This window comes from Vigna unguiculata, chromosome 7 (assembly GCF_004118075.2).
Source record: "Vigna unguiculata cultivar IT97K-499-35 chromosome 7, ASM411807v1, whole genome shotgun sequence".
Classification (NCBI taxonomy): domain Eukaryota; kingdom Viridiplantae; phylum Streptophyta; class Magnoliopsida; order Fabales; family Fabaceae; genus Vigna; species Vigna unguiculata.
Window position 1 is genome coordinate 23,985,773 of NC_040285.1, and position 144,179 is coordinate 24,129,951.

A 144,179-nucleotide genomic window follows, 5' to 3' on the forward strand; every position below is an offset into this window, starting at 1 on the left:
ATTTGTCATCCCTAATCTCATCCTATCTCATCTCCAATTAAAAAAGTTGGGTATTCCTCATACTCATATTTAATCAATTATAAGAATTTCTCATTAAAACGGAAACGAGTTCGAACAATATTCACGAGACGGGTTCATTTGTACTCACGAGACAGGTTCATTTGTGATCCTAATTGTAAGTAAAGAGTAACCATCCTATTAACATAACACTAACATCGTGGCCTGCAAAAAAGAAGTTGCGTGCAATATTCTTTTTTAAGAGAATATTAAAAGAACATTTATGGTTAAAGAAAATAAAATACTACCCATTATTTTTTTAAGAAAATATCTTCCATATTATAGCAAATGCAAGAAGATATAAGAGATAAAGGAAACTTTACAACTACGATTCATTGATAAGTTCAGAAACTATAAAACTTTCATATTAAAGGAATGAAAATTAATTAACGACTATTTGTTTACCATATAAACTTAATATTATTAGACTCATGAGACGAAATAAGTATGTTCAACAATTATCTAATAATCCTAAAAGCTATCTAGGAGTTTTCTTTATAAAAACATATAAAAGAAGTATAAAAGATTAATTTAGAAATATACAATTTCTATTCTACAATCCTTTTCTTAATCTTTTATATATATACTCTTGGAGCCAATTGTCATGTCTTAAAAAATAAATACTATGTATAACATTTTTTCTATGCGCCAAAAACACAGCATAACTTTGTGTGGTTCATTATAAAAGAAATACCTATATACAACTCAATGACCATTCACTTCCAGAAATATTATACCACAATGAAATTGCCAGCTTGGAAGTTGATTTTTGGTACTTTCCTAGAAAGCAATATATTTTAAAGTACCAAATTCAATAACTTTAAACACGGGGCAGAGGCACATTAAAAAAAATCCAGAATCTAATTGAATTATTTCTATTCTATGTTTTTTTTATCTTGATCTTCTAATGAAATATCAATATTTTAAAAAATATTAATGATTGAAAATAATGTTATAACATATTTTAAATTATTCATAAATAAATCCAAATATAATTTATCTAATTAAATATTTATGAATTTCATTATAATATAACTTATATAATAAAAATGTGCTTATTATGATTTACAACTACATGAAAAATATATTTATATTTACCTTGTACACCAGACTTACTAAAATACTATTTATAAATAATTGTAAATAACTTTGATATACATTATCTTAATTTAAACATTATATGATTAACTTAAAATAATCTTAATACTTTTTAATATTTATCGTGCCGTGCTTTTTCTGCAAGGCAAAGATATAATTAAAATTGATCAAAACACAAGATGTGCCTCTATCAGAGAATTACACATGTAGAAGAAAAAAAAATTGTACGAAAGTGCAGTCCATTCAAAAGTGAATATGAAATGACACAGCATATTTATTTCCCTGCACATAGCTTATAGTTCATCACAGAAAAGAATGCTTCATGCAGTATTTATCAAATAAATATCATACAAAATAAAGAAAAAAAAGGAAAGAATTAAGCATGAGATAAACTTTGCTAAAGTATGAACACATCACATTTACGACTAGTACGAGACCCGTGCGTACGCACGGATATTTTTTTATTTTTTTGTTTTTGTGTTATTGTTGTTATAGGTATTTTGTTTAAATATTATATATTATATTAGTTAAAAATTAAAGTTTTGTTATTATTGATATAATTTATATAGATTTATAAATATATCATTTAGATTTTGGCTAATTATGACAATCTGCTTTATTATCTAATTATTCAAGACCACTGATTATGTTCATTATATATTGATATAAACCATAGTTACACAATACATAGTTTATAGTTATACTTAATTTATATTGAAATATTGAAATGACTATATTTGAGAATAAATCTGAAGGGTGTGATTTTGGCGGCAAGGTATAGTAATCAGGTGTCGTGTGAACTTTTGTTTCGTACATATTACATATCATTATTAAAATAAAATATTGGTATATTGTGAACTTTTGTCTCGTACAAAAGTATTGTCTACATATGAATAATCAATTTAAAGAAAAATGAAAAAATGCAAACATATTGTGAAATGCATTGAGTTATATATTATATTAAAATGAAATGCATATGTACAAATTGTTGTTAAAATAAAATATAGGAATATTGAGAATTTTGGTATCGTGCAAAAATAATGTCCACACATGAATAATCAACTTAAACAAAAATACAAACATAATGTAAGATTGATGTTAACATTTTTAAACAAAAAAAATGCAGGTATTGTTATCGATATATACATTAAATTTATAATAACCAATTCTTGATGGGCATACACATTTTTTTTCATTTTTTTAAAATGTACATTGAGTTATATATTATATTGAAATGAAATGCATATGTACATATTGTTGTTAAAATAAAATATAGGAATGTTGAGAACTTTGGTCTCGTGCAAAAGTAATGCCCACACATGAATAATCAACTTAAAAAAAATGCAAACACAATGTAAGATTGATGTTAACATTTTAAAACAAAAATAGATGCAGGTATTGTTATCAATGTAGACATTAAATTTATAATAACAAATTCTTGATGGGTACACGCATTTTATTTTATTTTTGTTTAAAATGTACATTGAGTTATATATTATATTGAAATGAAATTCTTATATATTGTTGTTAAAATAAAATATAGGAATATTGAGAACTTCGGTCTCATGCAAAAGTAATGTCCACACATAAATAATCAACTTAAACAAAAATACAAACATAATGTAAGATTGATGTTAACATTTTTAAACAAAAATAGATGCAGGTATTGTAATCAATATAGACATTAAATTTATAATAACAAATTCTTTATGGGTACACGCATTTTATTTTATTTTTGTTTAAAATGTACATTGAGTTATATATTATATTGAAATGAAATTCTTATGTATATATTGTTGTTAAAATAAAATATAAGAATATTGAGAACTTCGGTCTCGTGCAAAAGTAATGTCCACACATGAATAATCAACTTAAACAAAAATGCAAACATAATGTAAGATTGATGTTAACATTTTTAAACAAAAATAGATGCAGGTATTGTAATCAATGTAGACATTAAATTTATAATAACTAATTCTTGATGGGTACATGCATTTTATTTTATTTTGGTTTAAAATGTACATTGAGTTATATATCATATTGAAATGAAATGCATATGTACATATTGTTGTTAAAATAAAATATAGGAATATTGAGAATGTATTTTTTGAATATCATTTTCAGGTTCTTTTTTAAGTGTTGGGATCTGAAAATGTTAAATGATGAATGCGTGTGAGAGAGATTGAACAATATCTGAAGTAGTGCAATGATGATCAAACCGAGAAGAGAGACATAAATGAAGTGTGAAATGTTAAGAGAATAAATGTATCTTTTGAATATTTTAATTTGAATAAGTTGAATCATGAAAGCGTGTTGGAGATGAAACAATAAATGGAGTAGTTGAAATATCTAGACCAGTGCAATGATGATTATCTGGATCAGTACAATGATAATTATCTTGAGCAGTGCAAATAATAATGAAAAAATATTTATACAAAGGTGCACCATATTCGAATATCAGAAGAGATTAATGGATTATTTTAATATTTAAATCTCAATCAGTTGAATCATCAGAACACGTTGATTCCGAACAGTTCAAATTAATGGAGCAGTTCCATTATCTAGACAAGTGGTGCAATGATGATTCTCTGGAATAGTGCAAATAATAATTAAAAAAATTTATACATACATTTATTCAAATCTCGTATACATTATATAGATGTTATGCAAATACATTTCAAAATCTTGTCATTGGAAGTTGTACAGGATTTATTTAGTAATGATAACTTTAGATTTCCAATATGGTGCGATCTTTCGTATTTATTAAATCTTGGATTTTTGAACAATGATAAACTTTACATTAAATGATTTTGGTCCAAATATAAATCTTGCAAAACTGTAAATAGTTCTTATTATGATTTTGCATTTCTGAAAAGGAATTTTGGAAGGCTATTTGCGTAGGGAAACATGTTTATCAAATTATTTTAGAGTCCTATTTGCAAAATCTAATAATAAAATTAATCTACTTAATTTTGATGAATTGGATAATTGAATCTTAAAAAAAAATTAAAAGCAACGAAAAAATAATCGGTAGAAGTTTATTTTTATCGTTATATTATTTATATTACATGAGAGAAATATAAAAGAGTCAATTTTAAACATAACTATAATCTTAAATATAATTTTACTCAAAAATTAGTTACAACATCTCAATCCTCAATTTAAACATAACTATAAAGTTCATTTATTTTGTAGAAATTACCCCGAGAGAAGAGAGAAAGAGAGAGGGATGGTTGGATAATTTGCCAACTGGGAAGATGCACACTTTCAAATGTTTAAAAAGCCCTGAGAATAAAGGCAAAGGTAGATGGAAAATGGAATGGTTGGTCTTGTGCTATTGCAAATAAACCTGACACAAAAAGCATTGAATAATAAATTGTGGTAACTAAGGGAAAAACAATAATGATCCATCTTCAGATTATCCATGGTTCCACTCCATCGAAACAAACAGCAAACAAATAGCATAAATATTATAAATTCACTGTGCCAGGAATTAATGTATCCACATGGTATATTTTGATACCTGTGCCAGGAGTAAAATAAAAGTTAGGAGCAGTTGTAAAAAAATTTTCAGACATAACTCATATAATATCCGTGTCATAAAAAGGAGACCCAGTGAACATGCATCAGTGAAGATGAAAAATTGGTAAGTCAACACCTTTAAGGAAGTATAATCCCAATATACCAACTAACAAAAGTAAAATAAAATTGTTAAATATTAAAATTTTTCATGCGCTGGAATTGGCATGATGAGATAGCCAAACCACAGTCCTCCCCTTTCTTCTTTTCTCGCCTTTCCCAACCCCTCACTTTCTCTCTCTATATATACACCCAACACCATATCCATAAAATTATAACCTTGCAACATATCCCGGTCTCATCTATTAGAAGAGAAAAAAAAATGAGAGAATATTGGACCTCCCTAGCATCACTTTCTGGGTGTATTTACGTTCTATTGAACCACCTCCAAGAAGTGTGCCCCTGCCCCCTGAACCACATGTATGGACAAGGAGTCTCTGTCACACCACATAAGATTCCCTTCCACCTTGAAAAGAACAATGATATCAGTAAATAACTCTAGACTAATCCAACATGAGAGAAATAGTGAATTTTTTTGGTATCAAATTTAAGGACAAAACATATTAGAAAAGAATACCAAAATGAAATCATTTTTCTACCTAAATATGTTTACAAACAATTTGAATATCAAGTAACTGAACTAAAGTAAGTTAAATACCAGAAGTTATACCAGCTACCATCACCATCAAAAGTCCACAATTTGAAATCGATATATTATATGAAACATCTAAAGACATTATTAGAAAGCAAAAATTAACTACAGTAACAAATTAAATGCATATATTTTCAACTAAACCAAACTTACCCATAGGATATAAAACGTAAACATCAGATACGAAGTATCAAGATAATCTTCTTCTCCAGGTTTTGGTGTTAAAATCTATGAAAACAGTAAGTAAAGGTTAACAAAAGGAATTAGTAAAATTCATGATTTTGAGAAAAAAAAATTATACCACAAATACATATATAGGATTCTCATGAAAGAAAAACCCCATATTATGATAAGTATAACTTTAATCAGCTTGGAGAAAAATGAAGTTTGAAAGCATTACATACATACCAAGGACATACACTTCTTGCCCTCCAAATAATCTTGCAGGTACCTGGTTGACTGTAGTAGCGTTAGACAAAATCAAATTTGTTAATTAGTAACTCTTCCCTATTTCATATTCTTAAAGAGACTCCTAAGTAGATAAAATGAATAAGATTCTAGCCTATTTTTATTATATAACAATTGTAAATGACAACTAAAGTATATATTCAAAAGTTTTCAAATTTGTTAATAGTACAATAAAGATAATTAAAATGTATACCTATTAAAAGAACAATAACTTGGAATCATAGCTTAAAATATAGGCTACATACTCTTATGCAGAAGTTTTCTATCCATTGTCTTCCTAAAACTTCCAGTGCATGAAAGCTATCAAACAGGAAGAAGAATAACCAAGAAACAACAAAAAAAAAGTTAAAAACTTTAAAATTTAATAATCTAAACACATGATAGAAACATTCAAAAACTATCTCCCAAAAAATTTTACTCTTCAAGTACATGAAAGCCATCAAACAGGAAGAAAAATAAAAATAAAAAGAACCAAGAAGCAACTAAAAAGATAAGAACTTTAACACAGAAAAAAAAAGCATTCATCAAATCAAACAATAAATTGTAAAATGTACCTTTACATGCTATTTTAACACCTAAATACCATATCCCTTATGAAATATATATAAAGCACAAACCTTTGACCAACACAAACCTTTAACAATAAGAACACATACAAATGTTAAAAACATCACACTAAAATACATACATGGTCTGGAGAAACCAAGCACCAAGCACCAAACACCAACGTCCAAAACTAAGAAAACACAAATACGAAATAGAAAGGGTTTTTCATAAAGGGTTTTCATAATAGCCAACACAAACCTTATTTTAATCAGAAAGGGTTTTCTTCTCTTCCCTTTCGAACCACTGCGGCCATAGAACCACGATCTCTCCACCATCATCGCTCACGAAAGGAACCACCACTGCTCATTGTCATCGTTTTCCTTTTCGTTGAAATGTGCAAACGCAGCAAACCCGTGTTGTGGCCGATGAAACGATTTCTGAAAGAAGATAATGCAAAAATAAGCACAAAAAATAAAGAAAAAAAAAATGAAACTAAAGGATAATGGAGGTGAAACTAAAGGAGTCTCAGTACGGCAAAGGTCTGGTAGTGGGCAATTTTAGGGATGGAGTCGATTATGGTAGAAGATGAGTGAACATGGTGGTCGCGCAGTGAAGTCGTCACCTCCGCTGACCGTGGAGGCTCGTTGGACTCTCGTCGGCGTTTGAGTGAATCAAGAAGAGATTTTCTCCAGTGTTGGTTGTAAAGTGGAGAAGATGAAGGAGTGATTGGAGAAGAGAATGAGAAAGATTGGTTTTGGGGAGAAAAAGAGATGGAAGGTGAGGGGTTCTATGCACGGAGATTGATAATTGGTTTTTTTGTGTTAAAAAGGAGATTGGGAATTTGAGTGGGTTGTGCAAATGCCAAAGGAGCGGGAAACCGATTTGGGAACGTCCATCAATCCTTTCATTGTTGTCCTATCAGTGCAGCAGAGTATGTAAAGGAAAGAAAAGACAGAAAATTTCAAATTGAGTCAAGAAGCCTAAAAGATGAATCTCAATTTACGGAGAGCGGGAAGAGTTAAAATGGTTAAAAGAGGAGAATGACAAAAAACCCAAAAAAATGGACTGGTGTCAAAAATTTAAATATGGGTATAAGGGTCTTTTCCAGAGGTGTTTGTTTTCATATATTTTAGACTTCGTTAAATTTAAAAAAGAGAAAAGCATAATATTTGAAGTCCCCCTATGAATAAGTATCGTAACAGTAGATAATTCGGCAGCTAAGTCATATACTTATAGTATATGAATAATAGGAACAGATCTAATAAATAAACTTGATCTTCTAAACAAAATAGTAATCATAAAATTGGCAAGATTATGGTAACAAAATAGAGCTGTCTTGTTGCTGTAATGTAAGATGGACATTTGTCCTGCTTCTTATGCTCAAGCCCTCCAAGGGATATAATCTGCATGCACTTTCCACATACATTTTTCGCATGTCACAAAAAATCCAAACATAACTCACCTCTTCATTTCTCTCTTTATGTGTTGTTTTCTAATACCTCGATCCAGAACCTCAGCATTTGTCAACCGAAAAAAGAGAGAAAATATATGTAGTCAAATACCAACAAGAAACCAGTTCACATTACAAATTGTAAAATCTTTTTTGGCTCCGTAAATACTTCTCCACTTCCCTACATTACGTAGTGCTCTTGTTGTTTGTAACATAAATGAAATCGCAATCATTTTATTGTCAATTCAACGAAGATAAGCCTTGGATAGTATATGAAAGTGTTGCGACTAAATTTCCTCGTCTCCACCCCAATGACTTGATTTTAATCTACTGTAAATAGGGTAAATACTGAAGAGGTGGGAAATAGGTTGCATCAAGAAAGAACAGATTCTAATTGTTCACCAAATAGAAACAAATGCCAAAATTTAATATCTTCTGCAATCAATAGTTGTTCCAAGTTTCCACAACACAAGTAAACTAGTGAAATACTAAACAAATAAAGACCGAGCTAGCCTGATAACCAGTCTCAACTCTGTGAATCTGTTAACTCGAGAGTCAAACAAAAGGACTCGCATAAGTCATACTAACAATCTCACACACAGAAAAAGAAGGAAAAAAAGGCCCCAGGAGATTCAGGCAAATGGAAAAAAAAAACACAAATCAAATAAATGCTCAAAGTGGAACTCAACAGGATGAACAAACAAAAGTTGAACTTAATCAAAACAAACACTTAAGAACTTTTAATCATGAAAATAAATGACAGATGAAGCTATTCCAACTTTTAACCACCATTAAGACCTAAATCAGTTATCAGAAGTAAAATCTCTTAACCCTTAACCCTGCTGCAGTCTTCAGCATCATAACAATCTTTTTAGCCAAAAATAGATACGAGGTGATGTTTAGTTGAAACATTCAACATCTAACGTAAGAGTCAATGTTAGAACACATTTCTCCAAATTGGCAATCCAAATAAAATAGGTTGAACTTACACAATAGATGGGCCTATAAACGCAATAGGAGTATGTGCCTTCCGTATCAGAATCTGAGAATCATACTTCACCAACTAAATCCAAATGTTCATAAACTTATAACAATTATATGATTTTATGGAAACTCAAACATTTGGACTACGTAAAACTAAAAACCAAACTATTTAAGGATTCAAAGATAAACTGTTTCCTAGGTATGAGACAATTGTAAACAATAGAAAGGCACATCTTTGGCATTAATATTGGCACTAATTAGCCCACCCCTTCAAAATTTATTGGAAGGTAAAAGATAAAAATTGCAGAGAACAGTAATTCAAGTGTCAAAAGAAAAGACTAAATAATTTTTGAATGGATATTTTATGCCTCTTTCTGAACAAAGAAAATACAAAAGTTACTAACCTGTTCTGCATCACTTTATATGCCTCAGCCATGCACTTTTTTGCTCCTTTAAAGCACTATTCGCCATTTTTTGTACTTCTTATTTTTCAATATTAATTAACCATCTCCACTCAACGCATTCCTACACACTAAGCTTTGCTGTTGACTTTACTCCAAAAATTAATAGGGGTAGAGAATAACCCATTCTCTTACAACCCGATTTGGTGCCATGATCAAGTCAAAAAATGTCCAGTGAGAAGCACAATAATAGCTGAGAAAGCAGATTTTTATTTAGTGAAATAAAAGTTTGGTTGACAAGCAAATAAATAGACAGGTACAATAAAAAGACTTGCCAATGGGAACTGTGTCTATGCAATACATCAAGAGATTTCCACTTTTAATAACAAGATAAATTTCATATATTTGAGGGCAAAAAATTTTCCATATTTTTCTTGGAATCACAATATATAGTATTAACAAAGTTGCTCAGTAACCTGCAATTTCAGACTGAAACAAACATAAGCTGTGCGCACGATAATCATACATGGCCAGTTGGCCACAGTTCTAAGCGGGACCTGTGTCTATGCAATACATCAAGAGATTTCCACTTTCAATATCAAGATAAATTTCATATATTTGAGGCAAAAAAAATTTCATATTTTTCTTGGAATCACAATATATAGTATTAACAAAGTTGACTAAGTAACCTGAAATTTCAGACTGAAACAAAGTTAACATAAGCTGTTCGCACGATAATCATACATGGCCAGTTGGCCACAGTCCTAGGTTCTGGCTACAAGATCCTGGTATCCAACATCATTATTTACACCTATCATCAATATTTACTTTAAGGTGAATAACCTAAGTATCTCATATCATTTGGCAAATATCCAATTATTATAATCACATAATTCAGCTTTTATATTTTTCTACTTATGTTTGTCAGATCAACAGTCTCGATAGTTAAATCTCTGCAGCTCAGTATTTCAACAACTGAGACGCAGCTTTCCAGTAGCGGGTTACTTTAAGAAGTGAAGCCCTAAATAGTAAAAAACTAATCAAACGCTTCCACGTTTCCATGTTCCATAGATCAAATATCACAATAGACATTGAGATCATTTGAAGCGTTGCCAAGAGTTTTACTCTCAGCCTGTAATCCCATGGGGAGGAATGGGTGTTAAAAACTAAATAGCACAGATACTGACAAGGACACTAGACACAACATGAACACGACGTAATTTCAAAATGTAAGACACAACGACACATACACATTGCATCATTATGAATTATTTAAATTGACAATCAAGATTTGTATATTCAAAATCATCTATAAATAAGGTTAGTCAAATATAACAAATGAATCTAAACATATAGTCACCTATTACAAAAATGAATCTAATCCATCTATCAAATATCCAAAAAGCAGAAAGAGGATATAATTTATTTAAGAGATTTCATCCCCCTTGTGATCATCACCATTGAAAAAAAACACTTTAGTCAAAGATTCATTTAAAAAAAAATTAACAACTTCAAAAAATTTCACATTATAAAAGATATGATAAGAGAATAAATAAAAACATTCCTTGCAATACATATACAATCTAAATATTCTTGATTATACAGGATCAATTCCTTATATCTACAATCATAATACAAACTTACACAATAAGTTTGAGTTTCAGAAAATCACTATACTTTTCCTTATTAATATTGTGTTGAAGGCATGTCAGAATTATGTCAGACCTAAAAAAATGTTCTTTTAATTGGACACTTCACTACTGTGTCATACAAGTGTTTTTGTCCAATACATGTCGAACACAAGGACACACCATTTAAGAGGTGACACAGGTTAGAAACCTCTCCATGTGGAGTACTTTTGATGTAGAGGAGTTTGAAATGAACTAGAATAATTTGTAAGACATGGATAGAGATGAACAGCACTTTAGTAAATTGTCTCCTGGCATTTTTTTTTTTAAATTCACTTTATATTCCTGTTTTTCAGAATGCACAGAAAACTCCTTGACTGTTTTTATTCCTTAACTTATTGGTGATGCGCCTCGAGTTGGGTCTAGTTGAGGAGTTTACACAGGTCACAGAAAGACATGGATACGTGGTCACACAGGTTACAAATTATAAGAGTAGCCTGGCTAGCTTTAGCCCAAACACCCACCCCTAGTCACAAATGTTAAAAGGGATAATATTTCTTGAAAGTTGGAAAACAAAAATTGTGGTTGCTATTGTAGTTTGTACTTCTATAAAATGTATTGCATAGAGAGGTCTTAGGCGATTTGCAATAGATTGAAGGAAAACTTACTGTTATTGTTGTTTTGAGTGTTTGCAGTCATGCAAGATTGTCTTAAGAAACCATGAGCTACGAAGCACTAACACTTCAATTTGCTTCTAATGCATTTGTACCTACTATGTATCTGATATTGATACTTCACCAATGCAAATAGGTGAAGTATCCAAACCTATGAAGCACCAATCCTTCAATTTGCTTCACATATCAAATACTAATATTCTTAAGCACTTCACCAATATGCACTAATAAAATCATCATTTTGTGAAAATCTAATACATATGGAACACATAAAAATGCATAATATATAAATATATATAAATATACTCACAAATTAGCTTGTAAGGTGATACATGTCTTCCACTTGTATATTATAATTTACCCACATCTTTTGTCAACATTCAACCTTTAAGAAGCACCCTCATGCCAAAGATTGAACACCTTGAATATGAAATTAAATATTTACGAGTGGTCGGAGATAATGACCAACCGTGAGTGATATGATAGGTCCAACAACAATTGCTAAAAATAAGGGGGGAAAGGAAAAACTAGGTTGAGCAACAAACACTTGATGTAAATTGTTAGATCAAATGTTTATTACTGGGCCAAAAGTTATAGCTAATAGTCAGAACACATTTTTTTTCTAGCATAACAGCTCAAGCGTCACGAATCAATTGTGACTTGGTCCACCTAATCTTTGTCATAGGACAAATGATGCACCCAACAACAGTCTCCGCCTCACTAATTGTCCTGCGGGGAATTGAACTCTCTGATTGAGACTCAGCCCATCTAGCATATGCCACAAACAATTGATGCAATCTATAACAATCTCTCTCTCGATAATTGTCCTACTAGGAATCAAACTCGTGACCTTGATTTTGATATCAATTGTTAGATCAATCTCCTACCACAAGGCCAAAAGCTATAGCTAATCACAAGAGCACAACTTTTTCTACTTAAGAGTGTAATTGCCCAAGCACCATGATTCGATTGTAACTTATCCCACCTAACCTCTCACATAAACACAAATTCCACGCAAAAGAGCTTTACAAATAACCATCTTCAATATCTTCTTAAAATGTGAGTTTGAAACTAACATAAACCTACAAACCAATTTGTAAAATTAGGGGGGCCTCTCACTTGCATATTATATTATAATTTCACCATATCTTTAGTCAATATGAGATCTCCAACGAAAAACTTGTCCCTTAAAGAACCTAAACTGGAAATTGTTCCATCTACGAATGATTTCAACAAAAAAATTGAGATTGAACCACGGTAGTAAGTATCGTACGATTCACGATACAAAACAATTTAACAGCTCCACGATACGAATCGTTTGATGAATCGTTTTTGTTCATGTATCGTGTTCGTATTGTACGATTCGGACTTCGTATCGTACGATTCGGACTTCGAATCGCATGAATCGTTCTGAATCGATCCGAATCGTAGCATTCACCGACACAAATGTTCCTCACAATGACACCTCTCACGACCGCGATTCTTGCTGCAACACCTCTTGCGATGGCGTCGGCGGCCTCTCTCACGGTGGCGCCTCTTGCCGTGGTGTCTCTCACTACCCCGCGATGAGAGAGAAGTCAACAGACCTTGGCGGCAGCAACTCACATGGCATCATCGTATCTGACGGTGGCATAGCCTCAAAGATAGTCTTGTGCATATGAAAGACAGAAAACCCTAGGATTTTTAGTGGGTTGGAATTGGGCCTGTTTTAACCTAAATTTTAGCCCATTTGTTTAAAATATCTTAAAATCCAATAAGTAAATGGTAACTTCCACTAAAGTTATTGCATCCCAGAAAAAAAAGTGACTAAAGTTACTACTTCATCCCTAAAAAAGTTACTCTAGAAACTGTCACTACATCCAAAAACTTAAAAAAAGATAACTTTCAAAATGTTTACGAATCGTACGATTCACGATACGAGACGATTCACGATACAATAAATCAGCTCTCTGATACACGATACGATTCACGATTCAACTACCATGGACTGAACTAATATTCATATATCTAACTAATATGAAGTAATTTATGATAACCATGATATATATATATATATATATATATATATATATATATATATATATATACATACATATATACATATTGTATTTTATTTTAGTAATGTCAAACAAGTATGCTATTAATTTGGAGTTGTAGAATTACAATTATATATTTATCATGTCTTTTCAAATTTGAAATATGTATCCTACACATCATGTCCTATATACTTTTAGAATAATCAAATTGTTGTATAGAATACATAGACATATCATATCGATGCATCATGCACCATGAGTTATCTCATTCCATGTCAAGTGTATGTTGTATTGAACAAAGTTTGTAACTTGCCAATAGTAAAGAGGTTAGACCTAGAAAAATGAAATTATAAATGACTCTATCAAGCATAAAAAGTTGTTACAATCAGATTCTTCCTGTTTTCATCAACAAAGAGTATTAAATTACATAGAGATGGTTTTATTCTTTGTTATATGAGAATATTGAGAAATTTTTCTTCAAGCAATATAGTAATTGCAATTATCCTCAATGGATATATCTTCAACTCAAGCGTAATCCATTGTCAATCTAAAAAGCTTGTTGCTTCATTATCATAGCTGACTGGCTGCAATGGAGTATAAACACCAATGTCGTAAAAACCTTCATTGTCGTTAAGCATCATGTCATTCTTTTCATTCAACTATTAGAAAGTTAAGAGTAAGCGTAATAAAATTATAGTGACTTTGCTTTAAACCAGCTTTGGAAGAAGCTCCAAGTAGGTGCTGCACAATTATGCAGACAGATCACGGTTCTCCATAATTATGCAAATCAAGGTGCATGTAAGCAAATACACCATGACCAGAATATGAGATTTGAATGTATTTTTTTATGTAACATTGTTCACCAATACAGACAAATATACATGTATTATGTCAAATGCGTTATCAAACAAATTAAAATAACTATGGAATTAAAACAAAAATAAGTACATTTAACAACAGGATGATACTCAGCCTGTCATGAGACAACAGTAAAGTTGGAACACGGTAAAAAATGAACCTGCTTCTAAATCTCTTTTAAATCAAAATCCTTAAGAAAAGGAAGATTAATATGCTCATTCAAATAATAATGATATTATTACGACAGTGTCAATTAGTGGGTTAAAGAATTGAAAAAATAAAATCACCTGCTAAACTTTACTGTCAAAATTGAACTTTGCTTACTTGTAAGATGTTTTTCTTATGACCTTCGTAGCTTGACATTTACTGGAAAACTCTGATGTCAAAATTGAACTATGCGTACTTGTAAGTTGTTTTTTTTATGACTTTGTAGCTTGAAATTATGCATGCACAAATTAAGTAGAGTAAGCATGCTCAAATTATCCATCAAACGACTAAAATGTTGTCACTATTATTCATAGGATCTTATGAGATTCATTTCTATTATTCCTATGAAATTTGTGAATATTATCTAAAATGTCATCTAATGGAATTATGGAACTATAATTGTGTGCTTTCAAAGGTAGATAAGAAGGTTGTCCTTGAGCATTTTGATTGGCAGGAGAATAAAGTTGACACATTAAGAAAAGTAGCATTTGAGCTCCAAGATTTGTGCAAAACCGAAGTTTCATCCAATCACAGAAGCTACACACCAATCACCCCGCTTACATTGTGCTCAAAGCCTTCGCCAGCTTCAACAACAATGCACCATCATTGTCATGGCGGTGCACATGAGAACCAAAAACAGGAATACTTACACAAAGAAAGTAAGGTCTTGGATTTTAGTTGTGGGTAGCCAGATTCGGGAGTTAAGTGAGAGGACACTTTCTGTTTTACAAAAGTGGAGTAGCACAATTTCATTATTCAACCAATAATCATAATCTGTTACTTAATGTCATTTTCTTAAGAGGGTAAAAGTAATGCAAAATAATGGATTTGTATAAGATGAAATTCGAATAAAACACAAACGGAATGAGTATAATTTACTCTTTTACTTTTTATTATAAAAAACTGAAATAGAACAAAAATCACAAAAATTGAGAGGATTGGACAAAAGTACACAACAGAAAAAAACCAAGAAAAAGAAAATTTTGATGGAACAGAGCTGCTCAAACCCTTGACAATTGTTATGAAGTTTCATGTAGGATCCTCATGGACCTAGAAATAGAAACAATCCTTCTTGTGACCCATGGTGAAAGCAAGATGCAGCCTCTCAATTAGTGGACCTCACCAACAACTATTATAATCTATTATAATCCCCGAATAAAGACTATCTAATACTTAAAAGGAGCAAAGAGTAATTACGCGATATGACAAATTGACATCATTGCGTCTGTGAGGCAGCAGCTCCAATGAATTATTTAGTCATAGCATAGTCACAGCATACATTGGAATGTAAGGCAGCCACGTGTTAGTTTAACACAATCTGTGACCAGGGTTGAACAAAGTTAAAATAAAGAATGCAGGAAAAAAAAAAAACAAATGAAACACGAAGGGTACCATATGCGAGTACAAAAGACGGCGAATCCACCCTCAAATTTGAAAAAATAAGGTATAGTACTAAATATCTCCACCATTAAGCCAGGCTAATCATTTGGTTTTGTGAGACACTTACATTAGTTCCTTACTATTATAACTTATACAAATATATTTATAAAGCATACCCTATATAAATTGGGGCCGTAGTAGAAAATACTGAGATCAAAGCTATCGAATTGCACTACGAAGCTAAATTGCAAATTATCTGAGAGTAGGAATACTTCTTCAGTTATGAGATATTCAAGACTAGAACAACTAGAGAATGCAGAACAACAACAACAGCATCATGCTCATAAAATGTAACTGAAGATACATCTAACTCAAAATTCTAAGCCGGCCAGGAATGAGTAAAACGTATACCTCTTTATTTCTCTTTTTGCAAATCACTCCGTAGGAAGCCCGCTGCAAATTTTTCCATCCTCCAAAAGCTGATTAATCGCTGTTTTAAGCTTCTGATAATCATCAACAGTATTATAAACTTGATGAGATATCCGGACATAACCTGTTATATACCCATTCTTGTCCCTGGGATCCCTATCATCATTCCTCAAAACCTGGTAATATACAGGAACCTCAATTGCATGATAGACCCTTAGGTACGACCTTAACCGCAAGGCATCATCATCACTCATCACACAGAGCTTAGAAGGCAACCCCACCATAATCATGCTAGCGCACATCACAGGAGGCGACCCTAGAATCGTTCCCCAAGACTCCGCTAACATGGTCCCCATTTTCACTACCTCATCATGGTTCCTCTGCATGATCCCCGCAATCCCACCCTCGAACCGATTCACGAATTCCAAAATCGACGGCACAACAAGTTGGGGGCTATAGTCCCGCATCCCAACCCATGCACTCTCAACCGGTAACCCCTTTCCGTACTCCTGGGAAACGATAGGGTGGTGCACGTCGTTTGAATTCTCTTTACAGTATAAAAAAGCCACCGAAGGCGGAGAGAAAAACCACTTATACAAATTGCTCACGTAAAAATCAGCCCCAATTTCCTTCACGTCCACGGGCAAGCTTCCAATGGCGTGGGCGCCGTCCACGAAAACCTGTTCCACTCCTTGCTCTCTGCAAACCTTAATCAATTCGCGAACGGGGAGAACCACCGAAGGCATCGACGTTACGTGATCGATTATCGCTAACCTAACTCTTCCGCCGTTGAGTTTACCTTTCTCAATGCCTTTCTTGAACTCGCTTACGATTTCCTCGTCGGAACGCACCGGGAACGGGAGCTGGACCTCGACGACGGTGCCACCAATCGGAGTCACGTAGGCTTCGATGGACTTCTTTACGGCCTGGTAGGCACAGTGGAACATTATGACAGAGTCCTCTCGGCGAAAATGTCCGTGCACGAAGCGGCGGCCGATCTGCTGGAGGACGATGGCGGCGGCCGTGGTGGCGTTGTCGACGAGTGAGACGCGGTCGATGTGGTCGGCATTGATTAGGTCTGCGACTATGGCGCGCGATTCCAGGATGCCGCCGCGGAGCACGTTAAAGAAGAAGTCGTCGGGCTGCTGGAGAAAGCGGAGCTGCCATGCGGACTGCGCGGCGAGAACGGAGCGCGGGCAGCTCCCGAAGCTGCCGTTATTGATCCTAGCGACGCCACGTTGGTGGTGGGAGAATTCCTCGCGAATCTCGGAGTCAGAAATGGAGTGGGCGAGTTTGGGTTTCTTGGCGGCGCGATGGTTGGGCTCTACGGCGCCGTTTCGGTGGATTTGGTTATCCATGGAGGGGTTTGGGATGGGGTTATGGGATTGTGGAAGAGTGGTCATTGTTTGATTAATCGGAGGGTTTGAAGTTGGAGATAGCATCGCTGGGGTGAACAACTGGAGACTGAAGTGGAGAGTAGAGCGGTGAAGTTTGTCGTTCCTTTGCTCTTTTTTTCCTTCTTTTTCTTTTTTTCTAATTTTGTTTTTGACTACTAAGATTGCGTTGCCTTGCGTCCCTTCTTTTATATATTTTAAGAAGAAAAAGAGACGACCATAGCGTCTGCGTTTTGGTCTTCTGTTCCTGTGGCAGACCTATTTGGGACTTTTTTTTATTACATTTTACATATTCAGGGTTTGCAATGTGCAAAGAGTTACTCCTTTAAGATTACATCAACAAAGATTTTATTCAACTTTTAATAATCACCTTATTATGTAGTAGTTTCTCGTTCAAAACTGGAGTTCGTCGTCTAAACGATAACTCGTACAAGTACTTATCTAGGAGGATTTTTATACTCTCGCTTAGGCGAAACCCACTCACTTGGGCGAGAATATCAGATTTCCTCCACTGTTCAGGCACGCCAACACAAAGATTCATCAAGAGCAATGCATAGTATATGTTCATATCATTTTAAACACCATACAATCACCAAAAGCACGAAACAGAGCTAAAAAACAAACAAGATGCGTTAAAAGCACGAAACCCTAGCTTCCCTTACGTAGATAGATGCTAGTGGAAGAGCACAGGTGTCCAACAGAGTTTTACTACAGCTCCAGGAACAGAGTTGCGAGCTGGGAATACTAACACCAGAACCTAAACACGAGGTTACCACAAAGAATAAGCTGGAGAATAAAGAGTATGAGTCGAGAACTAACTTACGTGGATTAGGAATGGAGTTTGCTAGCTTGACACGAAATGGGATCAAACCCTAACAGAGCTCATTGTTGCTATTTTATGAGGGAGGAGGGGAATTGTTTTCTAAAAAGTGGTAAAATGAGAGGGTTAGGACTGGTTTAGGGGTTTTTGGTACCTTACGAGTCAACCTTAGGTCCAACAAATTAGGGTAGGCCTTTAATCTCTTAGGACAGAAAATAAGTGAGCCTTGCATTACACATGTTATACTTTTAATAAAATGGCATTTGCATTGCTTTAAATTTTAGATAGACATTCATGTTTTCATAAAAATATCTATTTTTATCATATTTTAGTAAAGTTATATTTGTCTTTTGATTTTATGTTAAAATTACATATTGATTAAAGCTAAAATAAAATTAGTAAAAATTTAAAGGGAAAAATATGTTTTTGGTCCCTCAAGTTTGATCCAAATTTGAAAATGATCCATGGTCGAAACTTGGTCATTGTTCGGTCCTTGTACTTTCAAAATCATTGTTTTTAGTCTCTATTGTTGGACGACGTTAAAAATAACAAACGGCATGCCATATGCTATTTAATTTTTTTTGTAAAAAAAAATCAGCGTTGGCCTAGTTGACTCTTTTTACAAAAACTGAAAAAAATATGTTTTTGGTCCCTGAAATTTGAACTTAATTTGCATGTGCAGGGACCAAAGAGTAATCATTTTTAGATATTGATATGCATACTATTGTAATGACAATGGAACATTTATACAATTTGAAAATAGAATGTGGATTATAAGTTAAAACTTTATTTTGAGATATTCTACTATCTCTTCTATTACATATGGTTGCGGCATGAGTAGGATAAGATTTGAATAATTCATTTGTTAACTTATTAATGAAATAAAAAAAAAAATCAAAGTTGAATATTTATATTCTTTTATGTTGAGTTTAATTCAATTCATCACCACTGCAATACATGAAAGACGGGGCTTGTTGGGAATCTCATAGAAGAGTGGATGAAAGCCAATATCATTTTGATGGTGGTAGTTGTTCTGATCTAGGTCTATTCATTGCATGCAGTGCCTTCAAAGGGGGTTGGGTTTGATCTTTCTTTCTTCCACTCAAGGTTTCTTTAAGTTGCTATCCTCTTTTTTTATTTTAATTTTAAATTGATCTTCATAATTTCTTATTCCTTTTTCACTTAATGTGTGTATATTCCTTGGTGGGTTTCTCTTTAGGAGTATAAAAAGTAATGAGAAGTGATAAAGGAAGAATTCTTCCAAGTTAATTTTCTGCCTGAGAGTAGTATTTGCTAAAATATAGCCATTAAAATGTTAGTTCCATAACCAACTTTTGTTGCTCTATTATATATCTGATAATGTCACCAATGCTTTGGGCTGTTACCTACTCTGCTTGGAAGAATTGGCTCAAAATGTCAGGAATTAACTTAATAACTTGTTCATGTGAAGTGTGTAAAAGACCAAAGGTAAGATCATTTTGTCCACACGTGGAGTTACAATAATGGATCCTAAATATGAAATGATATGAAATGATGGACATTCGCATAGATAAAAGGTAGCTATACCTTTTCAACCATTCATCCTTGCAAGTAACGTAAGACAAATACATTATGTGTGTCAATATTCTGCATCAATAAAGGATATACAAGGTTGGTGTGTTGCAATCAAAACTAAAAGAAGTTGCATAAAAATTATTGATATGAAGATGATGTTCTTTACCAAATAGATGAAATATAACATGAAATCAAGTAATTGAAGTTGAAGGTATTTTAAGATTAGCACTCACAAATTCATCTTGTAGAAGTATATGAAAAGGATGAAGAGTTTGAAGATAATGCTCCAAAAGATGACAATGAGGAGGATGAGTTTTAAAATTATGAACTTGAAGAACATATGGAAGGAGATGGACTTAAAGATAATGATTTTGAAGTAGATAATGAAAAAGAAGAATTTGAAGAAAATGATCGGTAAGAAGACAATGAGAATTATTGGTTAGAATTTTTTATTCTTTTTAAGTTTAAAATCAAAGTAAACTCCACCACTTATATACTCACTTGACAATTTTTAAATATTATATTATAAAAAAATTCAATTGATTGTACTCAGGAGAGATTGAAGAAATTATTTTCTTTTATAGATGATATATTTTTTCTCATGCTACTCATGTTATATCAAATCAATCATATATTCATATATTCATATGATAAGATAAAATAAAATATATTGATATGATAAGATAAAATAAAATATGTAACAGGATTATAACCTATGTTTACAACTAGTTAAAATTGAAAAAAGATATATTTGTTTTAATTAATTCAAAATTATATATTTGTTTGATTTATTATGATATTTTGATAAATTATTTTTTATAAAATTTATAACAAAATTTATTTTTCAATACACATCAATTTTTTTAAAATTATATCAACCATTTTTAAATTATCTGGCTCGGCGGGATTGTGAGTGGGTTGGTCAGGTTCCACGTTTTCTTGGATTGAAGGTTGGCCTCATTCAGCGTATGTCTCGTATTTCATTTCTTCCCTCTCCTCTTTATGTTTGTATTCTCTCTATCTACATCGATATTCATCCATCGTTAGTCAGTTGGAGTTGGTTGTCGGCCTACCTTGGTAAACTTCTTCGTAAGCACTTTTGGAGGAAGAAAATAAGAAGAAAAAAAAAATGAATTTCTTCATAAGCAAAAATTAGTTTATGGACAACTTAAGAATTTGACTTTAGAGAAATAAAGATGAGAGCGATTATTTATGCATAAATTAATTTTAACTTATGAAGAAATTAATTTCTTCTTCTAGAAGTTCTCATGGAGACGTTTATGCAAAAGGCGTCGTGTTTCAAACTTTTGTTTTGCTTTGTTTCCCTCCACTCCGTTTTCATTTCTGAATAAATGTCGATTCATTCCTGACTTAATTTGTTCTTGGTTTTTGTTTAGGATTTATATATTTCTTTTCTATTACTCTTGTTATCAACTGAGCTTCTTTAATATGCAAACCATTTTAAATCTATTCATTTGTTGCCGTCTAACACATGATACATTTGTTGGCAGAGAATATGACAAGTCAACAAAGAAAGGAAAATTACTCATGTGATATAACATATGTCACTAATAGTGAGCTTGGTTTTGATTATTTGAGAGACAATCTTGCCACGGAAAGTAATTTTTCCTTTATATATTTCTTGCAATATGCTTTTTAAATTTTGATTTCCACCCTTTGAACAACGTACAGTGTCGAAGATCTTGTCGTAAGGGGTTTCAATCACTGTATCATTGATGAGGTTGATCCAATTCTTATTGATGAAGCTAGAACACCACTTATTATATCAGGACCCGCAGAGAAACCCACTGATCGTTCTTACAAGGCTGCAAAGATTGCAGAAGCATTTGAGCGAGACATACATTACACCGTAAGTCTACTATATTATGTTCACATTTTGAAATTTAATGTATTATGTTTATCAGATGTTTCTCTATTGACACCTTCTCTGATCACTGTAAGCAAGTGTGGTACTTTATGTTTTTAAAAGTCTCGACAAGGGCTTTTCTAAGGCAAGATGAATCATGGTTTTTCAGGCTAAGGGCTTGTAATGAGCTATAGAACAATGAAAGGGTATACAGGTTCAAAAAGGGCTATCAACGAAAACAGTCCAAGGTAGGCTCATTTGGCTATAGGCTCATCTGGCTGTAGGCTCATCTGGCTGTAGGCTCATTGGAAAAAAATTGCCTAAATCATATCCAAACATGCGTGTGAATCAGAAAAGCATCAGAAAGAGTCAAGCCAAGGCCACTATGCAAGCATTCAAGAGGCATATATCACACAACAAAGAACAGAGAGTGACTCAAATGTAAAACTAATTAAGGATCTTTAAGAGTTATGATTCTCACTCGATAAAACATAATAGAGCACTAACCTTGATCCATGGGAGATCCTATGAATATGCGTTCTTCAAATTTGTAATCTTGTGTGCTCTTCAATCACCGTTTCTCAATCTATCTATTTGCCTTTCTTTCTCTTCTCACACGTTCTTGATGGGTTACTGTGAAAAGAACCTTATGGCCAGAGACAGAACCCCAATTCCTTTTATACCAACGTCCATCAAGTTGGTTTTATTTTATCTTTATCTTTATTTTATTTTATTATCACTTCTCATAATAATAACCAATAAGTCTTTATATTTTTATTAAATCACAATTGGTCCCATCATAATATTTCAAATGAGTCACTAATAGAATTAATTCATCAATTAATTCTAACATTCTCCCACTTGACTCATATGATGTCATAACATTATGTGATTTAATACATAAACATAATGCGCAATAAAAGATCTTGCATAAATTGGTTCCATCATTATTCATAATTAAAGATACAGAAATAATAAGAGTCATGGCGATCACACATCATTTGATCGACATGATCCCTTCCATGTACTACTATATCATCCATTTCTCCTTAATATGACCTTAAAAACGAGAAGTCCATAATGAATTCAAACATAATGTCATTTTACAAAGCAATAACATAATATAATTTGTTTTCTTCATCATAATTTGCATGCATAAACATAAAGAAGAAAACACAGATTTCAGAAATTTATACATTAGGGAGCTCAGAGTGTCACATAAACATTCAAAACATTAACATTCAATATTCACTAGTAGACATAATGCCCATATTCTTTACATGACCAACATACAATTTGGGCGGTAATCCTTTTGTTAAAGGGTCAGCAATCATAAGATCTGTGCTAATATGTTCTATTGACACTTTACGTTTCTGAACTTCTTCTTTAACGGCAAAGTATTTCAACTCCATATGTTTAGCACCTTTAGAATATTTGTCGTTTTTAGAAAAGAAGACTGCTACGAAATTATTACAATAAATTTTCAGCGGCTTGGAAATACTGTCGACTACTCCAAGTCCTGAAATAAAGTTCCGCAACCAATTAGCTTGAACTGTGGCCTCAAAGCATGTCACAAATTCAGCTTCCATGGTGGATGCAGCAATGACAGATTGCTTCGCACTTTTCCATGAAATCGCTCCTCCGGCTAAAAGATACACATAACCAAATGTAGACTTTCTTGTATCCACACAGCCGGCAAAGTTTGAATCTGTATAACCTATCACCTCAAGGTGATCAGATTTTCTATAAGTAAGCATCTTTGTTCCTTGTAGGTATCTTAAAACTTTCTTTGCAGCTTTCCAATGCTCCAGACCTGGATTACTTTGGTATCTACCAAGCATTCCAACTGCAAAGTTAATATCTGGCCTCGTACAGGTTTGAGCATACATCAAACTCCCAACAACAGATACATAAGGGATATTTTCCATCTGTTTCCGTTCCAAATCATTCTTTGGATATTGCATGAGACTAAACTTGTCTCCTTTCTGTATTGGAACAGGAGATGCTGAACATTTATCCATTCTGAATCTCTCTAAAACTTTATTAATATATGCATTCTGAGACAAACCTAACAGTCCTTGTGATCTGTCACAGAGTATTTCTATTCCTATCACATAGTATGCCTCACCCATATCTTTCATTTCAAAGTTATTAGAGAGAAACCTCTTAGTCTCAATTAATAGACCAAGATCATTAGTCGCAAGCAAGATATCATCAACATACAGAATCATAAATATAAACTTACTCCCACTAACCTTCAGATATATACACCGATCAACGGTATTTTCCTTAAATCCAAAGGACACAATAGTATCATTGAACTTAAGATACCATTGCCGAGAAGCTTGTTTAAGTCCATATATCGATCTCTTAAGTTTACACACCATGTGTTCCTTTCCTTCTTCGGCGAACCCCACCGGTTGGTCCATATAGACATCTTCTTCTAAATCTCCATTCAAAAAAGCAGTTTTAACATCCATTTGATGTAACTCAAGATCATAATGAGCTACTAATGCCATGATAATTCTAAAAGAATTTTTCTTAGAAATAGGCAAAAATGTTTCCTTATAGTCAATGCCATCCTTCTGAGTAAAACCTTTGGCAACAAGACGGACCTTGTAACATTCAATATTGCCTTGAGAGTCACGCTTAGTCTTAAAAACCCATTTACACCCAACTCTCTTGCATCCTACTGGCAATTTCCACAAGGTCCCATACGTCATTATGTGCCATTGATTTAAGCTCATCTTTCATGGCATCTAACCACTTATCAAAATTATCACCATTAATGGCTTCTGAAAAAGAAATTGGATCATTATCAATACTTAAGTCATTTTCTGACTCTTGTAGATAAACCACATAGTCATTCGAAATAGCAGACTTTCTATCTCTATGAGATCTTCTTAATATTATTTCTTGTGGTTGTTCTACTATTGGTTCATTGTTAACCTCAGGATCATTAATTTGTTGTTCTTCTTGATTGTTGTGGGTTTCTACAACATGTAGAACAACAACTCTTGATAAAGAAGTACTAGTTATAGGAACTTGTACTCTAACTTCCTTAATCTCCACATTTCATGAAGCTTCACTCCCACTGGTTTCACCATTTTTAATGAACCGAGCATTTCCAGTTTCAACGATTCTTGTACTATGGGTAGGACAATAAACATATACCCTTTTGATTTTTCTGGATAACCAATGAAAAATCCACTGATTGTTCTTTCATCCAGTTTCTTTTCTTGTGGATTGTATATTCTTACTTCTGTCTGACAACCCCAAACATGCAAGTGTCTCAAACTGGGTTTCCTATTCGTCCATAACTCAAAAGGAGTCTTTTGAACAGCTTTACTAGGAATCCTGTTCAACAAATACATGGCAGTCTTTAAAGCATACATCCACAATGATACAGGTAAACATGAATTACTTAACATACTCCTAACCATATCCATTAAGGTTCGATTACGCCTTTTTGATACACCATTTTGTTGTGGTGTGCCTGACATTGTGTATTGAGCACAAATAGCACGTTTCTCAAGGAACTTAGCGAACGGACCAGGGTGTTGTCCACTTTCATCATATCTTCCATAATACTCACCACCTCTATCAGACCTTACGATTTTCACATTTCTGTCTAATTGCCTTTCCACTTCATTTATATAAACTTCCAAGGCATTTACTGACTGAGATTTCTCATGCAATAGATAGACATGTCCATAACGCGAAAAATCATCAATAAAGGTGATGAAGTACTTCTCTTTATTGAAAGAATTTACATCAAACGGACCACGTATATCGGTGTGTATAATTTCAAGAAGCTGAGTGCTTCTCGTGGCTCCTTTCTTTGTGTGTTTAGTTTGTTTGCCTTTAATACAATCCACACACACATTTAGATCAATAAAATCTAAATCCAGAAGGATTTCATTCTTTACTAATCTTTGCATTCTTTCTTTGGAAATATGTCCCAAACGTTTATGCCACAAGTAAGCAGATCGTTCATCCACTAAACTACGTTTAGTGCTAACATTGTGATGAAAAGTCATAAGAGTTTCAGCATATAAATTATCCAAATTCAATTTATATAAACCATCATAAAGTGTACCAGATCCAATCATAAAAGTACGCTTAAACAAACTGAAACAACCATTCCCAAACTTAAAAGAATATCCAACAATATCAAGCTTAGACAAAGAAATTAAATTCCTAGTGATACTAGGTACATAAAAAGTATCCATAAGGTCTAAGTGATATCCAGTGTCGAGGATTAGACGATAAGTCCTGACCGCTTCCACTGGAACTTTCTCTTTATTGCCCATGAAGACAAACTTCTCATTTGGGTTTATGATTCGGATTGTAAGAAATCCCTGCATCACATTAGAAACATGAGTCGTACATCCAAAATCAATCCACCACGTATTATGGGGAACTTCAGTTAAGTTTGATTCAAAACATACGTAAGCATTATGCTCACCTTTCTTTTCGAACCAAGCCTTACGCTTTATGCAGTCCTTCTGGAAATGTCCAGACTTCTCGCAGAAATGACATTTGTCATTTTTCTTCTGGATTTTGGTTGAGGACTCGTCAATCTTCAGTGGTCCTTTACCCTTTCCATGTTTCTTAGCAACTTTCTTTCCAACAGCTCCTTGATTCTTCACATATTGAATTGGCTTCCTAAGTTCTTCAGTCGGGTCTCCTCCTGAACTAGCATATTGTGCAACTCATGCACATTCCATTTGTCTTTCATGGTGTTATAGTTCATCTGGAACGGACCATACTCAGACGGTAATGAGTTCAAAATGAACTGCACGAGAAAACCTTCATCCACTGCCATTCCTAAAGACTTAAGTCTTGCTGCGATATTTGTCATCTCGATCACATGCTCACGCATAGTACGCGAACCGTCAAACTTCATAGTGGTCAACGTACTCATCAGTGTCCCAGCGAGAGACTTATCAACAGTTTGGGAGCACTCTTCCACAAATTTCATAAATTCTTTTGCATCATCAGTTTTGGGAATAGCTGACTTTATATTGCTTGCTATGCTCATTCTCATAAACATTAAGCTAAGTCTGTTTGATCTTGCCCAAGCTTTGTAATGGGCTTTCTCTTCATTGCTACTAGCATCCATGATAGCAGCCGACTTTTCAACTAGAAGAGCTAGATCAAGATTCAAGACACCTAAGTGAAATTGGACTTGCTCACTCCAGTCAGGGAAATTCAACCCATTAAAGACTGGAACAGACGAAGCACGCGAGTGTAAAGATACCGGAACAGAGACTGCAATTAACACATGCCTAACATTAATGCTTTGAGTCATAAAACTAAACGCAATAACAGATTCAGATATAAACAATCATTCTGTGCATACTAATGTTCTCCTTTGGGAGATCCAATAATATACAAACATAAGCATAATGATGCTAATCATATTATAACATTATTGATAATTAAAATATGCATCAACTAGAATCACCTACTACCTTTGGGTATATAAATAAAACTAGTGACGCATACAAAATTATCTACAATCATGTTCATTAATTATGAGAACAATTAATCAACCTTTGGGCGATCCTTAAATACCTTATAATTAATGAATTTTAATTAACCCATAAATTTAATTATTCATAATTTAACATCCATACTATGGGTAATTAAAATAAAAACATTAATAATTTGAAATCATATAAACTTTAAAATTTTGGTCACTTTGGTAACTAACAAAATTTATCATACTTGATTTCAAATAAATAAATAAATAAACATTTAATTGCTATAAACTTTATATAGCATCTTCATTAATTTTAATTTAACAATAACAAACATAAATATTATTGCAAATTAAAATAAAATTATTTATATAAATAAAAATAATTAATATTATTTATATAAATAAAATAATTAAAATAAATAATTTATTGGTGACGTAAACCAATAAAAGAAAATTACTCATCTTAATTTAAGCACAATGCACGTTCAGCGGCAGTTTTTAAACTTTCACTTAGTGCCAATTACTCCACATTCACGTGCACAGTTTTAAACTTTCAATGTCATTCACACAGTAACGGTTTTTTAAGCCACTCACACTGCATTCATTACTTTATTCCAAACACATAATCGTGCGTCGCAGTCCACTTTTACACGCAACAATTTTATTATATTTTCATTCAATTGCCAATTAAAAACAAAACTCCATTACAGTAAAGCACGTGCACACATAAATTCTAATTAATGGCAGCAGCGGATGCACTTGATCCATGGCATCATTATCATTCATAAAATTAAATTAGGGCTTATAACATTAGGGGAAAAACATAATAAGGGAGAAACATCACATAATAGGATAATCATAAATCCTACAATCTGGCTCTGATACCACGTGTAAAACTAATTAAGGATCTTTAAGAGTTATGATTCTCACTCGATAAAACATAATAGAGCACTAACCTTGATCCATGGGAGATCCTATGAATATGCATTCCTCAAATTTGTAATCTTGTGTGCTCTTCAATCACCGTTTCCCAATCTATCTATTTGCGTTTCTTTCTCTTCTCACACGTTCTTGATGGGTTACTATGAAAAGAACCTTATGGCCAGAGACAGAACCCCAATTCCTTTTATACCAACGTCCATCAAGTTAGTTTTATTTTATCTTTATCTTTATTTTATTTTATTATCACTTCCCATAATAATAACCAATAAGTCTTTATATTTTTATTAAATCACAATTGGGCTCATCATAATATTTCAAATGAGTCACTAATAGAATTAATTCGTCAATTAATTCTAACATCAAATTCTCACACAAGGTAAAACAATTCAAAAGCAACTTGACATGCAAGGAGAAAGCAAAGATATCAGTCCATAGAATAACCAACAACTCATCCTCCAAAAGTGAAGTGAGTGTCCCAAACAGAAAACGAAAACATGACACAAATTAACACAAATTAACAAAAAGGAAACAAACAAAAGGAAATAACAGCAGACAGACCTAGACAAGTGCAATAAAAGTAAGGAAGGAGAAAGAAAACTCCCTGAATCATGGTGAAACAAAAGTGGGGTCAAGCAGGGAAGTCTCCTCTACAACAGTATCCACCAAGGCAGGGTTGCTGAGGAATGGCTTCAAACGATGCCCATTCACTTTGAAGCTCTTATTGGTGGACTGACTTTTGATTTCAACTGCACCATAAGGATAAACATTAGTGACAACAAAAGGACCAATTCACTTTGACCACAACTTACCCCCCATGAGTCCAAGTCTGGAGTTATACAATAACACTTGCTGGCCAACAACAAACTCCTTTCTAGCTATGGAACTATCATGGAATCTCTTGGTTTTCTCTTTGTAGAACATAGAGTCCTGATATGTCTCCAAACGAATCTCATCTAACTCGTTCAACTGTAGCTTCCTTTCCTCCCCAGCTTGATCAAGTGAGAAGTTGCATGACTTGACAGCCTAGTAGGCTCGGTGCTCTATCTCCACTGGAAGGTGGCATGACTTACCAAAGATAACCTAATAATATGACATCCCTATAGGTGCCTTGTAAGCAGTCCTATAAGCCCAAAGACCGTTCTCAAGTCTGTTGCTCCAATCCTTCCTATTGGGCTGCACAATCTTCTCCAAGATCCGCTTAATCTCTCTATTTGAGATCTCGACTTGTCCGTTAGTCTGGAGTGATATGGTGTAGAAATCTTGTGTACAACCCCAAACTTTCGAAGCAAAGCCCCCATGGACCTATTGCAGAAATGGGTGCCCTGGTCACTAACGATAGCTCTAGGAATTCCAAACTTGCAGAATATGTGAGACCTAACAAAGTCTATAACAACTTGAGCATCGTTAGTCCTGATGGCTTTAACTTCCACCCATTTTGAAACATAATCAACAGCCAACAAGATGTAAGTGAAACCAAAATAAATAGGGAAAGGGCCCATGAAATCTATACCCCAGACATCGAAGACCTCACAGAACAACATGGGTTGTTGAGGCATCTGTTGTCTCCAAGAAATGGCTCCTCCTGCTCGTTGGCATTGCTTACACGTGCTACAAATCCTCCACGCATCCTTAGAGATGGTGGGGCAATAAAATTCGCAATCTAGCACCTTGCAAGTTGTCCTCTGTGTGCCAAGATGACCACCGGGTGTAGATGAATGACAAAATTGAAGGACCGAGTCAATCTTGTGGTCCAAAATGCATCTCCTAGTGACCTGATCACTGCACATTTTCCATAAATAGGGGTCATCCCAAACATAATACCTAGCATCGCTCTTGAGTTTATCACATTGAGCTCTGGATGCTAGGGGAGGAAAAACATAAGCAACAAGATAATTGACGATGTTAGCAAACCAAGGTGAGGGAGAAGCAGAAAGTGTCAACAAACTTTCATCAGAAAAGTCATCTCGGATCGATGAAGCATCATTTGCAGACCTTTCAATCTTGCTCAGGTGGTCTGTAACCAAGTTTTGTGCCCCGCTCCTATCACGAATCTCCAAATCAAATTCTTGGAGTCAGAGCATCCATTTTATCAGTCGAGGCTTTGATTTTGCCTTCTTCAACAGGTACTTAAGAGTTGCATGGTCAGTAAACACAACAACAGGAGAATCAAGCAGATAAGATCTAAACTTTTCAAGCGCAAAAACAACTGGAAGAAATTCCTTCTCTGTTGTGGTGTAGTTTGCTTGGGCATCATCCAATGTCCTGGAGGCGTAGTAGATGATCCTCGGTTGTTTGTCAATTCTTTGAGCTAGAACAACTCCCAATGCATAATTGGATGCATCGCACATCAACTCAAATGAGGTTGTCCAATGGGCGCCTGAATGATCAGAGTGGTGGTCAAGGCCTTCTTGAGGCAATCAAAAGCCGCTTTGCATCCTTCATCAAAGATGAAGTCAACATCCTTTTGCAGCAAGTTGGACAGTGGAAGAGCCTTCTTACTAAAGTCCTGAATGAAGCGCCTGTAAAACCCTGCATGGCCAAGAAAAGAACGAACCTCTCGCACAGAAGAGGGGTAATGCAATTGTGAAATAATTGAAATCTTGGTAGGGTCAACTTTAATGCCCTTACTCGAAATTATGTGCCCCAATACTATGCCTTGTTATATCATGAAATGACATTTTTCAAAATTGAGAACAAGGTTACATTGGATGCACCTATTTAAAACTTTGTCCAAACTTTCTAAACGTGCATCAAAAGAGGACCCATACACAGTAAAATCGTCCATAAACACCTCTATGAATTTTTCAAGAAAATCACTAAAAATGCTAAGCATGCACAATTGAAATGTGTCAGGGGCATTGCATAGGTCAAACGACATCCTCCTATAGGCAAAAGTGCCAAAGGGGCAGGTGAATGTGGTTTTCTATTGGTCCTCAGGTGAATTTGAAAGTAACCAGAAAATCCATCAAGAAAGCAATAGTGGGACTTACCTGCCAAACACTCAAGCATTTGATCAATAAAAGGTAGGGGGAAGTGGTCTTTCTTGGTTTCTTGATTTAGCCTTCTGTAGTCGATGCAAACCCTTCAATTGTTTTGCATCCTTGTTGGAGTCAGCTCTTCTTTTTCATTTTTGACTACAATGAGGCTTTTTTTTTTGGGAACAACATGGATGGGGTTGACCCACTGGCTGTCTAAAATGAGGTAGATGATCACAGCTTGTAGAAGCTTGGTCACCTCCTTCTTGACAACATATGAGATGACAAGGTTGAGTCGCCTTTGTGGCTGTCTCATTGGCTTTGCCCCATCTTCCAACAATATCCTGTGCATGCATGTTGATGGGCTAATACCAGGGATGTCAGCCAATGTCCATCCAATTGCCTTGTGCTTTTTAAGAACATGCAACAACCTCTGCTCTTGTTCAGCAGTGAGGGAGGTGGAAATGATGACGGATAGTTTGCCCTCCTCCTCCAAGTATACATACTTGAGGTTGTCTGGCAGGGGTTTCAACTCTGTAGTACTGGATGCTGACTGAATATAAGGAACCAGAGGGGAGGGAGAAATGGATTCCACAACCTGTACCTCAGCATAACAATCAGAGGCATATGTACTTCCTACAACATGGTTAGTGCAATCTGATTGTATAACATATGAGATGACAAGGTTGAGTCGCCTTTGTGGCTGTCTCATTGGCTTTGCCCCATCTTCCAACAATATCCTGTGCATGCATGTTGATGGGCTAATACCAGGGATGTCAGCCAATGTCCATCCAATTGCCTTGTGCTTTTTAAGAACATGCAACAACCTCTGCTCTTGTTCAGCAGTGAGGGAGGTGGAAATGATGACGGATAGTTTGCCCTCCTCCTCCAAGTATACATACTTGAGGTTGTCTGGCAGGGGTTTCAACTCTGTAGTACTGGATGCTGACTGAATATAAGGAACCAGAGGGGAGGGAGAAATGGATTCCACAACCTGTACCTCAGCATAACAATCAGATGCATATGTACTTCCTACAACATGGTTAGTGCAATCTGATTGTATAACATCAAAATCAATAGGTACAACACCCAGAGAGTCAAACTCAGCAGATTCAACATCATCCACATCGCATTCAGTATTAGAATCAGAATAAAGAACATCAATGCATGCAAACTCAGATAAGTTAGACAAAGATGAATATTTTAATGCATGCAAAGAGTGAAAATCAGAAATATGTCCATCAATAGCATGATCAATGATATCAATGTGAAAAACAAAATGATCCTCAAAAGGATGTTTCATGGCATCCAAAATATTAAAACGCACGACAATGTCATCAAACTCCATGGATAAAGTGACAACATGGACATCAATCTTGGTTTGGGCTGTCTTTAAAAATAGTCTCCGTAAAATGAGTGGCGCAGAACCACGGGAAAATCCCTCTTCCATATCAAGAATGTAAAAATCAGTAGGAAATATTAGTTCACCAACCCGAACCAAGACATCCTCAATGAAACTGGCAGGGTGGGCAACACTTCTGTTTGCCAATTGAATTACCACACTCATCGGTTGCAATGGTCCAAGAGACAAAGAATTGAAAATAGACAAAGGCATGACATTAATCGAAGCACCCAGATCAAGCATAACATTCTCAAAATTATTATTACCAATAATGCAGGGAATATAGAATGTACCTGACTCTTTACACCTTTTAGGGATTTGAGGAACAGATTTACCTATCAGTGCATATACGTTTCTCCCCATGTCGATCCTCTCATTGCCCTTCAGTCTCCTCTTGTGCGTGCACAACTCCTTTAAGAACTTGGCATATCTGGGAATCTGTTTGATGGCGTCCAAAAGAGGTATGTTCACCTCCACCTTCTTGAATGTTTCTAGGATCTCCCTATCAATCTCTTCCATCTTCTTGCTTGGAATAGCCCTCGGAGGGAAGGGAAGAGGTATGAAAGGTACAATAGATGTGGAAGAACAGGCTACATGAGCATCATCATGCTTTCTCTAATGTGTATCAGCAGGGTCAACTTCCTTTTGAGGTGTAGGCTCAGGAGTGGGAACTTCAATATTTTTCCCAGATCTCAATGTGATGACACTCACATTTCTCGGATTCTCCATCGTCTGTGATGGCAACTTATCAGAATTTTGAGCTTGTGCTTGATTAAGTTGCGTAGCCATCTGCCCCATTTGATTTGTCAAAGTCTGGATTGAGGCTCTAGTCTCCTGTTGGAATTGCATATTCTGAAGTGTCATCATTCTGACCAACTCTTCCAATGAAGTGGGTACAGGTGGAACAAGAGCAGCTTGTGGTGCAGGTTCAACTCTTTGTTGTGGAGGTGGTTGCACGTTTTGAAACTATTGGTTTTGCTGCTGCTGGTTGCCCTGGTTTCCCCATTTCAGATTATGGTGATTCCTCCATCCTAGATTGTATATATTTATTGACAAATCATGGTTTTGTTGTTGGTGTTGGGGCCTATTGTTGTTGAAAATATTAGCTGCATACACCTGAGGAGTATCCACGGGTGTAGAAGAATAAGTAACCTGTTGTTGCAATGTTGGGCAAGAGTCTATAAAATGATCAACAGATGTACAAAGGTCACAAACTCTTGCATCTGGAGCTCTCTGATTGGAAGCAAGTTGGTTGACCAGTGTGTTAAGAGCATCAATCTTGCTCTCCAACTTCTTGGTGTATTCGGCTACCCCTACATCATGTACTCCTCTAGCAACTATGACATCACTCCTTGTGCCAAATTGTTGAGAATTGGAAGCCATGTTCTCAATTAGTTGCCTAGCTGCAGCTGGGGTCATGTTACCAAGAGCACCACCACTTATGGCATCAATCATGTTTCTATCCATGTGGTGCAGGCCTTCATAAAAATACTGTAGAAGGAGATGTTCAGAGATTTGATGGTGGGGGCAACTTGAACAAAGATTCTTGAACCTCTTCCAATACTCATAGAGGGTCTCCCCATATTGTTGCTTGATGCTAGAAACTTCCTTTCTTATGGTTTTTGTCCTTGAAGTTAGGAAGAATTTAGCAAGGAACAATCTTTTTAGGTCATCCCAGCTCGTGATAGACCTGGGTGCAAGGTAGTATAGCTTGTTTTTTGCATTGCCCTCCAAGGAATGAGGAAAGGCCTTCAAGTAGACATGGTCTTCCTGAACATCTGCAGGCTTCATGGTGGAACACACAACATGAAACTGCTTCAACTGTTTGCACAGGTCCTCACCTGCAAAACCATGAAACTTTGGCAACAAGTGTATTAATCTAGTTTTTAACACATACAGAACTTCCTCCTCAGGATATTGAATGCATAGACTGTCATAAGTGAACTCTAGTGTAGTGAGCTCACTCATGGTCCTCTCATGAGGTGGAGGAGGTTGAGCCATATTATCAGTATGAAAATCAGAATGATCAGAATAAACAGTATCTTCAGAATGCAAAGAATGCACAGGATGAGAAGTATCAGGAGTATGAAGAGAATAAGAGGAATCAGGAAAAGTCACAGTATAATCAACATGCAAAGATGGATTCCTAATATGCGTACGTGCTTTGTGGAATGTCCTATCAATCTCAAGGTCAATAGGTCGTAATTCACTTGGATTTTCCCTAGTCATGCACCAAAATACATTAATTCTAGTGGTATTGGCATAACATAGGGTATAACTACAAGTATACTCAAACGAACTCCAAATGACTTGAAAATTGGTAGGACTGTCCTTTGAGTGCTCAAACAGTACCACAAAAAAAAGTTAGATCAAAACTCAAAGTGCAAGTATTTTTAAATTTTTTTCAAAAGTGGAAAAAATGAAGAAAAATCACAAAAAAGATTGCTTAAATATAGAAAATGGTATTTTCTGAAGAATCTGAGTTGGATAATTGGCAAAGCGGGTTTTGATAAGGTAGGAAATTAAATTCCACCCCAAATGCATATAAAATAATGTTGATTCTGATAACCAGGGCAAAAGTTATGGTCCTTTGAAGTTTGACTAAAAATCAGTCCAAATTTTTTTTTTTGAATCTTTCAAATCAGACCATATTAATTGCTCCAGCCATTTTTCCCATCAAGTTCAATGTCTTAGAAGTGGGGGAAAAATTTTCAAATCAAAACAAGCACCGTAGCTACCAAAACAAAAATCCACAAGTTAAATGCTAGAATCGGACACTATTCAACATTATTCACTCTACTAAAAATGACACTATTTATGCGCCACGACACTATTCACTCTACAACAAAAACAACACACGTGCACTACACAGAAACACTATCACAATGAACATATACCAACTCAACTACACACACACCAAAACACTGAACACAAACACACTGAAAATTTTACTTTGAACAAAACTATTGGTCCCCGGCAACGACGTCAAATTTGATAGAGGTCGTACCCCACCAAATTAAAACACTTAAAATGCAGTATGTGACAGTTAAATCAAGTTGTCTCCCAACGACCAATATTTTCGTCCAAAGCTTCAATTTTCAGATGAACACAACACTATAACACAAAGGGGGGAGTTGGCAGATTCAGTATGCTAATCAACAGATTAAATTGAATGCAAAAGTGATTAAAAATGTATTGACATCCTTGATTCAAACACAATTTCAGTTATCATAGGTCACCAAATTAACACCTCTGCCTTCTCTCAATCCACTAGATGAGAACTCACTAAACAAAAGTTATAATCAAGCTTCATTGTGCAATTAAGCAGTGCACACATCCTTAGATTCGTGACAGTGAAGCTACATCCATTAAGCATGAACATAACTTAACCCAAACACATGAAATTACTCTGTAAATTAAGCACAAACAAATTCATTAGGGGTTGGCTGATTCAATATGCTAATCAACAGATTAAATTGAATGCGACAGTGATTAAAAACGTATTGACATCATTGATTCAAACACAATTTCAGTTATCATTGGCCACCAAATTAACACCTCTGCCTTCTCTCAAACCACTAGATGAGAACTCACTAAGCGAAAGTTACAATCAAGCTTCATTGTGCAATTAAGTAATGCACACATCTTTAGATTCGTGACAGTCAAGCTACATACATTAAGCATGAACATAACTTAATCCAAACACATGAAATTACTCTGTAAATTACAAACAGATTCATCACATGCATTCCCCGAATTCATAAAAAAGAGACATGACAAATTTCATAAAACAAGCACAACCTCAAAGTTTCATTGCATTTTTCATCAAGGAGTCAATACACAAATTTAGCTAGATATGGAAATGGGCCAATTAAACACTTCAAATCTAAATGCAACAAAACAGAATATCAAAAGCCAAAAACCCTAACCAAAGAATTGTTCAAACACAAATTCAAGAGCAAAAGAGAAATTTCAAGGCTTTGAATGAACGAAAATCAATACTATCATATAAAAACCGAAAATCCCATGCACTAGATGAATATACCTCGATGTGAGGGAGTGTGTTGGAAGTCTCACATCGACTAGAGATAAGGCAATTATATAAGTGAAGTGCAAACCTCACCTTACAAGTCGATGTTGTGGGGTTGAGTTAGGCATATAGTTCACTTCTAACAGAACTCATTTCTCCCTCCCCTCTGGTTCCTGATATTGAGCCAGCATCCAGCACTCCCGAGTTATCCCTACCAGACAACCTCAAGTATGTATATTTGGAGGATGAGCAAAGACTTCCTGTGATCATCTCAACCTCCCTCATTGTTGAGCAAGAGTAAAGGTTGTTGGAAGTGCTAAAGAAGAACAAGAAAGCCATTGGGTGGACATTGGCTGACATTCCTGGAATTAGCCCATCTACGTGCTTGCATAGGATTTTATTGGAGGATGGAGCAAAACCAGTCAGACAACCACAAAGGTGACTGAACCTTGTCATTTTATAGGTTGTGAAGAAGGAGGTGACCAAGCTTCTACAAACCGGGATCATCTACCCCATTTCAGACAGTCAGTGGGTTAGTCTCATCCATGTGGTTCCCAAAAAGACAGGCCTCATTGTAGTCAAGAATGAAAAAGAGGAGTTGATTCCAACCAGGGTGCAAAACAGTTGGAGAGTTTGCATCAACTACAGAAGACTAAATCAAGAAACTAGGAAAGACCATTTCCCCTTGCCTTTTATTGACTAGATGCTTGAGCGCTTGACAAGTAAATCTCATTACTGTTTTCTTGATGATTTTTCTAGCTATTTTCAAATCTATATTGCTCTTAAGGACCAAGAGAAAACCACATTCACCTACCCCTTTGACACTTTTGCCTATAGGAGGATGTCATTTGGCTTATGCAATGTCCTTGACACATTCCAACGGTGCCTGCTTAGCATTTTCAGTGATTTTCTTGAAACTGCATAGAGGTGTTTATGGATAATTTTATTGTGTATGGATCCTCCTTTGATGTATGTTTAGACAGTTTGGACAAAGTTTTGAATAGGTACATCCAATCTAAACTTCTCAATTTTGAGAAATGTCATTTCATGGTAGAACAAGGCATAGTTTTGGGGCACATCATTTCGAGTAAGGGCATTGAAGTTGAACCTGCCAAAATTTCAGTTATTTCACAGTTGCCATACCCCTTTTCTGTGCAAGAGGTTCGTTCTTTTCTTGGTCATGCAGAATTTTAAAGGCGCTTTATTCAAGACTTCAGTAAGAAGACCCTTCCGTTGTCCAACTTGCTGCAAAAAGATGTTGAGTTCATCTTCAATGATGAATGCAAAAAGGCTTTAGATTGCCTCAAGAAGGCCTTGACCATCACTCCGATCATTCAGGCGCCTGATTGGTCGACCCCGTTCGAGTTGATGTGCGATGCATCCAATTATGCATTGGGGACTGTTCTGGCTCAAAAGATTGACAAGCAGCCGAGGGTAATCTACTACGCCTTCGGGACATTGGATGTTGCCCAAGCAAACTACACCACAACAGAGAAGGAGCTTCTTGCAGTTGTTTTTGCACTTGAAAAGTTTAGATCTTATCTGCTTGGTTCTCCTATTGTTGTGTTTACTGACCATGCAGCTCTAAACTACCTATTGAAGAAGGTAGAATCCAAGCTTCGACTGATTAGATGGATGCTCTAGCTCCAGAAATTTGATTTGGAGATCCGTGATAGGAGCGGAGCACAAAACTTGGTTGCAGACTATCTGAACAGGATTGAGAGGTCTGCTGATGATGTTTCACCGATCTAGGATGATTTTCCCGATGAGAGTTTGTTCACACTTTCTTCTTTTCCCTCACCTTGGTTTTCTAATTTGTGAATTACTTAGTTGCTTCTATTTTTCCTCCCCTAGCATCCAGAGCTCAATGTGATAAAGTCAAGAGCGATGCTAGGTATTATATTTGGGATGACCCCTATTTGTGAAAGATTTACAGTGATCAGGTTACCATGAGATGCATTCCAGACCACGAGATTGATTTGGTCCTTCAATTTTGTCATTCACCTGCACCTGGTGGTCATCTTGGCACACAGAGGACAACTTGTAAGGTGCTGGATTGTGGATTTTACTGGCCCACCATCTTCAAGGATGCATGGAGGATTTTTGCACATGTGAGTAGTGTCAGAGAGCGAGAGGAGCCATGTTGTTGTGTGAGGTCTTTGATGTTTAGGGTATAAATTTCATGGGCCCTTTCCCGGTTTCTTTTGGTTTCACTTAAATCTTGTTGTTGATTATGTCTCAAATTGGGGGTGGAAGTTAAAGCCACCCGAACTAACGATGCTCGAGTTGCAACACTTTAACATTTTTTACCAAAATGCCCTATCATATTTGAAAAAGCAAAACTAGATAAGGGTATATAAGACATTTTAAGAACCTTTGAAGCAATTGGGTAGAAGAAAAGATGAGTTTTATTTATTGAAAAACCAAACAGGAACCTGGAGAAAGATTTTTTCTCCGATGGTTTCCCTTTTTCACAAGATTCGTAATTCTCTGATTGAGTCCCACCCACCTTTATTCCCTTTACCCATTGAACCGATCCCTTCTTACTAATTAACTGCTCTAATTGTCCCTAATCAACTATCTCTAATTAATTTTCCTTCTGTTCTGTTTTAGATTCACAATTGCTGTCTTTTAAAACTTAAATTAATTAATAACTATTTTTCTCATTCTTTATCTCTCTCTTCCGACTTTTTCATCATTTTCTATATTTAGGTGTACTAAGATTCAGAAGATTCCACTAGTGGGAAAAACATGAATGGGTTCAGGTTGGCAATGTCAGTTCTCATGATTGTTCATTTTGTTGGATCGAGTCGACGATTCATAAAATTGTCACACTTAGAAGTTGTGGACAACAATCATTAGGCAGCCTTAAACCCAATGAGTATGTTTGCGTCCTTCAGTTTACGATAGTATGCAATATGCTAAGAAAAGAATGGCATGCTTGAACCAGGCTTTTGCTAGATCATCTTTGACTGTGAAAGAGGTGCGGTTATGGTTAAAAATGAAGGAGGAAAGAACATGGGTTGGTGTTATAAATAGAATCAAAAAGGTACCCCATAAATCTATGTTGCTGTAGATGTTGTGTACTTTAATTTGCTTTAAAAAGTGTTGCATGTTTTATATGTTTGCCTCTACGTACTTTGTGCAGTAATTGTTTTGAAACTCTGCATATATCATTATTCAGGTGAATGAGAAGTTATTCCCATGCCAACTATCAAATAAAAATGTGAACTTGACCGAAAAGGCTGTGCAATTAGCTGTCGAAACATGGGGCAAGAGATCATTAACAGAGCTTGAAGCAGAGGAGCGCCTATCCTATGCAGGCGAAAAGGTGACAATCTGACAATGATAAATTTTCTGTGTAATTAATTTGAATGTTTTAGCAACTACTTTTACTTTCTTGAGACGAGTAAATTTTTCTTTGATATATCACTTTTTGTGAATTTTAATTTGATATAATCAAATTGTCATTATATATTTTTATGTAGGGCCCTGCTCAAGATGAAGTCATTGCATTGCCAAGCTCAGCAATGCATTTCTGGAAATTGGAAAAGAATACAAAGTCTTCACTGAGGAAGAAGGTTTATTTTTTTTAACTAATACTGCTCCGCTTAAGTAGATGTTGAATTGGCAAAAACTAGGTGTTTTCATTGAATTGGCTAAGTAGGAGCTGTGGTGCTCACATTGGTACACACCACCTCATTATGATAACTTACTGATTACATGGTGCAACAACCCAGCAAGAGAACAAACGACTCAAATGTTTTGATATTATTGAATACTTTGGTGAAAATGTATTTTCTAGAGTTATAAATACTGGATTATGTATAGAATCAAAATATCTTCTAATTTATTTATATTATTTATTATTGTAATAAACTTCTTATTAAAAATTATGAGTGCTTTCTTTTATTATTTTATTCAATTTTTTCTTCATAAAATCCGATTAGACCATTGTTTTAACAAGTTAAATGGGTCTAACTTCACTAATGTTTTAATTTCATTTTTATTGGTCTTAAATGCTAAAGCATTTAATTTTTTTCCTTAACTAGGATTTTCTCGAGCAATCTTAATATCATCCTTCACATTATCCTGGTCCACTCAGGGAAGGAAGGGACTGTTTTTTTTTTTTAAATGTCTGATTTCTACTTGTAATTACAAGGATGTCTGTCACCTTGTTTTCATTTAGTTCAGTTTTCAAAGAGTTGTTCAAAGATACAATGAAAAACTATTATTTTTATGATTTCTTATATAAACCTGTAAAGACAAGAAACAAAATAAAATAAATTGTCGTTTTTAAATAAAAATAAAATAGAAAATATTTTCTCAAACCAAAATGTTCCTAGCTCTTCTAAATGTCAGCCTAAGGTCCAAACTAAAGTCAAAGTAACAAGCACTCTTGGATATATGTATGGATTCCTAATTGAATTTAATAGACATGCTTTTTCAGTGTCAAAGTTATTGCATTGTTAATCAATCAAATGTTACCTTTGATATAACTTGTTAATTTATTAAAGAAGTCAACAAATTTATAGAGTAAATATTATGCTCTCTTCCTTTATTTAGGTACTTGATAAGAGTTTAGTTTCTGTGTATTTGTTTAATAAAATAAAAATTATGACAATTATTAATATTAAAATAGTATTGTAAAAATAAAAACTTAATATACATGATAACTTGTAATTGAGTGATAATATAAAATATTTTTACAGCATCGATGCATCTATTTGTGCATCTTTTATGATGCATGTTTTCAGCCAATCTGGATATGACAATTAAGCTGACTGAAGATATTTATGTTTCATCAGATATTGCTACTTGTTGAATGATTTAACCCCTGATTTCCTGAAGAAGTGTTCGGACTATGAAGAAAATTATCATGCTCAAAAAAGAAAAAAATCAAAAATGCATTTTCAGCCCCATTTCCACGTAAGAAAAGCAGAACGACACCTTCAGAGTGCGAGGCTAATACTATTGGTTATAAATCCAATATATAAAATCTGTACCAAAATATTACATTTTTGAAAGGGTCTTGGAAATCCCCTTCACGCATCAAAAATATTCTTGCTCAATTTTGATCGTCCGGTGGAGGTTCAAATCTATAGCCTTGAACAACCTCCTCAATAATTTTATTTATGCTACTGTCTTTAATCTGCATTCATTGAAACAAAGAATTGTCCAACTCAATATCCAAAAATTAGGGGAATGTGACTTTGAAAACTTGAAAAAAGAAATCATGGTTGCTCTTCGAGAGAGTCTGCGTAGCAGTTTCGCCACAGACTTTATTCTATGAAAATAAGAGATTAAGCTGCTTATTTTGTTATTCTTTTTAGAAGTTGTAAATGATATTTATTCTAAAAATAGCAGAAACAAACATGTTATAGGCTTAGTGTGATTCCAGGATCTCACCTTAATTCCGATAGCAATGGCAGTTTTTAGTTGAACAAGTTCACCTAATCTGAAGGAACCGTGTTTATTATCTCCAACAAAGATAAGGGGCACACTCCTTGATGAAGCCAAACTTTGTAAATGCTTCGTCAGCCATCGTGGGTTACAATCAGAAGCTACAAGCACAGCCTGCATAACGTACAAGGCAAATAATGTACTCTACAAGACTATATAACAAAGTCACGCATCCACATCTTACAGCAGAAAAAGCTATATACTACTAATTACAACTTGGTTAATTATTAGTATTCAACTTGTTCATTTATTATGGCGAAAAACTAATTGAGTTTGAGCAGTTCAATAAAAAATAATCAGGCTCTCAACCAAAAACAACCATTAGAATTTGCACGAATCAGCATAAAAAAATAATCTATTTTGTTGTAGTTGGCTGTTTGCAGCACCATGTAAAGGTTAGAACACCATAAAAAGTGCATGTTGAAGAATTTACTTGCAAGTGACGAACTAATAAGTAAAAATGAAGGTAGGTAGTAAATAGGCAATTAACTAAGGTCTGCATATTCTACACAGGAAATCAACCTGAAGCTTAACTGAAGGAGTTTTATTGTTGTTGCTTCTTAAAGGAACGAGCTGAGCGGAGCTTTCTAATTCAGTGCATGGTTTCATGCGCTCAAGGACACGAGTTACATCATTGACCCCGATAGAGAATTGTTGCTGGAAGAAACAGTAGAAAGTTTATATGATTCCTGATAAACATATCTTAAATGTCCAAAGTTTCATAAACCAAACCAACCAAGTAGAAGAAGTTTAACCTTTAACCATATTTTCTCCGACAAGGAAGTTCCATCTGAATCTCTTGCAGTTCGGATCTCTCTGTTCAACAGAATAAGGTCAAATCAGATGAAAAATTACACCATTATTGGAGGTAGTTGAGTAGTTCACTTTTTAAACTGTTAAAATTCTCGCAGGCCACTGCCTCAGCTTCAGTCAACAATGGCCTTGTGGATCAAATCACCTTTGAAGAATGATAAATAAAACAAAGCACCAAATGTGAAAAAGTATATCTTACCTACGGATTGATTGGAGCAGATTGGTGAGACGTTCACCTTCATAACTGCAAATCATTAACAAGTTACAAATCATTAACAAGTTACAGGTTGAACCATATAAAATAGGAATTCATACATATATATATTCACAAAAAAAAAGGATAGTGCAGCATACTTATTTTCTAGAGAAGGAAAGCTCGAATTTGAGGTGTTCCCATCCTTCTTTGGAGTTTTGAAATTGCTCCTACTGGCCATAATTTACTTTCAATATTCACCGAGTCAGTCTTAAGCGACTCCAACCCAACAAACTAATTCAAAAAGCCTTTTCAATCAGTTTGAGAACATATTACATTCTATAAATTCTTCAACAGAACAAAAATTTTCAATTTCTCAATAGTATAAAGATTACAGGAAAGAAACTGCGTAATACAAAATTGAACGCACGTTAATAAAAAAATGAAGCTTCAATTGATGCTTCCAATCACACTTCAACTGTTAGAACTTAAAATCCGTAATCGAAGAGGAAGGAGCCCTATTTTATATGATAGATTTGGGCTTAGAAAGATGACTCCTACTTCCTGCACCCAATTTTTTTCTCCTGCACCTCCCTGCCCTTTTAAAATACCCAATGTACCCTCTCATTTAAAATATTAAATAATAATTCTTTATTTTTTTCGTATCTTCATTGATTGTCTTCCTCCATCTTCTCTCTACCCTGCCTCTTCACATTCTTCTCTAGTCTTCTTCCATTTTCTTCGTCTTCGTTTGTTTGTCCTCCATCAACAATGGCAAATAAGTTTGAAGCATTTGGGTGCTATTCATTGTTCACATCAATCAGTTTAGGTATGGTGTTTGTTCGTTTTGTTAAGGACTGCGTCGTTGACGGTTGGATGCGTCATTCGCAACTGGGTAAGATTTATGTAAGATTTTGTTAAAATTTTCGGAATAGCCATCCATATATTATACATTTCGGAAAGAGTAATCCGGATTACGTTTCGCAATCTAGAATATATTTCTGAATCTGAAAATATAGTGGGGATTACTCGTTCCAAAAACGGTTAATGTAATCCAACAAACCATAACTACAGAAAGACTAATCCGGAGTTAAGTTATATTAACTGTTTTCGGAATGAGTAGTCCGTAGAGTATTTCTGTATACATTTCAAATTACTCAAAGCAGTTAATATAACTCAACCCATATCCCCTGCACTACCAGAGTACAGTAAGAAAATCATATTTTTTCAACACCCTCACACCAACCTGAGCAAAACCTTAAAGTTTACCTTGAAACAAAGATGGAGGTGCAGCAAACTAGCCAACAAAAAAGCTCCTCTCTATGAACGCTCTACCTTCTCCCACCACACAGCTTACGACGTCGTACAGTAACACTAAAATGAAAACAAGGATGAAGAGGTTCAGTGGCTAACAACGAAAACAAGAGTACAAAAGAGAAGGGACCTTGAGCAAACTATGGAGGTGCACAAAGTCACTAGCACCATGGCACACGACAAAGGAGACTACTGGGAGGGGCTGCGGCTGCGGCGCGGAGAAGATGAGACGTGAAATTTGGGTAAAAGATTTTAGTATTCACCAAGGGCAGAAAAGGTATTTCACATGAGGGTACATTGGGTATTTTGAAATGGGTAGGGAGGTGCAGGAGATAACACTTTGGTGCAGGAAGTAGGACCCTAGGGAGATTTTGACACCCCGTCATGCTTGGGCTTGACTGTGTAACACCGATGGCCCACAATATGCTCCCTGGTGGAAAAGAAGTCTTGGCACTTTAAATAATAAAAAAAAATAGAGAACAAAATTGTGGGGTGCAGGAAATAATCGCTCTATTTAAATACTCGTAATTATATTGTTTCATTTCAACCTTTGTTCCTCTAATTAATCCAGCAACCTTTTTCAGGAACAATTTTTAAAATTGGTTTTGCAGGAACAACCCTTTCTTAATTAATCCAGCGTATCAGGCTAATGTGTTTTGAGAAGGTTGTGAAGATGGAGGTTGGTTGGTTTGATGAAGCTGAAAACTCAAGTGGTGCTCTCAGTGCGAGACTCTTAGCAGATGCGGCTTTGGTACGTGCCCTTGTTGGTGATGCGCTGGGACTATTAGTTCAAAATTCAGCATCTGCATTGGCAGGATCATTATTGCTTTCACTGCATCTTGGCAGATGACGTTAGTTATTCTTGTCCTGATTCCTTTTTTGGAATCAATATATACCTTAAGATCAAACTCTTGAACGAATTCAGTGCAGATGTAAAGGTTAGTTTTTTTTTTACATTATATATGATTATTCAGATTATATGTTTGTTGCGACAGATGATGTATGAGGAAGCGAGCCAAGTTGCTAATGATACAGTTGGAAGCATAAGAACAGTTGCTTCTTTCTGCAGGATTATGAAAATGTTTCAGATGTATGGATGAAGCACCTACTCTTAACATTTAAATTATTCCTCTTTGGCTTAAATACACATTTGGTCCTTATTTTTGTCAAAATTATTCAATTTGGTCCCTATTTTGGTTGTTTGTTCAATTTAGTCCTCGTTTTGGTAAAATCGCATTCAATTGAGTCCTTTTGGCAGACGGAGTTAAAATTTTTAACGGCACAGTGACACGGTGTAACTGTTTGGCCTACGTGTCAGTTTTTGGTCAGTGACGTTGGCACAGTAAACTTATATGGCCGTTGGAAGTTTAAAATTTAGGGAAATTGATTTGGGGAAGAAATTAGGGTTTGAGAGGTGTGAAGCAAAACTGTGGCCAATCCAGCTGTTTCACTCCATCCAGTGTGCGATTCGAAATTGGCGTTTGAGAGGTATGTCTCATCACCACTCGTCTTCCTCCTCTTGCTGTAACAGTTGGGTGCAACAAAGTTACGGTGGGTCTCATATTCGTGGTTCCAAGGGTATGGGTTTAATCCCCATTTGCAAATGTGGAGAAGTTGCAGTGCTTCGAGTGGCAAGAACTTTGAAGAATAATGGCAGACAATTTTGGGATTGTTCTAAGTTCAAGTGTGCTGCTTGCAGTGATAATGTGTGGTGTAACTACTTCAAGTGGTGTGATGAAGAATTTTGTGATGAAAGAGATGGTATTATAGCCCAGCAAAGGATGAAGATTTCTGAACTGGAGATTTCTGTGAGGGCTATGAAGAAAACGAATCAATTTGTGTTACGATTAGTTTTTGTTGTTGTTGTAATCTTTGTAGTCATGCTGCCAATAATGTTTAAGATTCAATGTCTGTAGTTGAGGATGATGATTTGTTGGTATTGATGATGTTTTGTTGGTGTTGAAGTTATGAATGTAAAAAAGCAGTGCTGTAACTTATGAATGTTGTGTTTGTTTGTAATGAAGCAGGGTCTAGTAATGTGCAATTAAACTCCCTATTTTAAGTTCATATTTTAGTTTAAAATGTGCAATTTGGTCCCTATTTAAGTTTAAAATGTTCAATTTGGTCCTTATTTTAAGTTTATAATGTTCAATTTGGTCCTATTTTAAGTTTAAAATGTTTAATTTGGTCTCTGTTTTAAGTTTAAACTGTTGAATAGAGTCCCTGTTTTATAACACAACCTGCCAAATAGAAGTGGAAAATAAACCAACATATAATTGAGTCTATACTAAACATACACAACCTGCCAATCACACAAGTCCAAATTCCAATCACAACTCCAATGTTGGAGACCAATATTCATTCAACTGCAATCAAAATGTGCTGAAGTTATGGAATTCAGATGTTCAACAAAAGTGTGCTGGACAAAAAAAGTTAACAAACATAGTACCAATTACTACAAAATTACTACCAAAACAGGCCTAAATACATCAAAAGTTGTCTCCTAAGTAGGCCTAATTAAAGCACAGAAAATGTTGTTCAAGTTGGTGGTCTTCGAATTTGCAATTTCTGCCTGCAGCTTGGTTGCCCTGTCTGTTGTGAGACTTCATGTTCCTGCTGTGAAGGTTGTGTTGGTTGTGTGGTCTGCTGACTTGATGGTGGTGGTTGTTGTGTAGGCTGTGTTGCTTGTGTGGACTGCTGACTTGATGGTGGTGGTGGTTGCTCTGTAGGCTGTGGTTGCTGAGGGAGTTGTGGACAATTACTTTTGTTATGTCCCACTTCACGACATACCCTACATCTCTTTTGATGGCCACCTTTCCTTAACTCAGTATCATTTTTCTTTAATTCCCACTGTTCCAATCTCCTCTTTTTCTTTGGCCTCCCAGGTAATCTCCTTTTGAGGGGGGTTGGACATCATTGTAGGAAGTCCTCTCCCACAGCAGCTGCCCATTCACTGGATAGATTATGGAGTGGTATGTTTCTTCATAAGTGCAAGTTCTGAACCAGTGTGGTATGAACTCCTCTGCATTTAAATTTAAAAACCTCATTGCAGCAAGTGCATGGCAACAAGGAATACCACTGAGCATCCATTTCCTGCACGTGCATTGGTGTGTGTCAATGTTGACTTTGTACTTCTCTCCAATAAGTGAAATGTGCTTGACTTCAAAAATCTTTTCTCCTGACCAACTATCAAAGCATAACAGGTTAGCAAATTCAATAAATGATAAATATTAATTGTGTCAAAATGCTTATTTAAATACCTTGGAATCCAGTTCTTTGTTAAGGCTGATTCTTCTCGCAGCCTAGTTGTAATCCTTGGGCAGATTGAACCTTTAAAAGCTTTCACCTTCTTCCGGTTTTTGGCCCATCTCTTCATCAAATAAATTTTGATGTCCTCTAGCATTGATACAATTGGTTTAGTCCTTGCATCAATTATGACACTGTTGAAGGCTTCACTCATGTTGTTTACTAGAGTGTCACAGATGGCTTGACTTGTGAACCTAGATCTGGACCAAAATCTGAAAATGAAAGTGTCACACAAAGGTTAGCAACACCATAATGTGTAACAGTATTGTGAATATGGATGATAAACACAAACCTTGGTGGAATGGCTATGAGGTATTTGTAAGCCTCAAGATTGGCTTCTTTGATATTTCTCATTTTTCTTTCCCAAGCTTGGGGATATGTACTCACAGCAGCCCGCCACATTAAATTCTTCAATTTCTTCCCACCAAATTTTTTCCTAAAATTGGCGTACAAATGGCGCATGCAGAATCTTTGTTCTGCGCCAGGTAACAGCTCCTGTATAGCAAGCATAAGTCCCTGTCAAAAAACAGAATGTTAAATGAATAAGTCAACAATTCAAACACTTCAAAACTTTAATTAATTAAGTAATGGAATTTTCCTTTTGTTGATCTGACATGAAAGTGATGGACTGACATACTTCTGGCCCACCTAAGTCTTCAATCAATAACTCCATAAACCAAGTCCATGTTTCTTTGTTTTCTACTTCAACAAGCGCATAGCATAGTGGCACCATCTGGTCATTACCATCTCGACCAACAGCCGTGAATAATTCACTCCCATATCGTCCTTTCAAAAAACAGTCATCCAACCCAATTATTGGTCTACACGACACAAAACTATCTATACATGCTTTTAAACAAGTGTAGAATCTCTTGAATGTGGCTTGTCCCTCCACGTCTTCCACTTTCAGTTTGATTGTAGACCCATGATTGGATTTCAGCAACTCATTTGCATAGTTATAAATTCTCCTAAACTGTTCTTTAAATGAACCTTGGACTTAGTCTGCTGCCATAGCTCTTGCCCTGCGAGCCATAGACCAAGACACTCTAGTATTCCATTTTCTTACAGCCTTGTTACGTATTTCATTGATTTTTATACTTGGATTTTCTCTCAGGTCTGTCTCCAAAGTCCCACTCAACCACTTAGAATTGATTATATCAATGGTAAATTTCCTACTGCAAGTGTGAACATCAACAACTTTCCTTAATTGCCAGTTATGATGGGAAGTCAACAAAGCACAATAAGCTAACCAAGGGCAGTTTCCTTGGGCCCCCACACATCTAACCCTAATTCTACGCTTATCATTCTTAACAAATCTTATATTTCTTCCACTATGAATTGCATACGTCCTAACAGCATTTCTGAAGTGTTCCTTGTCAAGGAAATATGTTCCCACTTCCCACTTGTGGTCTGCCATGGATTTTGGCATCACAAACATCCCAGAAACATCTCCATTGTTATCCTCTGATTCACAATCAGATTCTGCACCACTCAATAATTCATCCGACACCCACTGATCATCAGAAAGACCTCTATCTATGTCTTTTCGCACCTTTCCCTTGTGTTGACTGTCACTTTCATTCTCTTCTTCACTTATGCCCACTTCAACTGCAATAGAACCCACATCATTATTAGAAGTATTGTTGTCCCCCATTATATTCAAAGGAATATCAACAAATTCCTCATCTTCAGTATCAGATTCATCCCAATTGTGAACCTCTGCCTCAATATCCACCTCATCCAAACCTGCTGCACCACCCAAATTAGGTTCAGCCTGACCTCCCAAATCAACTTCAACCTCACCTTCATTTCCACCTTCATCCTCACCTGCTGCACCTCCCACTTCAGCTTCAATCTCACCTTCATTTCCACCTTCATCCAAACCTGTTGCACCTCCCACTTCAGCTTCAGTCTCACCTTCATTTCCACCTTCATCCAAACCTGCTGCACCACCCAAATTAGCTTCAGCCTCACCACCCAAATCAGCTTCATCCTCAACTCGATTTTCACCTTCATCCTCACATACTGCACCTCCCACTTCAGCTTCAGCATCACCTCCCAAATCAGCTTTACCCTCACCTCCATTTCCTCCTTCATCCTCACCTACTGCACCTCCCAAATCAGCTTCAGCTTCAACCTCATTTCCACCTTCATCACCCAAGACAACCTCACTCAAACCTCCACCATGTCCCAACTCAGCATTAACTTGAACAATCGCATATTTCAAATTATCATCTATATCATCATCTACAACTACTGCTTCTGACACAATATGAACCACAAACAAGTGGACTTCTCCAGTACCCTTAGCAACATTTAACATATTAATTGACCCATTATCATCATACAACAACTGCAACCGTCTATCTACAGCATACCATAATTCTTTAACTTCTAAATAGCCCATTAACTTAAGTGTGTCTAACACCTCAAAATACCCCCATGTGTCTGGGTCACATGACCACTGATCAATCAATCCACCCACATATAAAAGCCCACCATTCTGAACAAAATGTCCACCATGGTGGACCACAACCTTGATTCTCTTGTCACACATCTAAAAACAAAAAATTATATGCTATCAATTAAACAAGGGACCACACACCTAAAACATGAATAAACAAAGGGGAACACAAGGGGACCACCGAACACATATAATATTACCCTACCCACTATCGAAAGTGACAATACAATAAACAATAAACAATAAACCATAAAGCTGTAAAATCCACCGCAAATCAACCACAAATGAAGAGGCAGTACAGAAATCAACCCAAAAAGTTTAACTTTTTAAACACTCAAACACAAAGATATAAAACCCACCGCAAGCCCAACGCAAACCCACCACAAACGAAAAATACAACTCCAAGACGAGTCAATAGTACTAACCTGCACCTGGTTGACGCTTCAAACTTTAATGCGAACCTCCAATCGCAATCTCCAACCACAATGTCGAAGAACCTTCAATCGCAATCACGCTCCAAACTTGAATGCGAACCCTAACTGATGAACTCTCCAGTCGCAAAAACCCTAATTTTCTTCCCCTTTCTAACTAACCCTAGGCCATCTCTCGAATGTTCTCCACGATCTCCTTCGTTCCCACTTCACTCAAATGATTAACCCCCTTTCGTTATCACTTTTCGCTGCAATAAAATCACCTTTGATTGCCTAAGACTTGGGTGCTCGACGTTTACCTTGTTTTTCACCTTACCATTTGTTAATTTTTAATTGTTTTACCTTTTTAATTTATTTAACTTTTCACGCCAATTTATTTTTAACGATACACTGTGCCAGCATGTATTCAAAAAATTGACACATAGGCCAAACAGTTACACCGTGTCACTGTGCCGTTAAAAATTTTAACTCCGTCTGCCAAAAGGACTCAATTGAATGCGATTTTACCAAAACGAGGACTAAATTGAACAAACAACTAAAATAGGGACCAAATTGAATAATTTTGACAAAAATAGGGACCAAATGTGTATTTAAGCCTTCCTCTTTTTCCTTTATGCATTCTTCTCAAATAACCTGCTATATCCTTCGTTCCACACAATTTTCCTCGATCGGTCGAACGGACGATTGATGTACCTGTCCAAAATGCTCTGATGCTTAAGTCTATCGGTTGACTGTTGTAATAAATGTGAATTAAAGATCCTCACCAACCTACCTTGGGCCCCTATTTATAGTTTCCGGTGTGAGCCGACCCAGTGGCCTTTTAATTATGATTACTGACTTATTTTATGTTAATTAATCTGACTGATTGATCTAGGTTTCCATTTGGCCGACCGACCGAAAGTGAGAAATAGTTTCAAAAGGAGATTAAAGTGAAAGGTGTTTAGTCTATCTGGCCGTTGGGCAACAGATCTAATTTGCTCAGAACCGAGACTCTGATGGGCCATCGTCTCAGAGTCTACTACAAAGTGTGTTCGTAACAGGTGATCTGCAGCCACTTGACTTTGATCCGTTTACCCGATTGTTGGATAGGCCATACAGTACAGGAACTATACAGGACAAAATGTGAGGAATATTACCCGAATGAAATGGAATGTAACTTTTAATGGCAGCGTCGCGTGAGCTCGTGAGTGATGGCGCTCCTCTAGCTTGCGGTGCGGTGGCCATCAATGGCTGGGAGGAAAACAACGACAGCCGTGAGTGGTTGCGTTGCGAGACTACGGCTATGTGGCAGCGGCGCTGGTCGTGAGTGGTTGCGAGCCTGCGGCTGGCCGTCAATGGCTTGGTCAGCGGCGTCAATTAGTTGATCAGTGGTGTGCTTAGTTCACTATTTAGTTTTTTAGGATGATGAAAGTGAGGAAAGGAGAAGGAGCGAATTTGCTTTGTTTTGGTCTCTCTCACTCTCTGCAGCAGTACACTCTTAATATACTAACTTTAACTTAAGTTTATGCGGGCCACTGGCCACAGGGCATTTGTTTTGGTCTCTCTCACTCTCTGCAACAGTACACTCTTACTATACTAACTTTAACTTAAGTTTATGCGGGCCACTGGCCACAGGGCATTGCGGACCAAACTATGATGGGTTTGTGGACTAAATCCGTTCTGTGTGTTTTAAGCGGATTTGTGAGCAGGTCCGTCAAATTAGGTCTTAGAAAGTGAAGATGTCTCTTTTATAACTTATTATTTTGCCGTTGTTTTCGTTTTTTTATGTAGCATATATTTATTTAATTTTAGTATACTAGCGTAACACAGGCGCGATAGCGCCTGTGTGTATGTACTTTTTAAATATGTATGATATTATATTAGTAGGTGATAATATTATAATGTTATTAAGTTAATATATAAATTAAAATTATATTTATTAAAAATAAAGTGAAATATATCAGAACAGATAAAAGAATAATCATTGATAAATAAAGAAGAAGAGGAGAAGTATAGACATCCGATTTTATAAAAAATTTGTTAAAGTAACGGTCAATTTTTAAAAATTTAATAAATTATTATATTTAAAAGATAAAATCGGTATTTTGAAAAGTGGACACAAAAAGAAAAATCTCCTTTATATATTGTTATAGATTATAAGTTAAACTTAAAATAATCATTAAAGATTTTTAATCTACAATATTAATCATATTTTTAACGAAAAATGTTTTTAGATAAACTACTTTTGAAAAATATTGTAACATTAGTGAATATCAATTCAATTTTTTTTTCACCCGTCCCCGCCTATAAATGAGATTCCTGTTGAGGAAATTCCATGGAATAATTAATAATGTATGATTGCTTATTACTTTATTTCGCTAAGAATAATCTTTCTATTTTCAACAAAATCCCTGGTCCAAAAAATATGACACATCATTCACAACTAACATGGTCACGAGTAGGGGTGGCAAACGGGTCAGTCCGGCCCGTTTTGACCCGGTCCGTTTTGGTTTGGCCCGTATGTGGCCCGTCAAAAACGGGCCGGGACGGTTTGGTCCGTCAAACAGAAACAGGCCAATAGTCACAACTTGTCCCGTATAGGACGGACTAACGGACCGGGCCGGGCTGACCCGTCTAGTTTTTTTAATTTATTTTTAATTTATTTTTTATTATTTTTTGGTTTTTTATTATTAGTTTTCAAAATTTTTAATTTGTTTTATTTTTTAAATTTGTTTATATATACATATAAATTATTATTAAAGTCATATTTAATCAAATAAAATATTATTTTAACTTTTAATTGATTAGTTAATGTTTTTAATTAGATAAGTTAAAATAATTATTAAATTTACATATTAAATTATTTAATTATAACTAATAATTCAAACTTAATTTGTAGGTGCTAATGATTTAAATTACAATACTATTATATATTTATATATTTAAAATATATAATCTAAAAAATTAATCTTTTTAATTATTTTTATTTTTATTTTTTTTAAAACGGGCCAACGGGTCAGGACGGGCTGACCCGTACTTTGACCCGTCAAGTTGACGGGCTGGACAGGACGGGCCAGAACGGGCTGACGGGTTGAAATCTTCAACCCAGCCCGTTCCTTTTAGCACGGGCTGACGGGCTGGCCCGTTGGGTCCAGCCCGTTTTGCCACCCCTAGTCACGAGACGAGACACAAACGAGTTTCACTATCTTATATTCATTCTTAGAAGAAATTTGTTATCTCCATCTCCATATCCATATGGTATCAATTTTTTGTCTCATCCTTATCCCCACTAAATAACTGATATATACTCGTACTAGTACATGTATTCACTTTTTTACTGTTTCAATATTAATTATTTAAATTTTATAAAACAATACAAAATTACAATAAAAAAATATAATATTATAAATATTCAATATTAAAAGGATGTTTGTTTCTTTCATATCAACTATCTGGAAAGAAATTATAATTATAAATATTTCAATTGCATACATTTCATATTAGAATACCAAATAAAATTTCACGAAAACAAAAACACTTATTAAATTTGTAAACACTAATGAAACCTAATTGATAAAATTTAAAATATTATTAAAAAATATAAAAGAAAAACAAATATTCAAATTAAAAAATATTTTAAATGTTTGTTTACTTTAACTTTTTTAATTCTAATAAAATCTCTTATTTTATACACTAATAAAATTTACAATACATCAATACATCACTTGATCACAATCACACAAAAAATAAAGATTAAATAATAACAATAGAATTTCAACATGGATATTTCATTTTTTAAACTTTAATATATGTTGGATGGTAATAAAAAAAAATCATGACATTTACATTAAATTATTATATTATAGTAAATAAAGTGTATTTATAAAATTACAAGTATGATAATGAGTTAAAAAATAAAATAATTATATAAAAAATATCAAAATAGTACTCTACATGGTAAAAATAAGGTATAAATACACATTTGGTACCCAAACTTTTTCAGAAAGTTCAATGTGGTACCCGAACTTTAGAATGTTCAATTTGGTACCCCAATTTTCTAAAGAGGTTCAATTTGGTCCTCTCCGTTAAGTTGGAATTAACACCGTGTCCGTACAGGACACGTGTCAAGTCATGGAATTTTAATTTTTTTTTTAATTTTTTTTCAAAAAATTAATTTTTTTTTTCAAAAAATTTAAAAAACTGTCACATGTCAGTTTATCATCGTGGCATGTGGCAGCTTACAAGCATGACACGTGGCAGTGTAATAGTTGTTTTCAATTTAGCACCCCAATTTAAATTTTTGGTTCAATTTAGTACCCCAATTTTTTAAAATCATTCAATTTCGTCATCTTCCACTTGAGACCAAATTAGTAAATAAGCTTAATTACAACCTATATATACATGTTACAATAACTTTTTATAATATATATACATCAAATCATTTCACCTAAATACTTAAATTATTTTATTTTTTTCATTTTAACCTTTGTAATTTTTTATACATGAAATTTTTTACACTTGTAAAAAATAAAATAATTTGAATATTTAGGTGTAATGATTTGATGTATAAATTCAAAACAATTATTTTAACATGTTTATATAAATTATAATTAAGCTTATTTACTAATTTGGTCTCAAATAGGAAAGGACGAAATTGGATCATTTTAAAAAATTTGGGTACTAAAGTGAACCAAAAATTTAAATTGGGATACTAAATTGAAAATAACTATTACACTGCCATGTGTCATGCTTGTAAGCTGCCACGTGGCACGATGATAAACTGACAAGTGGCAGCTTTTTAAATTTTTTGAAAAAAAAATTAAAAAAAAATAAAAATTTTATGGCTTGACACGTGTCCTGTACGGACACGGTGTTAACTCCAACTTAACGGAGAGAACCAAATTGAACCTCTTTAGAAAATTGGGGTACCAAATTGAACATTCCTAAAGTTCGGGTACCACATTGAACTTTCTGAAAAAGTTTGGGTACCAAATGTGTATTTATACCTAAAAATAAACAACAAATAAAAATATTAAAAAAATATCAAATATGTCTTAGAAGCAATTTAAAAGATGGGTTAATTATGTTTGTCGTCCCTCAAGTATGGGTAATTTTTTATTTTAGTCCCCCACGTAACGTTTGGTCATATTCAGTCCTCCACGTTTTAAATCTAATGGAATTGGTCCCCAATTTTAAACTCCGTTAATTTTAATTCAGACGTGTCTAACGGATGGCCACGTAAGGATCCCGTTTTCAGCTGAGAGGAATTTTTTTGCACGTTTAGTTACTCGTTAATAAGGCACATGTCATTAATGTGATTAAAAGAACTTAGATGAGGTTTTTGTTAGTTAGCATTAAAATGTCATTAACTTCACTAAACCAACTTAGCTGCTGAATTGGGGTTATGTTAGAAAGTGATTAAGCTGTATTCATTTGTAAAACATCTCAGTTGAGGAGATTTGGAAGAACCCTAGGCACGACGAAGAAGACAGTCCCTAGGCACGACGAAGCAAGCTTTGAACGACGAAGAAGGTGGTGGTAACTGCTCGCATTTGGTGGACGAAGAAGTGAGGTTAGTCGTTTATGCATTTTGAATTTCTTTGGTTTAATGTTCACTTTTCTCTTCACCGTTTATGTGGTTGAATGTTGGATTGGGTTGGTTTGTGATGCGATTTCAAATGTAGGGCTGGAAATGGAGTTCGCGGTTGCGTTCCATCACATGGATAGGTTTGAACGCAATAGGGGATTGAAGTATGTGGGGGGTGAAATCCATGTGGTATCGGGTATCGACCCAGATTTCTGGTCATTCTTTGAAGCATTAGGCATCGTGAAGGAGTTCAAATACGCTGGAGATGTTAGACTTTGGTGGAAAGGCTCGAAGGAAACGTTGTTGAACAACCTAAGATTGTTGAGTGACGATAAGGAGGCATTGGCGTTGGCTAAGTATGCGAAGGATAGGAATGAAGAAGTAGATATATATGTCCAGCACATTCCTTGTCAGCCTGAGGTGGTTCATTTTATTACTGGTCCTGGAATGGATGAAGAAGTTGGTCAGAAAGAAGTTGGGGTTGAGGCACAGAGGTGTGAGACCGAAATAGGAGTTGATGGTGGTCCGGTTGGTGAGACAGACATAGGAGTTGAGGGTGATGAAGAGGTTCAGGTAGAATAAGAGGTTGAGGTTGAAGAAGGGGTTGAGGCACAAAGGTGTGAGACAAACATAGGAGTTGAGGGTGATCAAGAGGTTCATGTACAACAAGAGGAGGTTGAGGTAGAACAAGGGGTTGAGCAAGAAGATGGTGAGCCAGAACAGAGGGTTGAGGCACAACAAGGGGTTGAGGCAGAAGAAGAGGTTGAGGTACCACAATTGGGGGGTGATGAGGATGTGGTAGTTGAGGATGTGTATGATAAGGATGAAGGTTCTGCTGCAGATAAACTAGATGAGAGTGAAGAAGAAAGGGTGGCAGATGATGATGACGGTTTTGGGATGCACATTGAGTCTGAGGTCAGAAAAATTGGGCCTGTTTTGGATAGGTGGAGAGCAATGAAACGAAATTCAAGCACTGTGAGGAGTAAAAAAGATGTGGGACCTGGTTCATTTGTGACTAATGAGGAAGTTGGACAACATGACATGAGTGATGAATATGATACTGATGAGTTGGATTCAGATGTTGATAGTGAGGATGGTGTTCGTCGTGATGGACCAAAATTTTCCAGATATAGGGCTGAAGATATGACAAAGGACTTCAAGTTCAAATTAGGAATGGAATTTTCGTCTTTGAAAGATTTCAAGCAAGCATTAATGGAGCATAGTGTTTTAAATGGTAAAGAAGTACAATTTGTAAAAAATGATCAGAAGAGAGTCAGGGCTGTATGTAAAAAAAAATGTGGTTTCTTAATGATGGCTAGCAAGGTTGGTGGTAGGGAAACTTTTCAGATCAAGACCTTGGTTGGGCGTCATAGATGTGGCAGGGTATTTGGGAACAAAAATGCTAACTGTGATTGGATAGCACAAGTCTTAGTAGACAGGTTTATGAATGTGGGTGTAATGACAGTGAGTCAAATTATTGAGGAGATGAAGAAGACATACAGTGTGGGTATAACCCCTTGGAGGGCTGGAAAAGCTAAGCAAATAGCAATGGACTGTTTGGTTGGGGATGGAGAAAAACAGTATAGTCGCTTACATGATTATGTAGCTGAATTGGTTAGAGTAAAGGCTGGAACATTCAAAATTAAGATCAATCAGCCTCAACCAAGTCTGCCACCAAGGTTTGGTTGTTTCTACATGTGCTTAGAAGGCTGTAAGAATGGGTTTTTGGCTGGGTGCAGGCCCTTTAGAGGGGTTGATGGATGCCACTTGAAAATAGCTTATGGTGGTCAACTTTTGGTTGCGGTGGGCAGGGACCCTAATGATCAATACTTTCCACTTGCATTTGCTGCTGTAGAAAACGAATGTAAGGAGACATGGAGGTGGTTTCTTTCATTACTACTAGAAGATATTGGGGACATTGAAAACCATCGTTGGGTTTTCATCTCAAATCAACAAAAGGTAAACAACTTACTTCCATTCAATTTATATAGCATTCATTCAGACTATATTCTAACACACAACAATTAACTTTTGCAGGGACTTATAACAGTATTTGATAAAATTCTGAATGGGGTGGAGCATTGTTTCTGCTTGAGGCATCTTTATAGTAATTTCAAGAAGAAATTTGGTGGTGGGATAGTTATCAGAGATCTTATGATGGGGGCAGCAAAGTCAACATTCTACACAGGTTGGGACAAAAAAATGGGTGAGTTAAGAACCATTAACCCTGAAGCCTATAACTGGTTAATTGGCATACCTAGAAGCTCATGGTGTAAGCATGCATTCAGCATATATCCTAGATGTGATGTTTTAATGAATAACCTGTCTGAGCCATTCAATAGTACCATCTTATTAGCTAGGGATAAACCAATTATTAGTATGATGGAATGGATTAGGTCATACACAATGAGTAGATTTGCAATACTAAGAGAAAAATTAAATGCATATCCTGGTAATGTTATGCCTAAGCCACAAAAAAGGCTTGATAGGGAAGTGGACAAAAGTGGCAATTGTCTTCCAGTGTGGGCAGGGGGTGCAAAGTTTGAAGTCACACAAGGGTTCACCATGGAGAAGTTTGTGGTAGATCTGAGTAACCATACTTGCACGTGTTACTTTTGGGATTTGATAGGCATAACTTGTAGACATGTTGTAGCAGCAATTAATTATAAGGTGGAAAACCCTGAAGCTTATGTGCATCCATATTACAAAAGAGCTGCATATGAGGCATGCTATAGCCCAGAAATAACCCCATTCAATGGACAACAATTATGGCCTAAAAGCACTCAACCTGAACTACTCTTACCAATTTATAAAACACCACCTGGGAGACCCAAAAAACTGAGAAGAAGGGATGCTGATGAACATGTCAGTCATTCCAAGCTATCAAAGAAAAATCTTATCATGAAGTGCAGCAGGTGTAAGCAGATGGGACACAACATTAGGAGCTGTAGAAGGGGAATCAGGCACAGAAAGGTAAGAACACAAATTGGACCTATCATTCAATTTTTTTTCATTCAAACGAACAAAATCTGGAGCTGTAAAACATACCCAATTCACAGGCACAATCACAAGGAACTCCAAGTGTTAGTGCACCTAGCAGCGCTGCAAGACCATCTACCCAAAGCTGCAGTAGTAGAAAAAGATCCAGACTGAGAGTTGCTGCAAACATGAACCAGGGAGAAAGACCACCAACAACCCAAACCAGAAGCATGGCTGCACAAGTGATAGGGTCTCAAGCAAGTACTGCAACCTCTGCTCAACCCACGTGAAATACAAGGAGGAATCAAACTGTTTTAGTTGCTTTTAATGGTGGACCACTTTTTGTAGCAGTGGGCAATATCATAGTGGACAACTTTTTGGATTAAAGCAAAATTGTATTCAGATGTATGGACCACATGTCTGGTGTCCAATACTTTATTGAATGTAGTTAAACTTATTTTATTCAGATTGTGGACCACATGTCTGATGTCCATTAAAACTTGTGTATGAATTACTTCTGTTTTGTGAATGAAGTAAAACTTCGTGTATGGATTACTTGTGTTTTGTGATAATGCAGTGAAACTTTGTGTATGGATTACTTGTGTTTTGTGATAATGCAGTAAAACTTCGTGTATGGATTAATTTGATGAAATCAATTAAATGTATATCCTGTTAACATCAAAGGAAACCTTATAGGATAAAAGTCACAACATATAACCACTGCTATTTAATTACAGCACAATTGTTAAACACAATTGAATTACAGGATAAAACACAACCATGTAAAACACAATTGAACTTCTCATTTCATTCATTACTACCATATTACAAATATAAAACACTTCCCCAACAGAAGTTACTTCAAACTTACTTAACCATTAAAGTTCCATACATAACTAATCACAGCTAAATAATAGTTACTAAAAAACTAGTTGCAATTGAACTTGAACAGCAACATAAAAACAAAGATAATTGTTAATGTCCACGACAAAAGGAAAAAAACTTGCATGAATCTCCCAAACTTTTTCTCTTCTTGCAATTTCGCCTTCAATTTCTCATTTTTCTTAATCAACTCCATTATCACTTTCTCCTTCTCCAAACACACTTCATCTTCTTCAGTTCGTGTTCTACCACTGTCTTGAAAGTCCAGTGCATTCCCTTCATATTTAGAATCCTCTTCATTAAACCATTCGAAGAAATTGCAATGAGAATTGGACTGCATAAATAAAACAAAACCATTAAGACATCAAACGAAATCAAGTTCGCCCAATAAATACCAAATTTGTCACTTACAGCCCAGTTTCTACATCTCCAAAATAATCTCCCGTTGTTCTTCACAGTCGTTGCCTTTAGGAGCAATAATCTTTCCCCACACCCACACAGTTTGGATGTCATATCCGACGACGATGAACATGTCTGCGAAATTTTCGAACCACTACTCCTCTGCATACAATGAATCCCTCTGCTCCCACTTTTCATCACCCTAAAATGATCTTCAAACTTCGATTTTGGCTGCCAATGAATAAAATACGATAACCCCCCAAAACAACACGAACACTCCAATTTTAGGGTTTTAGAATGACCCCCAAATCCCTCTTTTAAAACGGTTCTCATAATATCAAGACCACGTGTTGTTCATCAATTCCTCTCAGCTGAAAACGGGATCCTTACGTGGCCATCCGTTAGACACGTCTGAATTAAAATTAACGGAGTTTAAAATTGGGGATCAATTCCATTAGATTTAAAACGTGGAGGACTGAATATGACCAAACGTTACGTGGGGGACTAAAACCAAAAATTACCCATACTTGAGGGACGACAAACATAATTAACCCTTAAAAGATTATTGAATAAAATTGCATGAAGAAAAACAAATGTATAATTAAGGGTATGATAAAATAAAAATTGTTTTAGTGATGATTGAGATATAACGAAAATTGTTTCAGCAAAATAAAAAAGTTTTAAACAAAAATTAATAATAATATAATAAAGAAGATATATTTGTATATAACCTAGTAAATGAAAGGTTTATGCTATTGAATATTTAAATTGAGAGTGTTAAACATTTTTATGTAAAAAGAAAATATACAATAAATAAAATATTGAAAAAAGTATAAATATTCGAATGTGAGAATTAAAAGTATTTAATTGACATATATCATTTAAATATAATTACACGAAGGATGTAAATTAATTTTATGACAAACCAAATAACTAGAAAAAATAAATAAAAAATGAAAAGTGTACAGTAGTTAAGGCTTGGCCTTTAAGAAATTATCTTCCATATTATAGCAAATGCGGGCAGATGTAAGAGATGAAGAAAACTTTACAATTACGATTCATTGATAAGTTCAAAAACTATAAAAGTTTCATATTAAAGAAATGAAAATTGTAAGACCCTTTTTTCTATTATTAATAATGGCCTTGGGCCTGGCCTTGCTAAGGGGCCTGACCTTGCTAAGGGGCCAGAGTCAGCCCATTAGGGACCTCCAAGAACCCCCTTCAGCCACTAACTCTCAATGTGTTCTCCCGTTTCTAGAAATCAGTTCCTCACCTCCCTCACAGACATGAGGCAAAAGCTCTGCTAGGGCACAGCTAGCTCCTCCCTAGAGTCAATCAAACTCTACCTCCTCGTAAGTAGAACTCAAAAACTCGTGCCCCTTTCGTTTCTTTTCTGTTTGGGAGCTCTGGTTCAGATATAACCTCTGCTAGGGCCGTAGTTTTGGTTCTTTTGTTCTGTTTTCCAGCTCCGTAAGCTGAAATGTGTAGTGGTGCTCTTCCTCGTGTGTCTGTCCAGGTAAGGAAAGCTAGAGTTTTCACATTTTCTTGAAGTATCTTGTATGTTTTGGCTCTATTTTATGTTTAAGATGCATGTTTGATGACTGTGATTGTATAAGAATGAGGTTGGCTGTGATTTGTGTTGATTTTCTGGTTTGGGCATGAGAGAACCCTGTTGTTTTCGTCCAAGCGAGTCACCCTCGCCTAAGCGAAAATAACAGAAACTCACCCCAGTTTTTGCTTGAGTTGTCGCTCAGGAGACGAGCTTCTGCTTTGAACGATGAATAATCTCGCTCAGGCGAGAAGGTCTCGTTAAAGCAAGAACTCGCAAAAGCCTACAATGCTTCCTGTTTGCAATCTCACCTAAGTGAGAGCTTTTAGCTTGAGCGAGAAGCTTCTGTCAAATATGTGAGAGTTCTCTAGCTTGAGCAAGATTGACAGCAGAATTACCTTAATTATTTGATTGCTTCCATGATTGATTTATTTACCCTTTTTAAAAGCATGAAGTATGATTCCAACGTTTTATGCAATATGTTTGTGTTTTTTTCAGTTTTTGTCGTTTGGGATTTTGAGTTTTTGTATGTTAAAATAAGTGAAAATATGTCAGTTTATCGTATCAATGTGGTAGGCCTATAAGAGGAGAGTCAGTTTATCCAACCACCCCACTTACATTGCACTCAGAGCCTTCGCCAACTTCAACAACAATCTGCCGTTGTAGTGCACATGAGAACCAAAAACAGGAATACTTACACAAAGAAAGTAAGGTCTTGGATTTTAATAGGAGGTAGCCAGATTCGGGAGTTAAGTGAGAGGACACTTTCTGGTTTACAAAAGTGGAGTAGCACAATTTCATTATTCATAAACTGTTACTTAATGTCATTTTCTTAAGAGGGTAAAAGTAATGCAAAATAATGGAGTTGTATAAGATGAAATTCGAATAAAACACAAAGGGAATGAGTAAAATTTACTCTTACTTTTTATTATAAAAAACTGAGATAGAACAAAAATCACAAAAAATGAGAGGATTGGACAAAAGTACACAACAGAAAGAAACCAAGAAAAAGAAACATTGGATGGAACAGAGCTGCTCAGTCCCTTGACAATTGTTACGAAGTTTCATGTAGGATCCTCATGGACCTAGAAACAGAAAGTCCTTCTTGTGACCCATGGTGAAAGCAAGATGCAGACTCTCAATTAGTGGACAACACCAACAACTGTATAATCTATTATAATCCCCGCATAAAGACAATCTAATACTCAAAAGGTGCAAAGAGTAATTACAGGGCATGACAAATTGACATCATTGCGTCTGTGAGGCAGCAGGTCCAATGAATTATTTAGTCATAGCAAAGTCACAGCATACATTGGAATGTAAGGCAGCCACGTGATAGTTTAACACAATCTTAGAGTAGGAATACTTCTTCAGTTAAAAGATATTAAAGACTAAAACAACTAGAGAATGCAGAACAACAACAACCAGCATCATGCTCATAAAATGTAACTGAAGACACATCTAATTCAAAATCCAAAGCCGGCCAGGAATGAGTAAAACGTGTACCTCTTTATTTCTCCTTCATTTTAGTGGGCCGGGCCCAATTATAGACTACGAGTGATGTGAATTAAATTAGTGTTTCTGATCTTCCTTGTCCAACTTCTCTCACCCATCCCGCACAAGCCGCCGTTCTGCATATCTCTTCTCCTCTACTCTCAAGATCTTGTTTTTTTGTTTTTTCAATCCGATTTTTTCGCCTCAGCCGGGACGCCACAGCCACCCACCATGTCAAAAGCAGTCGCCACCGAAAATCCGATACCCCTCCACCTTATTGCGGCAGAAGGCCGAGAAACTGTTGTCGGTTTCCGCCATGGCACCGTCATAGCCGATATTCAACAACACTGGTTGAACTCCACACCATATAATAACTATTGCGCAATAACAAATAATTTTATCGTATCAATGTGGTGGGCATATAAGAGGAGAGTTAGGATTTAGGTGTTTTTAATAGAACTGAATTGTTTTGAGAGTTATAGGGAGTAAACATAACTGCCACTAAGCAATTATTAGCATAATACAAAATAGGAAAAGAAGGAAGAGAGGGGAATATTTATTCAACCAGAAAATTCACAAAAACGGATCCATAAGGATAATTACCAGATTTCCATTCCAACATAGTTCCTATCTAGCCTCAAGGTATGTAGAACAGACTGATGCTAGCGTTTTGTCCTTGGCACAGTTTTGCTGGAACAAAACCATAACGATAAAATAAATCTTGAAGAAAAAATAGTTTAACCTTCAATACAATTATTTGCACTAAGTAAATTTCAGTCCTCTTCCTCTCGCATTCATGGAGGTTTTATTCAGCATATAGTTGAACTCGTGTGTGAATAAAACACGCATGAGTTCCTGATTAAAAAGGAAACAACCCACTTCATTGATTCCTAGAAGTGTCCACTGGTAGCAGCTCTCTGCGAATTTCATAATGCGGAAAAATGCATCTACAGGTAATCATGCATGGTTAGCAAAAATCTATCATGATCTATAACAAAGAACTGTTAAGCATGTGGTCCGAACTATGAAGCGTGTGGTCCGTGTCTGAGATGATAGAAGGTGACTAAACACCTATGGACAAGTTGATTTCCATGTTGTCTATAAGTCTGACTTTCCCAAACCATGCAGCGACACAGAAGACCACAGGACCCTTGATCTTTTCCACTTTCTCCAAATTATTTTGATCAACAATCTGCAGGAATTCGTATGTAGTTGCATTAACAATGCCTTCTATTATTCAAAATTCTGCATTCTACATCTGTACTGTTTTGGCTTCATTCAAGGATCTGTTGGGTCCAAATATATTTTAATAAGACATACATCATTGCCAAAGTAACTCTGGCATTAATTCATTAATCATGCGCTTTCAAATTAAGCACAGAACAGAAAAACATTTTGCATCTTACCTCAGCATAATCAACCCTTCCACCGGCCTCAGAAATACACTGGATGACCAAATTCCTCAACTTCTCACAATGCACTTCACCATCTTCTGCTGCAGATTTAGCTTTTAACAAAGATTTATTTATTGATATTGCCTGAAAAGGATTGAAATAAATCTCTCTATATAGAACGCAAAGTATACTAACAATTTGTTAAGGCTTAGTGCAGCTGAAAGTGAAGTGGATGACATAAGAAAAGCTCTGGAACATAATCATTACATATTCTTTCAAGATGCTTTGCAGTTTAATGTCACTGCTGGCTTTGAGCAGTTAAAAATAATTGGTTAAACAAAATACCTTTCCCCGCTCTTCAGGTGAAAGGTGCACATTACGTGAACTCATTGCCAGGCCATCACTCTCACGTGTTATTTCAGCACCGATCACTTTTATGAAAAAATCAAGATCTCGAACCTACAAAAATTATTAATAAGTCAGTCTACGAACCAACATCTAACACAGTAGTAAGCATAGCATAAACAAATTTGGTCGAACTTGCTAACGTCATTGATTTTTCATTTGCGACTGACATTGTTCCCAGAGAACTAAGTATGATATTAGCATTAATATGTTATAATTCAAAGACCAATTTACTATTAAGTTGTATAACAGACACTAAGTCATAGTTTTAGTTCAATAAGGAACTAAATTAACACCTATTTACACATTGATAGCATAAATTGTCAATTACCATGTTTAACCAAAAATATCATTTTTTTTCTTATAAATCAAAAGAGAAAAGCTATGAGAACTTGGTTACCATCCTCTGAATAACTCTCAACTGTTGATAATCTTTTTTCCCGAACACAGCCACATCCGGCTCCACAATGTTGAACAATTTGGTCACAATAGTAGCCACCCCTCTGAAGAAAATGGGCCTACTTTTTCCACACAATCCCACTTCTAGCTTCTCAGCCCTCACCCAAGTCTCGTGCCCCGACCCATCACCACCAACGCAAGACGCCGCCGCGCCACCTCCCTGACCCGCCACGTCACCACTGTTATTTCCATAATCATACAGATTGCGAGGGTGGAAGACGACGTCGACGCCACCGGGCAGCGCAGCGAGTTTGCGGAGGTCGCCTTGGAAATCGGAGGGGTAGGTGGAGAGATCCTCGGAGGGCGCAAACTGGCCCGGATTGACGTAGATGGAGACGGCGACGACGTCGCAGAGGGAGCGGGCCTGGGAGACGAGAGAGAGGTGGCCCGCGTGGAGAAAGCCCATGGTGGGAACAAATCCAATTAGCTTGCCTTGGGCCCGCATGGAGCGAGACCAGTTTCGCATCTCGTTCTTGTCGGAGATCAACTTTGGGGTTGTTGTGGCCATTCCAATTTTTTAGAATATTACCCGAATGAAATGGAATGGAACGTTCAACGGCAGCGACGCAGCGTCAAATGGCTGGGGGGAAAGGAAACAACGGCAGCGTCACGTGAGCTCGTGAGTGATGGCGCTCCTCTGGCTTGCGTGCGGTGGCCGTCAATGGCTGGGAGGAAAACAACGACAGCCGTGAGTGGTTGCGTTGCGAGACTGCGGCTCTGTGGCAGCGGCGCTGGTCGTGAGTGGTTGCGAGCCTGCGGCAGCGGACCGTGAATGGTGGGGGTAGACCGTCAATCGACAGTTCACCATTTAGGTTATTTTAGGATGATGAAAGTTAGGAAAGGAGAGAGTGGATTTGCTTTCCTTTTGGTCTCTCTTACTCTCTGCAAACACTCTTAGAAACACGAACATCTAATAAAATTGCATAAAAAAATAAATGAATAATGAAAATTGTTTCAGCCAAATAAAAATTAATAATAATATAATAAGAAAGATAGATTTTATATATAATCTGGTAAACGAAAAATTTATACTATTAAATATTTAGATAAAAATGTTAAATACTTTTTGTGTAAAAAAAATAATAAATAAAATATTAAAAAATATATAAATATTCAAATTAAAAAATAAAAATATTTAATTAATATATATCATTTAAATATAACTACACAAAAATTATAAATAAATTTTATAACAAATAAAATAACTAGAAAAAATAAAAATATATACTAGATAAAACTTACCTGCAAAAAAGAAGTAACGGCATTTTTTTCTAAGAATATTAAAAGAATAGTAATGAGTAAAGAAAATAAATTATGCTACTCATACTTCTCTTTAAGAAAATATCTTCCCTGTTATAGCAAGTGTGGAAAGATGTAAGGGATGAAAAAACTTTACAATTACGATTGATAAGTTCAAAAACTATAAAATTTTCATATTAAAGGAATGAAAATTAATTAACGAATATTTATTTAAAATATAAACTTAATATTATTAGACTCATGAGATAAAATAAGTATGTTTTCAACAATTATCTAATAATCCCATAACCTATCTAGAAGGAGTTTTTCTTTATAAAAATATAAAAAACAAGAAAAAAAGATTAATTTAGAAATATACAATTTATATTCTACAATCCTTTTCTTTATCTTTATATATATATATTCTTGAGGCCAATTATCATGTCTTAAAAAATAAATACTACTTATAGCATTTTTTTTAAAAAAATAATATTTTAACCTATTTTTTTTATTCACTTTTAATATATTATTTTAATCACTATTATATATTTTTTAATGATGTAATGATTTAATGATAATTAAAATAATGAGTTAAAATTAAATAAAAAGAATAGATTAAAATATCATTTTTTTTATGTGCCAAAAACAGAGCATAACTTTATGTGGTTCATTATAAAAGAAATACTTCCAAAACCCTATATACAACTCAGTGACCATTCATTCACTCCAGAAATATTATATCACAATCAAATTGCCAGCTTAAAAGTTGATTTTTGGTACTTTCCTTGAAAGTAATATATTTTAAAGTACCAAATTCAATAACTTTAAAGACGGGGCAGTGGTACAATTAAAAAAAATCCAGAACTTAATTTAATTATTTCTATTCTATGTTTTTTTTTTATCTCAATCTTCAAATGAAATATCAATATTTTAAAAAGCATTAATAATTGAAAATAATATTATAACATATTTTAAATTATTCATAACTAAATCAAAATATAATTTATATATTTAAATATTTATGAATTTCATTATAATATAACTTATATAATAAGAATGCACTTATTATAATTTACAACTATATTAAAAATATATTTACATTTACCTTGTACACCAAACATACTAAAATACTATTTATAAAAATTGTAAATAACATTGATATACATTATATTAATTTAAACATCATATGATTAACTTAAAATAATCTTAATAATTTTTAATCTTTATCATGCCATGTTTTTTCTACAAGACAAAGACATAATTAAAAGGACAATGATACTTTAACCTCTTTTTTTTTTATTTACTTTTAACTCATCATTTCAATCATCATTAGATCATCACATCACATCACTATAAAGAATTAAAATAAATAATCTAATGGTGATTGAAATAATAGGTTAAAAATAGATAAAAAAATGAGTTAAAATATCATTCTCCATAATTGAAATTGATCAAAACACAAGATGTGCCTCCATCACAGAATTACACATGTAGAAGAAAAAAAAATTGTATGAAAGTGCAGTCCATTCAAAAGTGAATATGAAATGACACATGATATTTATTTCCCTGCACATAGCTTATAGTTCATCACAGAAATGAATGATTCGTGCATTATTTATCAAATAAATATCATACAAAATACAGAAAAAAGGAAAAAATCAAGCATTAGACAATATTAACTTTGCTAAAATATGAACACATCACATTTACAACTTGGTTAAATTTAAAAAAGAGAAAAGCATAATAATATTTTAAGTCCCCCTATGAATAAGCATCGTAACAGTAGATAATTCGGCAGCTAAATCATATACTCATAGTATATGAATAATAGGAACAGATCTAATAAATAAACTTGATCTTCTAAACAAAATAGTAATCATAAAATTGGCAAGATTATGGTAACAAAATAGAGCTGTCTTGTTGCTGTAATGTAAAATGGACATTTCTCGTGCTTCTTATGCTCAAGCCCTCGAAGGAATAATCTGCATTCAATTTCCACATACATTTTTGGCATGTCACAACAAATCCAAACATAACCCACCTCTTCATTTCTCTCTTTATGTGTTGTTTTCTAATACCTCGATTCAGAACCTCAGCATTTGTCAACCGAAAAAAGAGAGAAAATATATGTAGTAAAATACCAACAAGAAACCAGTTCACATTACAAATTGTAAAATCTTTTTTGGCTCCGTAAATACTTCTTCTCCACTTCCCTGCATTACGTAGTGCTCTTGTTTGTAACATAAATGAAATCGCAATCATTTTATTCTCAATTCAACGAACATAAGCCTTGGATAGTTATATGAAAGTGTTGCGACTAAATTTCCATAGGTTGCATCAAGAAAGAACAGATTCTAACTGTTCACCAAATAGAAACAAAAGCTAAAATTTAATATCTTCTGCAATCAATATTGTTGTTCCAAGTTTCCACAACACAAGTAAACTAGTGAAATACTAAAGAAATAAAGACCACTGGAGCTAGCCTGATAACCAGTCTCAACTCTGAATCTGTTAACTCCAGAGTCAAACAAAAGGACTCGCATAAGTCATACTAACAATCTCACACACAGAAAAGGAAGGACAAAAAAACCCCAGAGATTCAAGCAAATGAAAAAAAAAAAATACAAATCAAATAAATGCTCAAAGTGGAACTCAACAGGATGAACAAACAAAAGTTGAACTTAATAAAAAACAAACACTTAAGAACTTTTAATCATGAAAAGCTATTCCAACTTTTAACCACCATTAAGACCTAAATCAGTTACCAGAATTAAAATCTCTTAACCCTTAACCCTGCCGCATTCTTCCCCGTCATAACAATCTTTTTAGCCAAAAATAGATACGAGGTGATTTGTAGTTGAAACATTCAACCTCTAACGTGAGAGTCAATGTTAGAACACATTTCTCCAAATTGGCAATCCAAATAAAATAGGTTGAACTTACACAATAGATAGGCCTATAAACGCAATAGGAGTATGTGCCTTCCGTCTCAGAATCTGAGAATCATACTTCACCAACTAAATACAAACGTTCATAAACTTATAACAATTTTACGATTTTATGGAAACTCAAACATTTGGACTACGTAAAACTAAAAACCAAGCTATTTAAGGATTCAATGATAAACGGTTTCCTAGGTATGAGACAATTGTAAACAATAGAAAGGCACATCTTTGGCATTAATATTGGCACTAATCAGCCCACCTCTTCAAAATTTATTGGAAGGTAAAAGATAAAAATTGCAGAGAACAGTAATTCAAGTGTCAAAAGAAAAGACTAAACTTTTGAATGGATATTTTATGCCTCTTTTTGAACAAAGAAAATACAAAATTTACTAACCTGTTCTGCATCACTTTATATATATTGATGCATGTAAGCAAATACACCATGACCAGAATATGAGATTTGAATGTATTTTTTTATGTAACATTGTTCACCAATACAGACAAATATACATGTATTATGTCAAATGCATTATCAAACAAATTAAAATAACTATGGAATTAAAACAAAAATAAGTACATTTAACAACAGGATGATACTCAGCCTGTCATGAGACAACAGTAAAGTTGGAACACGGTAAAAAATGAACCTGCTTCTAAATCTCTTTTAAATCAAAATCCTTAAGAAAAGGAAGATTAATATGCTCATTCAAATAATAATGATATTATTACGACAGTGTCAATTAGTGGGTTAAAGAATTGAAAAATAAAATCACCTGCTAAACTTTACTGTCAAAATTGAACTTTGCTTACTTGTAAGATGTTTTTCTTATGACCTTCGTAGCTTGACATTTACTGGAAAACTCTGATGTCAAAATTGAACTATGCGTACTTGTAAGTTGTTTTTTTTATGACTTTGTAGCTTGAAATTATGCATGCACAAATTAAGTAGAGTAAGCATGCTCAAATTATCCATCAAACGACTAAAATGTTGTCACTATTATTCATAGGATCTTATGAGATTCATTTCTATTATTCCTATGAAATTTGTGAATATTATCTAAAATGTCATCTAATGGAATTATGGAACTATAATTGTGTGCTTTCAAAGGTAGATAAGAAGGTTGTCCTTGAGCATTTTGATTGGCAGGAGAATAAAGTTGACACATTAAGAAAAGTAGCATTTGAGCTCCAAGATTTGTGCAAAACCGAAGTTTCATCCAATCACAGAAGCTACACACCAATCACCCCGCTTACATTGTGCTCAAAGCCTTCGCCAGCTTCAACAACAATGCACCATCATTGTCATGGCGGTGCACATGAGAACCAAAAACAGGAATAATTACACAAAGAAAGTAAGGTCTTGGATTTTAGTTGTGGGTAGCCAGATTCAGGAGTTAAGTGAGAGGACACTTTCTGTTTTACAAAAGTGGAGTAGCACAATTTCATTATTCAACCAATAATCATAATCTGTTACTTAATGTCATTTTCTTAAGAGGGTAAAAGTAATGCAAAATAATGGATTTGTATAAGATGAAATTCGAATAAAACACAAACGGAATGAGTATAATTTACTCTTTTACTTTTTATTATAAAAAACTGAAATAGAACAAAAATCACAAAAATTGAGAGGATTGGACAAAAGTACACAACAGAAAAAAACCAAGAAAAAGAAAAATTTGATGGAACAGAGCTGCTCAAACCCTTGACAATTGTTATGAAGTTTCATGTAGGATCCTCATGGACCTAGAAATAGAAACAATCCTTCTTGTGACCCATGGTGAAAGCAAGATGCAGCCTCTCAATTAGTGGACCTCACCAACAACTATTATAATCTATTATAATCCCCGAATAAAGACTATCTAATACTTAAAAGGAGCAAAGAGTAATTACGCGATATGACAAATTGACATCATTGCGTCTGTGAGGCAGCAGCTCCAATGAATTATTTAGTCATAGCATAGTCACAGCATACATTGGAATGTAAGGCAGCCACGTGTTAGTTTAACACAATCTGTGACCAGGGTTGAACAAAGTTAAAATAAAGAATGTAGGAAAAAAAAAAACAAATGAAACACGAAGGGTACCATATGCGAGTACAAAAGACAGCGAATCCATTCTCAAATTTGAAAAAATAAGGTATAGTACTAAATATCTCCACCATTAAGCCAGGCTAATCATTTGGTTTTGTGAGACACTTACAGTAGTTCCTTAATATTATAACTTATACAAATATATTTGTAAAGCATACCCTATATAAATCGGGGCGGTAGTAGAAAATACTGAGATTAAAGTTATCGAATTGCACTACGAAGCTAAACTGCAAATCATCTCAGAGTAGGAATACTTCTTCAGTTATAAGATATTCAAGACTAAAACAACTAGAGAATGCAGAACAACAACAACAGAATCATGCTCATAAAATGTAACTGAAGATATATCTAACTCAAAATCCAAAGCTGGCCAGGAATGAGTAAAACGTATACCTCTTTATTTCTCTTTTTGCAAATCACTCCGTAGGAAGCCCGCTGCAAATTTTTCCATCCTCCAAAAGCTGATTAATCGCTGTTTTAAGCTTCTGATAATCATCAACAGTATTATAAACTTGATGAGATATCCGGACATAACCTGTTATATACCCATTCTTGTCCCTGGGATCCCTATCATCATTCCTCAAAACCTGGTAATATACAGGAACCTCAGTTGCATGATAGACCCTTAGGTACGACCTTAACCGCAAGGCATCATCATCACTCATCACACAGAGCTTAGAAGGCAACCCCACCATAATCATGCTAGCGCACATCTCAGGAGGAGACCCTAGAATCGTTCCCCAAGACTCCGCTAACATGGTCCCCATTTTCACTACCTCATCATGGTTCCTCTGCATGATCCCCGCAATCCCACCCTCGAACCGATTCACGAATTCCAAAATCGACGGCACAACAAGTTGGGGGCTATAGTCCCGCATCCCAACCCATGCACTCTCAACCGGTAACCCCTTTCCGTACTCCTGGGAAACGATAGGGTGGTGCACGTCGTTTGAATTCTCTTTACAGTATAAAAAAGCCACCGAAGGCGGAGAGAAAAACCACTTATACAAATTGCTCACGTAAAAATCAGCCCCAATTTCCTTCACGTCCACGGGCAAGCTTCCAATGGCGTGGGCGCCGTCGACGAAAACCTGTTCCACTCCTTGCTCTCTGCAAACCTTAATCAATTCGCGAATGGGGAGAACCACCGAAGGCATAGACGTTACGTGATCGATTATCGCTAACCTAACTCTTCCGCCGTTGAGTTTACCTTTCTCAATGCCCTTCTTGAACTCGCTTACGATTTCCTCGTCGGAACGCACCGGGAACGGGAGCTGGACCTCGACGATTGTGCCACCAATCGGAGTCACGTAGGCTTCGATGGACTTCTTTACGGCCTGGTAGGCACAGTGGAACATTATGACAGAGTCCTCCCGGCGAAAATGTCCGTGCACGAAGCGGCGACCGATCTGCTGGAGGACGATGGCGGCGGCCGTGGTGGCGTTGTCGACGAGTGAGAGGCGGTCGATGTGGTCGGCATTGATTAGGTCTGCGACTATGGCGCGCGATTCCAGGATGCCGCCGCGGAGCACGTTAAAGAAGAAGTCGTCGGGCTGCTGGAGAAAGCGGAGCTGCCATGCAGACTGCGCGGCGAGAACGGAACGCGGGCAGCTTCCGAAGCTGCCATTATTGATCCTAGCGACGCCACGTTGGTGGTGGGAGAATTCCTCGCGAATCTCGGAGTCGGAAATGGAGTGGGCGAGTTTGGGTTTCTTGGCGGCGCGATGGTTGGGCTCTACGTCGCCGTTTCGGTGGATTTGGTTATCCATGGAAGGGTTTGGGATGGGGTTGTGGGATTGGGGAAGAGTGGTCATTGTTTGATTAATCGGAGGGTTTGAAGTTGGAGATAGCATCGCTCGGGTGAACAACTGGGGACTGAAGTGGAGAGTGGAGCGGTGAAGATTGTCGTTATTCACTTCCTTTGCTTTTTTTTTTTTTTTAATTTATATTTTGACGAGTAAGACTGTGTTGTCTTGCCTCCTTCTTGCCTTGCCTCCTTCTTTTATACATTTGAAGAACAAGAGACGACCATAGCGTCTGCGTTTTGGTCTTCTATTTTTGTGGCAGACCCATTTGGGACTTTTTTTTATTACATTTAGCATAAATGTTCAGGGTTTGGAATCTGTGAAGAGTTACTCCTTTAAGAGTTACATCAACAAAGATTTTATTCAACTTTTAATAATCACCTTATTATGTACAAGTAGCTTTCCATTTTTTTTATTTGTCAATTTAGTATAATTTTTTTTAAATTATGTTTCCTTCTTTTATTAGAGAGAAAACTCAAAAATGTATAGCAAGTAATTTGCTTAAAATTGTATTAAACATAAAAAATTAAATATTTTTTAATGAAAGAACTTATTAAATGGTTATAAACTGGCTGAATAATCTGTTCTAAATTGTGTAACTTAATTATAAAATAGTCTTTAAATTAGTGTTAGGGTGATTTTTTTTCATGATTTAATTGTAGAATTATTCACAAAATTTAAGAGAAAGTATTAAAGATATTCACATTTCAAGATTAATATTTACGCATATTATATACTTTTAATAAAATGGCATTCGCGTTGCTTTAAATTTTAAATAGACATTCATGTTTTAAAAAAATATATATTTTTACCCTATTTTAGTAAAGTTATATTTGTCTTCTTTCTTTATTTTATGTTAAAATTACATATTGATTAAAACTAAATTAGTAAAAATTTAAAATTAAATTTTAAGATATAAATTATTATTTTTTATGAAAGTTAATAGTTTTATTATTATATATCAGTTATTGATCATGAATAGAGCCACATGATACACTTACGTAAGATTATTTTAGTATGCTAAGCAAGCTATTTGAAGAAACAATGAAGAAAATGAATCTCGGAAACGTTTATTATAATGAACTTTGCGTGAATCAAATTGTGGGAAAAACCTTTGTACAGTGGTATTAAGTTTCTATGCTTCTTTGAGTGATAAGGAATTCATTATGCTTGAAGGTAGATTTTTAATTTGTTCAATAGTGATTTTAATTTATTAAAATTTTCTTGATTTGTTAGAAATGTTCGAAAAATATTTTAATCAATTAAAAATATAAATCAAGTCTGCTATCATGCTCTGTTTTGAATATGTTTATTTTAAATTATTAAAATAAAGAATTAATAGATTAAAATCATTAACCTATTATAAAATATTGAAATATTTTTTGAAACTTATATTTTTAAGTAATTAAATATATTTTGATTGATTAAAACTTTCAAACACATTCTACGTGTCTTTCTCATTTCAAAAATAGAAGAAAATAAATAAATCGTAAAATTTTATAAATTATTTTGCCTTCTTTTAAGAAGGAGTTTAATTTCTCACCTAAATTTTCATTGTTTATATTGTGCTTTTATTGCAAATTTATTCCTCCAACTAATTTTTTGTTGTAAAGGTTCTAACTTGAATAAAGTTTCAAAGTTTTTCTTGTAATAAAGTGTTAGAAGAGGATCAAGTCTCGTAAGGTTTAAGACTTACTTTCTTGATTGTGTTTCTTTGTTTAATGTTTGTAAAACTTGAAGAATATAGTAATTTGATTTAGTTAGTCGTTGAATAATTGAATGTAGCTCTAGTTTTATAGTGAAGTATAATTTTGTGTTGATTCGCTCTTTCCTTCTCCAAAATTCATATACTATTTCTTGTTTTAAAAAAATCATGCATTGCACTGTAAATTTGTCATTATTTGTGATATTAATACCTTGCTCAAAGATTGAATAAAAAATTCATTTAAAAAGTTCAAAAATTTTAAAAGGTTTAATTCACCTTCTCAAGTTGATCATTTTATTCTAACAAATCATTAAATTATAAAATTTCTTACAAAAATAAAAGAAATGTTATTTTAGAAAAAAATTTAAAATATAAAAGTAAATAAATATGTATTGAATATATGATTAAATTTATTAACTTATTATTATATTTCTATGTTGTTTTAAAACAAGTATAAATAAGAATAAAAGAATATGTAGGATTGTTAGTTTTTTTTAGGTTTAATTAATATTTTGATTTTAATATTTATGAAATTTATTCGATGTGATATATTAGTTGTCTCTCTCGATTAAATCTTTTTTTGTTTTAAATGATTAATGTAATTTATTATATTAAATTGCTATTAATATAGTTTGAAAGGTAACCACGTGTCATTTTATATTTCTCGTTTCGTGTGAAAGCACCCCATATTTAAATGGTAATCCATGAAATATCATAAAATTGAAAGTAATAATAAGAATAAAATAATTAATCTAAACATTCAGAACCATCAAAAAAAGTAAAGTATTTTTTTTTAAACTTTAATTATCTTTTTACATAAAACCCAAACTAGAATTTAGATCTTGATCTTATTTTCCTATAACAATTGTGGTCTTTTAATTTTTATTCTCTAATTAAAATTAACTATAACAAAACTAAACTCTAATCTAATTAATAGTTTTGTATAGCATTTTCAACTCCTCATTAAGATATATGTAAAAAAAATTTCGAAACTCGTAAATTGAAAAGTATCGAAAACCAAATCCAGACAAAAAAACAACATCTTTAATCTTAATACAAATGTGACAAACAAAATAAAAACAACAGTAACACAAATAGAAAGAAAAAACATATTAACCAGAAATGAAGATAAAAATATTGATACACACAAACAACATGATAAGATTCAAAGAATCTAATATGTCAAAACTCTTAAAAAAGACTATAGAATAGAAATAGCAACACAAATAAATCAAAATATATAATATAATCAAGATTGGTTATAAGAGAATAATTTTTTAAATAAATCAAAATATATTTGGACGGAGCATTTCAACAATGCTTAGAAATTGAAATGCTTTGCATTTGAATTGCTTGCAATTAAATTCGATTCATTTTTTAAATAATTTGTTTGGATAAGGAAATTAAAATACCTTACATTTCAATTTCTTGTTTGGAAAAAAAATTGAATTTATTGTGAGATAAAATTTATTTTTAACAATATTTATTTTAGGCTTAATTATGTTTTAAGTTCATGATAAATTTGGAAACTCGACGATCAAGAAGGGCCCGACGACACGGACGGGTCCGACGACCTAGACGGGCCGACGACTTGGATGGGTCCGACGACTCGGATGGGCCTTCCAAACCGTCGAGTCCGTTTGGGTCGTCGGGCTCGTTCGGATAGTTTGACCCGTCCGAGTCGTCGGGCTCGTCGTGTTTTTGGGACCGTCCATGTCGTCGGGTTCGTTTGGATCGTCAGGCTTGACGGTTTGGAAGGGTACGTCCGGGTTCTCGGGCCTGTCTAGGTCGTCGAACCCGTCCAGGTTGTCGGGCCTGTCCGGGTCGTCGGGCCCGAAGTTTTGGAAGGGCTCGTTCGGGTCGTCAAGCTCATTCGGTTCGTCAGGCCCATCTGGATCATCGGGCTCGTTCGGGTCGTCGGACTCGTCTGGATTGTCGGGCCTGTTAGATCATTGGTCTTGTCCGGATAGTTTGCCTCATTCGAGTCATCAGACCATTCTGGGTCATCGAGCTCGTTCTTGTAGTAAGGCTCGTTCGGGTCGTCGGGTTCGTCCGGGTCGTCGGGCCCGTCCGGGTCGACGGACGGGCTCGTCTAGATCATCGAGCCCATTCAGGTCGTCAGACCCATCTGGGTCATCGGGTAGGGATGGCAATGGGGCGGGGCGGGGACGGGTTTCGCTATCCCATACCCATCCCCGTAAAAAAAATTCATCCCCATCCCCATACCCAAACCCAACGGGTATCAAACTTTTGTCCCATCCTCATCCCCACCAAGTAACGGGTATAATCTCGTACCCATAGTCATACCCGTTTTCTTACTACTTTAATATTAATTTTGAATAACTTTTATAAAATAATAAAAAATTACAGTAAAGGAAACATAATATTATTCAATATTCAATATTAGGAGGATAGTTGTTTCTTCGATATCAAATACTTTAAAATAAATTATAATTGTTTATATTTTATATTAGAATACCAAATAAAATTTCATGAGAACCAAAATATTTATTAAATTTGCAAACATTAATGAAACCAAGTTGATAAAATTTAAAAATAGTTTTTAAAAAAAATATAAAAAGAAAAAAAAATATTCAAATTAAAATATATTTTATTTTAAATGTTTGTTTACTTCAATTTCTTAAATTATAATGAAACTCTTTTTTATACACTAATAAAAGTTATAATACATCACTTGATCAAAATGACATAAAGAATAAATAATAAACATAATAAAATTTTAACATAGATCTTGTATCTTTTGAACTCCAATATATGTTAGATGGTGATAAAAAAAAAATTCATAGCAATTACATTAAATTTTTATATTGTAGTAAATAAAAATTATTTATACAATTATAGTGAAAAACTTAAAGTATAATTGTAATGAGTTAGAAAATAAAAAATAGGTTTAATTATGTCTTTGGTCCTCATTTTTATAACAAAATCTCAATTTGGTCCCTCTATTTTTTTTTTATCTCATTTTGGTCTTTGTTTTAGGAAATTTGATATCAATTTAGTCTTTTCCGTTACTGGTACAGTAACAGTGTTAATTGAGGTGCCACGTGGCCACGTGTCAGTTCTTGGATTTTTTGATTTTTTTTTGAATTCTTTATTTATTTATTTTTTTTGAATTTAAAAAAAAATTGCCACATGTAAAATAGTCGTCGTGTTGTGGCAGTGATGTGGAAGTGATAATGCCACATGTCAATATTATGCCATGTGTCATTTTCTCAGTCTCAATTTGGTCTTTGTATCCTAATTTTTGTCTCAATTTAGTTCTTATTTTTGTAAAAATAGTCCAATTTTTTCTCTCTCCACATTGAAACAAAAATTAATTGTTATATAAATGTTATACAAATATTTTTATTAAATTTTATATTTTTATTCAAATTGATATTTTTATTATATATTTTTAACATAACTAAGTTTATTTAAATTTGTGTTTCATATTCAACTTTACTTAAAATTGTTTTCAAATTTTAAATTTATATGTTTTTTATTGTTACATTAATTAGTTAAAATTATTTTTAAAATTTTTATAATTGTTATTTTTACATCAATTCAAACATTTGTGTACAAATTATTGAACTTTACACATTTTAAAAATATACAATTATTTAAAATATAAATTAAATTAAAAAAACAATATTAAAGTATGATGTAATAAAATATCAATATAATTTATCATTTTTTTATTAACATTATTATCTATTAACAACTTTAAAACAATTTTAATTAAAGTTCATTGTAAAATATTAATTAAATAAACTTAATTTTGTTAAAAATATTTACTTGAAATATCAATTTTGATAGAAATATTTGTGTACATTTATATAAAAATTAAATTTGATTTCAATTTGGAGAGGGACAAAGTTGCTCAATTTTTACAAAAATGGAATTAAATTGAGACAAAAATTAAAATAAAGGGACCAAATTGAGAAAATGGAAATGACACATGTCATATAAGTGACACGTGTCATTGTCATTGTCACATCACTTTGTCACTACCACGTGGCACGACGACACGACAGCTTGACACGTGACAAATTTTTTATTTCTTAAAAAAAATCAAAAAATAAATAAAGAATAAAAAAAAGTCAAAAAAATAAAATAAAAAATTCAAAAATCCAGAAATGGACACGTGACACCCCCTTTAACAGTGTTACTGTACCATTAACGGAAGGGACCAAATTGAGACAAAAACAAATAGAGGGACCAAATTGAGATTTTGCTACGAAAATAGGGACCAAAGGTATAATTAAACCTAAAAAATAATTAGATAAAATATATCAAAATAGTATTCTACATGATGAAAATAAACAAAAAATAAAAATATTAAAAAATTAACAAATGTGTGTCTTATAAACAATTTGGATACTATTGAAAAGAATTGCACAAAAAAAACAAATGTATAATTAAGGGTATAAGATGAAAAATATCTTAGAGATCTAAGAAAAATTTTCAAATATCAACATATATACTCAATGGTTGAGAAATACCAAAAATTGTTTTAGTTAAACAAAAAAGTTCTTCAAATGAAACAAAAATTAATAATAATAATAATAAGTAATTTTTTTTATATTACCTAGTAAATGAAATGTTTATGATATTAAACACTTAAATTGAGAGTATTAAACATTCTCATGTGAAAGAAAAATATACAATAAATAAAAATATTAAAAAATATTAGAAATATTCAAATGTTAGAAATACAATTTTTTTTATTGACATACATCATTTTAACATAATTACATAAATGTTATGATAAGATAAAAAATATATTGGAGATGGGAATGAGTTTCATAACAAACCAAATAATTAAAAGAAATAAAAAATGGAAAGTATATATATATATATATATATATATATATTGTTACTTAATTAATTGTGAATATTTTAATAATTTAAACGAGGATAGAGATATGGCGGGGAGAGGTATTATGATGGGGACGGACGGGTTTATTTGCCATCTCTATCGTCGGGCCGTTTGGGTCTTTGGGCTCGTCTGACCTGTCTGGATCATCGAGCCTATTCAGGTCGTTAAACCCATCTGGGTCGTCGAACCCGTCTGGATCGTTGAGCCCATTCGGGTCATCGGACCCGTTTGAACCGTCGGTCCCGTTTGTGTCATCGGGCCTACCAAAGAGTCTAGAATGTGAGGTTGAGTGAGAAGAATTTCAAATTCCACCTATTTTGAGGGTATTTGAATTTCTACTAATTTAGCTAATTGAAATCCCTCATAAAAATGCTTGCATTTGAAATGCTTTTTAATTTATGTATCCAAACAAAGCATTTCAATACAAAGCAATCTAAATTCTTCAAAATAATGAATTACTTCATTAAAATACTCTATCCAAACACACTCTAAAGATAACTAATGATTCTCTTCTTTCTAAACAAACTTATAATTTACTAAAAAATGGTTTTAACTCGTTAAATATAATATCAATAAAAATTAACATACACTAATAATAGTTGAGTTAAATTTTATTCTCAAACATAAACTTATAATTACTTTTTAATAGAAGTATATTAATTAGTACTAACAAAATTTTTTATAAGCTTTTTTTTTAAAACATAATTGTATATTTAATTTAATAAAGATATATTATTACTAAAAAAAATTTGAGATCTTTTTTCATAAACATAATTTTGTAATTAATTTAAAACAAAAATAATAGTACTAAAAAAATTGAGACCTTAATTTTTTAGAGACCTAAAGCAAGTATTTTATTTGTTTTACCCTTGAGTCGGTCCTGGATTGAATCTAGATCATACCTCAAATCCAACATTATATTGAATTTTTTAAATAAAATGAAAATTGAATTAAGAACAAAAAAAAGATACTAATTAAGCCTACGAAAAGAGAGTGAATGTTTATTTTAATTTTTTTTTCAATCTTCAATGGACTTTCTTTGTCTGGTTGTTTTATATAGACTAATCTTCTTGGTGAAGAACAAACATCGATTATATACTATTGGAATTTTCTTCACAATATTTGAATGCCAATGACCTTTAACCAACTTTTGACCATATGTAACCACGTTTAATGACTTTAACAATTGATCTTGTTAATGAATTTCAAGGTTGTCACCAACAAAAATTATGCAATAAAAACCGTGAAGAGACATCTTCAAGACTGTTCACTAAACCAGGCATAACTGAGGGATTCATTACATTCTTTCAGAACTCATAAGGTCATTTAACCCATCCCACGCCACAATTAACCACATTTCCAAACTAATTTCACCAACCATTTTGCATCCCTTATTTAGTCTTGTTGCTTCAAAGCATCATTTGTCTGATAATTCTCATGTTTTTCTCCTGTTTCCAAAGCATTACCATCTAGTGAATCGTCATTGTTTGAACCAGAGGGTTCATTATCTTTCATGGTGTCCTTTTCATCCTGATAAGATGATTATGAACCATCCAAATCCTTTGTGTTATTAAATTCACCGTTTTTACTAGCCTTATCATGTTTTATGTCCTTGTTAGTGTTAGAAATTCTGAATGAAATGGAATGGAACAATGAATTTCTTGGGAAAAACTAACTAGATAGAATGATGATTGTGAGGGCTTAAACAAATGAAAGACACTACAGAAAGGAGCAAGGTTTTAGAGCAATGGATTTGGGAGTGTTATTTTTGTGTTTTTGAATATCGGGAATGGTTCTTTTTGTCATGTTTCATTTGTTCTTTTTTACCTAATCTATGTTTTTTTATAACATAACATTTATATAATTTAATGTTAAGTAGGATAAAATCTTTTTTTATTTTTAAATATTGATATGCATACAACTGGAATGACAATGGAACATTTATACAATTTGAAAATAGAAGGTAGATTATAAGTTAAAACTTTATTTTGAGGTATTCTACTATCTCGTCTATGACATATGGTTGCGGCATGAGTAGGATTAGATTTGACTAATTCATTTGTTAACTTATTAATGAAATAAAAAGAATCAAAGTTGAATATTTGTATTCTTTTATGTTGAATTTAATTCAATTGATCACCATTGCAATGCATGCATGACGGTTCTTTTGGAATCTTATAGAAGAGTGGAGGAAAGTCAATATCATTTTGATGGTGACAATTGTACTCATATGGGACTATCTCATTGCATGCAGTGCCTTCAAAGGGGGTTGGGTTTGATCTTTCTTTCCTCCACTCATGGTTTCTTTAAGTTGTTGTCCTTCTCTCTTTTCATTTTAATTTTAAATTGTTCTTCATAATTTCTTATTCCTTTTTCAATAATGTGTGTATATTCCTTGGTGGTTTTCTCTTTAGGAGTAAAAGTGATAAAGGAAGAATTCTTCCAACATTAATTTCCTGCCTGAGAGTAGTATATGTTGAAATGTAGTCATTAAAGTGTTAGTTCCAGAACCAACTTTTATTGCTCTGTTATATACCTAATAATGCCATTAATGCTTTGGCAGCTGCTACATGCACTGCTTGGAGGAACTGGCTTAAAATGTTAGGAATTGACTTAATAACTTGTTCATGTGAAGTGTGTAGAAGACCAAAGGCAAGATCATTTTGTCCACCATGTAGAGCTACAATAGTGCATCCTAAATATGGAATGATGGACATTATGTGTCAATATTTTGCATCAATAAAGGGTATACAAGGTTGGTGTGTTGCAATCTTAACTAAAAAAAGTTGCATAAAAGTTATTGATATGAAAATGATATTCCTTACTAAATAGATGAAATATCACATGTAAATCAAGTAATTGAAGTTAAAGGTATTTTAGGATTGTAACACTCAGAAGTCCATCTTGTATAAGTGGACGAGGAGTTTGATCTAAAATATGATAAAAGATGACAATGAAGATGATATAGTTTTAAAATTATGAACCAAATGAAGACATTGAAGGAGATGGACTTGAAGATAATTGTACTGTATGGCCCATCGGTCAAGCGGACCAAGGACAAGCGGCCATAGACCGCCCGCTACAGGCGGACTGTTCCTTGGGATGTTGATGTAACAATCTCTTTGGAGTGCTTTAAGGGAGCTTGCGACCAAACGTCTCCCGCATTCTCCGGATGAAGTCTCAGCTCTGGACGTGCTAAATCGGCTACCCTATCAGACCATCGGTTAGGTGGGCCAAGAACAAGCGGCCATAGGCCGCCTGCTACAGGCGGACCTTTCCTTGGGACAAGGGATGACAACAGGTTAGGTTGGGTTGGGCACAGATAGTGCCTACCTGCAAAAAAAAAATCCGCCCGTTACCCGCCCGTTTACCCGCTAGGTATCGGCTTAAAAAATACCCGCAAATATTTTTGAAAACTCGCGGGTACCCGTGGATAACCGATACTCGCAAATATTTAAAAAATATATATTTTATAAATTTTTTAATATAAAATTATAAAAATAAAATATAAATTAAATTAAATTTTAATTATAATTAAATTTGACATAATAAAATATATTGTTAATTTTAATTTAATTAAATTTAACTTAATAAAATATAAATTAAATTTTAATTTTAATTTTTTGCGGGTAATAGGTACCCGCAGGTACGGATAGTATGATACCCGTACCCGACCCGTTTATAAGCGGGTATTAAAATACCCGCGGATAATAAATACCTGCGGGTAGTAACTATCTGTCGCAGATTTTATCCGTGGATATCCGCAAGCGCGGGTATTTTTGCCATCCCTACTTGGGACGTTAATGCGACAATCTCTCCTAGTGATCTAAGGGAGCTCACGACCAAATACCCCCTACGTTCATTTCCAATTGCACTTCGTCTCCACTTATGTGGAGACCCTCATTCATGAAGACAACCGACAGGATGCACGACCCATCGGTCAGGCGGCCACACTAAAACCTGGATCAGTAAGTCAAAAATGAATTAAGATAATACAAGTCAGTAATCAAGTTTAAAAAACAATTGAGCCATGATTAAGAAACCCTAATCACAGGCCCATACAAAAAACTATAAATAGAGACCCAAGGTAAGTTGATGGGGACTTTTAACTTGCATTTATTACAACATTTATTGTTATCTCCCGATCGGACTTGAACTGACTTAAGCATCAGAACCTTTTAGACAGGTACCCGGATCGAACAAGTTGGCTGAGGAGAACATCAGACAAAGGGACTAAAGGATAATTTGAGTGTTTGAAGTAGATGCTCGGCCCTTACACCCGAAACAATAATAATTTTGAAGAGAATGATTGATTAGAAGATAATGAGAATTATTGTTATAATTATTTGAAGTTTAGAATAGAAGTAAACTCCAATTATATACACAGTTGATAATTTTTAATTATTATATTATAAAAAAGTTTAATTGATTGTACTCAGTAGAGATTGAAAAATTTATTTTCTTTTATAAATAATCTGTTTTTTCTCATGTTATTCATGTTATATCAAATGAATCATTTATTTATCTAATAAAATAAAATAATGTAACAACATTATAACGTATGTTTATAATTTTTTTTAATTAATTCAAAATTATATATTTGTTTGATGTATTATGATATTTCGATAATTTTTGTTTACAAAATTTACTTTTCAACACAAATAATTTCTTTTTCTCTCTAAATTATCTCAAACATTTATTTCATCTATTGCTATACTGTTATATGTGTATTGTAAAAATTTATCAACAAAATTTTATTAAAAATAATTTTCCTTTTTTGATATGCATGAAAGTAATTTTTTCCATGTAAGAAAAAAAAAAGAAAAAACCCTTCTAACCGAACACTATTTTCTTTTTCTTTTATTGAAGTTTATTTAAAAGCGTGGGATTCTCCCCTGAATACTGTTACTAAAAAACCCCGTGGACTTGCCTACACAAAATAGATTCCCCTTATCTTATCTCTCGTCCTGTCCACGTTGTCAATGTTCTTCTAACCATCACAAACAACATTTCACAGGCAGAAAGAAACCCAGCTTCTTTGTTTGGAGCTTTTCTAGTTACCAAACTCGCGCCATGGCCATGAAACCCATCTTCCCTATCCAATCCAATCCAAAATCCTCACTATAAACCATTTCTGCTAAATTTTTCTGCAATTTCTCAATCCCAACCATGGCCTCGTCGTCGCTCTGTTCTTCCTTCACCTCCAAAACGTGGAACCCGCACGCACTTTGTCACCACAAAACCCTAACCCCATGGGCTTCAGCTTTTCTTCGCGGAGACCTCCAGCTCCATCCGCCTTCGATTTCCGGCGCACGCCGGAGCAGGAGGCGCCGTTCGGGTGTGGTGGCGTCCCTCGGAGGATTGCTCGGCGGCATATTCAAAGGCACTGACACGGGAGAATCCACGAGACAGCAGTACGCGGCAACCGTTAACATTATCAACGGATTGGAACCAGAGATTTCCGCATTGTCGGATTCGGAACTGAGGGAGAGGACTTTTGCGCTTCGAGAACGCGTGCAACAGGGCCAATCTTTGGATTCTATCTTGCCGGTGAGTTTGTAATTTTTCTTGTTTTAGTTTATAAGCGGTATTTGAAATCAAATGCAGTTGCTGTTGATCGTGACCAAGTAAGTGAAGTAAAGTGTGTGTGTGCGTGTGTATTGCAGGAGGCGTTTGCTGTGGTGAGAGAAGCTTCGAAGAGGGTTCTGGGCCTCCGTCCCTTCGATGTCCAACTTATAGGTAAGTCTTTAGTCGATGAATAGATGGTTAGGAATTGGACTGACATTTTATTGAAAATAACTTACATGTAGATAAGTGCTTTTCGTGTTGTTCTCGTGAAGCTTTAATTAAAATAACTGACCAGTAAAGTTTGTATTGAAGGTTAACATAGGTCCCCAAGGTAAAACTCCAATTCTGATTGGAGATCAGTAACAAAAACACTGGTGGAATTGTATCTAAGTTTTGTACTTATTCTATTACCTTATACACATTGTTATGTACTCTAGCTCGTACTATTTAGTTTGTATGTAAATATATGCAGAAGAGAAAAAATCGTGAATATTGTTCGTTTGGGTCTTGTAGGAGGCATGGTTCTTCATAAGGGGGAAATAGCTGAAATGAGAACTGGAGAAGGGAAGACACTGGTTGCAGTTTTGCCTGCTTATTTAAATGCATTGAGTGGGAAGGGAGTTCATGTTGTGACTGTCAATGATTATCTGGCTCGGCGGGATTGTGAGTGGGTTGGTCAGGTTCCACGCTTTCTTGGATTGAAGGTTGGCCTCATTCAGCGTATGTCTCGTATTTCATTTCTTCCCTCTCCTCTTTATGTCTGTATTCTCTCTATCTACATCTATATTCATCCATCGTTAGTCAGTTGGGGTTGGTTGTCGGCCTACCTTGGTAAACTTCTTCGTATGCACTTTTGGAGAAAGAAAATAAGAAGAAAAAAAATTAATTTCTTCATAACCTAAAATTAGTTTATGGACAACTTAAAAATTTGACTTTAGAGAAATAAAGATGAGAGCGATTATTTATGCATAAATTAATTTTAACTTATGAAGAAATTAATTTCTTCTTCTAGAAGTTCTCATGGAGACTTTTATGCAAAAGGCGTCGTGTTTCAAACTTTTGTTTTGCTTTGTGTTCCTCCACTCTGTTTTCATTTCTGAATAAATGTCGATTCATTCCTGACTTAATTTGTTCTTGGTTTTTGTTTAGGATTTATATATTTCTTTTCTTTTACTCTTTTTATCAACTGAGCTTCTTTAATATGCAAACCATTTTAAATCTATTTATTTGTTGCAGTCTAACACATGATTCATATGTTGGCAGAGAATATGACAAGTCAGCAAAGAAAGGAAAATTACTCATGTGATATAACATATGTCACTAATAGTGAGCTTGGTTTTGATTACTTGAGAGACAATCTTGCCACGGAAAGTAATTTTTCCTTTATATATTTCGTGCAATATGCTTTTTAAATTTTGATTTCCACCCTTTGAATAACGTGCTGAACTCTTCTGAACTGTGGAATGTACAGAGTGTCGAAGATCTTGTCATAAGGGGTTTCAATTACTGTATCATTGATGAGGTTGATTCAATTCTTATTGATGAAGCTAGAACACCACTTATTATATCAGGACCCGCAGAGAAACCCAGTGATCGTTATTATAAGGCTGCAAAGATTGCAGAAGCATTTGAGCGAGACATACATTACACTGTAAGTCTGCTATATTATGTTTACATTTTGAAATTTGATGTATTATGTTTATCAGAGTAATACTCTATGTTTCTCTATTGATACCTTCTCTAATCACTGTAAGCAAGTGTGGTACTTTATGTTTTTAAAATTCTCGACATGTATAGGAAATTTGTCAGATTTAATTTTATCTCGCAGCATCTGCAGTTGGGCTTATAAATTTTAAGTAGAATATGGCAACAAGTTATAAATTGGGACTGGATTGTCATTGGTTAATATTAATATTTTTATACCTTGATATGGACATTACAATATGGCAAGTGAAGTTCCCTCCTGACTATTAGTTTTTTGCCTTTTGGGAGGTATACTTACTTTGTGTGAGGAGATATTTGTTTGATTTATTCTTAATGAGATCTCGATTGCAGCTATGATTTCATTAGATATCTTAATCTTCCGACTAGAATCACTCTTTTTTTATCCAGTTTGTCAATCACCGTGAACCACAGTTAGATTCAGGCTCATTATACTCTATTCTCAATCCAGGAAAGAGCTCCCAGAGATTTTTGTATCTCTTGAAACATGTAGGAGCAAATCAATCAACTTATTGATATTAAAATACTTACACGATTCTTCCTGTATGAATTATACTGGAGCCAAAAATGATACATTGGAAGAATCATTTAAGTCTTCTATTATCAATAGGTTGATTGTTCGCTTCTGCATAATCCAAAAGGAAAAAATATCTTTAAGAGTATGGACATTGTGTTCTAATTGTTCATAACATTATTAAAACAACCAAATGTAATTTTTTTTCCATTAATTAATATTTTTATCTTTCACATCAAACTGGACAACAATGCTTAGTGAAATTCATGTGTGATTATTAAATTTTTTCCTTTTTCATGGTATACTTGATGAGAGGAGATCTTCGTTTGTCTGGTTTGTGATGCACAGATAAGATGTTTGAATTGTTCATACTATTTTTAAACATGTATAAATTAGATAAAAGGAATATTTATCCATGCTTTTTTATGGACTTTATGGACCTTTCCTGTTTTTCAAACATCTGCCTATCTGGGTGGGGGAAATTTAAAGAAAATATGACCAGACTAGACCTAGGTGAATGAAAAAGAGGGAGAAGATAAGAAGATACCTTGTAAATATGAGAAAAAAAAATCTATGCACTGAAATTATGAAAGAATTTTATTTTGTAATCTAATCATAAACTCTCGTGTAGGATAAGTTTATCAGCTTTTACGAATAGCTACCTTGAAAATCATCTACCGTGATTTTGAATTACTCTGATCATACATAGTCATTAAACTCTAAATATTATATATAGCAGAATGCTTATGTGAATCTAACAGAAGCAATAACTTTGATATGCAAGTTAGTTTCTATTTCATGGTCTGCATGGTAATGTGAATTAAATTTTATCATTTACATTGTCTCAATATTTTATGTACGAAAACATCGAGTATTTTGTTGAAAATGGGAAACAAAGTTTGCTAAAATAAACATGAGTTTTGTGGAGCTTTTTGATTTTTTTTCGTATTGTGAATGTTTGAGGTTCCTAAATTTTCATCTTAACCTTAACTTGTTCTTATATCCGATGACAGGAGATATGCTTAATTTATTATAATAAAATTGCATCTTTTAATTTTATTATTATTACTGAAATTGTCATTGCAGGTGGATGAAAAACAAAAAACAGTTCTACTTTCTGAGCAGGGTTATGAAGATGCTGAAGAAATTTTGGCTGTCAAAGATTTATATGATCCACGAGAGCAGTGGGCTTCATACATCCTAAATGCAATAAAAGCAAAAGAACTATTTCTTCGGGATGTAAACTACATAGTTCGTGGAAAAGAGGTCTTTATTGTTGATGAGTTTACTGGTCGAGTCATGCAGGTATTTAGAGTTTCTATTTGACTTCATGGCAATAAACAATTTAGTGAGCAAAGGCAGAGAGAATAGTAGTGCCAGCAATAGCAGTTTCTTGATCTACATTTGATATAATTATTATTATAATAGTAATCATAATCTCTGCACTTTACACATACTGATTTTTATTGTATGTAGTTTGATTAAGATAATGGAAAAACTCTGCTTTATATATTATGGCTTAGAAAAGTGTTTAATCCGAACTCAATGCATTGGGTTGTCTTTTACTGGAGAACTTGTGATTGTTACTCAGCAATAAAAGCAGTACTATTTAATTATTGATACTAAAAAAATAGTTGCAATTAATTTTCACTAAGTTTCTGCAAGAAAATCAGATAGTCTACACCTGGACAATACTTGACCTCCCTAATTGAATTGCAAATTAATAGTGATTCCACCTTAAGATACATTTTAGGTTCTGCCCTTATTTTTAAACAAGCTGCAGTGATCAGGTATATACAAGGATATTTTTTTGCTCTTGATTACAATGCCAAACCTTGGTATTTACGTTACTATCTAATTATTATAGAGTACCTGTCTAGCCAATAGCATAATCTTGCATATTACTGGCACTCATTACCACTTCTATCTTGACAAAACAAATAACTAAACTTATATGAAGAAAGAATATGTCACGTGTTCCAATTTCTGAGAAGTTGATTTGGCACATAAGTAATTTTTATTTACTTGTAGGGGAGAAGGTGGAGTGATGGCCTTCATCAAGCAGTTGAGGCAAAAGAAGGGCTACCAATTCAAAATGAAACTGTCACGCTGGCTTCCATCAGTTACCAGAATTTCTTTCTTCAGGTTGGAAATGTTATGTTTGAGCTGGTTAAGTGAATCATCATTTCAGAATTTCGTTTGCCTTTGAAATTTCCTTGATGCTCTCAACTATGTACCTCTACAGTTTCCCAAACTTTGTGGTATGACTGGCACTGCAGCAACAGAAAGCACAGAATTTGAGAGTATTTACAAGCTTAAAGTTACAATTGTGCCAACAAACAAGCCTATGATAAGAAAGGTTTCTTCTTGCTTGTAATTATTGTGCAACACTTTAATATTGTTTTGCCAAATGGGATCTGTATTCCAATTCCTGAACAGGAGGAATGATAATATATTTATTACATATAAATATGTGCAATGTATGTGAAAATTATTATAGTTTCGAGATAGTGTGGGTGGATTACTTCCATTTAAAGTTAAGTTCAGAAGCCTTAATGTTCATCTTAGTAGATTTATTTTATACATAATAAAACAGCTTTTATAAACTGCTTGTTGTTTGTTCAGTTCCTAATCTTTAATTTCTTTCTCAGGATGAATCTGATGTAGTTTTTAGGGCAACTTCAGGGAAATGGCGTGCAGTTGTAGTGGAAATCTCTAGGATGCACAAAACTGGTCGCCCGGTGCTTGTTGGCACGACTAGTGTTGAGCAGAGTGATTCTTTGTCAGAGCTATTGAAAGAAGCTGAAATTCCGCATGAGGTAAGATCTCTCCTATTTTGTTATATTATAACTTACAAAAGTATATTGAGGAATCATTTACAACGTATGCACCTTTTTTCTTTACAAAGGATCAATAAAAAAGATGAATCATATTTTTCAAGAAAGGCTTTTTCACTTCCTTAAAACAACTTGATAAGTTATACATTTTTTTTTTCTTTCTATGATAATGATTAATACATCACAAGAAACAACATTTTAGCATTCATTTTTTTAGATATTTATATTATATTTTAAGGTGACTTTTTGAATATTTAAAAAAGTTATTTTATTTTTTTTAATAGTAGTGTCCGAAGAATCCGCCCATTTGGAGGTGTTGGCTCAAGTGTTTGAGCTGACAATATTTTTCTTTTCATCAGAAATCGAGTGAGGGTTGTTCAACATGTGTCATACAGAAGTTGGTCTAAGAAAACATTTCTCACATAGACACTACACCAGCTCAAGCAAGAGAGGAGTATTTATGCTTCATAGACATTGTGTTATTAGAATACTTTGTTAATGATACCTGTTTCAAATTATTTTTGTTCCTTAAAAGGTAGCCTATTCATAGCCTAGGATAAGTGTTGATAACACTGGCCATCTACTCATCCATTTAACAAAATGAGATGCAATGCAACCACTTTTTTCTTATTAATATTTTTGGGTTTATAATGAGTTATGCGTTTCTAGGTTCTTAATGCGAAACCAGAAAATGTTGAGAGGGAAGCAGAAATTGTAGCACAGAGTGGTCGTCTTGGGGCAGTGACAATTGCAACCAATATGGCTGGTCGTGGGACAGATATAATCCTTGGTGGTAATGCTGAATTTATGGCACGGTTGAAACTTCGTGAGATATTGATGTCTAGGTATTCTTTTATTATGGAGAATGTGTTCTTCCATTTACTTGTTGCCTTCTGATTGAGTATTATTTAAAATGGTATTTGGAAGAAAAGGGGATAGCATAGGCTTAGTGGGGGAGGTGAGGATACTTAAAGGGAGATGCTGTCTGGGGTGGGCTTTTAGTGAGTGAGATGGTCTATGCAAAGTTATAAACAAAAGTGCTTGAATGGAAGTGTGTTTACCCGTTTATAAGGTAAAGAAAAGAAAAGAAAAACTTGTCTGAAGTGAAAGGAGTGAGGTGGTTGTATGACGTAGTTTGGAGTTTTCAAGCACCTCCTACTGTGTGTGAGTAATGCCTCTTTATTTAAAGGCATACCTACTGTAACATGTATATTTGTTGATTGCACAACCTCACTGTTTTCTGGGATTTATTTGTCACTGACACAACTTAATAGGAAAACATATTCTGATTACTCCGATCCTGTGGTTAAATTCGTATTCTTAGAGCCTGTTTTGTGTTAGATCTGAAAGTAAAACTATTTCTAAGTTATTGAAGTCATCTTACCAAAACAAACATAACATTTTTTTTCTGCGGTTAAATGATTCCAGAGTTGTTAAGCCATCCGAAGAAGGTTTTGTTTCAATAAAGAAACCTCCACCCTACAAGACATGGAAGGTATGGTGTTTTACTTTTAAAGTATTGATTATGTTACCACAATTATGGTGTTGTGCACCTGACATCCTCTTGTTTACTCTTTAGAAGGAGGATATTAGCACTTATTCTTAGACCAAAATGCCCTATTATATTTGGAAAGCAAAACTAGATAAGGGTATTTAAGACATTTTAAGAACCTTTGAAGCAATTGGGTAGAAGAAAAGATGAGTTTTATTTATTGAAAAACCAAACAGGAACCTGGAGAAAGATTTTTCTCCGATGGTTTCCCTTTTTCACAAGATTTGTAATTCTCTGATTGAGTCCCACCCACCTTTATTCCCTTTACCTATTGAACTGATCCCTGCTTACTAATTAACTGCTCTAATTGTCCTAATCAACTATCTGTAATTAATTTTCCTTCTGTTCTGTTTTAGATTCACAATTACTGTCTTACAATTTAAATTAATTAATAACTTTTTTTCTCATTCTTTATCTCTCTCTTCCGACTTTTTCATCATTTTCTATATTTAGGTGTACTAAGATTCAGAAAGATTCCAGTAGTGGAGAAAACATCAGTAGGTTCAGGTTGGCAATGTCAGTTCTCATGATTGTTCATTTTGTTGGATCGAGTCGATTCATAAAATTGTCACACTTAGAAGTTCTGGACAACAATCATTAGGCAGCCTTTAACCCAATGAGTATGTTTGCGTCCTTCAGTTTACGATAGTATGCAATATGCTAAGAAAAGAATGGCATGCTTGAACCAGGCTTTTGCGAGATCATCTTTGACTGTGAAAGAGGTACGGTTATGGTTAAAAATGAAGGAGGAAAGAACATGGGTTGGTGTTATAAATAGAATTAATTTGTGAAAGATGAGAATATCTGGATGATGGTGGATAGGGAATTCTGGATGTCTGTAAAAAAAGAAAGTTGAATTCCAAATCTTTTTGTTTTTCAAATATATTATATTTCAAAAAGGTACCCCATAAATATATGTTGCTTTAGATGTTGTGTACTTTAATTTACTTTAAAAAGTGTTGCATGTTTATATGTTTGCCTCTTCGTACTTTCCGCAGTAATTGTTTTGAAACTCTGCATATATCATTATTCAGGTGAATGAGAAGTTATTCCCATGCCAACTATCAGATAAAAATGTGAACTTGACCGAAAAGGCTGTGCAATTAGCTGTCGAAACATGGGGCAAGAGATCATTAACTGAGCTTGAAGCAGAGGAGCGCCTATCCTATGCATGCGAAAAGGTGACAATCTGAGAATGTTGTAGCAACTTATGATTAATTTGAATGTTGTAGCAACTACTTTTACTTCCTTGAGACGAGTAAATTTTTCTTTGATATATCACTTTTTATGAATTTTAATTTGATATAATCAAATTGTCATTATATATTTTTACGTAGGGCCCTGCTCAAGATGAAGTCATTGCTAAGCTGAGAAATGCATTTCTGGAAATTGGAAAAGAATACAAAGTCTTCACTGTGGAAGAGAGGAAGAAGGTTTATTTTTCTTAACTAATACTGCTCCTCATAGGTTGCTGTTGATTAATTATTAATGATCAATATGGCTGCAGGTTGTGGAAGCTGGTGGACTCCATGTGGTGGGCACAGAGCGTCATGAATCACGACGAATTGATAATCAGGTTTTCTTTTTCTTACCTCCTTTTCCTTGTTGGGTTGAAAGGAGGGAAGCAGGGATGGAATTGGTTTAGGACTTGGGCATCTGGATATCTCTTACCTGCTTCTTTCATTCTTGTGGCTATACTAGCTAGTCCTACCCTGTCAAATAAGTATTTGAACTTGAAATGTTGATTTTTATGCATAAAGTTGCGTGGTCGAAGTGGCAGACAAGGAGATCCAGGTAGCTCGCGCTTTTTCTTAAGCCTTGAAGATAACATATTTCGCATTTTTGGTGGAGATCGAATTCAGGTAAATGCATCTGTTGTGCTTGCTGCAACACTTGGAAATGTTTTGCCCAAAACTTGGTTAGGTTAAGATTGTAATGTGTACTGTGTAGGGCTTAATGCGAGCTTTCAGAGTTGAAGACCTGCCTATTGAGTCCAAGATGCTGACCAAAGCATTGGATGAAGCCCAAAGGAAAGTGGAGAACTATTTCTTTGACATTCGGAAGCAGTTGTTTGAGTATGATGAAGTACTTAACAGCCAAAGAGACCGAGTTTATACTGAGAGAAGGCGAGCCCTTGAATCAGATAATCTTCAGTCTCTTCTTATTGAATATGCTGAACTGACAATGGATGACATTTTAGTGGTAAGCCTGCTAAAATTATGCTTCTCTTTATACCTTGCTGCATTGTCTAACTTTATAATGCAATTATGATGGATTAGGCAAACATTGGTTCTGATGCTCCAAAGGACAGCTGGGATCTTGAAAAACTAATTGCAAAAATTCAGCAGTAAGTGAAGTCTTTTGCCATTATGCTTGATTTAGTTATATGCACAACCTATTTTTTTTTACTCATTGTTACTCATTCATATAAAATTATCTGAAATGGTTATAAATAAGAGGTAGTACTGCTGAGTGCTTTCTGCTCAAACAGTTCACCAAATCTCTAAGCCTATTTTTTTCGTTCTCCATGACGTCTGATTGCATTGGAGAAGTTGGAATTGCTCCTGAATTGGCAAAAACTAGGTGTTTTCATTGAATTGGCTAAGTAGGAGCTGTTGTGCTCACATTGGTACACACCACCTCATTATGATAACTTCCTGATTACATGGTGCTACAACCCCGCAAGAGAACAAACGACTCAACTGTTTTGACATTATTGAATACTTTGGTGAAAATATGTTTTCTAGAGTTATAAATACTGGATTATGTATGGAATCAAAATATCTTCTAATTTATTTATATTATTTATTAATGTAATAAACTTATTAAAAATTATAAGTGCTTTCTTTTATTATTTTATTCAATTTTTTTCTTCATAAAATCCGATTAGACCATTGATTTAAGAAGTTGAATGGGTCTAACTGTTACCCCACAACTGTTCTACTTCACTAATGTTTTAATTGCATTTTTTATTGGTCTTAAATGGTAAAGCATTTAATTTTTTTCCTTAACTAGGATTTTCTCGAGCAATCTTAATATCATCCTTCACATTATCCTGGTCCACTCAGGAACGAAGTGACTGTTTTTTTAAATGTCTGATTTCTACTTGTAATTACAAGGATGTTACCTTGTTTTCATTTAGTTTAGTTTTCAAAGAGTTGTTCAAAGATACAATGAAAAACTATTATTTTTATGATTTCTCATATAAACTTGTAAAAACAAGAAACAAAATAAAATAAAATGTCGTTTATAAATAAAAATAAAATAGAAAATATTTTCTAAAACCAAAATGTTCCTAGCTTTTCTAAATGTCAGCCTAAAGTCCAAACTGAGAAGTCAAAATAAGAAGCACTCTTGGATATATGTATAGATTCCTAATTAAATTTAATAGACATGCTTTTTCAGTGCCAAAGTTATTGCATTGTTAATCAATCAAATGTTACCTTTGATATAACTTGTTAATTTATTATAGAAGTCAACAAATTTATAGAGTAAATATTATGTTGTCTTCCTTTATTTAGGTACTTGATAAGAGTTTAGTTTCTGTCTATGTGTTTAATAAATTTAAAATTATGACAATCATTAATATTAAAATTGTATTATAAAAATTGTTGGAACTGTCTAACACTACAGGTCACGCACACACAATATGCAGAGAAAACAGGATAGATATTTTTCTCATTAACTGCAACAGCAATACACAAATTATATAAACTGTCAGGATGACAGTTATTACAATCACACACGAAATATGATAGTTATTGCAACTATAAAAGAAACAAACAACTCTTTGATTAATTTCAACACTTCCTCTTAATCAAAGAGTCCAAACACCTTACACCCAAGAACTCTCTCAATCTTTCAAATCTCGGTTGTTTGAAAGATTTTGTGAAAATATCAGCAACCTGTTCTTCAGTACCACAATGCACCAGTTCAATTCTACCCTTGCTGACTTGATCTCTCAAAAAGTGAAATTTGGTCTCAATATGTTTACTTCTGCCATGGAAAACTGGATTCTTGGAAAGACATATTGCAGATTTGTTATCTACAAACAACTGCACAGGTCTTGCATACTTCACCTTAAGTTCATCCAGTAAATTTTCCAACCATAAGCACTGACTAGCAGCCTCTGCAGCTGCTATATATTCAGCCTCACAGGATGACAAAGCCACCACGTTTTGCTTCCTAGAACACCAAGAGATTGGTGCATTTGCATATCTGAACAAATAACCACAGGTGCTCTTTCTCTCAACCTTATCTCCACACCAATCAGAGTCAGAGAAAGCTTCCAGATTAACTAAAGTGCTCTTATCCCCTTTAGGAAACAGTAGACCATATCCCATTGTACCCTTTAAATACCTTATTATATGTTTAGCTACAGCCATATGTGGCACTCTCGGATTGTGCATGAATCTGCTAACAAGACCAACTCCATAATTGATATCCGGTCTACTGTTGCATAGGAATCGAAGAGATCCCACAATTTGCTTGAATAGAGTTACATCTACTGGTTTTGCATCTCGTTCCTCAGTCAGCTTCAAGCCTGCCATGACTGGTGTGCATGCAGGGTTACAATCCTCCATTCCAAACCTTTTTAGAATCTCACAAGTGTATCTCTTCTGGTGCAAAAATATCCCTTCACGACAGTGTACAAATTCAAGACCCAAAAAATAATTCAAAGTGCCTAGGTCTGTCATTTCAAACTGTGATTTCATGTCTCTCTTGAAATTTTCAATGTCTGCCACCAAATTCCCAGTAACAACCAAATCATCTACATAGAGGCAAACCAGTAAAAGATTTTGTAGTTGCGTTACCTTCACATAGACTCCAAATTCCACTGTGCACTTGGTAAAACCTTCCTTGAATAGAAAAGAATCAATTAGTTTGTTCCAAGCTCTAGGGGCTTGCTTAAGACCGTATAATGCTTTCCTTAGCCTGTAAACTTGTGATTCATGACCCTTTACTTCAAATCCAGGTGGCTGCTTGATGTAGACTTCCTCCTCCAAAGGGCCATTGAGAAAGGCTGATTTCACGTCAAGTTGACATACTTTCCAATTGTTAAGGCTAGCCATAGCAATCACTAAGCGTACAGTCTCCATTCTAGCTACTGGTGCGTACACATCAGTGTAGTCAATACCATGCCTTTGAAGGAACTCCTTTGCAACAAGTCTAGCCTTGTGTTTGGTTATAGATCCATCTGGCTTAAATTTAACTTTAAATACCCATTTAACATCAATAGGATGTTTGTTGAGAGGTAAGTTTGAAAGTTCCCAGGTTTTGTTTCTCTCGATAGCTTCAATTTCTTCAAGCATCGCACTCCTCCATTCTTTGATGTTAATAGCCTTCTTCCAATCCAATGGTTCAGCACCTGCCATAAAAGCAAAATGGGCCATTTCTCCATTATCTGCTATCTCAGAATCATTGTAGACTTCATAATCAGAAAGTCTAGATGAAGGAAATCGTGTTCGATGGGATCTTCTAGTGTCATCAGCTACAATATCACCACTAATAAAATCACCAGCAATATTAGGTTCTAAAGTCGCCACCTTGTCTTCCAGAACACAAGGAATGTGTAGGACTACAGCTGCTGCCTCGTCCACAACTACGTCCTTGCTTATCACTACATGTTGTTTCCTTGGGTTATATAACTTGTAGGCTCCTGTTGGGTGATAGCCAATCAAGATAAGAGACTCACTCTTGTCATCTAATTTCTTCCTCCTTTCATCCGAAATGTGCCTGTAACAGATTGACCCAAAGACCTTCAAGTGCTGGACAGATGGCTTGATTCCAGACCATGCTCCCTCTGGTGTCATAGTTTCCATTTTCTTCGTGGGACACCTGTTCAAGAGATAGGCAGCAGTGCTTACTGCCTCGCCCCAGTAGCAGTGTGGTAGTTTTTTTGCTTTTAGCATGCATCTAGTCATGTATAGTAGGGTCCTATTTCTTCTCTCTACTAGACCATTATGTTGTGGTGTGTAGGGTGTAGTTGTCTCATGTCCTATTCCCTTTTCTGTACAGAAGTCACAAAAATCCTTGGAGTTGTATTCACCTCCACCATCTGTCGTAAGGATCTTTATTTTCTTTTCTGCCTGTCTTTCAACCAGTGAACAAAATTTTACAAAAATTTGGAACACTTCACATTTTTCTCTTATCACATATAACCAAATCTTCCTTGTGAATTCATCAACAAAGGTGACAAAATATCTGCTACCACTGAACGAAGGTGTATCCAAGGGCCCACATACATCAGAATAAACCACTTCAAGTGGTTGTCGTGATCGGTGTTGAGCAACAATTTTAAAATTCTTTCTTGGTTGTTTACCTACTAAACATTTCTCACACGGTTTCGTGGGAGAATGTAATGATGGCATACCACACACCATCTGACTGTTGCTTAACTTGTTCAGACTTTTGAAATTAAGGTGGCCAAACCTATAATGCCACAACCAACTCTCCTCCTCAACATTAGTGGCAGCCAAACATTGAATTGCTGTAGCATTTAGGTGCACTTTAAACGTTCTATTTCTGGACAATGGTGCCTTGATCACCGGTCTCTGCTTAGAATCATAAATTTCTATATGATTTTGCTGCATGTTCATCACATACCCCTTTTCCAGCAATTGTCCTAAACTAAGAAGATTATTCTTCATGTTTGGGACATATAACACGTCACTCATATACGCTGTTTTCCCATCATTTCGAGCAATCACAACCTTGCCAATCCCTTCAGCAATTATAGTGTTGTTGTCTGCAAACCGAACACTATTTTTCACATGTGGATTAAGATCAATTAACCAATCACGATTCCCAGTCATATGATTGGAGCATCCTGTATCAAGATACCAGGATGTGCAATCTTCATCATTGTCTGTGGTTGCCATTAGCAAGACTGGATCTGAATCAGACCATTCTTCCTCTTGCACCAAATTCGCCTCTTCAATCTTCTTCCCTTTCTTGTTATCATTATCTTGCCAACACTCAGAAGAATAGTGGCCCCATTTCTCACAATTGTAGCACTGGATTCTCCTCTTGTCTACAATCTTCTTGTTATCTCTTCCTCTTCCTCTATATTGAGTGCCTCCTCTCCTGTCACTGCCAGTGTGAGAGGAACGGGAATTAGAATCATGATTTTTGTCTCCACTTTTGCCTCTTCTCGATCTCCATCTACCTCTTCGAGTCCAACCACCACGACCTCTGGTATTCTGGCCAATTTTGGCTTGTAACGCCTGTTCAACTGCTTTCTCATTATTTTTCCTGTCAACAACTCTGTGTTCGTGTGCTTCCAATGAGTTTTGTAATTCTTCAATCGACATTGCCTCTAGATCCTTAGATTCTTCTATGGCCACAATAATGTGATCAAACCTTGGGGTTAGAGTTCGGAGAACCTTCTCTATGATTTGAATGTCTGTTACATTGTCATCGCAAACATGCATAGAATTCACAATGGTTTGGATCTTGTTGAAATATTCTGCAATTGAGTCTTGATCAGTCATAGAAAGGAGTTCAAACTGTCTTCGCAACAATTGCAAACGCACCTTCTTAGTTTTCCCTGCGTTGCCATATGCTTGTTTCAACACATCCCAAATCTGCTTTGTTGTGGTGGCCTTGGAGATCTTCTGGAAAATGTTCATGGAAACGCATTGATGTAAGAGAACTCTCGCTTTGCAGTCCAACTTCTTGTTCATTCTGTATGCGTATGTCTGATCGTCCGTTGCATTTTTAGGGAGTTCTTGAAAGCCCTCTTTTACAATCTCCTCAACTTCTTGAAAGCCAAAAATGGCTTCCATTTTCACACACCAATCTTCATATCCCTGCCCATCAAACACAGGTAAGTTCCTTGTATGATACCTGTAGTGGTCATGGCTGCACACTCTCACAATTATGCGCCCTTCTCTTCTTTTCACAACAAGGTTCGTAATAACCGTGCTCTGAATACCACTTTGTTGGAACTGTCTAACACTACAGGTCACGCACACACACAATATGCAGAGAAAATAGGATAGATATTTTTCTCATTAACTGCAACAACAATGCACAAATTATATAAACTGTCAGGATGACAGTTATTACAATCACACACGAAATATGATAGTTATTGCAACTATAAAAGAAACAAACAACTCTTTGATTAATTTCAACAAAAATAAGGGTTAAATATGTTTTTTGTCTCTTAATTCTTAGTGAATTTTGGAATTAGTTTATTTCGAAACTTTGGACCAATTTAGCCTTTCATCTTTCGAAATATGTGGATTTAGTTTTTTTAATCAAATTTTGTTAGACTTATTTAATGTTTCATACGCATTTCAGGATCATATTTGAGTTGTTTATACTGTTTGACAGTTTTTGCTTTAATATTAAGTTAAATACTATTATGAAACACGCTTGAAATGTTAAATAAATTTAACAAAATTTAATTAAAATGATTAAATCCACGTGTTTCAAAAAATAAAGAACTAAATTGGTCCAAAGTTTCGAAATGGACTTATTCCAAAATTCACTGAAAGTTAGGAAAACAAAGACATATTTTTAACCCTAAAATTAAAAGGCTTATTATACATGATAACTTGTAATTGAGTGATAATATAAAATATTTTTACAGCATCGATGCATCTATTTGTGCATTTTTTATGATGCATGTTTTCGGCCAATCTGGGCATAACAATTAACCTGACAGAAGATATTTATGTTTCATCAGATATTGCTACTTGTTGAATGATTTAACCCCTGATTTGCTGAAGAATAAGTGTTCGGACTATGAAGAATTGCGGAATTATCTCCGTCTTCGTGGTCGTGAAGCCTATGAGCAGAAAAGGGTAAGTTTAACGATTATTGTTTAGGAATTAAATCAATCATTCTCTTTATGTTCCTCTAGTTAAGTAACATCGGAAAGGGAGGGGAACTAACATGTAATTAAACTTTTTACTCTTTTTAATTCAAAATTATAAGGACAGAAGATGAGAATAGAGATTTTGATAAAGCTTGATAGAGTTTGATAAAACTGAACCGTCTTGAATGGGTTCAGTGGCTGTCTAGAATTTTCCTTTTCAATTAGTTCAATGTTGGTTATAGGAAATGGTGGAGGAACAAGCAGCAGGGTTGATGAAAGAAGCAGAGCGGTTCCTAATCTTGAGCAATATTGATCGCTTGTGGAAAGAACATCTGCAAGCACTAAAATTTGTTCAGCAAGCCGTAGGGCTACGGGGATATGCGCAGCGCGATCCACTTATCGAGTATAAACTTGAAGGCTATAACCTTTTCTTGGATATGATGGCACAAATAAGAAGAAATGTCATATATTCCGTATATCAGGTTTGCTTTAATCCACCTTAAACGTTGTTATAGTTTTTATACCTGCTTCACTTTTTCTTCGAACTTTTTTGGCAGTTCCAACCTGTGTTGGTAAAGCAAGATCAAGATAAAACAGAGAATGGGAAATCAGGAAAACGTAAAGCACGCAGTCGGGTTAACCCAAATCCCGATCCAGTTGGCACCATCGAGCCTTCAGCATCAAGTACAGCGTCCTAAAACAATAGTATTTGTCAGGAGTTTTTGAACAAGAGGAATCAACTAAAGCTTCAGTTGGTTCTCCATGTTTGTAGCAATTTATAGTAGAGATTTTCATTTTGTCAAAATAAATTTACAGATGTATAGTAATCTTTCGTTGATTCCATTAACGTAATGTATTGTGAGATAAAATTATCATGCTCAAAAAGAAAAAAATCAAAAATGCATTTTCAGTCCCATTCCCACGTAAGAAAAACAGAACGACACCTTTAGAATGCGAGACTAATACTATTATTGGTTATAAATCCAATATACAACATCTGTACCAAAATATTACATTTGTGAAAGGGTCTTGGAAATCCCCTTCACGCATAAAAAATATTCTTGCTCAATTTTGATCGTCCGGTGGAGGTTCAAATCTATCCCCTTGAACAACCTCCTCAATAATTTTATTTATGCTGCTGTCTTTAATCTGCATTCATTGAAACAGAGAATTGTCCAACTCAGTATCCAAAAATTAGGGGAATGTGACTTTGAAAACTTGAAAAAAGAAATCATGGTTGCTCTTCGAGAGAGTCTGTGTAGCAGTTTCGCCACAAAGTAAGAGATTAGCCTGCTTATTTTGTTATTCTTTTTAGAAGCTGTAAATAATATTTATTCTAAAAATAGCAGAAACAAACATGTTATAGGCTTAGTGTGATTCCAGGATCTCACCTTAATTCCGATAGCAATGGCAGTTTTTAGTTGAACAAGTTCACCTAATCTGAAGGAACCGTGTTTATTATCTCCAACAAAGATAAGGGGCACACTCCTTGATGAAGCCAAACTTTGTAAATGCTTCGTCAGCCATCGAGGGTTACAATCAGAAGCTACAAGCACAGCCTGCATAACGTACAAGGCAAATAATGTACTCTATAAGACTATATAACAAAGTCACGCATGAAAAAGCTATATACTGCTAATTACAACTTCGTTAATTATTAGTATTCAACTTGTTCATTTATTATGGCGAAAAACTAATTGAGTTTGAGCAATTTAATAAAAAATAACCAGGCTCTCAGCCAAAAACAACCATTAGAATTTGCACGAATCAGCATAAACAAATAATCTATTTTGTCGTAGTTGGCTGTTTGCAGCACACCATGTAAAGGTTAGAACACCATAAAAGTGCATGTTGAAGAATTTACTTGCAAGTGACGAACTAATAAGTAAAAATGAAGGTAGGTAGTAAATAGGCAATTAACTAAGGTCTGCATATTCTACACAGGAAATCAACCTGAAGCTTAACTGAAGGAGTTTTATTGTTGTTGCTTCTTAAAGGAACGAGCTGAGCAGAGCTTTCTAATTCAGTGCATGGTTTCATGCGCTCAAGGACACGAGTTACATCATTGACCCCGATAGAGAATTGTTGCTGGAAGAAACAGTAGAAAGTTTATATGATTCCTGATAAACATATCTTAAATGTCCAAAGTTTCATAAACCAAACCAACCAAGTAGAAGAAGTTTAACCTTTAACCATATTTTCTCCGACAAGGAAGTTCCATCTGAATCTCTTGCAGTTCGGATCTCTCTGTTCAACAGAATAAGGTCAAATCAGGTGAAAAATTACACCATTATTGGAGGTAGTTGAGTAGTTCACTTTTTAAACTATTAAAATTCTCGCAGGCCACTGCCTCAGCTTCAGTCAACAATGGCCTTGTGGATCAAATCACCTTTGAAGAATGATAAATAAAACAAAGCAACACATGTGAAAAAGTATATCTTACCTACGGATTGAATGGAGCAGATTGGTGAGACGTTCTCCTTCGTAATAACTGCAAATCAAATCAAACAATAGAAGTTTATAACAAAGATAAACAATAGCAATAACAACAGAACACTGAATAAAAGTCACAGATCATTAACAAGTTACAGGTTGAACCATATAAAACAGGAATTCATATATATATATATATATATATATATATATATATATATATATATACTCACAAAAAAAAGGATAGTGGTGCATACTTATTTTCTAGAGAAGCAAAGCTCGAATTTGAGGTGTTCTCATCCTTCTTTGGAGTTTTGAAATTGCTCCTACTAGCCATAATTTAGGTTCAATATTCACCGAGTCAGTCTTAATCTTAAGCGACTCCGACCCAACAAACTAATTCTAAAAGCCTTTTCAATCAGTTTGAGCAGGAATATATTACATTCCACAAATTCTTCAACAGAAACCCATGTGCAGATAGAAAAAAAATTGGTCACAGAATAAAAAATTTCAATTTCTGAACAGTATAAAGATTGCAGGAAAGAAAGTGCGTAAAACAAAATCGAACGCACGTTAATCGAAGAATGGAGCTTCAATTGATGCTTCCAATCACACTTCAGCTGTTAGAATTCAAAATCCAGAATCAAAGAGGCAAGGAGCCCTAATTTATATGATAGATTTGGGCTTAGAAGGATTTTGGCACCCATCATACTTGGGCTTGGACTGCGGGACACCGATGACCCAATTTATGGTCCCTGATGGAAAAGAAACGTTACAGCCCTTTAAATAATAAAAAAACACAAAGAGAATACAATTGTGGGGTGAAGGAAATAATTGCCTTATTTAAAAACTTATAATTATATTGTTTCATTTAAGCTTTGTTCCTCTAAATAATTTTTTCCTGCAGCCTTTTTTTTAAAAGCAATTTTTAAAATTAGTTTTGCAGGAATATCCATTTTTTTATTTAATTTTTTCCTCCAATTTGCCTTATTTAAAAACAACTTTGGTTTTATCTTCAATTTAAAAACTTGTAATTATATCGTTTCATTTAGCCCTTTTTTCCTCTAATTAATTTGTCTTATGATAACAGAATCAAGTTTTGTCAAAAGGATAAATCTACCTATAGATTTGTTTTAACGGATTGAGACAATTTGAGTTATATGGAGTGTGTAGATTAAGTCGCTTTTGTTTGTTTGTTTGTTTTTTTAAAATGTTTATTTAGTAAAATAAATAAATAAATTTATAACTTTTAACTTTTTTATTTTAAAATAAGTTGTTTTTAACATATTTTAATAAACAAACTATATTTATTTTTAAATAAATAATAATTTCAAAATTATTTGTTTAAAATACTTACTTAAGTTTAAATAAAGTATACATAAATGAATCGGATCAAACATATTTTATCAGGCGAACTTGTAATAACTGTTGTACCAACAAGTCTACTAAAAAAGTTATACAGTGAATACAATATATCATATTATAAATTTACTTTCTTTTTAACCTTTTTATTCTTTCTATAAGCTTGGTTTTTTTATTTTATATGATTTTAGTTTCATACTTTCAATAAGTTAGGATTTTGGTTCGTTCTTCAATTTTACAAACGTTTATTTCTTTTCCTATGTCAAACTAATTGAATTCTTGACGTAACATATTCATTTGAGATAGCGTAAATATAAAAATAAATTTCCAATACAAAACTAACAATTTCCAAAATGCGAAAGCTAAAATCACAGAGAAAAGAAAAAAACGAAAACTGTTGGCCAAAAATTAAAAGGAGAATCTAGATCGTAATTTATTAAAAGGAAATAGTCTAATGTTAATATCATATTATTGAGTATAACAGGATGAAAATCTAAAGTTGCAAGGTTAACTATGTTTTATGGTTTATCCTTAGTGAAATTTAGAATTAGTTTCTTTTTAAATTTTTTGACCAATTTAGTCTTTTATTTTAAAAAATACGTAAATTTAGTTTTTTTAACCAAATTTTGTTAAATTCATTTAACGTTTTAAGCACATCTCACGATAATATTTGAATTATTTACACCATTTGACATATTTTCGCTTCAAATTAACTCAAATATTATCACAAAATACGTTTAAAATGTTAAATAAATTTAACAAAATTTGATAAAAAAGACTAAATTTACATATTTATAAAAATAAATGATTAAATTAATATAAAATTTTAAAAAAAATTAATTCTAAAATTTACTTTCTGAAACCGAAAACGTATTTAATCACTAACTTAATTATAAAGTATGTGACGGTAAAAGAAAATAAATAAAAGAAGTAAATGCGTAACTACAGATATTTTCAAAAGACTGGCATGTGACAAATTCCACAACCCGACGCTCAGAGTTAATGCAGTTTAGAGTTGGTATTTGTTTTTCATGTGTTGAAGTCAATTAATTCTATAATTAATTCATGTAAGTTTCTTTATTGTGTCATGTTATTTTTAACAATTTTTTTAAAGCTTTTCACTTCCATGTAAAAATCTTATAAAATACACATTTCAATCATTTTTATTTAATAATCTATATATTTTTAAGATAGGAATTTATTTCTTATTTTTATAATTTAGTATTTTAAATTTTATATTATTCATCATAAACGAAATGCTTTACGAAATAGTTAACAAGTTGACTAAATTGATTTGAATTGAAATGAGATAAAGTTGAGTTATTAGTTAATTCTGATAAAAAAAAAATCCCTTGTTGTGTTGAAGTGGAAACATGCAAAAGGATAAACATGTGGGACAAATAATTATAATTTAGTATTTTTGTTCTCTTGGTTTGTTCTTTATCTACTTACTCAAACAACACTTGCAAAAGCCGAGTTATTAATTCCTCTATGTTTATTATGTCCATTATCAATGGATTAAGGGCATGACACTAAAATTTACTAAACAAGAGGGAAAGAGAAAACATTCAACTAAATATCATAATAACATTAAAACATGAATCTTATAAAAGGAATTATAGAAGAATGAATTAAAATGGATTCAGGAAATGGTTTATAGCTTAGTTATAGTTTAAAAATGAAAAATATATTCAAATTTTAAAGAATATTATAAAACAGAGAAAATAAAATTAAAGATTTTCAACTTGAATTTTAAAATGAAAAATTAACGAGATTGTCGTAATCTTTATACTAGACTAAAGATTACAAAAGAAATTAAAAATAATGTGACACAATGACACTTGTAAAAATTAAATTAAATTTCATAAAACTTCTATCATGAATTACATTTTTCAAAAGTTTTATTTTTAAATATAACAAGATTATTTTTTATGAAAATACACAAATTCTGTTACAAGAAAAGCACATTTGTAATGCTGTAGCAGCATTTAATTTTTTATTATGTATATTATTTGATTTGGTTGTGTGTAACTGTGTACTAAAAATGGGTGGATTAGTTAGTGTTGACTTTGGAGAATGAATGAAGAAAAGTAGAAAACTGTGATAGCCAAGAGAAGAGGGTAAGATGGTCCTCAATTTTCATCATTCATTTCAGCCTTTGGACCATATTCATTTATTATGGCTTATTATTATCTTCTTGGAATGGGGATCACATAAATATATATATTCAAATAAGAAAACTAAAAAATTATAATAAATAAGTTATTTAAAATTTACATTTATTTTATGATATATGTTTAGGAAATCAAATTAATAACAACAAAATGAACTTTTTTTTTCGTTAATTTAAATGAGTTTATATGTAAAGTAAAAATGAAAACTTAGAAAATTATAGGAGATAACTTTTATAAAATAACTTATGTTTCACATATCGTATTTTTTTTTCTCCAAGTTTATGGAGAAACTCATTCATGCAGCAGTTTCTCCTTGGATTATCTCAATAACCACTTCTTCAATTATTTTAAGATATAACTCACTTTTCTATCGACCAAAAGGAGTTAGAAATTTCAGGCGTAAGAACTTAAATAGAACGTATTAATTATAAATAAAGTTACATATTAAAATTAATGTAATTTAGTTTGTTAAAAATATAATATTTTCACTTTTTTATAAAAAAGAAAAGAAAAGAAAAATATAAACTAGTTAAAGTCAAGAAGGATAAATTGTGTAATATAGTTGTGGAAAATAACAAAATTCTCATCACACATATGTGTATATAACAAGTTATATAGAAAATTAAATATCCGATAAAATGAACTCCCAAAAATGTTAATTACAGGACATGAAAGAAAAACTAACATATCATGCATCAACGACCTTAAAGAATATTCTAACACTTTTTCTTTTTCGATTTTGAAAAGATGTTGAATGAAAACTGGTTTTGGTATTTTTGGCTAATCCACCCTATTCTCTCGTTCCTTTCTTGCTTCCACATCTATAGCTAATGTCTTCCCTGGTTCAGGTATCAATTACAATTTGCATTCTACAAATAAAAATAAAACAAAGAAAAAAAAAAAATAGGAGATGGAGTGAATCGGTTGAAAAGGTAGATAGATTAATCAAATATTACGTACGAACTGGAAATTGGTTTATGATCAAAATCGTAGGTTATCCCCGAGAAACACGCGAACGAGAAACCCATCGCAAGTGGTCATGCTTCATGCAATTGGAAACCTCTGACATTGTCTCAGTCTGCGTCATTGCTTCAGCAATGGAGTCATCGGTGAAATGCCCAAAACCAGAAACCGTGATCATCTGATTAGAGTAATTTCTTCAGAGCGATTCCTGTCTGTAAAATCATTGCTTGCTGTTGGTGGCTTTCTGGGTTGGTTAATTGGTTTCTTCCACAATGGTAGAGAGAGAAGGGAGAGAGAGAAGAAGAAGAAAGAGTTTGGAAGAAGATAGAGGGACACACTGAGAAGAGGGTCCTACTGCTTAATTTTTGAGGGGCATCAACAGTCCCTGTCAATGATTTTTACTTGGGTTGGGTGGTGTTGCTGAGTTACCTCTCTCACTCTCAGATGGCCCATCCAATCACCATCACTTTGACACTCCTTTCTTTCTCACCAATTTGATCAATCAACCAAAGCTTCTCTTCTTCTTTGCCCCTTTCACTCTCTCTCTCTCTGCTCCTTTTTCATCACTTGGAGGATTTCAAATTGGTCCTTGAGGGTGGCTCAAAACCTCTGCCTCTGGTCAAAAGGGTCAATTGGATCTCCCTCATATGAAGAGACTTTCAACTGTGAGTGAGTCTGTGTTTGCGTTTCGTTATTGCTTTTTATTAACCCTCACCTTTCCCCTTGAGAGGTTTCAATTCAACACAATGCTACTTTGGTTTCCACTGACAAGCTTAGTAGTAGTGGGTGCAGTAGTAAGATCTAAAACCAATTTTTATTTTTTTTTTACACAGATCAAGAACACCAGCATTCATGGGATTCTTTGTTGTTTACCTCACTGTAATTTGATCCGTGTTACTTGTTACTTTACTGGCACTTGAAAATATCTTTTTGTTTATTAACTGTTCGGCGAAATGTGGCTGATCTGAGTTGATTTTCAACTCATCATTTTGGGAATTCTTCAACCCGTCTCATATAGTTTTTTAATTTCATAATATCGGTACTTGCTAAGTTACATTTTGAACTGCTGTTGTAGCAGCTGAAGAAGCATGTGACTACCGCCCATGATTTCATAATGAGGATGCTTATATCTTATGGGAACATGTTTCTCTTGCAGTTGGTGGGTGTGTTTCTGGTTCTTGGATTGTTCAGTTGTAGCCCAAGGACAGTGTGGAGCAGCTCTTACTGCAATGGGGTGAACTTGAAGGAATTCCGGCCTCACAGTGTCAGTATTACAGAATTTGGGGCAGTTGGCGATGGAGTCACTCTCAATACAAAAGCATTTCAGAATGCCATCTTCTACCTAAATTCATTTGCAGACAAAGGTGGAGCCAAGCTTTTTGTCCCCCCGGCAGGTGGTTAACTGGAAGCTTTGATCTCATCAGCCACCTAACACTGTGGTTGGACAACGATGCAGTAATTCTTGGATCAACGGTAATCTAATGTAAATAATATGGTGAATTCCAAGGAAAAGGAAGATTAGCATATCTGCCAAATGTGCTAGCTTTGCTGGCTTGTCTGCAATGTAATTATGAAATAACACACTGTCACTTTCACCCTAGACATAACATTCCTCTGCTGTGTTTCTTTCTTATGCATATCAATCAACTTGGAAGTGTTTTATTATAGTTATTAACATAGATACTTCCTGAGCTATATACATGTGTGTTAATATACAATCAAATTTTGTTACTATTTGATCTTTTGCTTCAGAAAACAATTTATGAATGCAATATCATGCTTGTTACAGAACTCCGAGGACTGGCCAGTAGTGGAGCCTCTACCATCATATGGACGTGGAAGGGAGTTGCCGGGTGGAAGGCATAGAAGCCTCATTTATGGGCGTAATTTGACTGATGTTGTCATAACAGGTTGATAATATTCAAAAAGGAATTATCTTCTATAACTATATTCAATGAATCATCATCTATCTCTTCCTTCCCGAGGTGTATGCACTTGTTATGGGTGTAAAAAAAATCCTTTTGTATTTTATTTATTGATGCCATTGGTATCCCAATGAAGGTAACAATGGAACTGTAGATGGTCAAGGGAGTATCTGGTGGAACAAGTTTCGGAACAAAACATTGGATTATACACGTCCCCACTTGGTCGAGTTGATGAATTCAACCGGGGTTCTCATTTCAAATGTAACTTTCTTGAACTCACCATTTTGGACTATTCACCCTGTATATTGCAGGTTTGTTCCCTAAAGAAGGATTATTTTACATTCCATACTTGTTCACTGAACGACATGAACTTAAATTAGCATTTTAAAGTTATGCAATAGTGAAGCTTTCATGATTAGGGGGAGATTTGAAACTGTTTTTTTCTGGATGAACAGCCATGTTACAATTCACAATGTCACAGTCATTTCTCCTCGTGGTTCACCAAATACAGATGGCATTAATCCAGGTGAGTTTTCTCCGTTAAAGTTACGTATATCGTATAACAGTGTTTTTGTATTTCTTGTCCGGGCTAACTTTCGTGCCCTCTAATTGAAACTTAAAAACATCCTCATCATATTCTCATATATACCTTTTAACTGTGTCCAGATTCTTCAGACAATGTATGCATTGAAGACTGTTATATAAGCACTGGTGATGATCTGGTTTCCATAAAAAGTGGATGGGACGGATATGGCATTTCATTTGGTCGACCCAGTAGAAATATTAACATCCGCAGGCTCATCGGGAAAACAACGAGTGCGGGGATTGCTATCGGAAGTGAGATGTCTGGAGGTGTATCAGAAGTTCATGTAGAAGATATTTACATTTTTGATTCGCATACTGCAATTAGAATAAAAACTTCTCCTGGCAGGGGGGGTTATGTTAGAAATGTCTATGTCTCTAACGTGATCTTGGCTAATGTAGATATTGCTATTAGGTTCACTGGTTTATATGGAGAACATCCTGATGACAATTATGACCCAGATGCTCTACCGGTAATAGAAAGAATTACTATCAAGGATGTAATTGGAAAAAAAGTGAAACGTGCCGGCCTTATACAGGGTATTAAAGGTGACACCTTTGTCAATATCTGCCTATCAAACATCACACTTAATGTCACCTCAAAATTGCCATGGAACTGCTCTTACGTTAAAGGATATTCTGCCCTGGTTTCACCGGAAGCCTGTGAGCCTCTCAATCAGCGAATATCTCCTGAGCATTGTTCCGACTGTTGCTATTTACCAAACCACATAACGAGTTTGGGAAATCAAAACTGGGGTGCTTGGGTTTAGAACATCAAGCTACCGAATTTCACTTATAGCTGGAATTTGATTGGTGAGTTTCTTCAACAGGGCAAATTTTACCACCTCACAGAAGTTGAATGGTGTTGCTGATCTGCAGAATGACACCGAGAGATGATTTTTCTTGTAACTTGTGTGCAGTAACAAATAATTGAGTGATTTATCAGAAATTGAATTTGAATGATTTCATGTCTTGCTTTCCTAGCTACTTATTCTTTTTTAAAGTAAAATGAAAATTTTGTATACATTTTGCCTCCTCGAGTTCGCCAGCACATCTATATTAAAATAAGGGTTTCCACAACCTCACCTTTCCATCAAGGGGAAAACTATTATAACCTTGAGATCTTGTTTTGGACAAGAAGTAAAAACGTGTACATGAATATTTGTTTAAAAATAACATTACAACAGCAATTATGGATAGCTGAGAAAAAAAAACATGATTGCATTTATATGAGAATTAAAAAAAAAAAACAAATGAGTCATACTTACAGGTACATCGACTAGCAGAAACTATCCCATGTCATGTATATTAAACAGGAATCCATGTTACATAAATTAACCATCACGGGTGTAAATATAAGGAATCAATGATATATAGAAAACGGATATGGAGAATGCACATATCAACAACCCTTTCTCTAAGGCTGAGAATCTCAACTTCTAAAATACAATGCTTCTTGGGGATGCCTCGCTATCATCTTTTCCGATAACTGAACATAGAACCTGCCTTGAAATATGTGTTTCAAGCTCCCTGGACACATCTGTTAATTTCAAGTCGAAACTGCTTCTGTATTTGTGATGTGGAGATGCTATCAAGTTGCTAGAGAACACCGTTGGTGAGCCAGCAGAAAATCTCCTTCTCGGGCTTGTGAACCTTCCTGGCGATCCAGTTACTCTCCCTTTTGCTATAAAAGATGTCGAGAAAATATCCTCGGTGTCTACGGTTTTGTCCGAATTCATCAATGGCCCGCTTTTTGTTTCCAATGGAAGAGGTTTTAACGAGTTTTGTTCCCCTGTTGGCTTTTCTTTCACAAGCCTTTCCCTGGCCTTCTCAGCTGCCAGTAGGGCTTTCTCCCTGGTCAACTTTACGAGTTTCCATGGGTTAATGCTCACATGGAACTTCTTTGTCTTGATCAACGGGGAAGGTTCAGTTTCTCGTTCAATCCTGATAGACAACCTAGGTGAGCCCTGAAGTTCAAAACAAACCTCCCTGTTGGTTTTGAATCACAATCAGGTCATAAAATGTAACAATCTATCTCATTCTTACCTGGTTTCCTTTGCATAGAAACTTGGACATTAGTGTTGGCTTTTCAGGTGAGTCAAAATCGAAGCTCTCCTCTGAAGAGAAATCAGAATCATCCAATGATTCCAATTCCATGGCTTCATTCTCTTCTCTCATCGCTAGAATATAGTCATAGGTTCTCATTCCCTTCATTAATAACACACACAATGTATTCAACAACAACCAAAAGGACATATAGCTAGAGCTTGATGACAAAGCACTTTCGCAAACTGATTATCAAAACCTGTATTTTCTTCTACATACTTTGGCAAACCGATTTAATAGCATTTTTAGTTGTTTTAAATAACAAAGCATGATAATATATGATCGTTGGCAGTTTCAAACACAATAAAGAAAGCTACCTTTCGTATAAGAACCACGTGAAAAAAGAAAAGCTGCCCCAATGCTGCTGAACTATAAGCTGTCAATAGGAGAAGCAAAACCTGCAGCAGCATTCCACGAAGTTGGAAGCAAATCAGAAGTGATGTTAAATTTTGGACGCAGTACGGAGCAAAATACAGAAATGTTAAAAAATGATCTAGACAACTCTTACACATATGGTTGCAAGAACTCCTCTTGGAAATTCTATATGGAGTTTGCTCTGAAGCTCCTTTTCTATTCCCCTTTTATCAGCAAAACATCTGATAAATATAGCAATCGCAACACCTCCTTCAATCAAGAGCTGAAACATAACAAACGTTGTTGGAAATGACTCAAGTCACCTAACTCAAACACTAGTTATTTTCGTTACTAAAACTGAAGCAACTTGTGATGACTCACCATTAGCAGCACGAAAATCATGAGAAGAAAGAAAGTTGTGTAGTTCCTTTTTCCAACACAGTTATTCAGCCACTGGAAACAAGCGAAAGAAGATATATTTACATCATAATAACTAAAGAGAATATATATAAATTAGAAACGCAGAACATAATACCTACCCTGCAATGGTGATCAAACCCTTCAACACAACGATTGCAAGTCCTGCAGTGCTTACTGTGTTTTTTCACCTGATTCAGAGGAGAATTGGATTTAACTGGGAGATAAGGATTTGTTTTATACACTTCTCCATACGTAATTATAGAAGAAAAAACAATAAAGTATAAGGAATTACAGGAGATATTGGTGGGCATGACTTATATTAGTTAAATTAGCTTCTGCATTTTTTAAAATCTAAACTATAGAAACATTGTAGCATCTAGTTAATTAACTTCTATATATGAACGTGTGAGGTGTTTTTTCGGATCATTTAAGAATCCGATTCATATTGCTAACACAATTGCAATTAATTAACTTATAAGTTTAATTAAACTAACTTCACATTATTTAATTTAAATTTGTTATTTTCTTTACCCTACATGCTTGTTGAAAGGTTTATCCAACAAACCAGATGAATTGAAGTACCTCAAAATCACAAAGTGCACAAAACGAGATGTCATCCTCTTTGAGATCGGGGGCAATAGCATCATCATCGTCCTTCATGACAAGGGGGAATGGCAAGAGAGGCTCCATTTGAGGACTTGTCTTCAAGGGATCAAGGTACTTCCTCTTGATGAACGTCCTCAGCAACTTCCTCTCCACCCTCCTGAAAAACCTTATCACAATCTGCCCGAGAATGAACCCGTAATTGAGCTTCGGAGTCGCATTTAACGTCTCTCTCTTCTTCTTCTTCTTCTTCCGGAAGCTGGTCCTGTCCGTGGGGTCAATCGCCGTGCACCTCACGAACAGAAACATCACGGAGGTTGCCTGCGAAAAAACACGTGACAGTGTCACAGAAACCGAACAGAGTCGAGAATGAAACAAAAAAAACGACGTACCACGACGGAAAACGCGAGGGTGAGTGTTAACTCGGCGGTTCGGTTTCCGAGGAAAAGTCCGAGGAAAGTGTAGAAACACACAACAAGAAAAGCGTACACTGCCGCGCCCACAAACTGCACTCACGAAACAGAAACTCAATGAATCTGATCTGATCCCTGCTTAGATTTTGATATTTGATTCTGAAAATTGAGAATGTGTAGAAATAGAAAAGACCTGTAAGGAGTGGAGAGGGCGTTGCCAGCCATGGCGTCTCATGGTACAGAGTAGCAGTGAAATGTAGAACGAGAGAGAGAAAGGGAGAGAGTGAGGTATTAGAGTTGCAAGATTCAACTCGAGTTGACTCAACTCAACTCAACTCACCTTAACGGTCAAGTCTCTGTTTTCAAAATTGAACTCAACCGGGCTCCATTTGATGCATTTTTTTTCATCCAACGGACACGTGCCTCTTTGTGCCTTCTCCCAATGGTGGCTTTCTTCATGCACCTCCCAAGTTTTCTTCCCTGCACCCCAAATGTTTTTAAATACCCTAAAATAACCTTTGACTTTGACTAGGTAATGATTAGTTACCTCTCTCCTTATTTATTCTTCCACTAACCCTCACCCCTCACATTTATCCTAGGCGCTGCACCCCCCACCCCAAGGAGTTGGATCAAATTTCAGGCCTTATATTTATGGGCCGGCTCCCCTCTTCATTCACCAAAATTGTTGGGCCTCTCTTCCTCCAGAGTAAAACACAAACCAATCATCCATGCTATACTATTATTAAATTAGAAGGGATTAATTCTATTTTATGGTTTTTACATTTTAATTTATGCGCGATTTTTATTATTCATATTTAAATTGGATAGTTTGCTAATTATTCGAATTGGGTTCCTCAACTTGAATTTTCATATATAAATATATGATGGAGATGTAGTATATAATTAATTTGTATAAATTAGCAAGAGAAAAAGTATATCAAATATTGTTAAATAAAATATTAAATGTAAGAGTTTTTTGTGCAAATATTTTTTATGAATTTCATTTTGCAAAAGAAATAAATTAAAATTATTTTTATTATTACAGATTAAATTGGCAATGTCTAAATTAGTTATATACAAAAAAATTAATGGAAATGTTCCTATTGTTTACCCAATTCATATGGGTAATAGTGAGTAAATTTTGCAATTTCTGTACAAGTACTTAACCTTATTGTTGTGCACTCCGAAGAATCATATCACAAAATTAGACCTTTTCTATTTCTCACACTTATATTACCAATTTAACGACTAACTCCGATTTTTATAAATTCTCCCATTTGACAATCATATGTTTAATAATAAAATGTTAAATTAATATGATAAATTTAAATTTGTTATGAATTAATAGTGATCCATTGATTTAATAGAATTACTCATATGATTCATTATTCTGTATATAAATATTTGTATTAATTATTTGGATTTGTATTTTTTATGGGTTACCATATTGTATCTATTTATATGACTATTCCTATCAATAATAAGACACAGAATTTTTTTCCTATTCTCTTATTTTCTATTCTTCCTTCTATTGTATATTCTTCTCTCTTCTCTATATTATTATGCTTTATTTTGTAACAAAATTAATTTATTAAATAATAGATTAATGTATGAAATTATTAAGAGGAAGTAAGAGAATAAAAGAATGTTAAAGTATTAGCTCTCATTAAGGTGTAGGGCAACGGGTTTGCGTAAGTTTCGGAAACCTTGTCATTCTAGGCTAGCTAGCAAAAATATGCATCCGTACCTATATTATATTAAAGGAAAATGAATTTCTCACAAATTTTTTGTTCACAAAATTGACAAAGTTATTAAATAGAATAATATTTCTTAAGGAAGTTACAAAAATAAAGCAATAAAGTAATAAAGTTTTAATTTTTTTTATAAAAAATGGTTATTTGTCAAAAGAACATTTTGTCAAATTATCATTTTCTTATATTAAAATATACAATTTTGTAAAAATGGTATTAAAAATATATTAATATAATAGAATTTAGAAACATATATAATTTTATTGAGAATAATATAAAATAATATATGCAAGGGATATTTATATACCTATATACGAAGGTGTTCTGATACACTCAATAGTCTCTCATTATTTAGGAGTCATTGTCAAATACAATTTAAATATTTCTTCTTCATTTTACTTTGCGAGATGTCTTTTAAAGAAAAAACTGTGATAGAACTCTATGTTTTAAGATGGACAATACCTCGGCAACACTGTGTTAATTCTATATTGCTGTCAGACTTGCGGTCAGAACAAAAACATAGTACATGTCTTCTCATTGTTTTTAAAGAAGTTATACAATTACTTCTAGGAAAAGGTTGTTTAATTACTTATTTTATTAAATAAAAAATATATTATTTTTATTTATTGAAGAATAAAATTGTCCATTAAAAATGATATAAAAAGCAGAAAGATTTATATAATGGAAGATGAAACTTAATTTTATATGCACATATCTACAATGTAGAGATAATAAGGCACATAGTAAAAGTATTTTAAATTAAACATCAAGAAAGATTTATAAGAAACATCATATATAAGCAAAAAGTTCCTAATTTCACTCCATAAAGTTTTAAACACCCTGAACTCCTCATTATAGTCCCATTTTCCTTGAATTTACATATTCATGCCTCAACAATGTAACCAAATCTTCCACATGTTAGGTAGCAACTCCATTTTGTAGGCCAATATTCCGAGAGAAAAATATTGAGTGTTGAATGTTAAGTTTTTCCTTCCCATACAATTTTTCTCCCAAAAAAAAACTATATTCCTATATTTACATTTTATACATAGAGATAACAATATGTATACATTGTCATATAGATATGTAAGCTACAATTCATGTATAGAAGCTGCTGGTGACCCGATAAGTAGTGCATGCATGAACGTGAAAAGAATTAAGTGGGTCCAGGCAACATAGATGTCCCAACAGCAACAACGTTTCCACCATTGTTACTGTAGATATTATTTCCACCATCATTGCTTCTAGGAGCTCCAATAATCGACGAGATAGCTGCTGCTAACGCGACAGTGAAATTTGGATTCGAAGCAACAGCGGCGGTCACGATATCTGTCAAAGGTTGTTTTTGCCCTAGTGAATGTTGCATTTTGGGAGGGAAGATGATAGGGTGCCCTAGCACAGGGTTGTTGGTCATGTCAAGGGTGATGGTGGGAAATGGTGCAGAGGCTGAGAGGTACATGGAAGAGAATACTCCAACACTGTTGTTTAGTGCTTGGTTACTAGTTGTTGAACCCGAAGAAGATAACAACATAGCTGCAGCTGCTGAGGTAGAATTCGCCATCACCGTGGCTGAAGGTGGAAGAGGGTGGTTATGATTTCCTTCGTAAGTTGTTATCAACACACTCTTGTCCTCTGTGCATCTTTGCACCTGTACAACGTAGTTGCCTCAACATAATATGTAACAACATCGATCATGTTCAAAACCAAACATTAATGAGAAGAATTATTTACCTGTTTACGAACGGGGCATCCTAGTGCCATGGTGCAACGATAGTAGGCACGAGGACATGGATTACCCTTGGATATTTTTTGCCCATATTTCCTCCATTGACATCCATCGCAGATCTGAACACTCACATTATGGGGGTATTTAGATTTAATTAGCTATCATATATGCAATAATAATATAGATCAGGACAACCATATATTTAATTTAATTATTAATTACCACTGGAGCTTCTGATCTTGCACGCACGGAAACTCTGGTTCTTCTTAAAGGAGGCTCACCGGGCTTAGATTCTTCAAACTTGGGACTCTTGGATGATGCTTGTTCAATAACATCTTCTACACGATCAGCATGAGCCTGCTTTCCACCATTGCGTTTAGTCAAATGATGCACATTTTTTTAATATAGTTAATAATGTACCTATGACTTTCTAGAAAAATTAAAGAAAAAAAAAATCAGTACCTCTTGACTAGATTTATCATCGGAGACTGATGCAACAACTTTAGCGTCCAATCTGGTGCATGATTGTGGGTCCAGTAAATGATGACCAGATATCATCTCATTTCTCTCCACCTTCTGATCCATACACTCAATAAGTTCAGTGCTTTTGATTTTAACTTCATATATGTTTGAATGTAAATAAGTTATATTATTTTAAATTCTTTAATTTATTTTAAGTGATTTTTCATCTAAAAAAGTAACATATTTTTATTTTTTAATTATTTGATTAAATAAAATAAAATCTGGCATGTTCATGAGAATAGATGACATATATATTTAAGTCTTTTTCTTTCTCTTATCTTCTGACTAAAGACCTAGAGTTCATGGAAAGCCCGAAGAAACCATATACATGGCTTCGACGACTTTAAGAATGGAAATCATGATGACCTTTCTTAGTTATTTTAGATCAATGTTCCATTGGAATTGGTAACACTGACAGTAGGAAAGAATATGAAAGAATTTAAAAGGGTGAATTAATAAAGAGAGTACAAACCATACATAAATCTTAGACTGATGCTATTCATTTAATGTTCTTTCCTCTATTTGTAAAAAATAAGATCTACCATATCTGCACAAAACGTATAATCTAGTAACAATCATATATATATATGATTGTTAATTATACATAAAAACCTAGTTACCTGATACGGCTTTTGCTTCTGCATAGCAATGAAAATTTGAAGATGGTGGTAGTTTTTGGTGATTTGGTCCAACATAGTTCTCAACCTGTAATTCTCTTCTTGTAGTCTCAGAAACTCGTTTTGGAGCGTATTCAGCTGGAAGCAAAGAGAGATAAACAAAATTGAATCTCAAAACTTAATTTCAGGCATCTATTTAATTTTGATGAGCATATATAAAGATCTGGTGATGCAAACCGGAGATTTAAGATTTTGATCAATTGCTGCTGCTGATCTTGACAATTCGTCACTCTGACTCGGACACATTAAATTCAGCGTAGTCTGTATATTGCACAACACAAAGAATAATGAATATTGGGGATTCAGAATCTAATTAAAGTGCAAGCATAAATGGAAAATTACATTTACGAACTGATGAGTGAGAAGAGGCTGTGATTCGTTCTCTTTAGGAATGTTTGAACGGAGATGGTGGAGGTTAAGACGAGTATCTGAGTTATGAGTATGAGTGTTGTTGGACGGTGAAGTTGAGGAGAAAAAATCGAGTTCTTTGACGGCGTTGACGGTTGTAGGATCTAGATCGAGACTGGTGGATCCAATTTGACGACGGTGTTGTTGCATTTGGTGGTGGTTTTCCATTATCACTCTTAGAGAGTTAGAAACAGAAGGAGCACTTTCAACGCCAAGGGTTTAGATGTGTGCCACTGACACTGCTACTTCACACTCTATTTTCTCTTTTTGGTCCTTTCAAGTTAAGACTTAGAATCTGTTCTTATATGCTGAAATACTATTACTGTGGATGGATATATGTTAGGAAAAAACGAAAATGAAATAAAAAACATAAAAAATAGATTTTTATTTTAAAATAAAACACTTTCTACGAAACCAACGGATTTACGAAAAAATAAAATATACAATCGAGTAAGCTTTTTCATGTCATTAATTATTAATGTAAATATTAATAACATATTTATAAATATCATTAATTATACAAAAAAAATGCAATTGATATATTAATATTAATATTTATATTTACATGATTTAAATAATTGTATGAATTATAAACATTTATAGTTTTTAATAATTATATTATTAGTATACGGTTGTATTATGATAAATAAAAATATTAAGATAGTAAATGAAACAAAATAAATTAATTTAATATTTGTTTATATATTATATAAATTAATAATTAAACTAAAAAATTTAAATAAAATAAGTAATTTAATATTTCTTATATTTGTTATCATGGTAAAATAAATAATTCAAATATTAAAACAATAAATAAAATAAAATAAATTAATTTAAATGTTAATATTTGTAAATTAGTTTATTTTAATATATTTTATTTTGAAATATGATTTTTTTGTTTATTACAATTTTGTAATAATTTTTTATATAATTTTTAAATTATTTATGAATTACTTATTTAAATATTTTAATCCAATTATTATATCGAACCAATTAAACTACATTTTTTCTATTTATTTTTCTTTATTTTTTACTTTCATTTTTTTACCTAACTTTTTCACTTTTTTTTTTCTTTTTCAGTTGGAAAGTTAAAGACAAAAGTGCGGAGAGCGTAAGGTGAAAAAAGAAATACGATATTTTTAACTATGATAATCTTAGTGTTTAATTTTTATTAAATATGTTTTACTGACTAATATAAGGATTACAATAATTGACAATAGATTGTTCAAGTAAGAAATTATTAAGTAGATCTTGAATCATTATTTTAATAATTTTTTTGTTTGACGTATTACTAAATATTAATGTTTTGTTTTGTTAAATTAAAAGTTTAGATAATATTACATACACTATATAACAAAATGTCTATAAAGTTTGGTAAGAATTAAAGAACATGGTGTTTAAAAGATTCATTCATCAGACCACTAATGGTTATTACTCTCAATTGTTAAAAATAAAAGTTGTTATTATTTAAAAAATAAAAAACTAATGGTTTAAAATAGAAAAATATATCTGGTTTTGTTTTATCTTCCTCTATTCATTTCGGTTTCGGAGACGTTTGACGACACGGCTCTATCTGAAGATCGTTAGGAACTGCAAGAGGTGGGGCCCTCTTCGTATTGGATCAGCCCTCCACGTCAGTCCCACGTCACTCTAGGTTCATGCCATCATCGATTCATACTTACCACTACCTAATAAGTGAAAAAAAAAAACTAATAAGCACATAGTTTATTGAAATAGAATGATATAAGTAAATAATAAATATTAATTAAAATTAAAATATTATTAAAAACATCACTAAATAAAATAAAAATGACTAAAATTGGCTTATTATATTAAAATTTATTGTGTGAGTTTTCTCTTTAAGATTTTTGATATGATAGATGTAGAAAGATAAATATAAAATTTAATCTGTTTGTAGATACACACTCAAATTTCTCATATATTATTTGTGATATTTGAATGAAGAAATGTTGGTGTGTTGTGGAAACATGGTTGCAAGCCGCGTTTAATTTCTTCTAAAAAATAATGATTCTAGGCCACAGTTGACCAACACTAACAAACAAAATATTGAAATTAGCATAAAATATGAAACCTGACTTTTCGCATTATTCATTAATTTAACTTTTATGATTTTTCCCCCACTAAAATACAACTCGTAATATTATATAATATTCAATTAACGCTATATAATAATTATATTTATATAGGGACGAGGAAATAGTATTTGGCACTGTTCCCATGGTGGACTAGAAAATAATCACATACCAAGCAAAGCAACAAACCCGTTATAATGAATCAAAATTAGCCCTACATAATAACCAATTGAACCCATGATCTCAGCTTCAAATTAGCAAATGGGTATCCTGAAGTCAATGCCAGGTTATGTAGGTTTCTTTTACATTCATCTTTCCTTGTTCATAACTTTGAAAAACATGCCATTCCATAAACTATAAGTCTTCAAATCATCATCCAGTCAACGTCATCCTAACCAGCATCATTCATTTTTTTCTAGCAACTTTTAAATTCTATTTTTTAATGTGAACCTCAATAACGCACGCCAACCCCTTTTCTTCAAATTTTTATTAATTACCACATTATTGCACAAATAATGGACTATTCAGCGTAGTTATCACAAAATTTCATCATCGCAACACTAATCTTTTTACTTATAAACTAAGTAATTTCTATTAGTTCTAGTAAGAGTCTTCGCAAGGCTTTTAAATTATATCTAATCACAATATTCGATTACTATTATATATCTATCTATCTAGCCTTAGGATGCAAAAGCTAAAAAGGGTTTTTGGATCGTTTCTGAATTATACTAAAACGGAGTAAAATTATTGACAGAAAATCTTGAAAACTGAGAAAGTTATTACTATAATAGTGATGTTGACGTTTTGAAAATAATGACTGTATTGGTTTAAAAAATAAAGTAAAGTTTGAGTATTTTGTTGAAATTGAAAAAATAAAGTCCATGCATGAGCCATGCAGACCCACGCATGCATGGTGCGTATTAAAATATAATTGAGGCTAATTAAGGCAAAGAAACAATGTTTGAAAGGAGATGGAGTATGGGTGTGTTATGGAATAAAGGACTGAGGGAGACCCCACTCGTGTAATTTCAAACTTTGGCTCGCACGTTGGGTTCAAAAAACACCACACTCACAAATTCAAAACTAATCTTCACGTGTGTATTAGTACTTTCAGCACCAGATTCTGATTTCTCCCCACACTACACCACCTCTATAGTTAATTATCTTACGTAGACTATTATTATTAGAGCATTGATTAGGTGGGAAATAAAGCGAAAGTTGAATAATATACCCCAATCTTCGTTCAATACGTGCCTAATTACCCTAATCTTAGTTTGTTTATTTTGTTAAATATAATGTATAGTCCACTGGGACAAGGAAATATAACTAACACATACCAAAAATTAACAGAAATTGGCAAACACGCAAGATGGTAGTGTTGCAATCTGATTTCGTGTCGTTAAATCTATTGTCGTGGTCAGAAAAAACCGACAAGGGAATGCTTTAGTTGTGATTTTAATATATAGGCACAACGTTGTGCCTATTTCCTTCATATAAATGGTGTGTTACTATGTAAAAGGCATAGGACGGTGGCTTTAAACCTACAAGTGAAGGTTGACAGTGGACCAAGTTGGAGGATTTCTTCCAGTACCTCCGAGATTTATTCTACACCTCCAACAATTTTTTAAAATTCAAAAGTACTCTTCGACTATATAAGAAAAACTAAATGCACCTCCAAATTTACTTCCGAATGTCGTATATGTCGATATTTGATAAAGAGTTTAAATTTTCTTTATACTAGTTTTTTCTGTATATTTTAAATATATGTGGATTTTTTTTACAATTATTTAATATTTTATTTAATTATTATTTATATAATTATAATTTATTTATTTATTTATATTAGAAAAATATGTATTATAATAACATTAAATATTTGTTATCATGTTTTTTTGTTTTCTTTTTAAAATAATATTTAATTAATATTTAGATGAGATGTGATGAAACAAAATATTTAGGATTAAATATGTTTGTCTCTTAACTTCGTGTGAAAGTTGAAATTAGTTCTTTTTGAAACTTTGATCTAATTTAGTCCTTCAATCTCAAAAATGTCGTGAATTTAGTCCTCATGGTCTGGACACATAGGCTTGCGCTACATTTGCTTTAGTCACCATATCATGTCCTTTAGAAATCATAGTCTTTCTTGTTGTCCAACTTTATGCTTCGATCCTTGCTTTCAATCTTGATATGATTTCTTTTTTCCTTTCTAGTTTGGATTCGAGGTCACAGGTGCATCTACCGCACGTACATTTAGGTGTTTGTTGATGGTTGGTCAAAGCCTCCCACAACCTCTTCAACTTGCCATAATATGCAACGATGGTCATTCATTTTTATTTGCATTCAATCAAATCTGCTTTAAGTTGTTGTATATGTGGTCTATCATGTACCAAGAAGCGTTCCTTGACATTTGTCCACAGGTCATTCGCTACTTCCATGTGCAACATAGTTTGGGTTCAATGGTGTTCATTATCCATGACACCAACAGAGACTTATTGGTTCACCAGTCTTCAAGATCTGGAGATTTTCCTGCAAGTTTTCCAATTGTTCCATCTACAAACCCAAACTTCTTCCTTACTCTCAACGCAATTCTCAGAGATCGAGCCCACTCATCATAATTCTTCCCATTCAGTTGAACATGTTAGGATGCTTCTTGTGTTGTTTGTCTGCAGATATATCATAAGGTGAGATTCGCTTCGTCCATTATTCTGATAATATCAGAGAAAGCTCTGGTCCCATAAAGAAGAAGGACAATAATATTTTGACTATTAAATTTTGACAACTTTCTTTTACAACATGAGGTGGCATCTCCTAAGTGGTTTTAGAATATTGAGAATGAGAAAATTGAAAATTGAAAAATCACTTAAAAAATGACATCTAAGGTTATAAGAGAAAATTGTCAAAATTTAGTAGTCAAAAAATCATTTTCCAAAGAAGAATTGACAATATAATTATCGTCCCTTTATTATTTTTCCAACCACAATACATACACACAAAGATTACATAACTACCTCGATCTATGCTAATTACATTTAAATCATTCCTAGATATAATCTATATTAATTTGTACATTTAAACAATTATAACATATATTATAATTGTGGTAACAAAATCAACTATAATAATAAAAAAATTTATAGTGAATATCATAAAATATCAACAATTATTAAAAGATATCTCATTATTCACAATTTTATACTTAAAATGTATTTCTGACTATTGAAAGAGTAAAGTGAATTTAAATTGGTTTTTATATAGATTTCTGAATAATGTAAGAAATTGAATGTATCGGAACAACCATTAAATATAATATATATATATATATATATATATATATATATATATATATATATATATATATATATATATATATTAATTAAAAAAGTAATTAAGTTGAAAAAAAAACTTGGACAAACATGATTCTTCAATAACCATATAAATCAACAATACCCAATATCTGTTCTCCCCTCTGTGAATTAATCTTCTTTGAATTTTAATTAGAAAATTTGTGTAATGTTGGCTACTATACTGTTATAGTATGAGAACATATTTTCCTTGTAATCATATTTTGAATAGCAGTGGACACACACGTGTCAAATTTCTATTATATTAAAATATTTCAATTCTAAAAATTATAAAAATAAAATAATTTTGTAAAAATAGAAGTATAAAAGTTATATATGATTTCTTTTAGTTGATAGTTAGAGGGTTACTTACGAATGAAAAGATTTTATGATTATTTATCTCATAAAATAATGAAATTAATTTAATTAAACAAAAGATAAATGTATATAATTAAGAAGACACTAGAAACAACAGTAAAAATAATTATAGTTTTTTTTATATAATAGTATACATAGTGTTTATGAATGACTATTTTTAAAATAGTTTTTTAATCATTCCACAATGTTCAAATTCAAGATTTTTCTTAAGAGAAAAAAAGGAATTTATGCTAATCTACTAACTTTTTAATCCATTTAATAAAAAAAATTTAAACCATTATAAATGTCAATCAAGTATAAACCCAAATATTAAACTCAGCCAGTTAACCATATCTAAATATAAATAAAGTATAATTATGTGAATATTAATTTGTATAATATAAATATCCATATTTTTTTATTTAGCATATTATATGTCTTCGCATTTCTAATTATTGTATTACTTATTAAAATAAAATAATTATAATTTAAAAACAGTATACGCGTTTTCTTATAGTGCAAAATGTAGCTACGCGGATAAGATATATATTTTTTTATAATTTTCATAATTTGTAAGAAATGTAGATTAAGTTCAACTAAAAAAAGCTAGATGTAATTTTAATAAAAAATCATTTAAATATAAATTATATTATATACTTCTGTATCATAAATTATATTATATACTTCTGTATCATTATTTAGTTTGTTATTTTATGTGTGCATATGATAATAAATACACGATTATATTTTATCTTACTCAGATTTATTGAATGTGTCAGAACGAAATGATTTGAATGTACCGAAACAAAATGATTTGAAAGGAAGAATGAAAGAGATTATAAATTTAGATTCCCATTAACACAACTAAAAACTATTTTTGTCAATAAAAAATAATAAAAAATAAAAACTCGAAGTGAAAGAGCTTAAGTGCTACTAAATTTCAAGAAACAAACACACCACAAGTCGACAAATTGGACCTAAAAGCTGCAAGTGGGACGAAATCTGATTTCATAATTTTGTTAATGTGAAAAGGGGAACCATACATAAAGGAAAATAAATGTGGGAGGCTAAGTCAAAAGTGCTTCACTCTTATGTCTAATTTGGACAAAAATATTATGTCAAAAAATAAAATCGACACAAGAACACCATTTATCTTTTCTAGAAAGTGTGGTTGATGACGATCTTTTTGTTTGGTTTTTTCATTAGTCTCTCGTAGATTAAGAATTGGACTTTCTTTATGAAAAAGAAAATCACACCAACAAATTTCGAGACATTAAAATTTACTATTTTTTTATCAATTGGTAATATATTAATTATTTTTTAATTACATATAGGGAAATTGATAGATAAAATAGATAAAAAAATATATTTTTAAAATGAAAGAAGTATATGATGTTGTTGGTCTCCATCTTTTTAAGTTTAATTGGAGTTGTTCTGGAAGAGAATTATAGGACCATTGTGCTATTAAAGTCACTATCAATTAGAAAATAAGATAAGAGTGCTCAATGATTTTCAGCCAATTAAGGTAAAGGAATTACAATAAACTATGCTTGTATTTTTGGACACATGGGGGTTTTCTTTTTCATTATTATCTCATTGATTTCATATTGATTTTTTAGAAAATATCAAGTCTAGTTGTACCACCAACTTCTTATAAAATATAGTTATTAATTTAATTTATATATTTACATTTATACTTTAATTGTATATACTTTATCAAAAGCAAATTACCCCAATTTGTTTCTACCTTGTTTTAGATTTTCATAAAAATGTCAAAGAAAGAGATAAAATTGTTAAAGTAAGTAATCAGAAATAAAATGTCAAGAATATTTCAATTTGTTTATATAAATATGAGAGTGCAGTTAGTAATAATGAAGACTCAGAAAGAAAAAACCTAAGTTTGATTGGCCAAACCCGGGCCCAATAACAATTTTTGAAGATTGATTTTTTAATAGCCATATCTTTCAGTCTTTGACACGAGCATTTTACAGCGGATAGTGTATGCTTAATTTCCGCAATTGTTTCTACAAACACATATTCTTAAATTTCACCTATCTATTGTTGGTTTCATACTTTAATTTCCTCTTTATAGATAATTATTCATTCAACTTTGTTTGTCGACCACCGACAACACACGTAGAATTAATATAGTTTGAATATTTGAAAAAGCCTTATTGATGACAGTAATATTTGACACCTTATAATTTGGTAACAGAAAAAATCAACATTCTGTGGTCAAATTGCGGAGTGCAGGGTGGCACTATTGAACTCATGTTGCCGTGTGGCTTACGACAAATGCTTCGTCAACTCTCCCCGTTCCATGAACACAAAACAATCACAAATCAGATTGCGGATAATTTTTCGTGGAGAAGACAAAAAAAAAAAACTTCATATAATATTAAACAACATTTTTATTTTATTTTTTAATTGTAAAACTATTTATAATGGTTTTTATATTAATTATCAACATATTAGTCTAAAAAATATTAGTTTTGCAGACTTTAATTTAAGATTTTACACTTTCTATTTGATCCATCATAATAAATCATGAAATACGTTATAGTATTTTGTAGAGCTACGACAATGTACAAATGCATTGTATTATGTAAATATTTCTTTATCGCAATTTTATATTATTTCACTTAATATAAGGTTAATCTCACTTTTATTATTATGATCATTCTTAATCTAAATAAGTTTTGATACATAATAGAATCAAACATGACAAATAAGTCACATAAATTGTCTGTTTAATGTATGAATACAAAATGTCAATCAATTCCATCAAAATCGCTGTACTCCATATTCGTCCTTATTTATAATGAAGTTTAGAAAAAAATTGTTCTTCCTATAAGACATTTTATAGTTGAATGATGTGTTTATTTTCGTCTAAGATATCCTACTTAGCATACTTTTTCTAGAAAAAAAAATTAAATATGTTTTTCGTCCTTCAACTTTCGGTCTAAATTGAAATTAGTTAATCTTAAAAATTTTGAACCAATTTAGTCTCACAATTTTGTAAATACGTAGATTTAATTTTTTTAAACAAATTTTGTAAAGTTTATTTGACGTTTCAAACACATTGTATTATAATATTATAGTTTGTTTACACTGTTTGACACATGTTTCCTTCAATTTTGACTAAGAAACACGTTTGAGACGTCAAATAAATTAAAAAAAATGTGATTTAAATTAAATTCACATATTTCTAAAAATAATGAACTAAATTGGTTCTAGAAAGAACTAATTCTAATTTTTACTGAAACTAACCACATACATATTTGACAAAAAAATAATAAATATTTAAGTGAAAGCTATAAATTTTCTCTCTTAATTTGATAACATGAATAGTTAAAAATATCATACATTATTTTAACTTTAAACATGACATGAATACTTTTGGAACAGCAATATAAATTATTAACTAATTTATTATTTATTAATTAATTTAATTATTTTTAATAGATTTTAACAAGTAAATTTTGATAATTTTTTTTAATAATGTGACATTTTTTTAAGTGATTTTAAAATATAAAAAAATGAAAAATTAATATCACTCAAGATTTGAAAAAAAGTTGTGGAAATATAATTGTTAAAACAAAAATATTTTTTAACAAACACATTTTTAACAAAGTTGACAAAATTACTAAATTGAATAATTTATTGTTTTCTAAGAAAGTTACAAAAATAAAATTTAAAAATTTAAAAATTCTTTTTACCAAAAATAATTATTTGTCAAACAAAATTTTGTTAAAATATCATTTCCTAAAGAAGAAATATTTACGATTGACCTTCGAAACCTCCCACAGTGTTTTTATACGACAAATTCAACTTGTGTGTTAGGACATTTTCCTCTCAGACTGTGTCTATAAATGCCTCACTAAGTTATGCTGTTTCTCGCACACCACAGTAAAACAAAATTTGAAATTGACCCTTTTTGTTTAACAATGGCACTCTCATTCTCCTCGAAGGGTGTCTTTCTCTGCACCTTCTTATTCTGCTTATCATTGGCCTCCGAAGCTCGTAGATCACCCGTTTCTTCTGTGGTTAGCGAGGACCTTTTCAATTCCATTTTCCTTCACAAAGACAACGCTGCATGCCCCGCTAAAAACTTCTACACCTACGATTCCTTCATCATGGCATGCACAAGATTCCCTCAATTTGGTTCTCGAGGTAGTTCAATCACACGCAAGCGTGAGGTTGCGGCGTTTCTTGCTCAAATTTCTCAAGAAACCACCGGTGGCTGGGCTACTGCACCCGACGGACCCTATGCTTGGGGTTTGTGCTTCAAGGAAGAAGTTAGTCCTCAGAGTGACTACTGCAATTCCACCAACCAACAATGGCCTTGCTACCCAGGAATAACTTATAAAGGAAGAGGACCAATTCAACTTTCATGGTATACATATAATATCTCATGATGTTTAAGTATTTGTAATTTTGTCCACAAAAAATTGTACAAGAAAAGTTTCTGCATGATTCTCAACACTTTTCTTGTGTATGGTGCAGGAACTACAACTATGGACCGGCAGGGGAGGCTTTGGGATTTGATGGATTGAGAAACCCTGATGTGGTGTCAAACAATTCAGTGATTGCCTTTGAAACAGCTTTGTGGTTTTGGATGACAGAGCAAAAGCCGAAACCTTCTTGCCACAATGTGATGATTGGAAAATATGTGCCCACAGAAGCTGACATAGCAGGTAATAGAACTGCAGGGTATGGTCTTGTGACTAACATAATCAATGGTGGACTTGAATGTGGAATTCCTGGTGATTCAAGGATGAATAATCGCATTCAATTCTTCAAAAGATATGCAACATTGTTCAATGTAGATACAGGACCTAACTTGGATTGTGCATATCAGAAACCCTTTTAATTAAACTGTTTCTTCATTGTTATTTTCTTTTATGTTCTTTCTCTGTGCCAAAGATTCACCCATGATGTACTCAAAGCTTATGATATCGTATACCCAGTGTTTTAGATTTCAATGTTACTATAGATGAATACTGAAATTAATAAAATAATTTTGAAGTTTTTTTTTTTTTATTTAGGCTAACAATAACACGTGATTTTTTTAATTTAAATTTATTAAACTAGTTTTAAATATAAAGACAAGCACATCTAGCATCACAAATTGACAGGTATAAAATTTTAAAATTGTTTTTATATAACATGATTGATTCTTTAGATTTAAAATAACTTCTAACTTACTCATAGTATTATGAATATCACAATTCAGAATTGATTAAGAGAAATTAAGATAGTAAACTGTAATTATGAAGATGATGAACAAACTTCTTAAAATTTAAAGTGTTCTAAAACAAGGTTCAAGTAAAAGGTAAGTTAAATGATAAACGGTAGATTTTGAATTAATTGATACAATAAATCGTATTTAAAAAGTTTAACTTGATAGATCAAAGAATCAAAATGCAATTTTGAAAATAAATGACACGAAAGATGAATTACTAATAATAAAAAGTAACTTCTATAAATAATTTAAAAAGTTGCTGATAAAGATATAGAACTTAATTTGAATCATTATAAATTTGAGAAGAAGTCTCTAACAAATTTTTAACTTGCTAAGTTCTCAAAATTTTAAAAACTTTCTGTTTTTAATTTTTTTATTAATTATGTGGAATGACAATTATCTAATCCTTTTACCCTCTTTAAATATCAAACATAACCATGACGACTAAGGTATTTCTACAAATTAAAAAAAAATTAGGTATAAATATATATTTGGTACCCAAACTTTTTCGGAAAGTTCAATGTGGTACCCGAACTTTAGGAATGTTCAATTTGGTACCCCAATTTTCTAAAGAGGTTCAATTTGGTCCTCTCCGTGTCCGTACGGACACGGTGTTAACTCCAACTTAACGGAGAGGACCAAATTGAACCTCTTTAGAAAATTGGGGTACCAAATTGAACATTCCTAAAGTTCGGGTACCACAATGAACTTTCCGAAAAAGTTTGGGTACCAAATGTGTATTTATACCAAAAAATTATAAAGTTATAAAATTATAAAAAATAAAAAATTACAAAATTAATATATATATATATATATATATATATATATATATATAACTACTATAATTTTATAATTTTACATTCTTTTAAATTTTTTAATTTTATTTTCTATAATTTTATACTAATAATTTTGTGATAATACTTTTATAATTTCATTACTTTATAATTTTATTAATTTTATATTTTATAATTTACTTTTGTGATTTCTTAATGTTATTTTTTATATTTTTATATTTTATATTTTTAATTTTACATTTATATTTTTGTAACTTAATATTCATCATTTTATTTTTCTAATTTTATATTTTACAATTTTTTAATTTTAATAGGATTTAAAAGAATTTTGTTAAATATTATAAATCTTTGAGAGAGATCCACGTCTTCATGATCTCTCTTGTGAAGAATATTATGTGACATTTTTAAACTGGTCACATCGTATCAAAAGAATTTAACTGCAGGGACTTAATGTTTTAAAATTGAAGAATTTAACCGTAAGAACTTAATGTTTTAAAATCTTGAGAATTTAATAGATCACAAAAATGTATTAGGAACTTATTTAAAAGTTTTCTATGACTCAAAACTTAATTAAACCAAAACATAAATGTTTTTTCTCTTGCAACTTCAACTATTTTATCTTCTCCTATAATTCCTCATTGATTGATAATAAACAAACAATTCCTTCTTCACACAGTGTTTTGTTTTAAGGATATTACTGGTCACGATGTAATAATGAAGTGACATTCATGTTTGTATCAACACATTTTTGTAGGTGAATGCATGAGTAGATTTGAGGAAGAGATGTGTGCATATATCTTTGTTGAACTAAGAAAATTTGCATGATATTACCGAATGAACCTTCCTTTTTTTTGCATTTCACAATGTAAGAAAAGTGGAAGAAACGGATTATGAACTTGGAAAACAAATTCTGGATAAGGGAGAATCGATTCTCATCGGGAGAGAATTGATTACAAAGCTGAAGAATAGATTCTAAGGTGTGGGTGGCCTTTTTTGTATTTCAAGATCTCTTAGAAGTTTAGAAGTCAAATTTGTAAATATGAGTCCGTTGATTTTTGTCAAACAGGGTCAAGTTGTCCTGGTGGAGGAATTTGCCAAACCGGTTTCTCTTTTTTTTTTTAAAAAAAAAAAACAATGTCGTCATTGGAAACTACGATTTTGTTAAGGAAAAAATGAAGTCGTCTTCATACACGATGACTTCACTTTTTAGGTTTTTTTTTTCGTAATTAATGAAAACTGAAAAATTTGAAAAAAAGAAAAAATAATTAAAACTGAAAAATTTGAAAAAAATGGAAAAATAATTAAAACTGGAAAATTTGAAAAAAAATAATGAAATCTGAAAATTTTGAAAAAGAAAAGAAAAAATAATAAAAACTTAATATTTTGAAAAAAAAAGGAAAAAAATTGAAAAAAAAATTGAAAAGTGAAGTCGTCTTCTAACATGACGACTTCACTTTTCAATTAACATAAATTGTAGTTTCCAATGACGACATTGATTTTTTTTTTCATAAAAAAAGAGAGAAACTGGTTGGGTTGAGGACGACTTCACCTGTAATGTCATCTTCCACCATGACGACTTGATCCTATTTGGCAAAAAAAAAAAAATCAACTAACTCATATTTATAAATTTAACTTCTAACAAACCCTGAAATATAAAAAAGTCGTGTAAATATCTATTATAAGGAGGAGAGAATCATGGTTCTTTGTTGTTGGTGTGCACTCGTGGTGGTTGTTGTGCTCATGGTTGTGATGTGCTTGTGGGGTTTGATTCGTGATTACTATTGTGCTTGTGTAGTTGTGGGTGTGTTCATGATAGTTGTTCTGTAGTGATATAGTTGTGTTATCGGTTACGGTTGCAGGTGGTTGTAGATGGCAGTTGAGGTGTTGGAGTGATTGTGTGAAAGAAGCCATAATCACAAACATGAGAAGAAGATGAACAATAATAATTAATAATAATAATAGTAATAATATTAATAATAATAATAAATAATTATAACTACAATAATAATTATAATTTTAATAATAATAAGTGATTAATTACAATAATAACACTAATAATAATAATTACATTTTATTTCATATTAATTCTTAATATAAAGGAAAAATTGTAATTTAATAATTTAATCTATTAAAATTTTGTTATCTATCAAATTTATCAAATCACTCGTTAACTTTCATTTCAACTTTCTTTATTTTCATCATATTTCCCTTTAATTCAAATAATCTCACTTCCACTTATCTTTCCTCTCAAATCCATCCTCAAATTTATCATAAAAAACAAACACACGTATTTTAAAAAATAACTTTCCTTTTTTCGTATGTAGTTTTTTATGCATTTCTTACTCTTTATATAAACAATGTAATCATGAATTTTTATTTAACCAATAACTGTATTCTCATATTAATAATTTTTTTTTTATGTCTCTATATATTATCTCTCTCCTCAACATTTCTTTATTATGGATACAAATTTATTCTTTTAAGTTATGTTATTTATATTGTAAGAGTTATTTAATAAAATGTTAATTTAATTTTTGTGGATTTTGTTGTGTAACACTATTTTCAAGACATTGTAAGGGTTATTCTTTATATAAAATTTAAGAACTTAGGGTTAAATAAAACCTTGACTTATAAAAAAAATGAAATATTTTTTTTTCTATCAATCAAATAAAATACTAATTAAAATACGAGTCGTATTAAACGTTTGCATTGAAGTAAAAGTTAAATATTTTAAAAGTACAAACCCATAAGAATTGTATTAAGATGCATATTAAAAGTACGTTGAAATCCACAAAAGTTAAATGAAGACATAAAAAATGATTCTTGAAATGGAGAGATCTTACGATGAAAATGACTTTATTACTCTAATTCAATTTTTTTATCACACTCACACTACAATGAATGTTTTCTTTAGTTGTTATAAAAAATATACATTTTCAAAAAAACAATATTTTTTATTTTTATAACCTAAAGTCTTCATTAAAATTGATGATCTTATAAAACCCTTACTCTACATGTAACTAATGCAAGGAAGAATACCCTTATTAAGAAATATATTATTCTCATTTATAACTCAACAAAAATCAATATAATTTTAAATAGGTTAATAAAATATTATCATTTAAAAATTTATTGACCCAATTGATTTGATTCCTAAAAATCACTACCTAGCATTTGGTTGGTGGCATTTCATTAGTATTTAAATTTGATAAATGTGGCATTTCTACTTTTATGATCCACCTAGATGCTATTGCCAAAAGAAACACAGAAGAGGACAAGAAAAACAAATTATGAAAGTGAAATCACCAGAAGATGCTGTCATTTCATACAATCTTTGCACTTTATCCCAGAATCATTCTTTTATCCTTTAAAAAACAAGCATAGTAAATGTGTCTCCCTATTATGGAAAACAAATAGTAATCAAAATTTTCTGAAGAGAAAACCTAACAGACTACTTTAAAATACTCTAAAATATGTTTCTTTCCTTCAAATGTTTCAAAATTTGTTTTATTTTTTACGAAAACTTTAAATATTTTTAGTTTTTATATTTAGCTAATGTGGTGCAGTTTTAATTTTTTTTTTCTGTTTACTGCTTTTTTTTCAATCATATATTTTTTATTGATAAGACTGGAATAATGTTTGAAAAATATGAACCTTTTTATTTGATACGTGACGATATAATTGGAGTAGTTTAGCAGTCTATTTATTTTGTGGCACGTCGAGAATTTGCTGGGCCAATTCATTTAAATGTGATAATAATTTGGGTCAAGTGAAGCCACATTGGGCAAAGGTTGGAACCTGTCTGCTACCAATCTACATGGGTCTTTATCTCATTCTCATTCACACAATTGTGCCTACAGATTCTGCAACTGTCTTTGTAGAATTTATTAAATGATTAGACAACTACCCAAATCAAATTCATTCCATTCCCCAATTAAACCCTAGTCTTGTCTAGATCAGATTTCAATATGTTCACAAATCATAATCAAACATTTGTGTGAATGAAATTCGAATCTAAACAGCAATTGTGTACATATAGACTAATCAAAATATCAAAATCAAAACAATGCAGATGAATAATACTATAACATTACTTTATTGTGCTCGACATTCTATTATGTCTGTCCCTTTATTGCTCCTTATTCCTCGCATGTTTCTACTTTGCTTTCTGTCTAAACCATATGTTTTTCTGCAATTTTCCTTTGCTTTATTCATTTTCTGTGTAAGAGAACGCGGAGGAACTGGAAATTATGTCGGTAACGAGAAAAACTAGAACCAAACTTATAGAAACCAAAATAAAGTAGGCAACTGGAAACTTACACAAACGGCATTTTTGCTCTTTTTTCATTTAGAAAATTTATGAAAGGATGAAAATAAATAATTGTAATTATATTTAAACTCTATTTTTTTTTCCTTTTCCTTTTCTTTGATTTTTCTCTTTCTCGTGATCTCAACCCTTTTCAATATCCAAACATACTAAGAATATACACCACTTTGATAATGGATGATCACTGACATTGAGTCTCACTCTACAGGACTAAATATTTAAGTCACAAAAAGAACCAATCTTTTGTCATATGTGAACATTGATCACCCAAATGTCTCAACCCTTGTGATCTTCAACCTTTTTACAGCCGAAAGGAACATCCTACATGACCAAAAAAGCAAGTACATCAATGCTTAAAATGGAAAAAAAAATGTAAAAGCTCCATGTAGTAATAGGTAGAAAATGAGTTTTTAAGAGAAAGTTATGGTTATAACTTACTCCCAAGGAACGTCTCCAACCATAATCAAATCTCCTTCTCCATCTTCATAAGTTAGAACATGGCATCTCTCTTGTTGCACTCCATCCATCTCAGTCCCCCCTGGGAAAAACAACCACATTCGCATGTTAGGAGACAAAGATGCTACATACACAACGTCAAAGTAATTAACCATGACAGAATGGAACCAGATCATACACAGAATGGTGGTGTCAAACATTTGTTCAAGGGTCTTCACTAACTCGTGATAACCATCATGAGCTAACAAATTGAGTTTTCTACCAATTGGAATGCCTTCCATGTACACCTTCACAAAGAAGCTCGTGTGATCGCTGCAATCATTAACTTCAGTAGCTTGTGAAAAACTACTTAGATGTGGCTGCATCGGTTGCCAGTGCCCCCTACCATAAACAAATACTTGAGAGGGTCAACAACAACATTCAAGCTAGCCACAAACACATGATGTCATAAAATCTAAGAGGGACAGAAAGAAAGAGTTTCTCAATATCAGAAGCAAAACCCTTGAATTATTCTGAGGGTACCACGTTTCATGAAGACAAACATGTTTTGCATATATATTGTACAAACCCTGAACTGGAAGAGGCAACATGTTGAGAGGCGGAAATGCTGAGTCCAAGCCTAAGATCTGTGCGAAGGTCTTGGCTATGTTGGTGCGTGAGAGAGGATGCAGTTGAATTGGAAGGGTTGTTCCTGCAGCTGGTGATTGAAGAGGAGGAAGAACTAGAAGCTTTGCCCATTGTGGAAGGAACTAGTTGGGTGGATTATACACATGAAGCCGCCACATTAGAGGCCTTAAATAAAGAAAGCAAGAAAGAAAGAGAGAATGGGAGAAGAGGTTTGAAGAAGACTTTTTCAGCTGCTGCGCCACCCTCCATTGGCCACTCTCCTCTTTTTCTACCTCCCATGCAATTGGTAGACCTAAAATGTTGTCATGGTAGCCGACAACAACACGTGTAAATAAGTAAAAATCAACATAGTATTTATACTATGTCAACATGTTTTTTGTTTAATAATTCAGCCTTCATAAGTATATTTGGACTAATATGAGTTAGTCAGCTGGTATCATGGTGCACACAGATTTTGAGTTCGAGTTCACCAACACTTTTGTGATTAAACACTTGAATTAGTGGGCATTTGAAGAGGATTTTTTTGGCAATTACTATAGAGACAGTAGTTAGACAAAGCGTGTGGTCCGTAATGCACTGATTCTGTTCTGAGGAGAATGGAATGAACCTAAATATTAGACCATTGGGGTGGACAAGAGAACATTAATGTTGATATCTGGTACCTTGCATAAACATGTAATATCCACGTAATCGATGTTCAATGGATATAATCATCGTGTTGCTCGTGGGGATCTTAGTTGGAGAGACCAAAATGTATTATTTTGTGCAAGTGAAGTGAGGCTACAAATACTGCTACGTACCAAGGAAAACATATCGGTGTATGAACAGAAGAGAAACACTTAAAGTATGAGAACAGAATTTCTAGAAGTGTTGTCTCATTCCCTTTCGAGAATTAACTTCAGTAGACAAACTTCACCACCCTTTTCTTTCATTTGTGCAGAGTTGTCGTGTGCATTTATTTCTCTCTGATGTGTTCGTTTTGCATATTATTTTGCATGCCTGGTTTTCACTGTAATCAATATCAAAAGCAATTTAGGATGATGCAATTAATAAAGAAAGAACAAAAGGTCATATGTAATCGCTTCGTGAACGTGAAGTACGTGACAAGTTTGAATATTTTATTGACTTTTTTATGCCAAAAAACTCGAGATCTGGTCCTGGGAACTGCCAATCAACTCGATTTGATAGCATATGAAAAGAAAAAGGAAAAAGAGACTGAGTTCTGTGCAATATCAAACACATGTTGGAATTGGAAACACACTTTAAAAAAGTGTGTTTAATTTATTAGCCCTTCATGTCCAAACAACTATTCCTCACTTTTACTTTATTTTAAATCATTTGTTTCTTTTAGAAAAATATGACACTTCTAGAACATTTAATGTTATATATCCCTCTATCAACTTTTTTTTTTTTAATACACACACCGATTAAAATAAGATAACATCATATCATATTTAGTAGAGATATCTTCTTTTGTTTCCCTTTCTTCCAATTTATATACAAATGAAGTAACAAGTTTTCTTTGGACAAAAAAAAAAGATTTTGAAGGGAGAAAAGAAAGTATCGAATGGAGTGCGCATATCTAAGCATATCTGGTGGAGAGGCAAATGAACCAAAAAGAGAAAGAAAAGATAGTGATGGATCATGTGCATTGTGGAGTTCTTGCTGGGTCTCAGGATTCTCACATTGGCTGACGTGGCTTGAACGCAATTTTGGTGACTGGGTCTCATGTTGAAGCTGGTTTTAATGGTTAGGATTAGGAAGTTGAGGGGGAACAAGAGCATAATTAGTTGGATTGGATCTAAAGATATGGGAAATGGTAGGTAAAGAGGGATGAATATATGAGAAAATGTTGAAAAGGGTGAAAAGGAAAAAAGGTAAAATGTTCCCCACCATCCCAACCACAAGGTTGCTTGGATTAGCCATGAATCTGTCATTTGGTCTCCAATACAGTGATTGTGTTGAATTAGAAAAGCAGGGTGTAACCCACATCCGCTTTTTCTTAAATACCTCTATTAGATGTGTCTTGCAATGTCAAGACCAAATCGCCCATTTTCCTTCTCCTTCCCGTTCTTCTATCATCTTGTTTTTCATTGCTTGCCTTCTCCGTCATCATTCTCCATGCCCAACAAATCATCACTTTCATTCATTGGTCAAACTTTTTTTCTAGTATATAACTTTTACATCTCCCATGCAACCATGTCCCCACCCACTCTATCTCTTCTACTTTTTAACTAAATATTTTTATTCTTCTGCCTTCACTGACCTATACCTCCTACATACAGATTCAAACACACGATGTTGTTTTTGTTTTTGTTTTTATCTGATTGAATGACACAAGACATACAATCATGTAACATGCAATTGTCACTGTAACATCCATTGCCTGGATTTGCAGATGGTAAAAGTAACATGCATGCGACTTAATTTTTGTGGATTGCAGAAATTTGTACATAAATAGTCTCTTTTAAGGGCCTTGGTTCTATTGCTTAAATCAGAAAACCATTTTCTTGATCCGGTGGTGATCCTGAACTGTTACTCAATATGGTTGGATAAATATATGAAGTTTACACAATTTTGTGAATCCCAAAAGTATTTTATGCTGAGCTTAAATGTGATTGAACTTATGATTTTGACTACCTTGACCCTCCTACATTATGGAATGACAAAAGAATAGCTATCAGTCCTCCTAAATAAATGTTAATAGATAATGAACAAAATAAAGTGAATTTTACATTATCTGCAGTAGAAGCCACCAAAAACCTAACGAACGAATTTGAGAAACTGTGATTATTACAATTCAATGGAACACGAGAGTTCCGACCCATTCCATGAAAACAAAATTTGCCACTATTTGTACACTCTATTTGTGAGATAATCGTTTACTTCAGCTGCTGCCTCGTAAGCTCCCTCAACGCATCGTCCCAAGGCAACACCAGAGACATAGTTGCCCCCAAGGAACAGCCCTTCAAACCCAGTATTTCTAAGAGAATCTTTAGCAGCGTCTAGAAGATCAAGATGGCCAATTAAGAACTGGGGAATAGCTTGAGGCCACAGTCTCACCCCCAATACAAATGGATCCTGAGCATTTGGGTTTATGAGCATTTTCCTCAAATCTCGATCAACTGATTCAACAAGTTCACTGTCCGTCTGCCATAAACAAGACAATTTAGGAGGAAATGAAAAAGGAAAGGAAACAAATCTGATTATACAGGTAGAGACATGACACTTGTTTTGGATGACAAAATGTTAATGCCTAAAACCTGAAGTCAAACAACAGATTAATGCCTAAAACCCTTAACCACCAATCATCAAACAATAATGATTAGAGCAAGAGGTCTAGGGCCCATTTAAATCCTGTTTCTAAAATTAATTTTTATTTATAAAAAAAAAAAGAACAAAAAAATCAATAGACTAATTATTTAAACATAATGTATTCGTTTTTAAAAGTTAAAAACCTAAAACAACTAAGTTATTTTCTTTTCCTATTCGGGTTTTTTCATAACTAGTACTCTAACATCTTCCCCCACCTTTTTTTAAAATTGTTTTATATATTATTTTTTAACTAAAAAACAAAACCACAATAAAACACGCCCCTCTACAGTACGCTTGTAGGGGAAAACACCTGTGACCGGAAAAATAAACTTACAATACTCCTGTAGAGTAAACTTACAATAAACAAAAATTTCACTTTATTGGATGAGTGTGTCTCATTCCTTCTTAAATATAGCAAATTTATGCTTTCTTTTATTTACCTAATATGTTTATTTTAAAAATAAGCAGTTTCCTGCTTCTTTAAAGAAACAAATCCTATATACTTATTTAAAAAATAACTAACAGTTCTGTACACCACCGTCCTAGAAGTTTAGCAGAAAAGCTACTGTTCAACCTATTGATTGCCATAACAGCTCAACCAATTCCATATATGTTAGAAGTTCATATTTCATATTAATGTCACCTTTTGTAAAATTCCGGTATTGGTAGCCCCTCCAATGTAATTCAAGAGTAGAACCCTTCCAGGAGGTGCTCGGTTGGGGAAAAGTGATGAGCTGTATATAGTTCCTGTCAAGCCCACAAATATGTTCTTATCATCGACCGGTCAAAAACTAGAATTTACTCCACAGTGCGCAATTCTAACATGAATGATAATTATTAAAAAGATGTGGAACTTTTTGTGTTGAAAGACTTCACTTTTACTTTATAAAATTAATACTCGCCTAATGTCTCCACTCCCTGGGTACGTGGATGCAATTGACCAAATCCCTTCAGTTCACCATCTATCAAGCATTCTGATCTAATAGCTTCTTTGGGATAGGATACGGAAACTGCAGCCACTGGAGGGTAATAAAACTTTGAAAGTGCATCTGCAGCAGCAGTCTGCAAAAGATATTAAAAGGTCAGGAAATACAGCCCTCAATGTTTTCAAACTGATTTTTTGAGATACATTTTGTTATTTGACTTGAGTAAAAGCCCATGACAGGAAATGCAGTTACTGTAGACAATAACTTTCATTCTCACGGGAATAAGAGATAGTCACCCTCGAGAACACTTAAAGCATGAAACAAACACTAGCAGAGGTTTTTAGAAATATGAGAAGTCCTATGCAACGAAAAACTGAGCCTGGAAAAATGGATTAATTGTACCTTTCTTTGCATTATGTGAGTGCGGCAGTGTTTGCACAGGAAATTAATTATGGCTCTGAAAGTTCAGAGGATAATAAAAATAGAGACATATGCAACCGTAGGCACAAAAAGCATATGCACATGCATGTGCCACTCACAACACACTCAAACAAAAGAGCCAAAGGCATGCAAACAAAGAAAACTAATGGCCAGCAATTAGGCACCAAAAAAATGCCTGCTATAACTCCAACAGGTCATATCACCCAATTTCAAGGATTCCACAAAAAAGAAGTCATTAATTAACATAAATAAATTATATAATCCCACTTTGAGGAAGAAACTTACCGACAGAGGACGCAGTAATGTACTAGCAACATGGGAAGGAATGGTAAGGACAATAGTTTTGCACTGCAAAGAAACCACACCTTCTGGTGTTTCATACATCAAACTGTACTCTCCGCTCTCCAGTTTACTAATATTTGTAAGCTTCCAAGATAACTTTACTTTGTTGCCTAATCTGTCAACGGGATCACAATTCACAAGGATCGTCAATCTGGAGAATAAGAAGAAATTAACTAGAACATTGGTACAAGACAACATTTAGTACCTAGAAGAAATGGCCTCTGGCAACATGGTAAGTCCTTTCCGGAAAGATCCAACAGTCTGACCCTTTGGTTTTGGCAGACGCCTACATGATTAATTGAATTAGTGAAACACTCCACAAACTATGTGGAAAATACCGAAACTCCAGAACAAGTAATGTATTACGGGTCCCGAGGTGGTTTTGAAGCTGCATTTCTCTCTTGTATTGCTTTGAAAGTTCCACCAATAATGCTACCGCCATTTTTTTCCAACCTCCAAACTTTGCCGAATGCTGCTTTCATACTTAATTTTGAAGGATCACCTGCATAGACCCCTGTATATAACAAAATTAAGGTAAGCAGCCATTTTTGCAACAAAGATTGCCAAACAAAAAAGTAGAAAAATAAGAATGGAAGAGAAAAAGCAAGATGGAGTAAGCTAATCACTGATTAAGTAAAGAGAAAGTATAAGACACAGTCAAGTCTTTTATGGGACATTGCGCCTGACTTACATAACATCTGCGTTAAGTGCTTGTCTAATTGATTATTTGTACATATACTTCAATAGCATTTATAAGAGGGCAAGAAAGAAAATAGTGATTTTGTTAATATTACTTGATAATGTGACAAACCAAGTTTAAGTGTCCTCAAAACCACCACATGTTATGGATCGTGATGAACTAACTAGAGCTTATTGGACTTGCTTCTTGAGAAGTTACTACCCTTTCCCTGGCCATGAAAAAATTCCCGAACAGGAAAATCACGCTTTCAGTATAATTTTACATTGTGGAGCAAAGAACCACTGAATAATAATTAGAATGATACTGAACAGCCTAAAAAAGGGGTCACTTTAGTGCCATTTTGAACATAGAAATATAGCCTTTAGCTAAAAAAAAATTGCCCCGTATGAAAACTTTTAATCTCACAGTTTTCAAAAGACAGGTTAGACAATGCATAAGAAACTTCATTCCAGAAACAAACTTATTCTATTGAGATATTACTCAGCTATCTTGATGGATTATATATTAATGGCCAAAAACTGAATATCACTAGATCCAAAAGTAATACAGAAAACTCTACCAGTACATAAGTACATAATAGAAGATTTGTTACAGGTTTACAAGAATAAATTAAAAAAAAAAAAACAGAGCAAACAAGTTAATGCTCTTACCTGAACAAAAAGGCTCTATCAATCGTTCAAAAACCTCATCCCCAAGGTTCCGACGAACAAACTCTTCAACCGATTCCTCATGACCCTGTTACCTTTGTCAACATTATATTACATGAGAAAACCAAATTAAGAACATATGCATTTCATCCTTTCGGACACTGCATTTGACACAAACATAACCAAAGAAACGAAAGAGAACACACTGGAGGAGGAGGCCGAATTCCAAGCGCACCAAAGCCAGCTCTGATCTTTCCACCAAGGCTCATCAAGTCAAAGAAAGGCAAATCTGACGGCTTCCCGGGCACGGGCCTCAACTTTCCATTCCACAACACAAACCGAGGTGCATCGGGATCCCCCAGAACAAGCTCATCCTTTAAACCACTGTCCACCTGCAAAATGTATCAACAGAAATCACTTTAACAACAATTCAACA

At 33.7% G+C, this 144,179-nt stretch overlaps 12 protein-coding genes, 1 non-coding gene and 1 pseudogene across 34 annotated transcripts in view; 4 read left to right on the forward strand and 10 right to left on the reverse strand.

Annotated features, from left to right (window-relative positions):
* Positions 1–4,427: 4,427 nt before the first annotated feature.
* On the reverse strand, positions 4,428–18,007 carry LOC114192303 (L-cysteine desulfhydrase-like). 12 transcript variants are annotated; one of them, XR_003606090.1, is made up of 6 exons: positions 16,430–18,007; positions 6,659–6,837; positions 6,100–6,154; positions 5,795–5,837; positions 5,540–5,614; positions 4,723–5,200 (listed from the first exon to the last, which is right to left on the reverse strand). XR_003606090.1 is itself a non-coding variant. In XM_028081990.1 (2 exons), the coding sequence occupies exon 1, from the start codon at positions 17,887–17,889 to the stop codon at positions 16,453–16,455; it is 1,437 nt and encodes a 478-aa protein (XP_027937791.1). In that variant the 5' UTR covers positions 17,890–18,007; the 3' UTR covers positions 13,693–14,157; positions 16,430–16,452. The 12 variants fall into 12 exon arrangements, 3 of the variants coding, with proteins under 3 accessions (XP_027937791.1, XP_027937792.1, XP_027937790.1); XR_003606087.1 differs by having other exon boundaries at positions 5,795–5,845; XR_003606086.1 differs by lacking the exon at positions 6,100–6,154 and adding an exon at positions 9,239–9,488 and having other exon boundaries at positions 5,795–5,845.
* A 16,395-nt stretch (positions 18,008–34,402) lies between these two features.
* LOC114192846 lies at positions 34,403–34,509 on the forward strand. The gene has a single exon (XR_003606165.1). It is a non-coding gene; the product is annotated as a small nucleolar RNA R71 (small nucleolar RNA).
* Positions 34,510–41,739: 7,230 nt separating this feature from the next.
* LOC114190769 lies at positions 41,740–44,925 on the reverse strand. 5 transcript variants are annotated; one of them, XM_028079794.1, is made up of 8 exons: positions 44,833–44,925; positions 44,658–44,762; positions 43,550–43,635; positions 43,395–43,439; positions 43,138–43,198; positions 42,905–43,039; positions 42,329–42,496; positions 41,740–42,071 (listed from the first exon to the last, which is right to left on the reverse strand). In XM_028079794.1, the coding sequence occupies exons 3-8, from the start codon at positions 43,627–43,629 to the stop codon at positions 41,988–41,990; spliced, it is 573 nt and encodes a 190-aa protein (XP_027935595.1). In that variant the 5' UTR covers positions 43,630–43,635; positions 44,658–44,762; positions 44,833–44,925; the 3' UTR covers positions 41,740–41,987. The 5 variants fall into 5 exon arrangements, with proteins under 5 accessions (XP_027935595.1, XP_027935592.1, XP_027935591.1 ...); XM_028079790.1 differs by having other exon boundaries at positions 41,741–42,071; positions 43,550–43,682; XM_028079795.1 differs by having other exon boundaries at positions 41,741–42,071; positions 43,550–43,682; positions 44,871–44,910.
* Positions 44,926–47,074: 2,149 nt separating this feature from the next.
* On the reverse strand, positions 47,075–49,133 carry LOC114189474. The gene is made up of 3 exons (XM_028078036.1): positions 48,301–49,133; positions 47,963–48,220; positions 47,075–47,888 (listed from the first exon to the last, which is right to left on the reverse strand). Exons 1-3 carry the CDS (start codon positions 48,516–48,518, stop codon positions 47,543–47,545), a joined length of 822 nt encoding a protein of 273 aa, XP_027933837.1. The 5' UTR covers positions 48,519–49,133; the 3' UTR covers positions 47,075–47,542.
* Positions 49,134–63,768: 14,635 nt separating this feature from the next.
* LOC114191758 (pantoate--beta-alanine ligase-like) lies at positions 63,769–66,929 on the reverse strand. Of its 4 annotated transcripts, none has more exons than XR_003606006.1 (5): positions 65,972–66,929; positions 65,512–65,625; positions 65,179–65,310; positions 64,376–65,058; positions 63,769–64,146 (listed from the first exon to the last, which is right to left on the reverse strand). XR_003606006.1 is itself a non-coding variant. In XM_028081135.1 (4 exons), the coding sequence occupies exons 1-4, from the start codon at positions 66,536–66,538 to the stop codon at positions 65,047–65,049; spliced, it is 825 nt and encodes a 274-aa protein (XP_027936936.1). In that variant the 5' UTR covers positions 66,539–66,929; the 3' UTR covers positions 64,357–65,046. The 4 variants fall into 4 exon arrangements, 2 of the variants coding, with proteins under 2 accessions (XP_027936936.1, XP_027936935.1); XR_003606005.1 differs by having other exon boundaries at positions 64,376–64,964; positions 65,972–66,928; XM_028081135.1 differs by lacking the exon at positions 63,769–64,146 and having other exon boundaries at positions 64,357–65,058.
* Positions 66,930–71,772: 4,843 nt separating this feature from the next.
* LOC114191967 (L-cysteine desulfhydrase-like) lies at positions 71,773–74,336 on the reverse strand. The gene is made up of 2 exons (XM_028081445.1): positions 72,698–74,336; positions 71,773–72,225 (listed from the first exon to the last, which is right to left on the reverse strand). The coding sequence occupies exon 1, from the start codon at positions 74,155–74,157 to the stop codon at positions 72,721–72,723; it is 1,437 nt and encodes a 478-aa protein (XP_027937246.1). The 5' UTR covers positions 74,158–74,336; the 3' UTR covers positions 71,773–72,225; positions 72,698–72,720.
* Positions 74,337–85,632: 11,296 nt separating this feature from the next.
* On the forward strand, positions 85,633–102,623 carry LOC114189627 (protein translocase subunit SecA, chloroplastic). The gene is made up of 20 exons (XM_028078249.1): positions 85,633–86,243; positions 86,360–86,432; positions 86,775–86,981; positions 87,525–87,628; positions 87,733–87,912; positions 89,584–89,802; positions 90,529–90,642; positions 90,743–90,856; positions 91,149–91,316; positions 92,004–92,179; positions 92,763–92,829; positions 93,921–94,067; positions 94,224–94,319; positions 94,394–94,462; positions 94,647–94,748; positions 94,837–95,088; positions 95,166–95,233; positions 101,582–101,699; positions 101,956–102,195; positions 102,271–102,623. Exons 1-20 carry the CDS (start codon positions 85,863–85,865, stop codon positions 102,409–102,411), a joined length of 3,036 nt encoding a protein of 1,011 aa, XP_027934050.1. The 5' UTR covers positions 85,633–85,862; the 3' UTR covers positions 102,412–102,623.
* A 14-nt stretch (positions 102,624–102,637) lies between these two features.
* On the reverse strand, positions 102,638–104,833 carry LOC114189628. 3 transcript variants are annotated; one of them, XM_028078251.1, is made up of 7 exons: positions 104,719–104,829; positions 104,404–104,600; positions 104,157–104,204; positions 103,900–103,960; positions 103,667–103,801; positions 103,105–103,272; positions 102,638–102,862 (listed from the first exon to the last, which is right to left on the reverse strand). In XM_028078251.1, the coding sequence occupies exons 2-7, from the start codon at positions 104,481–104,483 to the stop codon at positions 102,779–102,781; spliced, it is 576 nt and encodes a 191-aa protein (XP_027934052.1). In that variant the 5' UTR covers positions 104,484–104,600; positions 104,719–104,829; the 3' UTR covers positions 102,638–102,778. The 3 variants fall into 3 exon arrangements, 2 of the variants coding, with proteins under 2 accessions (XP_027934052.1, XP_027934051.1); XR_003605700.1 differs by having other exon boundaries at positions 102,666–102,862; positions 104,404–104,475; positions 104,719–104,833; XM_028078250.1 differs by having other exon boundaries at positions 104,404–104,829.
* Positions 104,834–108,394: 3,561 nt separating this feature from the next.
* Positions 108,395–112,135, forward strand: LOC114189534 (annotated as a pseudogene).
* Positions 112,136–112,347: 212 nt separating this feature from the next.
* LOC114190549 (protein S-acyltransferase 18) lies at positions 112,348–115,395 on the reverse strand. Its single transcript, XM_028079482.1, has 9 exons — positions 115,242–115,395; positions 115,028–115,141; positions 114,615–114,956; positions 114,152–114,220; positions 113,994–114,065; positions 113,767–113,895; positions 113,576–113,656; positions 113,199–113,360; positions 112,348–113,119 (listed from the first exon to the last, which is right to left on the reverse strand). Exons 1-9 carry the CDS (start codon positions 115,281–115,283, stop codon positions 112,592–112,594), a joined length of 1,539 nt encoding a protein of 512 aa, XP_027935283.1. The 5' UTR covers positions 115,284–115,395; the 3' UTR covers positions 112,348–112,591.
* Positions 115,396–117,614: 2,219 nt separating this feature from the next.
* Positions 117,615–120,412, reverse strand: LOC114192179 (probable WRKY transcription factor 47). 2 transcript variants are annotated; one of them, XM_028081812.1, is made up of 7 exons: positions 120,067–120,412; positions 119,902–119,985; positions 119,668–119,802; positions 118,988–119,098; positions 118,748–118,882; positions 118,531–118,644; positions 117,615–118,447 (listed from the first exon to the last, which is right to left on the reverse strand). In XM_028081812.1, exons 1-7 carry the CDS (start codon positions 120,298–120,300, stop codon positions 117,956–117,958), a joined length of 1,305 nt encoding a protein of 434 aa, XP_027937613.1. In that variant the 5' UTR covers positions 120,301–120,412; the 3' UTR covers positions 117,615–117,955. The 2 variants fall into 2 exon arrangements, with proteins under 2 accessions (XP_027937613.1, XP_027937612.1); XM_028081811.1 differs by having other exon boundaries at positions 118,988–119,101.
* Positions 120,413–129,838: 9,426 nt separating this feature from the next.
* On the forward strand, positions 129,839–130,908 carry LOC114192497 (chitinase 10). Its single transcript, XM_028082237.1, has 2 exons — positions 129,839–130,319; positions 130,430–130,908. Exons 1-2 carry the CDS (start codon positions 129,871–129,873, stop codon positions 130,794–130,796), a joined length of 816 nt encoding a protein of 271 aa, XP_027938038.1. The 5' UTR covers positions 129,839–129,870; the 3' UTR covers positions 130,797–130,908.
* A 5,386-nt stretch (positions 130,909–136,294) lies between these two features.
* On the reverse strand, positions 136,295–137,623 carry LOC114192669 (auxin-responsive protein IAA30-like). The gene is made up of 4 exons (XM_028082445.1): positions 137,314–137,623; positions 136,924–137,126; positions 136,728–136,827; positions 136,295–136,610 (listed from the first exon to the last, which is right to left on the reverse strand). Exons 1-4 carry the CDS (start codon positions 137,481–137,483, stop codon positions 136,553–136,555), a joined length of 531 nt encoding a protein of 176 aa, XP_027938246.1. The 5' UTR covers positions 137,484–137,623; the 3' UTR covers positions 136,295–136,552.
* Positions 137,624–139,952: 2,329 nt separating this feature from the next.
* Positions 139,953–144,179, reverse strand: part of LOC114192442 (protoporphyrinogen oxidase 1, chloroplastic) — a 5,346-nt gene continuing 1,119 nt past the window's right edge. The window contains exons 2-9 of the mRNA XM_028082161.1: positions 143,950–144,135; positions 143,747–143,831; positions 142,763–142,910; positions 142,602–142,682; positions 142,340–142,511; positions 141,590–141,749; positions 141,331–141,434; positions 139,953–140,522 (exon numbers count right to left, since the gene is read on the reverse strand). Of these exons, the coding sequence (XP_027937962.1) occupies positions 140,223–140,522; positions 141,331–141,434; positions 141,590–141,749; positions 142,340–142,511; positions 142,602–142,682; positions 142,763–142,910; positions 143,747–143,831; positions 143,950–144,135 (1,236 nt within the window). The 3' untranslated portion in view covers positions 139,953–140,222. The remainder of the gene's footprint in view (positions 140,523–141,330; positions 141,435–141,589; positions 141,750–142,339; positions 142,512–142,601; positions 142,683–142,762; positions 142,911–143,746; positions 143,832–143,949; positions 144,136–144,179) is intronic.

Coding starts and splice junctions, on each gene's coding strand:
- LOC114192303 (XM_028081990.1), bottom strand. CDS start 17,889: ATGCTATCTCCAACTTCAAACCCTCCGATTAATCAAACAATGACCACT.
- LOC114190769 (XM_028079794.1), bottom strand. CDS start 43,629: ATGGCCAGTAGGAGCAATTTCAAAACTCCAAAGAAGGATGGGAACACC. Junction 43,040..43,137: donor CGGAGAAAATATGGTTAAAG/GTTAAACTTCTT, acceptor TGTTTCTTCCAG/CAACAATTCTCTATCGGGGT. Junction 42,072..42,328: donor CCATTGCTATCGGAATTAAG/GTGAGATCCTGG, acceptor CAATGAATGCAG/ATTAAAGACAGTAGCATAAA.
- LOC114189474 (XM_028078036.1), bottom strand. CDS start 48,518: ATGCTTGCTATACAGGAGCTGTTACCTGGCGCAGAACAAAGATTCTGC. Junction 48,221..48,300: donor CTCATAGCCATTCCACCAAG/GTTTGTGTTTAT, acceptor TTTCATTTTCAG/ATTTTGGTCCAGATCTAGGT. Junction 47,889..47,962: donor ACAAAGAACTGGATTCCAAG/GTATTTAAATAA, acceptor ATGCTTTGATAG/TTGGTCAGGAGAAAAGATTT.
- LOC114191758 (XM_028081134.1), bottom strand. CDS start 66,538: ATGGCCACAACAACCCCAAAGTTGATCTCCGACAAGAACGAGATGCGA. Junction 65,626..65,971: donor TGAGAGTTATTCAGAGGATG/GTAACCAAGTTC, acceptor TAATTTTTGTAG/GTTCGAGATCTTGATTTTTT. Junction 65,311..65,511: donor CACCTGAAGAGCGGGGAAAG/GTATTTTGTTTA, acceptor AATCCTTTTCAG/GCAATATCAATAAATAAATC.
- LOC114191967 (XM_028081445.1), bottom strand. CDS start 74,157: ATGCTATCTCCAACTTCAAACCCTCCGATTAATCAAACAATGACCACT.
- LOC114189627 (XM_028078249.1), top strand. CDS start 85,863: ATGGCCTCGTCGTCGCTCTGTTCTTCCTTCACCTCCAAAACGTGGAAC. Junction 95,089..95,165: donor CAATGGATGACATTTTAGTG/GTAAGCCTGCTA, acceptor ATGATGGATTAG/GCAAACATTGGTTCTGATGC. Junction 95,234..101,581: donor CTAATTGCAAAAATTCAGCA/GTAAGTGAAGTC, acceptor ATGTTTCATCAG/ATATTGCTACTTGTTGAATG.
- LOC114189628 (XM_028078251.1), bottom strand. CDS start 104,483: ATGGCTAGTAGGAGCAATTTCAAAACTCCAAAGAAGGATGAGAACACC. Junction 103,802..103,899: donor CGGAGAAAATATGGTTAAAG/GTTAAACTTCTT, acceptor TGTTTCTTCCAG/CAACAATTCTCTATCGGGGT. Junction 103,273..103,666: donor CTCCTTCAGTTAAGCTTCAG/GTTGATTTCCTG, acceptor TACGTTATGCAG/GCTGTGCTTGTAGCTTCTGA.
- LOC114190549 (XM_028079482.1), bottom strand. CDS start 115,283: ATGAGACGCCATGGCTGGCAACGCCCTCTCCACTCCTTACAG. Junction 113,896..113,993: donor TGATTTTCGTGCTGCTAATG/GTGAGTCATCAC, acceptor GTTATGTTTCAG/CTCTTGATTGAAGGAGGTGT. Junction 113,361..113,575: donor ACGTGGTTCTTATACGAAAG/GTAGCTTTCTTT, acceptor TTATTAATGAAG/GGAATGAGAACCTATGACTA.
- LOC114192179 (XM_028081811.1), bottom strand. CDS start 120,300: ATGGAAAACCACCACCAAATGCAACAACACCGTCGTCAAATTGGATCC. Junction 119,803..119,901: donor ATCAAAATCTTAAATCTCCG/GTTTGCATCACC, acceptor CTTTGCTTCCAG/CTGAATACGCTCCAAAACGA. Junction 118,448..118,530: donor GATGCCCCGTTCGTAAACAG/GTAAATAATTCT, acceptor TACGTTGTACAG/GTGCAAAGATGCACAGAGGA.
- LOC114192497 (XM_028082237.1), top strand. CDS start 129,871: ATGGCACTCTCATTCTCCTCGAAGGGTGTCTTTCTCTGCACCTTCTTA. Junction 130,320..130,429: donor GGACCAATTCAACTTTCATG/GTATACATATAA, acceptor TGTATGGTGCAG/GAACTACAACTATGGACCGG.
- LOC114192669 (XM_028082445.1), bottom strand. CDS start 137,483: ATGGGCAAAGCTTCTAGTTCTTCCTCCTCTTCAATCACCAGCTGCAGG. Junction 136,828..136,923: donor GTTTGACACCACCATTCTGT/GTATGATCTGGT, acceptor TGTTTTTCCCAG/GGGGGACTGAGATGGATGGA. Junction 136,611..136,727: donor GTTGGAGACGTTCCTTGGGA/GTAAGTTATAAC, acceptor TTGGTCATGTAG/GATGTTCCTTTCGGCTGTAA.